The 138,946-nt window shown below is 43.7% G+C and overlaps 13 protein-coding genes across 21 annotated transcripts; 5 read left to right on the plus strand and 8 right to left on the minus strand.

Annotated features, from left to right (window-relative positions):
• Positions 1-6,199: 6,199 nt before the first annotated feature.
• Positions 6,200-17,188, minus strand: ddhd2 (DDHD domain containing 2). Of its 3 annotated transcripts, none has more exons than XM_079162151.1 (18): positions 17,028-17,188; positions 16,590-16,750; positions 14,939-15,131; positions 14,373-14,566; positions 14,134-14,223; positions 13,863-13,983; positions 13,669-13,758; positions 13,355-13,496; positions 13,018-13,226; positions 12,858-12,919; positions 12,628-12,747; positions 12,220-12,315; positions 11,572-11,748; positions 10,820-10,975; positions 10,403-10,505; positions 10,137-10,298; positions 8,382-8,553; positions 6,200-8,242 (listed from the first exon to the last, which is right to left on the minus strand). In XM_079162151.1, exons 2-18 carry the CDS (start codon positions 16,713-16,715, stop codon positions 8,161-8,163), a joined length of 2,295 nt encoding a protein of 764 aa, XP_079018277.1. In that variant the 5' UTR covers positions 16,716-16,750; positions 17,028-17,188; the 3' UTR covers positions 6,200-8,160. The 3 variants fall into 3 exon arrangements, with proteins under 3 accessions (XP_079018277.1, XP_079018276.1, XP_079018278.1); XM_079162150.1 differs by having other exon boundaries at positions 16,590-16,806; XM_079162152.1 differs by having other exon boundaries at positions 8,382-8,550; positions 16,590-17,187.
• Positions 17,189-18,454: 1,266 nt separating this feature from the next.
• LOC306697951 (clustered mitochondria protein homolog) lies at positions 18,455-29,084 on the plus strand. Of its 2 annotated transcripts, none has more exons than XM_079162060.1 (28): positions 18,455-18,700; positions 20,232-20,344; positions 20,533-20,704; positions 21,478-21,609; positions 21,706-21,860; positions 21,954-22,108; positions 22,298-22,420; positions 22,554-22,686; positions 22,779-22,871; positions 22,976-23,142; positions 23,315-23,494; positions 23,602-24,039; positions 24,127-24,200; positions 24,323-24,427; positions 24,516-24,616; positions 24,723-24,875; positions 24,959-25,021; positions 25,180-25,424; positions 25,523-25,607; positions 25,745-25,898; positions 26,020-26,159; positions 26,345-26,425; positions 26,594-26,719; positions 26,819-26,928; positions 27,035-27,128; positions 27,212-27,337; positions 27,434-27,507; positions 28,234-29,084. In XM_079162060.1, exons 1-28 carry the CDS (start codon positions 18,655-18,657, stop codon positions 28,874-28,876), a joined length of 4,281 nt encoding a protein of 1,426 aa, XP_079018186.1. In that variant the 5' UTR covers positions 18,455-18,654; the 3' UTR covers positions 28,877-29,084. The 2 variants fall into 2 exon arrangements, with proteins under 2 accessions (XP_079018186.1, XP_079018187.1); XM_079162061.1 differs by having other exon boundaries at positions 20,235-20,344.
• Positions 29,085-29,882: 798 nt separating this feature from the next.
• On the minus strand, positions 29,883-31,492 carry srrd (SRR1 domain containing). The gene is made up of 6 exons (XM_079161782.1): positions 31,259-31,492; positions 31,122-31,162; positions 30,824-31,020; positions 30,629-30,727; positions 30,294-30,445; positions 29,883-30,207 (listed from the first exon to the last, which is right to left on the minus strand). Exons 1-6 carry the CDS (start codon positions 31,399-31,401, stop codon positions 29,967-29,969), a joined length of 873 nt encoding a protein of 290 aa, XP_079017908.1. The 5' UTR covers positions 31,402-31,492; the 3' UTR covers positions 29,883-29,966.
• Positions 31,493-31,762: 270 nt separating this feature from the next.
• Positions 31,763-36,769, plus strand: tfip11 (tuftelin interacting protein 11). The gene is made up of 15 exons (XM_079160510.1): positions 31,763-31,874; positions 32,310-32,517; positions 32,798-32,981; positions 33,080-33,236; positions 33,336-33,463; positions 33,579-33,740; positions 33,976-34,167; positions 34,311-34,490; positions 34,618-34,752; positions 34,852-34,955; positions 35,069-35,237; positions 35,351-35,594; positions 35,720-35,862; positions 35,983-36,148; positions 36,272-36,769. The coding sequence occupies exons 2-15, from the start codon at positions 32,312-32,314 to the stop codon at positions 36,616-36,618; spliced, it is 2,517 nt and encodes an 838-aa protein (XP_079016636.1). The 5' UTR covers positions 31,763-31,874; positions 32,310-32,311; the 3' UTR covers positions 36,619-36,769.
• A 315-nt stretch (positions 36,770-37,084) lies between these two features.
• On the plus strand, positions 37,085-43,825 carry thoc5 (THO complex 5). 2 transcript variants are annotated; one of them, XM_079160529.1, is made up of 20 exons: positions 37,085-37,107; positions 37,443-37,544; positions 38,156-38,299; positions 38,563-38,676; positions 39,051-39,148; positions 39,256-39,402; positions 39,491-39,605; positions 39,843-39,975; positions 40,083-40,160; positions 40,336-40,379; positions 41,125-41,224; positions 41,891-41,999; positions 42,159-42,260; positions 42,345-42,441; positions 42,532-42,643; positions 42,735-42,838; positions 42,942-43,029; positions 43,120-43,235; positions 43,322-43,512; positions 43,616-43,825. In XM_079160529.1, exons 2-20 carry the CDS (start codon positions 37,449-37,451, stop codon positions 43,677-43,679), a joined length of 2,052 nt encoding a protein of 683 aa, XP_079016655.1. In that variant the 5' UTR covers positions 37,085-37,107; positions 37,443-37,448; the 3' UTR covers positions 43,680-43,825. The 2 variants fall into 2 exon arrangements, with proteins under 2 accessions (XP_079016655.1, XP_079016654.1); XM_079160528.1 differs by having other exon boundaries at positions 37,092-37,182.
• A 1,816-nt stretch (positions 43,826-45,641) lies between these two features.
• Positions 45,642-49,470, minus strand: LOC306697748 (neurofilament medium polypeptide-like; the record flags this gene model as incomplete). The annotated part of the gene is made up of 4 exons (XM_079161780.1): positions 45,642-46,903; positions 47,009-47,133; positions 47,257-47,456; positions 48,720-49,470. The coding sequence occupies 4 exons, from the start codon at positions 49,468-49,470 to the stop codon at positions 45,697-45,699; spliced, it is 2,283 nt and encodes a 760-aa protein (XP_079017906.1). The 3' UTR covers positions 45,642-45,696.
• A 2,577-nt stretch (positions 49,471-52,047) lies between these two features.
• Positions 52,048-57,916, plus strand: fancg (FA complementation group G). 2 transcript variants are annotated; one of them, XM_079161234.1, is made up of 14 exons: positions 52,048-52,173; positions 52,399-52,507; positions 52,698-52,823; positions 52,942-53,114; positions 53,641-53,794; positions 54,005-54,135; positions 54,249-54,395; positions 54,608-54,768; positions 54,893-54,959; positions 55,126-55,442; positions 55,532-55,572; positions 55,939-56,112; positions 56,563-56,677; positions 57,494-57,916. In XM_079161234.1, exons 1-14 carry the CDS (start codon positions 52,105-52,107, stop codon positions 57,594-57,596), a joined length of 1,887 nt encoding a protein of 628 aa, XP_079017360.1. In that variant the 5' UTR covers positions 52,048-52,104; the 3' UTR covers positions 57,597-57,916. The 2 variants fall into 2 exon arrangements, with proteins under 2 accessions (XP_079017360.1, XP_079017361.1); XM_079161235.1 differs by having other exon boundaries at positions 52,054-52,173; positions 52,402-52,507.
• Positions 57,917-58,383: 467 nt separating this feature from the next.
• vcp (valosin containing protein) lies at positions 58,384-66,311 on the plus strand. Its single transcript, XM_079160927.1, has 17 exons — positions 58,384-58,501; positions 60,171-60,282; positions 60,439-60,611; positions 60,696-60,838; positions 60,964-61,094; positions 61,186-61,317; positions 61,681-61,783; positions 62,265-62,398; positions 62,685-62,820; positions 63,675-63,787; positions 63,993-64,157; positions 64,257-64,379; positions 64,476-64,688; positions 64,808-65,116; positions 65,347-65,502; positions 65,599-65,753; positions 65,990-66,311. The coding sequence occupies exons 1-17, from the start codon at positions 58,485-58,487 to the stop codon at positions 66,093-66,095; spliced, it is 2,421 nt and encodes an 806-aa protein (XP_079017053.1). The 5' UTR covers positions 58,384-58,484; the 3' UTR covers positions 66,096-66,311.
• Positions 66,312-66,643: 332 nt separating this feature from the next.
• On the minus strand, positions 66,644-70,439 carry akr1a1a (aldo-keto reductase family 1, member A1a (aldehyde reductase)). The gene is made up of 9 exons (XM_079160548.1): positions 70,371-70,439; positions 69,617-69,714; positions 69,399-69,518; positions 68,190-68,341; positions 67,881-68,076; positions 67,718-67,767; positions 67,483-67,632; positions 67,232-67,391; positions 66,644-66,924 (listed from the first exon to the last, which is right to left on the minus strand). The coding sequence occupies exons 2-9, from the start codon at positions 69,695-69,697 to the stop codon at positions 66,859-66,861; spliced, it is 975 nt and encodes a 324-aa protein (XP_079016674.1). The 5' UTR covers positions 69,698-69,714; positions 70,371-70,439; the 3' UTR covers positions 66,644-66,858.
• Positions 70,440-71,225: 786 nt separating this feature from the next.
• Positions 71,226-79,857, minus strand: dnajb5 (DnaJ heat shock protein family (Hsp40) member B5). Its single transcript, XM_079160449.1, has 4 exons — positions 79,763-79,857; positions 78,610-78,898; positions 77,111-77,766; positions 71,226-73,170 (listed from the first exon to the last, which is right to left on the minus strand). Exons 2-4 carry the CDS (start codon positions 78,818-78,820, stop codon positions 72,937-72,939), a joined length of 1,101 nt encoding a protein of 366 aa, XP_079016575.1. The 5' UTR covers positions 78,821-78,898; positions 79,763-79,857; the 3' UTR covers positions 71,226-72,936.
• A 3,867-nt stretch (positions 79,858-83,724) lies between these two features.
• On the minus strand, positions 83,725-102,889 carry epg5 (ectopic P-granules autophagy protein 5 homolog (C. elegans)). Of its 4 annotated transcripts, none has more exons than XM_079161929.1 (45): positions 102,393-102,889; positions 101,417-102,040; positions 100,662-100,922; positions 100,367-100,565; positions 100,101-100,237; positions 99,871-99,978; positions 99,714-99,787; positions 99,454-99,562; positions 98,690-98,804; positions 98,461-98,611; positions 98,211-98,372; positions 97,966-98,123; positions 97,502-97,653; positions 97,106-97,246; positions 96,810-96,971; positions 96,601-96,723; positions 96,240-96,502; positions 96,012-96,152; positions 95,753-95,897; positions 95,182-95,379; positions 94,677-94,784; positions 94,474-94,596; positions 93,284-93,450; positions 92,935-93,171; positions 92,692-92,815; positions 92,414-92,558; positions 92,093-92,264; positions 91,798-91,960; positions 91,541-91,683; positions 91,297-91,453; positions 90,901-91,095; positions 90,592-90,805; positions 90,005-90,192; positions 89,663-89,870; positions 89,459-89,534; positions 88,928-89,031; positions 88,638-88,813; positions 87,924-88,148; positions 87,624-87,833; positions 86,437-86,581; positions 86,094-86,336; positions 85,555-85,768; positions 85,247-85,465; positions 85,020-85,134; positions 83,725-84,926 (listed from the first exon to the last, which is right to left on the minus strand). In XM_079161929.1, exons 1-45 carry the CDS (start codon positions 102,444-102,446, stop codon positions 84,744-84,746), a joined length of 7,731 nt encoding a protein of 2,576 aa, XP_079018055.1. In that variant the 5' UTR covers positions 102,447-102,889; the 3' UTR covers positions 83,725-84,743. The 4 variants fall into 4 exon arrangements, with proteins under 4 accessions (XP_079018055.1, XP_079018054.1, XP_079018053.1 ...); XM_079161928.1 differs by having other exon boundaries at positions 86,085-86,336; XM_079161927.1 differs by having other exon boundaries at positions 100,101-100,565.
• A 9,641-nt stretch (positions 102,890-112,530) lies between these two features.
• On the minus strand, positions 112,531-116,152 carry LOC306697132 (protein limb expression 1-like; the record flags this gene model as incomplete). Its single annotated transcript, XM_079160884.1, has 6 exons — positions 112,531-112,890; positions 112,993-113,070; positions 114,175-114,270; positions 114,372-114,512; positions 115,366-115,571; positions 116,077-116,152. 6 exons carry the CDS (start codon positions 116,150-116,152, stop codon positions 112,531-112,533), a joined length of 957 nt encoding a protein of 318 aa, XP_079017010.1.
• Positions 116,153-117,744: 1,592 nt separating this feature from the next.
• On the minus strand, positions 117,745-122,296 carry riok2 (RIO kinase 2 (yeast)). Its single transcript, XM_079161165.1, has 10 exons — positions 122,138-122,296; positions 121,258-121,396; positions 121,040-121,156; positions 120,284-120,459; positions 120,112-120,200; positions 119,807-119,998; positions 119,611-119,703; positions 118,918-119,361; positions 118,589-118,685; positions 117,745-118,220 (listed from the first exon to the last, which is right to left on the minus strand). The coding sequence occupies exons 1-10, from the start codon at positions 122,201-122,203 to the stop codon at positions 118,059-118,061; spliced, it is 1,575 nt and encodes a 524-aa protein (XP_079017291.1). The 5' UTR covers positions 122,204-122,296; the 3' UTR covers positions 117,745-118,058.
• Positions 122,297-138,946: the final 16,650 nt, after the last annotated feature.

The raw sequence follows: 138,946 nt of genomic DNA on the forward strand, positions 1-138,946 counted from the left end.
GACTGTTTATTCGTTGAATTACCAGGAAACATGCTCTATCTCGATGTATATCGTTATTGAGAAATGATTAAAGGATCTATAGACAGCAGATTTTGGCCATGTTTTCCAGCCCTGCTCCGGACATTAACACGCAGGAAACACAGGTAGTTAACAGAGGGGCAACATGCAGAAGTGGACAGTGTTAATAGCTCGGACTCTATTCCCGGCCGAGACACGAACCACGGACAGAGAAGAAGGAACACAGAGAGAGAGAGAGAGAGAGAGAGAGAGAGAGAGAGAGAGAGAGAGAGAGAGAGAGAGAGAGCTCTTACGTAATACCTTGAAACCACAAATAGCACACAGCGAAATAGAGGCAAACCCACACGTACAGTACACCCAACTAGAGAGCTGCCATCTTAGCACACAGGAGGGGACATTTTACACCACACGGCGAACACCGGCTGTTACGTTTGTTTGCCGTCAGTTAATCCGGCAAGAACGCACGTCCTTAATCATCAATTACATTTTGACTGATAGCAGCATGTGTGGTTATGAGCTAAGAATACATCGGCAAGGATAAACATGTCTGTGAGCCACAACAGAGGTGAAGTGATATACTGGATGAGATAACTATGTGTGTGTGTGTGTGTGTGTGTGTGTGTGTGTGTGTGTGTGTGCACAGAGAGGGAATTAGAGAAGCTTCTCAACTATCACAGACTGATCATCTCTTTCCTCTCAACGCCTTCTATGACGACAGAAGGTCACCAATCGGACATTTCATACAGCATCGTATAGCATCACCGGGTCAACATTTCTCCTGACCAACTATTCATGATATCTTCAACATGAATGAGTGGATTTACATTGAATTTGCTGTGATTATTTTTAGAGATACTAATGGATATAGAAGACACGTGTCCTCCCCAGGAGGATGAGCCATTTAGATTGTTAACATCATCACGATCTCCTTCTCTCTTTCACACTTTTATACCCAGAACTGCTAAAAGTAGTTTAGCAGTTGTTGTCTGTCAAACACTAACCCTGTTTCAATTACAAGTCACATTCAAAGAAATGTAGAAAGCACTGTTTTTAAGTATTTTGGACTTTACCTTCAACATTTACATTGCACACATGTCAAAGAGCAAACCTGCAATGTAAACATGTCAGTGTAAGTGTTAAAAATATAAGTGCTGTTAAAGTTAGCATTAACTAGCCCAGTCACACCGGTTGTTAGAGATTTAGTAAAAACACACCTCTGAATACAACACACATCAGAGCCTTGATCCTCTGACTGACACTCTTCTGGGATTTTTGGTGGTGTGGAATATAATATCATTTTAATCTTCCTCTTTGATCTATGAATTAAACCTTAAAAATGTAATTATGTTTGTGACAAACTACAAGATCAGTGTTTTGGGGTCTTTATTTTATGACTCAGACATCTGCACTGAAGGAAAAGCAGTCTACCAATAAAATACTTCATAATATTTCATGAAGAAACTTCTAATTATCTCAAACAAACTTCTTCAAACAAACGTATTGGTGTGCAGCAGAGGATACAGCGGAGACACAGGCCCGAGAAGCTCAGAGGTTGAGCCACTATTGTTTGGTTTCAATAGAAAGCAGCACAAAAGATATTTATAATAACAGGAAGTTGTTGTAAAGTTCCGCCGCAGGCTCAGTTGAGACTACACAGTCTGCCATAAACATACGCCCATGTGATGTGAATGTGAGTGTGTTTGAGGATACAAGAAGAGGCGTGAGTACACAGCTACAATATGTCAACTATTGTATATGTATTGTGTTAATCAGTAATTTTCATGTAAGACATAAACACTAGTGCATATGTATATATATATATATATATATATATATATATATATATATATATATATATATATATCCTTCAGGATGGACAGACGGATGAACTGTCTCTCTCTCTGTCTGTCCATCGAATGACTCACTGCATAAACAGAATAATATCATATTTGTTGGCTGGGTCTGTGGTATGGCTCCATCTAGTGGTCAGTATTGGACTCTCACCCAAAATCCTCCCATTAACAACAACACAATGACATAACAAAATGCAGCATTAACTTCAGCCACCGCCTTTTCAGGATACAATGCCAGGATTAAGGAGCCAAGAACACAGAAGGAGCTAAAGGGAGGAATAGGTGTGGGAGATACAGAACCGGTCTGAAGTCACCTCCGGGAGCTTAAACAGAGACGATAGGATCTCTGACTGTGTGATACACTCTGAAAACATCAATACAAACACCACACACACAGACAAGGTAGCTCACTGCTGATGATATTAACTTCACATCTTTTGTTGATTTTCATATTTTAACGCAGCGTGAGGACACAGCCGTGTCAGAGAGACCCAGATGCTTAAAAAGATCTTCGATATGCTCCTCAGAAGCACGACCCTTTTTACATTCCTCACAGCTCTGCATATTTAATAGAGAACACCCAATTAGCTGCAATCGGAGCGGAGAACTAGCATGGGGTGAACAGAGTTGGACTGAATGGAGCTGAAGCCCTCACGGTGCACCAGAACATCCTAACTGATAGAGGCAGGATGAAACAAAAGAGGACAAAGAATGGAGAAGGAGGTTGAAAGAGAGGTGGGGTTCACCCGAGAGGAGTCACGGAGACACCGACTGAGCTATTGTTTCTGACTACAACAATGACTCCGGAGCACACAATTCCCAGACAACAGTGCGTGTACATTGTACACACATGCACGCACAGAGCACGGAGACAACACACCCCCTACTGCTCTACTTTATGCTTCCATTCATCTTCATTTCCCTGTTAAATTGATTTCAACTAACTTCCCTTTACAATGCCATATAGTTATATTTTAGCATAGTATCTATAACAATATTGCGTAAGTGAGGGTTTTCAGGCATTAACTTCAACATTATTTAGTAGTTTCACTTTTATTCTGGTCGTCAGCATGAGCTTCTGCATAATTCCTCTTCACATTGTGTGCCCGTCTTCATGTATTCACAATGAGTGTTTCTCTAAAAAGTGAAAGTTTTTCAGCGATCACTGGCCTGAATTCATACCCCTGCAGTGGGAAAGGAGCTCCAAATGCAGGTCAGACTGTTCCCACATGAGGGACTGTCTGGATGTTCAGGGTTTCTTTAAGAACAGGAAGTCCACTGTGGAGCCGAGACTGCTCCAGTTAGGATAAAACAAATGATTAAGCCGACTAAAATTAGACCAGAAGCTGAAAGAAACTAGAGATCCCTAGGCAGTTTTCCCACAGGGAGCAACCCAACCCCCACCTATACTCTAACAAAAACACTGAGACGACAGTATGCTCACGTGATCAGAGAGATTTAAAACAAATAAAAGAATAAAATAAGTAACAATGAGCATTGCTTTCACATGGCTTTGTCCCTCTGAGCTCTCACGTCCTTGCCTTACTATCACTCGCCATCTCCAAAACAACATCTGCCTCAGAGCATGACGTCTTCTCCGATTAACAACCGCTGTTCTGACTTTAATCACAGAGTGAACACAGAAAAGATGCCTACGCATTTAGCTCACATGTGCTGAGAGAAAGTGTTCTGCTATAAGGGCCTGAGAGAAGCGTTAAAGATCAAAAAAGCATCCCTGGGATCAGCTAAGACAAAGTGAAAGGACTCTCTCTCGGTTACAAAGGATGAGAGGAGAAACAGGAAGAGGGCAGTTAAGTGCTTTGAAGCTCTGACGAATGCCTCAGCAGCAACCTCTTGATTCCCTTTCCCTTCATTCTGACATCACACAGTACATTAAGGATGTCAGACACACAGAACATTCCTTCTCAGACAGACATAAACTGTACCGCCTGTGTGATAAAAATGCCACTTTAATGTTTGAGTCACGGCTGAATAATTAATAACCAGCAGCAGCGTTATCTCTTCTACAGTTTTAACTGCAAACGGCTGCTAAAATGTCCAAAACCAATGAGCCCTTGTGATTGGCTTGGACACTGCCTTAATTTCAGGACAGTAGGATGATCAGCTCATGCTGATTACATTAGCCTCTCTGCTAATGTCATCAGCTGAACCACTCGTCTCTTCCCTCTTCCTTTAGATTTGAAAACCAAAACAGCATTCAAAACAGCACCACGGGAGAGGCTGTGTGCAGTGCATTGCAGTCCGACGGGATGATTTGCTTTCAGTCCAGCAGGGAAAAACCCTGGAAGCATCAAGGTCTCAGCTCTGCCCTTCAACCTCAGACTCCTCTTCCCCTCCCCGACACAGAAGCACTGAGTTCACACACACAACAACAACAACACAATCTCAGGTGCCATAGGGCTGAGCTGATCCACTCTCCTCCTCTTTGATAAAGTGCACCCACTCTGCCTGTGCAGGTTCCCTTTTCTTGTCACTTACACACACACACACACACACACACACACACAAACAATGAAGCATCTCATCTTACATGCTGCTCTTCTTCCGAGGGGAGCTGACGGAGCCCTTCCTCTGCTGGCTGAGGGAGCCCCCCATGGCAACAGCCGAGTCTGTGTGTGTTTCAGGTTGAACACAGATTCTCCGTATACGTCCCGGTTGTCCTCCAAAGGTTCACCTCTGCCTCTCCTCCAGACGGTCCGTCTCAACGACAGAGCGGCACAAAGCACTGCCTCTCATGACTGTCGTGTTACTATTTAACCGGCCAACCAGCCTTTTCCTCTACGAGGTCATTCTCTTTTCTCTGTTGATGCTATACGGTCTAAATACTCAAGAGTACTCATCACACATGAATAGCTGGCAGTCCCGCCTCCTTTCTCTGCTTCTCCTCACCCTTCAAAATCTCTCTCTCTCTCTCTCCCTCTATCTCTTACAAGCATGCGCAGACACACACACACACACACGCACACACACCAGATGCAGATTACATTCACTTGTCAGGCAGGCAGTGCATAGCTTTTATAAGGAGAAAGACAGAGGTGGTGTGTGTGTGTGTGTGTGTGTGACAGGGATTGTTTAAAGCGCACTAAATCCATAGGGGGTGGATGTAGAGAGGGAGAGTGTGTGTGTGTGTGTCAGTGTGTCATGGGGGGTATCTGGCAGGGGTGAGAGTATTGTTCAAGCGTGAAAGAGTCTCTTCTTTGTTAGTCAGCTGAATACCAGATCTGAGATCCAGAGGGGAGAGATGGAAGATGATGGAGGGAGTTGGCGGCATTCAAACACAGGCCCACTTGTTGTGCCACATTCCCACTACCTGCTGTGACCTAATACCCACCCCTGCAGCCCCATTGAGGTTTAGCATGACAATACACACACACACACACACACACACACACACACACACACACACACACACACACACACACACACACACGCACACACACACTGTCAGAGCTCGGCTTGTTTAAGACAATTACTGCATTTTGACTTCTAACCCCGATACAAAACTTATACACACTTAAAATCAGGCCAAACAATGCAATCAGTGAGACGAAAAAAAGGCTTTTTGAGAGAAACTGATGTATAAACATGTGAAGAGCTATTTAACCAACAATGTAAGAGTTAACCTATTGATGACTAAAGAAGGAAATCCTACCTCCTGACTCAGGCCGGAGAGGCTTTAGTGCATAACTCCCTCACTGAGATGAATCACATGAGACTCTCTGTGGAGCTCCCTCATTACTGAAAGACCTTCATCACATGTCATTCACAAACAGCATGCAGCATACTATTTTCCATGACTGATGGTATGAATATGTAACGCTAACTTCTTTAGTCAGTTTAAAGTAACGTTACAGCCACGTGACCGTTCACGTTACTCTGGCCACTTGCTAGCTTAACGCCAGACTTGTTAGCGCCATAAATAACGAGTAAATATATTAACAATTAAAACAATGTAGCACGTAGTTCTAAACTGTGGCTTAAAAACAAAATAACAAATGCCGAAACATATATAAGAGTGTAACTTGCCTCATGTTTGTTGTCCAATGTTGCAAGTGATGCTGTGTTTTCCACACGACTGCGCATGCTCGAGTGACTTACCATAGTAACGATGTTGAGGTTGTAAGTTAAGCCCCTCCCTGTTTGCTTATGACTTACTATTACTTTGTAAATGATCCAGTTTGATTTGGATGCTCAATATGCAGTGATTATGTTCTAGTCAACATAATATAAAGGTTTATTAATTTATTGTGCTTTCAACTTCAGAAAAAGCATGTTTACATTAAATTCAAAGAACACAAGAAGACAATTGTAATGTTTTTATTATGGCACGCACAACATGTTACCATTTTCATAAGGTATGTATTTAGAAAGGAGACAATTAGTTTTTTGGTATGTATCAACTTTTTTCGTATCAAGTGCAATAACAGACGTTATGGGAAGAGGAGCCAGGGACCATCAAGATCCGTTTAAGTGACACTAGAGACACACAGACACAGGTGGAGTCCAAGGAAAGGGCAACATGATCATTTAGTATTCAGTGCATTTCTAAAGGAAGAACAATGAACAAGCCTATTAGGTTGATTCATGTATTGTGCGGATGATACAACCAGAGGGTCAGAGCTTTGGTGGTGGAGCCCTGACAGAGAGGAACATACGAGATATTTGTAAAGTTAAACAGAGTTTCTCAACTTTGTAGTCTGGACCCCATGTTGCAGATTTGTGGTGTTTAGTCCATTGATATGTTGATGTTTGTCAAATAAATTGACATGCTTTGAAACATAATTTCTATATAGTCTATGCATCATGCTCGTTATATCAAATGCAGAGCATTTCAAGCTCTCTTATTGCTGGGTTCATGAGAATTATGAACATTGTGGGACCTAAGCATTGGGTCAGGACCAGAACATGTTGAGAAACCCTGCTCTAACAACGCAAAGAAGTGCCTGCGTTACGGAAAAATACTATACGTCACCTTGCTACAGAGACAAACATGTACCGTTTGGCCCTTAGATTATACAAAAGTTATAGAACGTGAGATGCTACTCTGTATATAAATCAATATCATATAAAGAATAAAGAATATGCTGCTAGGAATTACAGAAAGATGCATTTTGAGTCAAACATGGTAAAGGAGAAAGTGAAACTGGTCTTTCTGAACAGTTTATAACATACAAACTGTAGTCATACACACACACATTTCTGCCACAAATCTTCATTTGGATCCCTTCTTTTAGAAACGTATTATAATTAAATACATATAGCAAGTGAAACAAAAATATTGTTAGAAGGCAAGATGAACTTTCAATGACAGTGTCAGTGCAGGATTACATCTGGGAAATGAAAAAGAACACTATTGTTATATTGCACACATGTAGGAGTAGAACCCTGGGTTTCAAGTGGCCTTAGTGATGACAGAAAAACAAATATGGCTGCCAGGGGACAAAATATCAACCTTGATTTTCCCTCAGAACCTAAACATTTAAGTTGACCAAACTAAACCACTGGACCTGCGTATTTATAAAGGTCTCGTGTTTGGCTAACGGAGCGCTTCGTTGGTCAAGACAGCTTTAGGTTTAAAGGGTCAGACAAAGGTTGAACACTTATAGTTTATTATAATTATAAAGCTACATGTCCGATCATATAGGGCTGGGAATTAAATAAAATCTTATAGATTACAAACAATTTGAATTATATTCTGGGATTTTTAAATATATTCTTATTGTACATAGAAATACCAGCTTCGACGGCCAGTTTGTAAACCAATGTGGTAGATATTATACTTGTTCATATTTGAACAAGTACTGTGTGTGTCTACTGTTTAATGTGATCATTGTTTTTTTCCATATTATTCAGCTTCAGCTTGAGGTATAATATGTCAACACCTGTTGGTTAAGTGAAAGTGCAAAGCAAAAGTCAAATAAAGAATGACTCACAAAAGACAGAGAAATGCGTCCAGGAGCATGACAGGGATGTTTGGGTGGATTTGAAACAACGATCAGACACCAAACCCAGTCCTGCACTGGGAGTTTAGGCACCACTAAGAAGCCACCGCTCACTCAAATGAAGCCTGACTGTCACATCTGAGCCGGGATCACCTGACTGCAACCAAACGGTCTTCAGCGTCGATGGAGGGGAGGCCGGGGAACCCAGACGGTAAGGCCTCTTGGAAGACAATTGTGCGGCCTCTGGCTCTGACAGCTGTCCTTCCTTTTGTCACTTTCAGGTTACTGTCATTGCTACAAAGCAAGTCAACTTTCATAAAACTGTATTACTGGTGTGACTGTTCAATGGCCACACCTAGCTTGTCGTAGATCTCCTTCAGCAGCAGGAGAGCAGTATCCTCAGATTCCCTAGTAGACAGAGAGAGAAGAACATCATGTATTTTAAGGATAGATTTAAGTCAGGCACGTAAAATGGGATGCAACAAAGAGAAAAACATCAATAACAAAAGGTCACAATAACTGTGGTCCACGTGTATTCATGACTCACCAGTAGCACAGATGAGACTGGATGGCAAACAGGTACTCGTTGAAGCTCTCGATAGGTTTTTCCTGAAGTACGTAGTCGATCCTTCGTCCTCCATTCAACATCCCCACTTTAATCTCAGGCTGCTCCGTCTGCTCTGCTGACACTGAGGCCTCTGCCTCGTCACACACTCCTGCTGCGACAGAATAAAAAAAAAAAAGATGAAGCTCCCCAGACAGGCTACAGACAACAAAAAGACATTAGCCAGCAGCTATTTGTTTTGACTCAGACTTCTTGGTGAAACAGGAACAGATCAGATAATGGACCGGAAGGAAGAGAGTGTCTGCTGTAGATGTTGTAAGAAGATACTTTGATGGAATAACAACCACAAAAACTGTCTTTGTGATTGTTTAGAAAACCACTGCAGAATGCTCTTAAAGGTTAGACCGTTTTTTTGATTAGCACTGAATGGATGTCTACTATATCAATTCACATCAGACTTTTGACCTGATGTTGTGTTTATGCACTCTCCCACGGGTGCAAGTATGAGGTTGCGTAGATGTCAGTAAGATGAGTTAGTTTTGTGATGAGTTGGTATGTTAAAAATGTTGTTTTAAGAGTGATCTCCCCAGGGCTCTTAACAAAAACCTTCTGATGAACTCTAAACTGGTGGCTGCTTGATTACATATTACTGTGTCCACTATTACATTATACTAGAGTCTCGTGTTTGGGATCTTATACCACTATACCTGATACAACAGGTGAAGGTTGTAAGGGTTGTAAACAAAACGTTAAGAGTGAAGAGTAGCACACAAAGGTTATTTTGTGATTTCTGTTCTAACAGCAGCTGTATTCCCCGTGACTCATTTAATAAACTGACAGACTAATAAGTACCTGAGGTGCAGTAGAAAAGGGCAGGACGTGTACCTGCATGTAGCTACAGACCTGCTACTGATGATTTACATCAACTGCTGTCAACTACTGTGATCAATACCATTCCACTGGTCCTGTTTGTTCAGAAAATACAAGAATGCACTATATGCAAATTCCTCAAGTGGTCTCTGTTGTTCGCGAGGCGGTTAATACATTCAACCAATCGGAACTGTCAGCAGGAGAAGGACATTGAGTTGAAGATAAGCTGTGTAGCAGTAGTAGTGCAGTCGGGCATGAAGGAAGGAGGAGCAGAGGAACAGAGAGAGCCTGCGGTAATAATGACATGCATTACATTTGCTCTTTGTGAGGGAGCTGACAAGACAAAGTAAACCGCAATAATTGAGTACTATTATTATTTATTTTTTTACTATAGATTCTGCAGGTGTTGCAGCATAGTTTTAACCATGAAACAGTTAATGAAAGTAATTAGTTTTGCCTCTTTTTCCAGATTCAAACCAGGGAAGGTCAATGTAACACGCACAATGAGAGACAAGCTTATACAGGCTTGTGTTTACAGTTTACAGAGAAAACTGAACTTGATTACTTTTTTTTGTTCCTGGCTTACCTTGAAAGTAATGCTTATGAAGGGCCCTGGGCCACTCCAGTATTTTAGTCCAAAAGTCAGCACTTTTCTCTTCCCTCTTAGAAGAAGAAGTGATTGTCGCTGAGGCTGAAGTTCAAAAGGTAAAGTAGGTAAATGGTGAGGAAAGCAGGAGCTACCGCCAGATAGAGTGTAAGAGGGGAGGGTGGCAACATGCAGACAGGGGTGAGAGGAGACTGGGTTAGACACACCTTCGTACACATACACAAACAAATGCACAAATGCAAATAAAAGTGTTTTTCTACCCTGTGTCTCTTGAAGGTCTCTTTCTATTGTAGTGTCTTCTTGATCCACCGGGGGCAGTGCAGCAACTGTTGGTCGGGAAAAGGACTGCCATGCCGTCCGTAACGATCCCAAAACATTGTTCTTCAAATCCATGCTCATACGGGTCAAGCTGTCCTTCAGTTCTATTAGACAAAGAGACACAGAGATCATCATTAAGCCTACGACACAACGCCCACACCACAATGTCTTTACACAAAGACAAAGAGAAAGAAACAGACAGACATACCCAGGTGCATTCTCTTGCGGCCTTTATGATGAGGGATCAGCATGGGCTCCAGATCCACCTCTGTTACAATCATGGGCTCTAGCCGATAGGCCACAGGGTCGTACTACACAGCAGTAAAGGGGAAGAGTTGACCGTGAAAGATGACTTCAACGTGGGTTGTACTTTTTTATTTTCTTGAGTTCTCTGAAGCACATGTGCATGTTTATTGATGCCAAAAGTTCACTAATCGTAATAATCTTGGTATGAATACACAATGCTGAAACTTGGACTACTATTCTTGTCGTTGAGTTTATTCAATGCTTCAGTTACATCTGGGTGAGGGTGTGTGTGTGAAATCAAACTGTAGTTGTGGCAAATAAAAGCAGGTGGAGGAGATGTGCATGAATGGGCAGATACAGTAAATCTGCGATGACTCACTGGATGGTAGATGTTGTAAAAGCTCTTGCAGGTTGGGAAGGTGTAGTTGGGATCAATGTGTTTGAGCCCACGAACAGTCAGGAACATTCCAATAGGAGAGCCAAAAGCAAAAAATGTTTGAGGGTGGAAAGCCAGCTGTGGGTAATCAATGGACACCTGTGGAGAGAGGATGGAAACACGTGCTATCAAATGTGTTTAAAAAACTGTTAGATGAAGAAATCACAGCTATTCAGATGGATGGAACTCCTCTGGTGCACAACAGTGTTTACATTTAACATTTAAACTACATTTCATGACATTAGGACAACAGTCAGGGAGTGTGACAGCAGGAAAAGGGGAGACCAGGGCTCTGAACATTCATGCAGGACGGGATGAGCACAGACACACTGTGATGTTGGGTTGTATGTCTCAATGGGACAAAGACGGTGGCTTTAATCACCTTGGCAAAATGTGACTTTGCGATGGAAACCCTATTGATCATAAAACAGCCACTATAATTCAAGTCGCCTTTATTTTTTTCTGAACAGACCAGACTGAATGTGAAAAGAACCCCCAGGCACAGAGAGATCATAGAGACCTAAGGACGAAGCCTGAGGACACCATGTGAGACACACCTGTCCCTTGGCTATGCCTCCATTGGTCTGTCCAGGGCAAGCAGGGGGAGGAGAGAAGCAGGAAGGTGATGCATTAAAGCTTTTATCTACTGGTACTCCCAAGCACAATATGCATATGTCTGTGTCCGTGTGTGGTACCTGTCCGATGCCGACGTCAAAGTACTCGTAGTCTACAGCGCTGGTGACAGACTGCGCCCTGTGGAACTGGGACTGCTGCATCGGGAATCCTGAAGACTGGTTACCATCGTGGTCGCTGTTCAATGGAGGTGGAACTTGCAACCCTTCCGGCAGATGTGCTGCCCCTGTCTTAAAATCCTATTTAGATTGAGAAATATAATAAGTAATTCAAAAGATGTCTGAACAGTAGATACTTTATGTGGTTACTCATTCGGATCATTTGGAGAGCGATCCCCCAAGCAAAAGAGGAGCTGGCCATGAAGGAAATCAGCCACATCAAACCGGCAGTAAACCAGATCCCTAAGATAGTTTTATCCTACATTGAAACATAAAAAATACATACAAAAACATGACATCAGTCAAACAACAAACATCAATGATTGTTTATCCACATTCACATGGGGAAAAAGTATGGAGTGATCTGAATTGTTTGCAAATGATTGTGTTGCCTCGATCTGGACAGTGAGTGTATATTAATGCCAAGAAACTATCCAACTAAATGTTATCCAGACGAAGTCCAGACCCAAGAAAAATATTTTAAAAGGGGCATTGCAATGGTCATATGATCCAAAACAAACAAAACCTCAGTATAGTTTCAGGCTGTCTGACCTCTGAAAGCCATTTCTTTCTGACGTAGTTCAGGATCTTCTTCCGAGGTCCCAGAGGAATTCCTAAATCTTTGAGATCACCGTCTTGGCAAAGAGCCTAAAAGAGAAGATCGATACATTTTTTACAATGTAATACACTTGTAATTAAATTACCTACCACCTTGGCAGAAAAATACTATTTTTTTAAAGCAATTCCTGAGTTACAAATAGTCGGGGATTAAGGTTTCATGAAATATTCCATATTTCTTCTGTCTGGTACCACTGACTCAGTGTTTACTATTCTAAAGCATTATACATAGTTTTCACAAGTGGCAGACACAAAAATTGAGTGTCCGGGAGTAAAAACTTAATTCCAGACCCTGATTACTCTTAAATTTGCATTTCCATTATGTGTGTGTATGTGTATTACCAGTGACTCCATGTCTAGGTTTTCTGCCTGAAGGGTATCCAGGTACTGCTGTAGGCCCAGTCTGGTCAGAGTCTGCTGCAGTGTGTCACAGTTCAGATGTAAGTGCTCACCAGAGGGCACCTAAAGCACAGGGAGGGAGAAAGAGGAGAAAGGAAAGTGGATTTTATTATCTACATGAAGAAAATCTATCTGTATACTGGTGTTATCTTTTACTATGAATGTCATCGTACCCCCTCTCTGGCTTCTGATCCAGTCCTCTGATTGGTTAGAAGATCAAACAGGATCAGCGAACCTGAGGAAGGAGAGATGAGAAGGGAGCAAGTTTAAATTCAGCATATTAATGACTTGTGACTGTGTGTGTGTGTGTTTCTTTGTTTGCACATGTCTCACCCAGGCTATGGCCCACTACTGAAACAGCCCCATTGAACTCTGAGTGTCTCTGTTTAAAGAGGGTGTGGAGCGTGTTGATCTCCGAGGCCACTGTGTCCACGATGGTCTGGCAGTAGGTGGGGCTGTTGTAGAAAAACAGGTCCAGCAGGGTGTCATTGGTGAAATGTCTCAACCTGCTGATGCTGGGGAGAGTGATCCTCTGGATGTCTCTGGAGTGGGGGGAAGGGAGGGAAGACGGAGTTAGACAATGTTCTGCAAGTACTGGAGACATACTACGTAGTATTGCACAGAAAGCGGGATCTTGTTTTGTTCGCTCTCTGTCTCTCTCCATGCTTACTCGTCCACACCAGTGGCATCCCCGTGTAGAGCGCTGTGCCAGTTGACTGGGAGGAACTCCACTCTTCCTACCTCGCCATCCTGCTGAGCACGCTTATAATGAGAGGCCAGGAGGGACAGGGAAGCACTCCTGAAGTCATTTACTGGAGAGACAAGAAGAAAAAGAGTCACACACAGATATACACACACACACACACACACACACACACACACACACACACACACACACACACACACACACACACACACACACACACACACACACACACACACACACACACACACACACACACACACACAAAAACTCACACCTACCGCACTGTATGATGGATCTGAAGCGCAAGTCGCATGCAGGGCCGATGCCATGGACCATAAAGACAAGGTGGTCCACTTTTTCAGGTTCACCTGAGAAAACACACAGAAATACGTCTTAACTGTGGGTAATACTTTTTTAATGAGCGTATATTCTAGTATATTTCTCACTGGTACACACATAGACACACACGTACCATCAGGTATTTCTACAGAGATGTTGTTCACTCCCCTCTTGACTGTTCGAGGCCGTCCCTGCTCCGAGGGAGAGGACACCCACTCATCCTGCAATCCTATTGGCTGATACTGCATTATAAGCTGGGAGAGGAGCATGAAAGGGAAGGAGAAGATGATTATTAGAAGGAAGCAATGTACCTGATTTTAAACAAACTAGAAAAACCATGGTGTGACTTTGTCATCTATTTAATTATAGGGCACATAGTGATGTATATTAAAAACCGGCCTGACCTTGGGATTGTGTAAGATGACAGACTCTCCGTTGGGAAACTCCACTTTACTTTTCCATTCGTCCAAGGTCACTGCTATCATATAGGCGTCCTGAAAAATTAGATGAGAGGGGAAGGAATCCAAGACAAACAGAGGAAACGAGTTAGTAAGGAACAGGCAAAGTTAGGGAAGAGAATAAAGTCAGAAGTTGCAGCAATGAGCAGTGTAGTGGGGGGCGTTCAGGGTCTGTGTCAGACTACCTCCAGCCTCTTGCTGACGTCCTCGGGGTAAGGCATGAACCTGGTGTCTTTGTCTCCTTTATAGAACCAGGTGCAGCGGCGTACTTCAGTGGGGCCTTGCTCCCAGTACACAGCGTAGCGCTTCCTCTCCTTGACATGTACGTCATACCGCTCTCCCTCCACAGCTATCACCACATCATCCTCCCGGTCTCCCACTGCACAGTACATGGATGTGGAAGAAGGCGTGTGATTATCAATGAACAGTAGATATTCACTGCGTTAAGAAAATAGCCCCTGTACATTACCCCCTGAAAAGCGGCTGTATACAACAAAGGTACTGTCGATGAAGCATAATGAGCCTGAAACTGAACTACCTTAAAACTTGCTGTTAATCCGCTTGTAACGCTGAGCATGTCCTGCCAAGAGAGTAAAGCGTCCTACTGGGCACCCGGCAAGTGTTAGCAACAGTAATGTTTTGACATTGTATCTTCTCACGGCTGTTTATAGTTCCACATACCTAATTACACACACCTTTATAAATAGTGTGCAGTATATAATGTACATGTAAAGTATATACACATGCTTACCAGCGTGGCAGGCCCTCTCTAGCTTGTCAGAGTCTTCTCTGCTGAAAGGAAGCCAGGAGGTGTTGTCATCGGCCCGTCGACAGAATAACCAGTGAGGCTGCACTTCTTGATAAGGAGCAGGGACCGACTCCGTGTCCACCATCTCAAAGGAGGACGTGGAAGAAGGGGAGGCCTCATCCACTGCAGGCGACACCTGGAGAAAAATGATGTTCAATCAATATTTCTTCTTCTTGTCAGCAGCATTGCTCAGTTAAAAAGCAAATACCTGCTATATACAGTACACCTGGGTATACACCTGTTCCCCGCTGTCCCAGAATAAGAAAATATAGAAGTCTGAGCTTAGTCTGTGCCCTTCCATTAAGCTCCTATCGAGGAACTTGAGACCATGAGACAAAGCAAAGGACAATTGGACAGTAAAGGATCAGGCCTCCCCATGGCCAGCAGCACAAAGCCCTGTTTTATTCTATGCCTTCTCTACAAGATGTCTCTTGTCTCTTCTTCTTTCCGCAACTGATCCAACTTCAGCTTGTAAACATCCCTTTTCCACCGAATATCTTACATTCACAAACAATGCCGCCAGTAACACATCTGGTACTCCACCGCTCCTGTTTTAGTGTGTTGAAAGAGAGCGCCTGCCACTGCTCGACACAACAACAAACACCCACATTACGCAACTGCCAAATCAGCAATCCGAGGTGTCAAGATTTGAAATAAGATTTAGAGTAAACTGTGAATGGAGCACCCTTCCTAAAAATAAAATCTCCTTGCAAGTAATACATTCCTATGTTTGCACTGCTCACCAGGTTAAAGATTACAGACTATATGCTGGATATTTGTTGAATGTCATAACACAAAAGAAAAGGCTAAATTCCTTTAGCAGCCTTCAGGAAAGAGATTCATGATACTCCATCCAGGCACATGCATGTTTCCATCTCATTGACTGGCAGACACATTGATATTAGCTCTGAACACTTGTTTCCATCTGAAAAGAGTGAATTATATCTCTAACACAACTGGTGTGTACAAGGTGTCATTGTATGTTGCTTCTATCAAATAGCATAGCTTAAAGCTCTTAGGCTTTCCCTGATCACAGCTCGACCTAGTCCAAGGACTGAAACTAGATTATTGGAGATAACACATTGAGAGTGTACTTTAATCAACAACTAGGACCCAAGTAGCCTTCTATGCACCTCCAGCTGATCAATGAGAAATGATGATGTGACGTTAAATCATCTTTAATGTAGTAGATAACCTATTGACTGTCTACTGCAAAATGATGATAACTCAGGCTGGATCTATTTTCTGTACAGCACCATAGATTTCTAAATTCTTCTTGAGACAATGAACGTCAATGATTCATTGTCAATTTCTCCAATAGAAATTTCATAATAACAATTCCTTGTAACCACTTATCTTTTTGTTATGAAAAAAGTCCATAACACTAAAAATAATGCACAAGATCTGTGTGTCTGTGTTAGCGTCAGTTTCCCACCCATGTGTGTTATCTCTTACCTACATTTAAACCCAAAACTAATCCCAATAACTTCAGTGCTTAACCATAACTTTACCTAAACCCTAATCATGGAGCTACAGGAAACAGACTTTGACAAACAACACAGTTATACCGCATATGCAAAAGTCCCAAACGCACCCTCAACTGATCCTCAGGCGTGTTCTCTGTTGCCACAGTCTGAGTGGGGTTGTCAAACAGGTCTCGGGTGTTGACGTTTGGGGCAGCCTGAGATAGACCCCCCTCTGCACCAGGTCTGTCAGACATCAGCCCAGGACCTGACCCCAGACCTCAGCTCTTACCTGAGGCGGGCAGGGGGCCACACACACACACACACAGGAGCCTGTAATGAACTCAGCTGCACACAAAAAATGAGAGCAAAACGGAGGATTAAAACACCATCACACATTACGTGTCACAATCCCATCCTAGAGGTTGGTAGAGGTTCATGCTAGATATGTTAGCTAGCTGAGTTATGATGAGTTCCCGGGCTCCGGTTTTAGGTTCTCCGTCTTCACATCCTGTTGGTGTTGTGAACGTTTTAGCACTAGTAACAGACAACGGTCGACTCAAACTCACCGACAGCTTTACCGACAGTGAACGCAGAGGGTTTGTATTCGTTGTTTAGCTCAGTCTAGCTCGGCTAGCCAAGGACAGTCTCCTGTCAAATGACTGCTGGTTACAGTGTTTTCGGAAATACGAGTATTACGAGCGTAGACTGCATTGACGCTCACAAACGACCAGACTAACGGTCAAATAACCGTTCAAAACAACGACGTCATTGAAATGACAGTGTTTTATGTGGAACCCGAGTGTTCAAAGTGTGATGATAAGATAGTGAAATACGGCTGAAACACAGCGTCCCGGGTCCAATGTCCGGTTTTTGTATACAATAATAAAATCCTACATTTCCTTCAGATTAGTATTCCGCTCTAACACAAAGTAGTTACGAATCTGCCAACCTCTGAATCAAACACAGTCTCTGAAAACATCCCGTATAGTACAAAAGAAACAAATATTCCTGCTTAAAAGTCAAATTTACAAGGAACACGTGAAGGCGACATGAAGCAACACAGCGTCACCAGGCCACCGCCCCCAAATATGAAGCTGTTGTGTAATGATTTTGAAAATTGGTTTTATTCTGCTGAGAACACGAGAGGCGTACAAAGTTCGTACGTAACTCATATAGTTGAAGGTAAAAATAACGTCAATTTATAACTTTTCTATAAATTCAGTAAATGGGATGTTTTTCTTTTGAGGTGCAGGAGTTATATTGTTATAACCCCAACTATAAACAACAACAAAAAAATATATATATATGCTTTTTTATTTTTTAACAATGATAAAGCGGATTTTATGCTGGTGATGGTCAGAATGAGGATTTTATATTTTAAAAAATCCCACCGCAGTACTATTATGTCAAACATTTATTCAGCTGAGAGGGGGAATAAAACTAGGGAATGCCGCCTAACATACTGTAGGCCTAGATGTTATTTTGGAGTGTCAATCAATACATGGCATTCTTGCGATACTAAACAGATCACCTGCTCTGCCTAACGTAGAAATGTTACTGATTGGTTTGGAGTGAGATATGACCAGGTATGTGTGATATGTGACAGTGTAGACCTCTTACAACCACATCTTGAGAGATTGACACACCCATTTTTGGCAGGTTTACTGTGGTTGTATTTTCGGTTTGCTGTCTCATGTGAGTCTAACAAAGAGGATTCACTAATAAGGAATCCCTTACCTTGGATTGCAGTAATATGTGCAGTTTGTATCCCTCTGTTTTCATGAAACCATGGATACATAAATTCCCTAAATTAACCGTGTAACATGAGGTAGCCTACTTTTTTGTCAAAAGTTGTGTGGTTGCATAGACACACCCAGTCCAACAAAATGTGAGAGACGTGAAGAGTAATGAGCCTGTGTGGAGCAATAGGAGGGTGTGGCTTTTTCACTCAGAGAGAACAGATAAGCTTCAACGAGTTTTCCTTGCAGAGAGGGGCAGGAGTCACAATCCTGAACAGACAGCCATTTACTTTCACTCTGCTGGGCTCTCTTAACTATTCAGCTGCACGATTCTTCTCCCTCTCTTGTGCATTCCTTCGGCAGTTTGAAGCAAGACTTTGAGGGGAAGCGGCTTCCCAGCACAGAGAAGGAAAAACACAAGAGGAAAGCTCAGGAAAGACTATAACTCACAGCCATGAAGGACAAAGTGAAGAAAGGAGGAAGAAATCAGGCCAAGGCTGGTGAGGAAACCCTGCAATGTGTTTTTATTTTCTGTTCCTATGTCTATGTGTCTCTCTTGTTGTTACACTTTCCTCTTCCTCCTTTTTTCATGTGGTGCCTCCCCCACTGGAGAATGTGAGGAGGGTGGGAGATTTAGCACTGCACTGCTGCTCTGAACATGGCTGGTGCTATTCTTTCACCAACTTTTCAATCTGCTCCGCACTGTAAAGTTTTATGGTTAAATGTATGCACACAGACGCATGCTGAGATCAACCTTAAATCCCTAGACAAACTGTAAAATCTCAGTTATGATCCTTTAAGGACAAAGAAGACAAAGATTAGCTTGTATTAAAACCTTTGTACACAATCTCCTGTAAAAAAAACCTCCTATATATTTTCCAACCTCCCTATTTACCTCATAATTGCTTCTCCCTTTGCCACATTCCTAACCGGGCCTTTCTTTGAACTTCTGCCTCTCCGCCTTCACAAGACAAAATGATTGATAGGAAGAGTCAGTGTTCGCCCGTCTTCAGGTGGGATTGCCTTGACTCTTTGAATCTGTGGGCACAGCTGGATTGACAGCTTAATTTAATTTAACATAACTAAATTACATATAGAGTAGGAATTCTTGTTTAGTTTATGGCAGACGTTCTAAATTTCTTTTTTCAGCCAAAGACCCCTTCCCAGATAGAGAATAACTTTTTAAGGACACCCTGGCAAAGTGCCATGGATCCCTAGTTTGAGAATCACTGGTTCATGGTACAAGCTAACCTCAGAAATAAGTGCCAAAGTAAACTCGGCAGGGCTGAAAAAAATGCTGTTTTCAGTTGTAGAAAGAGCCTCATCCAATCCTCCAGAGAGGAGGGACCTTCTTCCAGCCAATCGTGAACAGAGAAGCTATTTTTTGGGTGCTCTCCAGTGGTAAAGTAGTCCCAGATTGACAGCAAGAGCTGGGGATTTACTGTAGAATGAATAACAACCTTCAGAGATGAGTGCAAAAAAAACATGCCAAAGGTGTTGTATGTATAATATGTGCACGCATCCATGAACGCAAGCTGGCTCTACTTAGGTTTATTAGTATATAAGACTTAGCATTCTGTTGCCTCCTCATGTCAGCACTGGGTGTGGTGGTTGTCCCATAACCCTGAGGTGACTTGAAGGCTAGGAGGCAAAAGCAACAGGTTTAGTCACATTGTAGGTTAGGACACACGCTGGGACCTGCCCTCCCTCTGGTTCTCTGTGTGTAAAAAAGCAGACACACCCCACTTTCCCTTCCTCTAACTCTACTTTCATACATTTACTGTCACCCTCGGGCACTCTCACACACACAGAGACTCTTCACTCCCATTCCTAATAATTTTAGAGATTAACGATCTTGTTTGATTCTCAAGAAGAAACGATTATCATTCATTCATGCGTTTTCTACAGCAGCTACAGTGAGCTGGGAACTATCCCAGCATGTACTGAGCAGAAGGCAGGACAACTAGAACAACTATTTTCTTGTCCAGTGCAGTGCTCTTTATCCTTAGTTAGTTGTGTGTCTTCTTCAAGCAGATGTAATGAGCCTGATTGGTGGAAAGGATGCCGTTGACTTTAAGCAACACGAGGACACGTCGTTCCCTGTGAAGATCCAGGGAGCCGGAGTAGAGCCATTTGAGCTGCAGGTACAAAGCCAGACCGTTGTTTCCTCTCTGTTCCCTAGTGTTCACTAATTTGTAAATAACAAGATGGAAACCAACAGTTTTGCAGGAACTATTCTCAGATAACAGACTTTAAAAAAAACAATATTATTGGCAGGTTTATAATCTATATTTGGGCATTGCTTGCTGTGTTAAACCACATGTCTTTGTAGGTCCATGGATTTTGGCTTGTTCAAGACACAGTAATGACTCTGCTTTCGAGGGATGAGGTGTGTCCACGTTCCAACTTTTCGCTGACACTCGCTGGTACGACTCTGGACCCCCTCGCAGAACTGCAAAGCCTTAAGGGGCTTAAACCAGGAGGCATCCTTCGCCTGGTGGAAGGTGGGTTTTTTTTGAGAGCCCTCTCTTTTAGTTCAGCTTCATGGCCAATCTACATGTTTAGCATGCTTTGCTTTAATAACTCAGATGACAGTACAGTTTTGTCTTGCATGTATTTTAATAGGATAATTATGTTTAGAATGTATTCAATATCTTCATAATGAGTTTTGACACAGTTGTTAGAATCTTTAGGCAGTTTTAGCTTTTTAATAATAATCTAATAATACTCTATAAATTGTTTGTCTGGCGTTTTAACAATATAGTTTTATACTCTCACATGTGCACGTATGTTTCTACAGATCTCGGGTCATTTATGGATTCATAATTAATTATAGAATTGAATGGAATAGCATTCCTCATTCGTCACACCCATCACCCTTTCCATTTCACACACACTGAAGTCTCTCTCACCTCAATGTAAAGCTGACTCACCTTTTCTGAGTCATCATAACAAGGTTGATAGTTGCAGAGATAACAAGTGTGTGCCAACCAATTATTCAGTTTCTCCCCAGCTAGCTGTTAAAATAGTGCAACATACTATTCTGCAGCCAATCTGTTATGTTCAGTATATATCCTGTCAGACTCATGTATGAGGAGGCGCCATTGATTAATTGGTACCTAACATAACATACATGTAAAAATCCTTTAATTAATTTTATGTCATGACAACCATAGAGCAGAGTATTTGTCCTGTGCATTATGGCTGTTTAAGAAGAGCGTCCACAGTTTCATGAAGGCCAGTGCAATCTCTATAATACAGCCGTGTCTCTTTCCAGAACCCTACACCGCCCACTCAGCCAGACTCCATCTGGCTCGTGTGCTTGAGCTGCTGAGAGCATCTGGACCTCAGGATGCACTGAGAGAAGGACGCTCACCAAGCATACTGGAGACACTCCTACAAACACCAGGTACACACACTGTACACTTAGACAAAAGGGTAATTCAAAGATACAACAATTGACAAACAAGCTCATACTGAAGATCTCCTTTCGTTACCTGTGCAGACTCCAGCTTACCGAATGGAAAGAGCTTAAAGCGCTCTTTAAGCAACACAAAAACAGAAACAACCAACCAGGATGGAGCGCCCCCTGAGTACCTCCTCCCTGGTTCCTCAGAGAGACCACTCATGGCCCTGCTACCACACAGCTCCCAACCAGAGGTACGTAATCACGTGGAATCTTGTTTCACACTAGGCCAGGCCTCATTCATACAGGCACACTGACTCTCTGTGACTTTATATCCGTCTCATCAGTCCCCCAGCTACCTGAGAGACTTGTCTCTCAGCTGTTGGAACCCGGCTCCAGGACACAGGAAGCTGCAGGGAGACTTCCTGTACATCACTGTGGTGACAATGGAGGGACGACGGTGTGAGGTCACATCCTGTCCTAAAGGGTTCTTCCTCAATAGGTAAAGATATTTTTATTTTTGTTTCATGGTTGCAATAACTTATAGTAGAAAATGTATAAAAAGGCCAATGGTGGGCCTAGCGGTCTTATTTCCATTATGTTTGAATAAACTTATGTGTAAATAATTGAACTTTAACTACATGAATGTTTCAGTTTAGTTATCAATTATTTTCAATTATCTCCATCTCAGATCTACAGAAGAAGTATTTGATCCTCGTCCTGCACAGTCTTCCCCAGTTTGTCACAGTTTCACTGACCTGCTCTGTCACATCAGCCCTGCCTTCAAAAAAACTTTGACCACGTTAAAAAACAGGTAACATTACTACCTATACATTAAGGGAGCATGAATACTACAGTATTTTGCCAGAATCCAGAAACAGTGGGGTTTCAAATTCAAATCATTAAATGGTCATAGTGAATGATAATGTAAACGTTTCTTCCTTCAGGTCTCGGTTACCTCCGGTAGAGGGGATGCCCACTCCTTACCACACACTGAGCTGGCTCGGGCCTCCCTGCGCCTCTCGCACTCATAAAAACACTTTCAGCCGACTGGGAGTGGATGAACAATCAGCAACGCAGGTTATTTACAACCCAGCACAATTGTTTGTTGCTACTTATTGGGTAGCGTGCTGGTGGCAGTGATAGTACGTGTAACTGTGTGATATGTGCAGGCTCCAGACTGGAATGAGGAGTTGCAAGCTGCCAGAGATCTTCCACATGGCAGCCTGGAGGAGAGGCTGCAGCGGGACAGAGCTCTGCTCCAGGTAACCAAGAAAAACAGTTCACTTATAACAGGACTCCTATCACCTGATTTCAGCTTCTCCCCCTCTAATCTTCATTTGTACCTTTTTGTTTTTGTTTTGTTCAGGTTAACGGTGCATTTGTTAGGGTTGTGATGCAAGGGGCAGAAACTGTTGTAGATGGCTTTGTGGAGCCAGTGAATGGAAACCCTGATGACCCAGCTTTCCTGTTGGGCGGCCTGTTCATGAACCAAGGGGCAGCAAATGCAATGTTTGGAGGGGACAGGGGTCGCAGGTGAGAGCAAAGCACATGTTCAATGATGAGATACTAGCTGTAAAGCTACTTGCTCTCAATTGTATACATTGTTATATGCCTGCAAAGGATTAAAGGAGGTTTTGTTTCACTTTCAGGACGACATTGATTTTCTCACAGATTATCCAAATGTTTCCCCATCTTCTACTTGCAGGGCTGCCCAGAGGCTGGAGCTTAAAGGAGTACAGGCCTACAGTGACATCGCGGGGATGCAGGGGCTGCACACTCTACCTACAGCCATTGTAGACTACAGAGGAGTGCGTCTGTCTGCTCAGGCTCTGGCCCCTGGGTTGGAGGGCTCAGATCAGGACCAGGCAACTACTCCTGCCTCAAGGTAGTGGACCCATTATTCACCAATCCACAGTGGTAGTGATGTCACACAGTGAGGCAGACATTTTTGTGTTTTTAATCTGCTAATTGTCTTCTTCTTTTGCTCTATAGAGGCTTGCTGTACGGGGTAGCTGCAGGACACCAAGAGTCCCCCCAACGCAGACGGCTCCTAGAGCTCTTGGCTCAGGCTGCCCAATCTCTCTCTCTCCAGAAACATGTTGTTGTGGGGCCCAACGATCACAAGGTACCGCTGTTTACCTCAGTGGACGCTCAGGGACTGTTGGGTGCTGACGGGAGGTTCTACATACTGGATGTGTTCAGGATCTTCCCAGCTGATGCCAACTTCTGCCCAGAGGTGGAGACAGAAGGCCAGACAGTCACTGAAGAAGAGGAGAGTAATAAAAGCTGTGAAGAGGACGAGGAGAAGAAGGGTTGTGTAAAAGAAGGTTGGCCAGAGAATTATCAATCAGATGCTGGGCTTCCAAGGAGCTTCCCTCACGGACTCTGTCGACTGAGGCCAGAGCTGGTGCAGGCCTTCACCCAGCACAAGTGAGTTATACATGAAATAAAAACACTGTGAACTCAGTTTTAAAAGTTTTTCCAACAAGTTGATGTTTTGCTTTTTGCTTTGTTAAGACATTGCCAGTTCACTCAGCGTGTCAGGGAGATGTTGGACGAGAATGGAGGCTTTGAAGAATGTGCAACAGCTAGTAAGATGTGTTTTAGTAGATAAATAACTCACTGAATGGAAATTAAAGTTAAAGTTAACACATAGATAACTTTGTCCATTATATATCCTGTATTTACTTGACACGTGTTCATATGCTTGCAGGTGATTCTCGAGCCACTCAGGCAGTACGAGCTGCTTGTCAAGAAGTGGGCTCAGTCAGCAACATCATCTTTGAGATGCGCTTTAACCCAAGCGTCTTCTCTCCAGGTACCATGAGAAACTACACACACTAACGCACACAGTCATATCTTTTGCTAGAACACAATATGACATGCGTCTTGTGTTTTGTGTTTAGAAGTATCCTTCCCTCCTGGTGAAAGTAAGTCAACGAAGCTGCAGGAGAGGTTACTGAGGGAAGCTGCTGCTTTCATCATCACACATCAGATTCCAGCCTTCGTAAGTGTTTACATTCAGTATTACAATATGCACATTGTATATGTATATGTACAGCAAAACATGCAACCAACTCACCATTTGTCTGTATATGTGTGTGTGTGTGCAGATGGAGGCTTGCCTACAAACCAATGAGGCACCAATGGATGGAGTCTCTCTAAAACAGGCGCTACACCAGAGAGGCATCAACCTCAGATATCTGGGCCATGTACTCACGACCCTCAGCCAATCAGAACACAAGGAGTGCCTGAGGCATATAACGGTGTGTTTGATTTGCAAAATAGTCAAACTTAGAAAGTGGAGTTTCATCATCAAGACTAACACTCCTCTTTTCTTCCAAACCAGAGATTGGTCATAGGGGAAATTTTCACCCGCTCAACAAGAAGAGTGTTCAACACTTTCCTCCAGGTACTTTACAGCATTCTGTACATTCCTTTTCATTCATATGTTTGCACACCTCAAAGTGCACGTGTGCGTCCACACAGAAAAAACACTGAAAGACTGAACTGAAGAATTTAAACTGCAGCAGAAAGACTGAACGAATAACTTTGGTTATGTCTTTGCAGGGTGTGGATGTGCCTAATGTCTCTGCAGCTGTCAGTCACTTTCTGTGCTGCCTGTTAGTTCCTCACTTCACACCCGCACCTGTGGGGGATGAGACTAAGAAGAAGTCAAGGAGGCGTGGTCGAGGGGCCGGGGTCGGGGTCGGGACCTCTGAAAGTACGCCGTGGGGCATGCTCGCAGGGGCCGAGCTGTGGAACCTGGTCTGCCAGAATGCTGCTGAAACATATAACATCTCTGACAGCCTTGGGTGAGGACACAGCGCTTGTTTGTTCTCTCCCCGTGTTTGTTAGTTACACAATGGCTCAGGTTCAGTGTTAGAATAACTGTACTTTTTATTTGTGACAGCTCTGGTCCGAACCACCTGGTGGAGCACTACGGCCTTCAGAAGATCTCTCTGCTCAGAGAGTTCTGTTTAAAGACTGGAGTACAGGTAACAGACATCGGTCACAACTGAAACACACATATATTAATAATGCTGTAATGTACAATGAGATGAAATTGCTGAATTCCAGAGCTACTGTATAATTACAGGGGAAAGTACGTTTGTTATTTCTGTGTCTTCACCAGTTGAGACTGAGAGACTACGTCCTTGACAACCAAAATAAAGCTCCCATTGGTCCAGACGACATCCTCAACATCTTCCCTGTTGTCAAACACATTCACATGCTAACTGTGGATGCTTCAAAAGCATATCAAGTTGCACAGAACTTCATTCAGAAGGGTGGGTCAATAAGGCCGGGACATTTTTATGCAGATGTATCTGTAATCTTTGTGCTCAATGTGTGTTTTAGAACAAAATCTGAATGAAAAGTGCAACGTTATTGTGTGCTTCCCAACTGCAGGTCTGCTGGATCAGGCCCACGAACACCTGAAAGAAGCATCCTACTTGTTTGGTAGGGTGTCTGATGACCTGCACCTTGAGGCCTGTTACTGCCACAGTCTGCTGGCCAAGGTGGCCTTCGTGCAGGACAAGGCAGCTGAGGTAGGCTCACTGCACCACAACTTGTTACAGCTACATATACACATGTTGCAGCGACATAATGCAACTAAGGGAAAGGCCGAACTGTCTGTGTCAATTTCCTGAGGTAATGAAGTGATTGCGATTATTGATATTCATGAAGCTGGCCATTACGTTGTGTCATTGCTGTGACTTTCTGTGCTCCCAAGGCTCGCAGTGTCCAGCTGAAAGCAGTGGTCATCAGTGAGAGAGTGCTTGGCTTTGACCATCCAAACACTATCCACCAATATGTGAGTATAGCTTGTTCATCCACACGTACTGCTACTGGAAATAGAACCATTGGTCACTGAGATAGATGTATCCTAACTGTACCCCTGGGTCCATTACTACACATTTCTGTAGGGGTTTTATGCCATATGTGTAGAGTGTGATTTTTATCATTTTGTTGTTATGTGCAGGCCCTGTTGGGTGTGTATGTGTTTGCTGGAGGGGAGACTGCCCTGGCCCAGAAGTGTCTCCTCAGAGCTCGTCTGCTAATGCTAACAGTCCATGGAGAGGACCATCCTTACATCGCAACACTGGATGTAGGTTACGACAAGCACCCAAAAAAGGCTTTCCACAACATCTTTATAAACAATTTTTACTTTTTCGACAATGGCAACTCTCTCATTGTTTTCTTGCAGAGCTGTCTTGGGTTGGTGCTGCCCGGAGATCAGAGAGGTAAGTTCTTAGAGAACGCCCTCAGACTCAACACCTCCTTCTTCGGCCCCTCACATCTGCACACCGCTCTCAAGTAAGACGCCATTTATAGCACTCATATTTTGTAAAAAAAAAAATCTATTTTGTCCCTATTTCCTAACATCCTCACAATTTTCCTCTTTGGTTGCTTGTCCGTGCAGTCGGCACCTGTTGGCCCAGTGGATGTGCAGCAAGGGAGACTACAGAAGTGCTATGAGCCATGAGAAAGAGGCCCTCACTGCTTTTATCTCCATGGTCAGTATATCAGCGTGCGAGACCTGCGCTTGAGAGAGATTGGTTGTATGTGCATGTCATCTTACGGTCATTTTCTCTCTCAGCTTGGAGAGGATCACCCTCAGTCACGCTGCAGCAAAGAGTTTCTGTGCACTATAACCAAGCAAGCGGTGAAGGTGGAACGCTCTCTCAGACAGGCAGGAGCTGACTGCACGGAGCAGACAGTGGAGGTACGTCCAGGAGCTCATGTGGTCTCTGACACCATGTTTGAACCGTGCAAAGTAAAAACAAAAGTGTGTTTATTTACTTGTCCTCTCTGTCCTCAGTGTCTAAGTCCCACATCTGACTCCAAGGTGGAGCAAATGGCTCTGGTGACCGGGATCAGGAGCGTTACACACAGGTAAATATTCACAAGCTTGAAATGTAGCTTGAACAATATTAGACTTTTTAATCTGATACTGATATCCTAATCTTTAAAAATCCTAAATGAATATATTGGTCGATAGTAAAAACACTTAGCATAAACAAATATTTCTAATTCCCTTAATTTTTTTAAATGACCACGATAAGTGCTCATCCGAACATTTTGCTGTTGAAAAATAAAATAGTTGGTTCTATCTGGTGAAGTAAGTAAGTGATACTGTTTGAGACATATTTTTGCATTTCCTTGTTACCATCAGCCAACAAATACTGCTATATCTGTGATGTGACTTTATCATTGCCGATCAATTATGATACAGTAGATATAACACTTTGAAAGGTTGCCATTCTGCACTTTTATTTTTGATACTTTTTTGGTTCTTCTGGATGTTTTGTTGCTAACCTTCTCCATGTTGAAAACTATGCCCCAAAAAAGCAAATTGTGAATAAAAATCAGACCTTTAAAATACTAAACGAGGCATAACTTTTACCTACATGTTTAAAAATGCTTTAAATAGACCATTTGAATATTTCACACCTGTTATTGCTGTTACAAAAATGTAAGAAATGTGTTTTAAACCCAACACATAGTACAAGAAACTAGAGAATTGTACACTTAAATCTCAAATCTCCTTTTCAAACACAACTGGCTGCAGCAACATGTATGTTAGGTAAGAAGCCACTCATGAATGTATTGTTTTCATAGAGACGGGCTCCAGGAGTATAGGAAGAAACACAAAGAACTAAAGGCAGCGGTGGCAAAAGAACTGGGATTCATAGTGACCGACGAGCTCGTCGCCTCAGAGACTGTGAATGGAGGAGAGAAAAGCTCAGATCAAGAAACAGGAAGCAGGAAGGAAGCAGAAGCTGGAGGAAGCCCGGCGGTGGAGAATACCAGCGAGGGCCAACAGGAGCAGCCGGTGGAAGAGACCTTGGTGAAGAGTGCTGCCACAGCTTCAGTTAATGGTCATGTGGTGGAGCCCGCTGAAGTGAACGGGCATGAGGAGAAAACAGATGTAGACGCAGCAGACAGTGACAGAGCAGCTTCAGATGCTGAGGTCAAGATAGTGAATGGGGAGTCAGAGGTCAGGGACAGCACACCAAATGACGCAAACAGCCATACAGTCAATGGGGAGATCGGATCTGATGCAACAGTTACTGCGATGAAGTCTGAGTCAGATGAGGTTAATGGTGACATAAATGGAGCTTGTGACACCCCTGTAAGCCCGTCAGTCCTTAAGAGCAAAGGAACCTGGGCAGATGTTGTTTCAAAAGCCAATGGAGGGAAAGACACAGCGGTCAACATAGCAGCAGATAAAGTCACTGCTAATGGGACAGCTCAAGAGTGAAAATATATCAAAACAGGAAAACAGTGTTGTAGTCAAGTTTTTCCAAGTAACTGCTGTAAGAGAAAACTCTTCTAGGATCCTCGAATTAATATGAAGCTAGCAACAGAGAGTGAGGTTTTGAGTATTTGTTTTGGAGATATTATTGCTGATGCTGGGAGAGGGTTGTACTGCTGAGTGCTGTTTTTTCAAAAATAAACTTTTAATCTGGTTTACCAGTGATGTGGCTTTTTGGGGTACATGCACCCATTGTGTGGTTGCATGTAAACATGATGTGTTAAGGTAAGATGCTATCAAACCACCTGCAAACAAGTGATGTGCCCAGAACAGCTCAACTGGAGATGCATCTAAATCTAAATGACTACACCTAATTTTTTCTCCATTTACAAGAAATATTGTATACATTACTAACAATCACGTTGTAAAACATACCACAGGCAGTTTTCTTTACTTCCAGACAGCCACTGATGTGTACCATGGTAAAACATCAGTGGAAATCATTCTGCACAGTCACAACCTTGCCTAAGATTAGAAAACCATCATATAAAAACAAGGTTAAAGTTAAACTTTTTGTTCAGGGTATTTCGAAATGTATGTTTCAACACTGAAAAAGTGTTGGATATCCAGAGATGTGCTTGACCAGCAAGTATGAGCAACAGGGCTGCACTGGCCAGCTGGCAGGCCGGGCACTTTCTCAGTGGGCCAACGTGCCTTTTGGGCCAAAATAAGTCTTTTTGTTTTTTTGTCTGACCGGCTCATAACAAGATCAGTCTTTTTCTTAATTGACACTAGGCTGGCCCAATCACACATCTTTACACCCCTGCCTCTCTTCATCAAACAGCATGTCTGCCAGTGATTAGGACAAAACGCATGAGAGGCGTGGCCAAACAAAGACTGGCCCTTCAGGCAGAACCAGTTCTAGAGGCTCAACAGTCCCCTTTGCTTCCAAATAAGGCCTTAAAACAAACTACCATGATAGTATTGCAAGATTTAAAATCCTCAATTTGAAGCAGGACTCATTTATTTAAAAATAAATCTTATACAAATAGCAACAATAGAAAACAAAGTGTCCATTTCCTGTTCATCTCCTCTATCAGCTCTTGGTTTCCCTCTGAATTATCTCCAGATCAGAGCAGTGTTGGTACTGTGGTTCGGGCGGCTCTGCCCAGGTGGATTGTGGGAGTCTGTTCAGGCTGCCGGTGGGAAAGGTGATGACTGCGGTGTCACTGAAGACGTCAATCAGACGGGACGGACAGGGCAGCCGTCTCTCCTCACAAACAGACACTGCCTGAGTAATGTAGCTGTAGTCCCGCTGGAACTCCCTCCCAACTGTTCTGTTGGGACGACAGACAGGAATCATCACCTCTCCTCTCCTCCAGTTTCTTAAACATCATCTCCCTCATTCATGTCTTGTACTAACCTGTCCATCATGCCATTGAAGCCGTTTCCAATGAGTATCATCAGAGGAAGACATTGCACACTCCAGTTCTTCCACAGAAGGTTGTTGTACAGGGCTTTCCCACAATGCATCAGGTAAAAGAGCGTGGGCTTAGTCGCCAGACGCTTCCCCTCCTGCACAATACAGGTAGAGAGAATGCACTGATTTCCTACCTTACGGGCAGCCAGGAAGCTAAGAAAATCAAGCGACCTGAAACTTGCTTGAGGTAAGTCATGTTAGGTTTGAATATATTGATGCATGTTTATCCACCTGGCAGTGCTGACAAGTTAAAAAAACAAGAGTGGCCAACAACTGACCTCATTCTCTGTGAGTACAGTCAGACCCAGCTCTCTCAAAACAGCCCTCTCTCCAGATGAGAATGCCGGATCATAAACAGAGCAGTCCTTCAGTGGGATCTGAAGGGAGGGGGGCAGTGAGACGCAGATCTTAAAAATGAACAGGATCTCATGTAGACGGTTTGTTATCTCATTGGATAAAAAATATCCTCTAACCTGTCCTGCATCCAGCAGCAGCAGCAACATGGCAAGCTGGAAGCGAGCCGAGACACAGGAGGAAAAGGAGCCAAGGCCATAACACACACACTCCAGCTGTTGACATAGTCTGTCATCTTTGCTGCTCCCCAGCTGGTCGGCGGGGCCCTCGGTGTCCCTGTTCTCTGGAGGTTTGGATAGGGCTGCGGATCCTGCCTCTGAACACAAGAGTGCTGAAAGGGTCAATGAGCCGCAAGCTAAATGATTCCACAGCCAAACTAAATATTTTGTAATAACTCCACTTGTCCAGCTTACTCACTTTTCCACTCGTGCCAAAAGTCCTCGCATCTCAGCTCAGACCTACAGAGTGGGAGGATAAGCAGAATTACTGAACTCCGCATGAAACATGAACAATATTGCAGGAGACTGCTGCATAGCTGGACTTAGACTTTTTACACTGTGTCTCGTATTCGTTTGACAGTTTTCCCGATATCCAGCTCCTCCTGGCTGCATGTTGACGACACCTGAAGTGATTTTGTTTTCCGCGCTGCGCCTTTTCGTCGCCGGGCCACCTGCCACTCCTCCCCGGTGTCCGACATCTATGCTATTTCACAGGTGACATGTGACAATTTTTTATTTATTTATTTTTCGACAAAAGTTATTATTTAAGTGCTGCCATGGGTTGGCGAGTGTGAGGCAAATAGGACTGTTTTGAGAGTAACACAAGCATATCCTGTTCCGGTGTCATGCCAAATGTTGTCAAATTACCAGTAAATCGTAGTTAATACACGGACTGTAGACCATAGACGAGTAGTGATGGGGGGCACGTAGCTGTCCGGAGCACTGAACCACTATGAAATGAGTTAATGTGTGTTAAAAAAGGATTCACTGTTTCATGGTATAAACAAGGTACAACGTTTGGTGCAACACCGGCAGTTACGGCGTCAACCGGAAGTACTTGTGTTTTCGTAAAACATGGTGTAAAAATAATACCTTAGTTTAACTTTCATTACTGACACAGAGGAATTCATGTTTAGCTAGTTTCCGGATAGGGTGATAAAGAACGTTTGGGGTGAGTTATAGAAAACTTTTAACATCATTACCCAACACTCACGGTAAAGCGCGCCGTTTACGTCAGCTAACGTTAGCTTTTGCAAGTAAATACTGTCTTCACGTTGTTGTTCCTTCATAGAGGAAGATCTATGTAACGTTAGTTGTTAAGGAATGTTTACAAATAGTACGTTAATGGTGTTTCATAGCTAGCCAGCTATTTGAGATTATGCTGTTTGTATCTTTCTTTGAGTTCAAATACTAGCTAAATGTTGTTTACTTCATATCTGGCCCAGAGACAATACACACATGATCATAGCTAACGAAACAATCAAGGAACCTCAACTTCTAGACGTCTTCGCGAGCTTTCATCATGGAGATGGCTTCTTGATGCAGCTTATTATGTTGAGTTTTCACAGTACTTTAACCGTCTTGGTACTTTGTTATTGATATCCAGAGATGTCCATGTCCCATCTGTATGGGAGGAGAGAGGAGGAAGAGGAAGGTGTTGAGGTGGAGAGCTTTGAGGTGACAGACTGGGACCTGGCCAATGAGTTCAATCCAGACCGCCGCAGACACAGGCAGACCAAGGACCAGGCCACCTATGGCATCTGGGCTGACAAGGACTCAGACGAGGATGAGAGGCCTAGCTTTGGAGGCAAGAAGTAAGGCATGGGTTTATTTTTGTTGCCCCAATGCTCCTGTTGTGGTACCTCAATCTGAAACCAACCCTAAACCCAACTAGTTACCTTTGCTACGTCTAACCCTAACCTAAACCCTAAACCCCAATGGTGGGAAACACAGAAGGGAAATGCTATTCAAAGGGGAACAGACTTAAGTACAAACCCCATTGTCGTCATTCCAACAGAAATAGTCCACATGAACGCCAACTGCTGTGGGTTTTTTGTAACAGAATTGTAAATTGTTTGTGTTTTTTTTTTCTAGATCTAAAGACTACACTGCTCCAGTGAACTTTGTGAGTGGTGGTCTGCGTAAGGCTGCAGCTGAGGAGAAACGCCAACAGCAAAAAGAAGAAGAAGGAGGAGGAGGAGGCTCTGATGACTCTGAAGATGAGGGTCCCTCAGCACCTCCCCCTCCTCGCGGCACTGCACCCAAAAAACTCCAGATGGTACATTTTGTTGAGTTTATATTATTTACCTATTACAGTATTTTGTCCCCAAAATATGTATTTTTTGACATATGGTATTTATTTTATTTTTTTGCTAGGGTAATTTACGGGGTCACCAGTCCCAGAGGTTTGCAGGTGGCATACAGTCTGGTAAAGGCATCGGTAACTGGGAGAAGCACACAAAGGGAATCGGACAGAAACTTCTGCAGAAAATGGGCTACCAACCCGGCAAAGGCCTGGGCAAGAATGCTCAAGGTGGGTGGGCCTGAGGAGGCTATGTTGTACACATTTTGTACAGTAGAGTATCAGACCAGAGTTAAAATACTCTAACTTTGCACCCTCTCATTACTGCAGGTATTATAAACCCCATTGAGGCAAAGCTTCGTAAAGGCAAGGGAGCAGTGGGTGCTTATGGCAATGAGCGAACACAGCAGAGTCTTCAGGATTTTCCTGTGGTTGACTCGGAGGAAGAGGAGGAAAAGGTAAAAAAGTGTTGTCGGAAAATAATGTAGTTTCTTCTTTTTCCAGCTACACCCTCTGTTGGATCAAATGGCATAAGTGATTCAACATTGTTTTGACATTACTCTCAATGTGTAGGAGTTTCAGAAGGAGCTAGGCCAGTGGCGTAAGGATCCTGCAGGGTCTGTAGGAAAGAAGAAACCCAAGTACTCCTACAGAACTGTGGACGAGCTGAAGTCTAAAGGCAAGCTGGCAATGCGCAGTACAGTGCCGTCCGCTGGAGAGTTGGCACAGGTCAAGGTAGGTTTGAAAAGACTTGCATTAACACTCCTTTGCGTCTGTCTTACAGGAATGTTAATGTGGCACTTTTGAATTAGGCATAATGTTATAATAAGCATCAGGGACTTAAGTTAATTGTGCTTTTACACTTGGTACAAGCCCCTGTGCATGACTTTATAATGTGAATGTAAGCAAAATGTTGGCTACCATTTTTGTCTCTGAATCTTATTTTCCCCATAATTGTTCCCATCTTCAGGTGATAGATATGACTGGAAGAGAACAAAAGGTTTATTACAGTTACAGCCAGATGTCCAACAAGCACAGTGTTCCAGATGAAGGCCCACCAAGCCTGTCCACTCAGGATCAGAAGGGATCTGGCTTTGCTCTCCCTGAACTCGAACATAACCTGCAGCTACTGATAGACCTCACCGAACAGGACATATTACAGGTATGAAGGAATCGAAAATATCTGCCAAATATCTACAGCAATCACTTTCTACATGTTTCTATATACCACTCTGCTACTTCTTCTTCTTCTTCGACATACTGACACGCTGTCTCTTTTGCTATCTTATTTCCCGCCTCCGGTAGTCCGCCAGACGTCTGCAGCATGAAAAGGATGTAGTTGTGTCTCTGAGCCACGAGTCACGAGCGCTGCAGAGCAGACTGGATGCAGAGCAAGATGCCATTCAGAGAATGGAGGCCGTTCTGGCATTGGTGGCACGTTTTCCTTCTGGGGAGATGGCACCTGGGGAGGCACCAACCCTGCAGGTGCATATACAGTGAACACACACAGACACACAGCTACAGTTATCAGGCTGCCTCAGTTTGTTAGTCCTTGCTCTGTTATTACATCCACATAGGTGATTGTTTTGGTGCCTTCCTTCTCTGTCTTCAGGAGTGCGCCCAGATCTTTGAGACTTTACAAACAGACTATTATGAAGAATACAAGACTATGGGATTGGCGGACTTAGCTGTAGCTGTTCTTCAGCCATTACTCAAAGAGAAACTTCGCACCTGGGACCCTCTGAAGGTATGCTTTTGCAATTAGCTCCTTCTGAGATAACTTATCACTTACTCATCTTATCATTGATAAGCTACCACTTCTCAGACTGTTCTTTCACTATTTCAGGACAGCTCTTTTTGTCTGGAAGACATCGGTCAGTGGAGAGCTATCCTCGAATCTAGAGACTTCCACAGCAGTGCCCCAGATTCAAACATGGACCCTTACCACAGGTCATTTTACACACAAACTAAGCTGTGCTCACGCATTCACATGCTTTAATTCGGCTGGCTGGGTGTTAAAGCTTGTTTTTGATGACATGTGTGTCCTGTCTTTGTCGCTCTAGACTGTTGTGGGAAGTGTGGATGCCAGTGATGCGGCCCTGTGTGTCAGGCTGGCAGCCTCGTACAGTGGGGCCAATGGTGGACTGCGTGGAAGTGTGGGCTCCTATTCTCCCCCTGTGGATCCTGGATCACCTGATGGAGCAGCTGATCTTACCCCGGCTACAGCGAGAGGCAAGACACATCTCCACTTAAAGACACGCTTACTTAGATGTAGAGAAACAACGGTTTTTGATCATTTCTACATAGCGATGTGTTTTTATTCATCTCTGTTTTCTGTTTGATAGGTGGATAACTGGAACCCTTTAACTGACACGGTCCCCATCCACTCCTGGATCCATCCTTGGCTGCCTCTGCTCCAATCACGTCTAGAGCCTCTGTACCCACCAATCAGGAGCAAACTATCCAATGCCTTGCAGCGATGGCATCCCAGCGACACTTCAGCCCGCCTCATCCTGCAGCCTTGGAAAGATGTTTTCACTCCAGGTGCATGGGAGGCCTTCATGGTGAAAAATATCATCCCTAAACTCGGTATGTCTTTTTCAGCCTGAAGTATGGCATTGCAGTGGAAGAAAATGTATTATTTTCCTTCCATGTCTCTCCTTTTTGCCACTGGTTTCTCTTCTTCATACGGTGGCTTCTGTGTCCCTCCTCAGCTCTGTGTCTGGAGGAGCTGGTTATCAACCCTCACCAGCAGCAGATGGAGCCATTTCACTGGGTGATGGACTGGGAGGGCATGTTGTCCCCCTCCAGCCTGGTGTCCCTGCTGGACAAAAACTTCTTTACCAAGTGGTTGCAGGTCAGTGAATATCCTTACACAGAACAGAAAAGTGATTAAGAAGCACTTAACCATTTGATTATTGTATAAATTGAATTTTATGAAATGTTTTTGTGACTTTATGTGTTTTGATGATTACAGGTCCTGTGTTCATGGTTGAGCAACAGTCCTAACTATGAGGAAATCACTAAATGGTACCTGGGCTGGAAAAGCATGTTTAGTGACGCCTTGTTGTTACAACCGCTCATTAAAGAGAAATTCAACGAAGCTCTGGACATCATGAACCGCGCAGTGTCTTCAGGCATGGGTTAGTATTAATACACAGTCTCAGAAAATAAACATATGAAACCTATAGAACAGCATTCCTCTATGAAATTATAATTATGCAGCCATAACGTACTACAGCACTCATTCTTTTTCATATCCACAGGTGGATATATGCAACCTGGTGCCAGGGAGAATGTTGCATACCTAACGCAGACCGAGAGACGAAAGGACTTCCAGTACGAAGCGATGCAGGAGCGCAGAGATGCCGAGAGTGTGGCTCACAGAGGCATCAGTGCTGGTGTGCCGACTAATTTTAAAGATCTTATCCAGACTAAGGCAGAGGAGAACAACATTGTCTTTATGCCCTTAGTGGCCAAACGGCACGAGGGCAAACAGCTGTACACTTTTGGGCGTATTGTCATCTACATAGACAGAGGGGTTGTTTTTGTGCAAGGAGAGAAGACTTGGGTGCCCACGTCTTTGCAGAGTCTGATCGATATGGCCAAGTGAGGGTGGACTGACTGATTCTTTGTCCTGCTTAGTGTTAAAGAGCATTGGTAGAGCAAACGTTTGCCATTATGTAACTTCAGTATGCTGATCCTTGTCATATGTGTCTTTGTACATTCTTAAAGTGTCACTATAATTGAATAAATCATTTTTGAATGTATGTGGCCTGTTATGTTTTTGTTTTAATCAGATGTGAAATGTTCCTGTACTGTACTTGAACAGTATAGTTCATATGGGATGTATATGATATGGTTGGTTTTCAGAAGGTTTTGCATTCAACACAGGCAAGGCAATGTTCTCTTCCTTCCTTAAATATTTATGTTTTGCTAATTCTACTGTACTGTGTATATTTATTAGTGTAATGCGCTTCTTTGCATGGCTTGCAATGCCGGTTATTTCCTTTTTTGTGGGTGGCAGTGTCGCTGCTGGTTTAACAGCTCCGCTTTTTTTTGGCAAAGCGGGGCTTCCGTCCATCCTCGACGGCTTAACAAGGTACTCTGTACTGTAACGTTACATGTGCATTTGAGCACGATTTTAAAAACACAGACGTATCTTTGCTACACGGAGGTATGTGTCTATTTATACACATCACATCAAACATACACTATATTGACGGCTGTGTAACTGATTGGAAAGCTGCCTTTGTGAGCCGACAAGCTAACGGTTGCTAGCCAAAAAGCTAACGTTAGTCAGCCATTGCAGAGCTACAGTGCTAACATTCGCTAGTTTGCTAATAGAAAAATAATGTTGTTACGTTACTGTAACTGGCTTACGTTTTTATCGATACTTTATTATTTTAAGCCTATATATTCACTATCGTTATCCAGCCAGACATGTCGGACGCCCTGAAGAAGCGGAAGCCGAAGGTTCTTCGCACTGAAGGAGGAACACCGGAGATGAAGCGAGGTCGTGGAGAGGGAGATCCGCAGGTAAAGTTAGGACGCCGCCGAATCGGACCGGATTAGGGCGACTGAGGGGCCGCAGAGTGCAGCAGTGTGTAGGGAGACCAACAGCAGAAGGCCTGGGGCTAAAGTCTTCTGTCAGCAGATTAAATACACCCCGACAAGGTTAATGTAGCCGAGATACAAAAATCAAAACAGTCGAGCAAGTTTGTTTTCAAATTTAAATAACGTTAGACGCAGAGGTACCAAGTACTTCATCCACTCTAGCGAGTTACATTGTTCACGTCTTGTCATAAAAGGTGTGAGTGTGTGTAATAGTCTACACGAGATTTAATCCGTTTTTGGGATTTGGATGAAGGTCCTCCTGTGATTGAAACACAAATGTTGATGAATGAAATATGGGCGCAAGGACTAGGTTTAATGTAACACTATTTCTAAGCACGAACGTTATATTGTTACCAATCAGATACCATACAAATATAAGTTCTCAATGGTGAAGTTCAGAGTCTGGGTCCTGACTTAACTCACTCACCACTTGCCGGCTAGTTGTGTTGTAGTGGATTCAGCACTTGAGTGGGGTCAAGTTAAAGCATGGTCGACAGTGGTGTGATCCATATATGTATTGATGTATTTTCCAGGATGTGCGTGTGTACAGTGAGGAGGTGGAGCTGGATGCCAGGGACCCTGAGCAGGACTTCCTGCAGTACAAAGAGTCATGTGAGAGTTTGGCCACACTCATGAGTGAGATTCAGGAGCTGAAAGCCAATGGAGCCAAAGACGGGGTAAGAATCTTATATTTAAGATAGTTCGCACACTCAAAATACTTAGTCATTATAGAGTGATTCCATAGTCGGTGTTTGTCAGACTCGTTGAATTCATCAACATGATGTGCTTGCTTGTCACTGCAGAAACTTTATACACGTGGTACTTACTTGTGGTATTGGTAAATCTAATGCATCACAACATTGTATATATGATCACCACCAAAGTTGATTGTGTGTCTCCACCACAATGATGAAGTCTAACTAGTTTTGTCTGTTCTCAGTGCGCTGAGGTGGAGCAGAGACGCATGCAGAGCTGCATCCACTTCATGAATCTGAAAAAACTCAATCGTCTGGCTCATATGCGACTGAAGAGAGGCAGAGACCAGACGCACGAGGTAACTCCCACACGACTCTCACAGGCTGTCCAGCTTCCCTGAGATATTAACAGAAATACCAGCGTAGCTTAAGTTCACTCCATTCATTTGCTGAAAAAGTGCTGCCTCGACTCTCTTTTGTGCTGATGAGGAACACCAAGAACGTTGTTTCTACTTTTGCCACCAAACCGCAGTAGCTGCCACTGTCAGCAGATAGAACGTATACGCCCTCGGGTTTGTTTCATTTAGACTTCATTGATCCAGTTTTGAATCCTGCTTATTGATCCTTGTTCTTATCGAGTCCTGGTTCTGATTCTTGCTAAATTGTTTGTCATGTATTTATTTCCAGGGTTGTTTTTGTAAACAAACTGTAACCACCTTTTTTTTCCCTTCAGGCAAAGCAGAGAGTGGATGTGCTGCACCTTCAGTTACAGAACCTGCTGTATGAAGTGATGCATCTTCAGAAGGAGATCAGCAAGTGTCTGGAGTTCAAGTTAGTACAAAATATATCCTTCGACTTACTACCCATGAAAATATGCTGAAGTTAACCATTGTTACTCACTACAAATATAGTTTCTAACACACCTTTCCCTGATCCAGGTCTAAGCATGAGGAGATAGACTTGGTGCCCGAGGAGGAGTTTTACCAGGAGGCGCCGCAGGACATTTCCAGGCCTCAGCTCACAAAGAATGATCCTCACCAGCTCACACTGGCACGGCTGGACTGGGAGCTCGAACAGCGCAAGAGGTATGCAAACTAGCCCAAAATCAAAACAAAACAGTCGTAATTATTTTTGAGTATAGAGCAGCGGTTAAAAGTGTGTGCTTGGATACAGGCTGGCAGAGAAATACAAAGAGTCACAGACCACAAAGGAGAAGATCCAGAAGAGCATCGAGGTGAAGAAGGAACATCTGACAAGCCTGCAGCCAGGACTCAATGCCATCATGCAGGTATAGCAACTGTTTAGGTGCCATATTACAGGGGTCTTGATAGGACCACGCTCTCACTCGGGCTTCGTTGCAGTCGCAGCAGCTCGGAGTATTGATTTTGAAAATGTTTTGTTCGTTTATGATATTGACTGCTTAATTTGTTTCTTCATTGACGGTCTCAACTGCTGTACCACCAATGGACACCACATATGAATCCCCTAAATGACGATACGATTTCTGCTCTCTCCTCTTCCCCAGGCCTCGATCCCAGTGCAGGAGTACCTGTCCATGCCTTTTGAACAGGCTCAGATTCAGACAGAGGTTGCCCGCCACCTGCCTCCACCTCTCTATGTCCTGTTTGTTCAAGCCAATGCCTACGGCCAGGCCTGTGGTAAGTCGTCGTTAGAGGAAGAATATCTTATGTTTCAAGACAAAGTAGAGTTTTCTTTATGGAGTGTAAGCCCTGATTGTCGTGATTTATTTTTCTTTCCATGTCAGACAAGAACCTGTGTGTCTCAATAAGTGGTGATGTGGATGAGGCCAAGGCTCTGTCCAAACCTCCAGAAGATTCCCAGGGTACGAACACTACTTTACATGCCGGCCATCGCACATATCACTCAAACACGTAGCTTTGATGTGCAGTTCATCTTCGGTTTTACTCAATGCTGCTTAATATTTCAAGATGTTGTATTTGTGAGAGATGTCTCCAACAAAAAAAAATCATAATAATTTTTGTCCTGGTTTCATTTAGATGATGAGAGTGACTCCGATGCAGAGGAGGAGCAGGAGAAAACGGTGAGTCTCAGGCCTGGCTTCACTCCCAACACACACATACGCGCGCGCACACACTCCCTCCGGCCAGTGAGTTCAACGATTTCTTATTATACCCGTCTTTGCAACGGACACACACTTTGTCTCAGAAGTCCCAGCTGCCACATGCTGTGGTCTGGCGGGTTGGAGAGTGGCCACTATCGATCTCTTCCTGCTTCCGGGCGAGTGCCAGCAGGATGGCTAGGTGACTGTAACCAGAGCCCACCTCAGACATGCACACTCAGCACCGGACCAGGCCTCTCTGTTGGGATGCTTCTCTAGTGAAGTAAATGTGTAGTTTGAATAAAATGGGTTGCAACCTCTGTCTGGCATGTCTGCTTATAACCTCTCAGATTAGATATCTTTTATCGTCCACCTCAGTGGAAATTTGTCTTAAACTTTTCCCAAGTACAACAGGGTCCATTCAATTCACATATTGCATCATTTAAAACGTACAATAGTGCAAACGGGCAGGTAGCAGCAAATAAGCTAAATAAACAATACAAGAGAGCACGTTTTCATCTGACACACCTTCTTCCAGCCTTTCCTTTGAGCTGTTGCCTCCTTGTATCCATAACAATAGAAGTCAAATGCACGTTTCTCCTGCAAGCAGCTACATTTTGATGCTAATTGTTTTTCTAATTTATTTAATATATCACGACGTCAAACATGCGCTTTGCCTCGCTTTCTTTCTCCTCATCTCTTTTTTTCTCTCGCTTTTTATTGACAGAAGAGAAGAAGGCCGACTACAGGTGGCCAGCTGGATGACAGGCGACGGGAGATGCTGAAAAGGCACCCTCTGTCCCTCTGCTTAGACCTCAAGTGTAAAGGTAACTCATGTCACATTTACTCGTCCTCTGTAATGTATCCGTAGCTGTGCTGTGTATCGTGGTAACTCTATACCTACCAGATAGTGAGTGAAAGGAAGTAAGCGTGACCCAGTCTGCTATGATGTCATGACACCATTTGAACCTCGTGTTCCCTCTGCTGGCAGTAAAAGGAATAGTGACATATTATAGGGGGATCTGCATTGCAGACGTAACTCTACCTAAAGGGGGAGGAGGGAGAGAGAGAGAGAGAGAGAGACGCTTGCAGCATTGTGGGTCTGCAGCACCTACAACATGCTGTAAGCATATTCTCTAACTTCTCTTTGTGTTTCTAGTGCTTCTCTCTCCCCGCTCATCTTCACCGCTGCCAGCTGCAGCAGTCCGTTTACTGCAGTAAGAGCAAAAAGTGAGCGGCGTAGGTGTCGGGGAGTGACGCTGAGTTCACTGTGATTCCACAGAGTGGAGCGTGAAAGATGACCATCAGCACAGTGTGTGTCCCCTGGAGGGAGCCGCGGCCACGCCCTGTTATTGTTCACCAATGCGCTGCAGTGTAAAGAAACCCCTTGGGGACGCTCACTGAGAGGATTAATACAGAGAGGGGGATAGAGGGAGTATTGAGCCAGTAATGGATCAGTTAATCACCGTGTGTTATCCATCATGTCTCCACAGATGGCAGCATCCTCCATCTCCACTTCTACTACCTGATGAATCTGAACATTATGACAGTCAAGACCAAGGTCTCCACCGCCACAGACCTCAACACAGCCATCAGTGCAGGGTGTGTGTGTGTGTGTATTTTATCATCTCTCTATCATCTGTGTTGTTTGTAAAACGTGTGTAAAGATGGATGCCTTGTCTACTGAAAACTAAAACGACCTACTGGTATAAATACAGTAACCCGGACCTGTCTTGAGTCTAATGATGTCTTCTTTTGCAGGGACCTGCTGAAATCAGACACTCTACTCAGCTGCCTCTACACCAGCGACCAGGGACGAGAAACACCCAATCCAGCTAACCGCTACCAGTTTGATAAAGTCGGGTGAGGATGTCAAGTATTTAAAGGAAATGAGGAGATATTCAGCGAATCACAAGCCAGCAGAATTAACCCATACTTTCCTATTAGGATTGTTTCCTTTGCTGATTATGTGGAGGATCTGGGCCATCCCTACATGTGGGTTCAGAGTCTAGGAGGACTCCGTTTTCCCAAAGACCCTTCCGAGGTGCGTGTTGAAATCGAGTATTATCCCAGATGTGCACGCGTTCTGCGCGTTACAGCCTCATCACGTTGATACATGCTCATGTTTTTCCAGGGCGTGTGTGTCGGCAGTTCTCTGAGTGCCAGCCACATGGAGACCACCATGAAGCTGCTGAGGGGACGACTCCTGTCCCGCTTGGCTTTGCACAAACAGTTTGCCTCTCTAGGTACGTTTATATGTAAACAACCACACATCGATCACTCCTGAAGAAGAGGTGGGACATTTTGAGTGAGTGTGTTTGTGCTCCTGTCCTCCAGAGCACAGCATCATCCCCGTCTCCAGTGAGTGTCAGCAACTCTTTCCTGCCAAGATCATCTCGCGTTTAGCTCGCTGGACCCAGACCACTCACCAGGACTACATGGTGTGCACACGTATAAACACACATACGTACAGACCTGTTTAAAAAGAACACGATACTCCTCGTGCAGGACGTGTCTCACTGTGATATCTCTCTTTCTTGGTAGGAACTGCCATATACTCGTCATGTGACTGATGCTGGGCTGGCAAAGGAGACCGACCTGTACTTCATGTCTGTGGTGGAAAGGGGCACAGGTAAACTACGAGCACCGATGATAGAATTGGTAAATATTGATACATTGATTTTTACGTGTCTTATAACCCACCTGCCTTTTTCTTCCTCAGCTCACCTCCAGGCCGCTGTGGTGCTGAGTCCCCGTTACCCAGAAGTCTCTCCTCTTTTCTCCCTCTCCCTCAGCTGGAAGGGAGAGCAGAGTGGACGCACCGACGACAACCTTCGAGTACGAGCATTTTTCAATATCGATCATTAGCTCATTTTACATCTAGACATTTCAGGCTCTAACTGAGTCGTCTTTTCCTTTTTTAGGCCATGGAGAGCGAGGTCAATGTGTTCAAAAATGAACTGCAGGGGCCACGACCAGGACACCAGCTCCTGACCAATCAGTTTTCACGCCTGTGTGTCTGCCTGGATGTGTATTTGGAGACTGAAGGACAAGATGACAGCGTGGAGGGACCACGAGAGTTTCCTAGAGAAAAGATGTGTCTGCGCACCGTCAGGTACGCAGTCACCAGAAGCTATTCGTAGACAAGATGTGGTCAAAAGACAGTTTGGTATCTGAATAGATTTACTGCGTCTCTGACGTCTCATTCTCTTTCACAGGGGTCCAAATCGTCTGAAGCCGTTCAAGTACAACCACCCTCAGGGCTTCTTCAGTCACCGCTAGAATTGTCCTTGTGATTCTCACTGCTGTACTTCACAACTGTAACTCCTCCGGCTTATCTTTGTGGCTCTTTGACGTGCAAAGTATTCATTTTTAAAAGTCTTTTTACCTGTTTGACAATAAAAAAAACAACATGTTATTTTCTTGAATCGGTGTGTGTCTGGTCTATTTAAGGTTCTGTTGCACCCGTGCTTTGTTGTGCACTCCAAGCTTCTCTGTTTGATCCTTCTCCACCCTCACCTCTCTCTGCGCTGCTCTATTTATAGGCGCTGGCTGATTATTATGCCATTGTGGTTCAGTGCTACAGCGAGCTGAGTCATTTCCCCAGAGAGTTGTGTCCATGGAATATGATATTTTATAGTCAACAGTTAGCCTTTGACCTTTTCATTTTTCATCTTGGATGCTTTAATAGAAGAAAAACAGCTTGTTGTTCAGGATGCTGATGCCAATTCCATCAAGGATTCCTCTCATTTTATGATTAGATAGCAGCAGTCTACAGAAGTATACGGCGGAATATCACTAATTTTCTCGCACATTGCAGTGCTAATTCAGCACGATTTAACTGAATCCAGACATCCATGCCTCAAAGACTTATGGATGTATGTAATTGGAAGAAGCCACTGGGGCTGATTACTAGTTGAGTTACTGCAATCAGGGACTTCTACTCATACTTTTATCTTCCTAGTTTTTTTTCCAAATTCTCAAAACATTTGCAATGACATTTGTCATTTGTGACTTCCACCTGTTGTGTTTTGTGACGTGGTTGATGATCCCATTAACACAAAGCCATCTATCGGATGAAACGAGATTGGATGCAAAGAGAACCCTGAAATCCCGCCAGGAGAGAAATCCTTCCAATGTCGGCCAAAGTGTGTCCAACGTCAGAACTGTGTCCAAACAAAACAGGTGATGAAATGCTTTTGTAACCGGCTGCTGTACTCGTTAATAAACCCTATTAAAAATGTAGCGACACATTTTCTGTGGAAGAATGAGTCATGACGTGTCTCGTTGATTTAGTTCTATATTAATCTAATGCCTTCTCTTGATACTGGATGGTGTTGGTAATTACAAAATCACTGCTTCAGGGTGTGAACTTTCCTCTTTGCTGTGAGGCAGAACTGAGTCTGTTCTGTACAAGCAAGCAGCACTGCTCCTGATTTATACACGAGCGTGGTCTGTGGGACGTGAGGACCGGTGCAGTTGCTGCTGTTGGGGAGGGGGTACAGCTCTCCCTCTCCTCAGCCGCAATGCAGTGCAGTTCCAGGCCTCGCACCTTCTATGATTACTCTTGACACTTCTCCTTCGTAAATCCTCCCTCGAGGTCAATGTGCTATTGATTGTCTTAGTTGTTGTTTTTTTCAGAGGTAAACAGATTCTCCCAAAAGCCTTTTGTGTTTGATTTGTCATTCTTTATTTGTTTCATATTGCATATTCTCAGCAGTAAATACATAACACATACTCATCATTGTCCTAACATTGCAGACAAGAAGAGTGAGACGCTGCAGTTCACCTGTGAGGAGAAGCTGCATTAAGGTGCACAACAAGCAAAATTCAAGTCTTTCTTAATGATGTATCTGTAAATATAATATAGTCATTTGTATCTTCTTAAATATACGTTTCTATATTCAATGTCTGTCACAATCTTCAGCTTTACATTATCTTGACATCTCTAACCCTTAAAAGGTTTGTGTAGCGGTCCCCGTCAGCGGGATTCATTTTAAATGCACTTGTTATTAATTAAGGGCAGTTGTCACATTCAGATAAAGAGTTGAGAGCATTCTGCATTCACTACAGTCATACATCAGAAGCATCAGGGGTGTGTGGCCATACTTGGGGAGCACGGGGTTATTTGCTACATAAATCACTATTGCTTACATACCATCACCTGCTTTGCTTTGGACATTAAAGCGCCCGTCTGACCAGCTGGCTACATCCAGCCCCTTCCACATGCTCTTTGACCTCCCCTCCTCCAAAGAGTTCTTTGGCATCTCCTCCTCTCCTCCATCACAGCTTATCAGTCTCACTTCTTGGCCTTCTCCTCCTTGCTCTCCTTGCTCTCCTTTGACTCCGTGCCAGAAGATTTCTCCGCCTTCCCTCCGTCCTTCATCTCCTTACTCTCTTCTTTACTAGTCTCCTTTTTTGCCTCTGGCTTCTTCTCATCTTTCTTGCTCTCAGTTTTCTCGGGTTCGGCTTTAGGTGCAGACTTCTCCTCTGGCTTCTTCTCCTCCTTCTTGCCCTCTGTTTTCCCGGGCTCTACCTTAGGGGCAGGCTTTGGCTCCGGCTCGGCCTTCTCTGATTTAGGAGCAGAGGGTTTCTCCTCCTTGGCGGGGGGAGCACTCTCTTTAGGCTCAGACTTGGGCGCAGGTTTGTCCTCTGAGGGCTTGCTGGGAGCAGCCGGTTTCGAAGCGTCATCCACCTTTGGCGCTTCATCTTCCTTGCTCTCTTTCTTTGCATCGGCTTTGTCCGCCTTCTCTGGCTCTTTCTCCTTGGGCTCCTCCTTCTTCTTATCCTCCTTCACAGGTTGCTCTTTCTCCTTCTTCTCTTCTTTGACAGGCTGAGGCTTCTCCTCTGTTTTCTCCTCTTTAGGTGCGTCTTTGGCAGCGGCAGGCTTGGCCTTCTCTTTCTCTGGAGACTCTGGTTCAGGGCTTTTGGGACGAGGAGATTTAGATTCAGGGGATTTGCTGGGTGGGGATTTTGACACAGGTGACTTTGACTCATCTCCTGCTGGGGATTTGACTGCAGGCGACTTGGCCGGTGATTTGGGCATCGGGGATTTGGCTGCTGGTGATTTAGATTCTGGTGATTTTGGTGGAGATTTAGACACGGGTGACTTGTCAGCAGGAGATTTAGGTGGAGGGGATGCAGCCTTTTCTGGAGATTCAGACTTATCCTCTTCCTCACCCTTCTCCTCTCCATCCTCTCCCTTTTCTTCCTCCTTCTCTACTTCTCCCTCTCCTTCCTCCTTATCTTCTCCTTCCTCACCTTCTTCCTCTTCTTTGGTTTCCTCGCCTTCTTCTTCCTCTTCTTCTTTCTCTTCCTCGTCCTCCTCTTCATCTGCCTCCTCTGTCACCTCTGTCACCTGGGTCTCATCTGTCTGTTCCTCCACTATGACTGTATCTGAGATCTCCTCACTTTTCACTTTCAAGTGGGAAGGGATTCTGCTCTCCAGGTAAGAGTACGGACCTCCTCCTGACACGAAGCGATTCTCCTCTCCCTCCAGTAACTTCCTGTTTCAAAGACAAAGACAAAGACAAAGTCAGCAAAAATGTCAATAACTTGTGTCATTAAGAAGCCAAAGAATTATTTGAATTATGTGTAAAACCCTGACTAACCTATAAGCAGCAATCTCAATATCTAAAGCCATCTTCACATTCAGCAGCTCCTGATAGTCTTTCAGCTGGCTGGCCATGTCCCATTTGGTGGTTTTCACCTCATTGTCCAGCTGGTTGATGGTCTCCTGCAAAAAGAACAAAAACATAGCCATCCAGGTCAAATGTCATACAGACGGTATGAAAGGAAGTGAAATGAATGTGGTGTCTCCCTGTGTGGGATTAGTGAGATGTTTGTGTTGATTTCTTGCCTGTAGGGAGTTGAGGTCATCGTGGTGTCTGTCTTCACTTTCCATACACTGCCTCTCCAGCGACTCCTTGGTTCCCCGAAGAGTCTCCAGCTCAATCGTGCGGCTCTGGAGCTGACGGCGGTACTCTACGATCTCCTCCTGGCTTCCACGAATTGCACCTTGGTTGGACTGAGCAGCTTCAGACAGACGCTCCATGCGCACTGCAGATATTGCACACAAAAGAATGTATTTAGAAATCACATTTGCTGTCTCATACCATTGACTGGCTAATGTCCAAAGACAGTTTGACGTGACTTGCTTTACAGATAACTTCTGCATTCTTATTCATTCCATAAGCATTCATACATTTGACATTTGTCCCCAGAGAGTCTCTTCTGGGAGCCTGAGTAACCTTGGCAGAGTCCATCTGTCAGTCAGTACTCTGACTCAGCACCTTTCCTCCTCCAAGCATGAATGAGCCACACTGCTGCAGTCAGCTGGACATCAGACAGGGAAGGTCATTCACTTTGCACCTTTCGCTGGTTATCAAGTCAGCATGTAAATGTGCAGCAAGGGTCAATCTATAGTTCATTAAGTTCTGTGAAACGCAGCTCAGATAAAACCCTTGCTGGCCTTTAAAGGTGTTGACTGTGTATTTGTGCAGCACCACAAAGGTCAGTATAATCGTAAAGAGGATTCTCAGAGGGCTTCATCCATCATCTATCTATCATATCCAATTGCCACATCAGAAAAGAGGACTGTTAGAGTGATGAAGCATTCATTATCTGTCTTGTCTGCCTACCACAAACAGTGACCTTGGAACCACTTTTCTATTTGTAGAGGTTCAGTGTAAGAGACACACAACACATGGGGTGAAAGCAAGAACACACCAACTGTAACCCACAGCGGGAGTGCGAATGAATCATAGTCTCCTCTCTGTGTGCCATCTCTCTCCTGCAGTGCTCGACTTAAGTAAAATATATTATTCTGCGGCAGCGAGGCAACCGCAGAAAGGTGCACTGGTTAAATTATTGAAATAGCCTTTTGATCTCTCTGCATTTTATAATTATGATATCTGCCTTGACTTACATAATTTGCCAGTAATCGGTTATGAAATGTCCTCTCTTTAGTTAAAGTTTGCGATCTGGCAGGTTGGTGGGATAAAAGTTACCACATCTGTTAATCTGCAAAGATTTAGAAGTCAGCATACTTAATTAATAGCTTCAGTGTTGATGGTCTCATCAAAAAGTAAGAGACCCTTGTAACCCTGATATGAGCACAATACTGCAAGCTGCTGCTCATTCACCTTAAATCACATTATGCATTACAATAGGGCTACAATTATGCGACAGGCTAAATGAGAAGTGGCATGTAAATCCCAGGGACGACTATAGACTTCAGCACCACGGACAGAGAACCAACACTATAATGCACACCAAAAACATTTTTTTGTTTTTTGTTTTAACTTTTTTGACCCAACTCACCTTTGAACCATTCCTCCGCGTGCGTTGAGCTCTTGGATGCGTGACCGTCCAGCTGAGCGCGGATCTCTCGCAGTGCTCCGGTGACGTCCGCCTTGTGAGTGTCTCGCATGTCGAAGCTCACCTGCGCGCCGTGAATCTGCTCGAGGAGCTCGGCCACTTCTTCCTCGTGGTTCTTCTTCAGGAAAACGTCCTCTTCCTCCAGGGCACGAAGCTTCTTGTCCAGCTCCATCCGCGCCAGCCGGCACTCCTCAACATACTTTTTCATGGCGCGCGCGGCAGCATCCAACTCTTCCCGGTTGCGCGCCTCATCCTCCAGCCTGACCCGCAGGTGCTGGATGTCCTCCTCCAGGTGCTCGTGCTCTAGAGCTGCACGGGACTTCTCCCCGGTCAGCTGCTGCAGGAGACCCCTCAGGTCGCCCAGCTCTCGCTCGTAGTGCTCCCCGACCGAGGTGCGCCCGGTCTGGTTCTGCCGCAGAGCTGCCGCTTCCGCCTCCAAGTTGCGGTTGTGCATCTCCAGGTTGCGCACCTTGTCGATGTAGCCGGCGAACCGGTCATTCAGAGTCTGCAGAATCTCCTTCTCGTTCCTTCGTGTCATGTCGCCATTGAAGGTCTCCAAGCCGTCCACGGAGGATGGCTGGTTGTAGTTGAGGCGGCGGCGCTGGGAGTGGAAGCCGCTGGAGGACACCGAGGCAGTCCGAGCCTTGCGGTACGAGGTCGGGCCGAAGAGGTGGTGATCTACCGTGAAACTCATGTTGGCTGGGCCGGATGAGAACTGACTGCAGCAGGAACGGGAGCGCTGGGTTTATATAGGAGGGAGGGAAAACTCACTAGTCAGCACCAAGACACACTCTATTTAAAGAGACATCTGCCTGCGCAGGAATATATTCACCCTAATCAGTGTAGTTATTGATGAGTTGTATTTTTACTGAATGTGTTAACAAGGTGTGTTTCATCAAAGCAACAAAGCCAAATAATGGTTTTATACATGTTCGAGCATCAGTTTGACTTTCACTTAAGACATTTTGTGCATAAATACACGTGAAAAATATAGTTAGTGTGTTCAATGATCAAGCCGTGTGTCATTTTAGGCCTATTCGATGCTGTCAATGACTATTGCTCTTTTTATAAACAGCCTTGATGATTTATTACTTTTGCAAGATTTTACACATTTGAAGACATATATTTATATTTTGGGTATGCTGTGGCTAAAGTCTGTGTGAACTGATTGTGTGCAGTGTGTTCTGCTGATGCTCTCTGTAGCTATACTGCTGCAGTGTGAGTTTGCAGATCCACGCCAACCCCCCCGGGAGTCAACTCAACTGCTGGGCCATTGACAGACTCTCCCCCTCCCTCTCTTACTACAAAAAAAAACACAAACACACACACAAGGTTTGTTTCTCCCATTATACTTGAAACGTTACTTTTATTCTCTTTCTTCTTCTTTTTTTGTTGAAATCTCCAGATGTACACATGTAGTGGCACTGACATAAAAAGCTGAGCTATGGTGATACACCACTCACACAAAACTAAACTGAGCTGCCTCTGCTGATCTAAAGGGATGTCTGTTCTCAAACAAGAACCAGTTCTGAGGAGCACATACAGCAACTATTGATCACTCACATTCAGGGTGAGTGAGTTTACTCTGCATGCCTTAAAAGAGCATGAACGGTGAATATGGCCTTCCCTTGAGACAGATATTGAAGAAAAGACGGTTCAGCACACAGTCATTTCTCTGTATCAGCCATTCTTGTCCCTGCGAACACATGTGTTGTCAGCCCAATGACACCCAGGGGACTGTGTGACACTCAAGGCCCGTAGCCTGTCCTCCAGCAATGAGTCTGTTTAAGATGCTTAAATCTTATTTTCAAAGGTGAAACACATTATATGTTATTCTTTTTTCTGAAATGTTTTAAAATGCATGCAACATGCTAATTTGCTATTAGTTAAACATATAGAGTTCCAGTGTGTTTTGCACCACATCTCCCATGTTCAGAGAGGCCGAAAGCCATGCAGGACAGAAATAACATGCATCACATCCCCTCCCTCCACTAGCTTCATGTTTAATAAATGAGGATAATGGAGCAGAGTAGGCAGAATTCAGTTGTGATGTTATCAGGATCTTGTTTTCAGTGTAGCTCATGTTCCTCAAAACCTTGTTATTTGAACCAACAGTAAGCGGCTGAAGTCTACAGAAAAAAAAGACAAATTTATCATTCTGTGTTAGAATATATACCTGCTGGAGAAATACCACAAACATGGACACATTTGGGTTTTTATCACCAGTGAGAGTGTATGCAAGAGTATATATTCGTATTTAAAACAGTAAGACTCACTGTTGGGGAGCTGTAACATTCAACAGAACAGGCCGATTTTTGCTGTTGTCTGCACTTTAATGCTACTATGGGTGGATTCATCACAGTAACAACCGTTTTTTTTTACCAACCTTTTTATTAAAATCTGGAAGTCCTACCATGTGGATGACATTGGCAGAGGGACAGCAGAAAGGGAGGTGGGAGGCTCCTGCTATGTAACGACCTTGTCCTTGAAGGGATGGATGGAGAGAGGGGAGACAGAGAGAGATGGAAAATAACAGGATCGATGCAGAGGAAAAAGTCACAAAACGTGAAACCCATCCTAGAAAAAGGACGTGCAGAGCCTGAACGAAAGACATGTTTTGTGTATATTCTTGTGTGTGCATACCTATGTAGCTGCAAGTGTGTGAGAGTATATCGTGGAGTAGTGGTCAGGACTTTTCCCTTGTTTTTCCACCGTGGTGTATTTAGAGCTTTCTCTGATTTGAGACAATGAAAGAAAAGAGGAGCCGGCTGGTTGTGAGGAAGACAGACGATGGAGGTTAGAGTCAACAGGGATGATAGAGGGATAAAAGGAGAGGACTGGAATTGGGTGAGAAAATAGAGAGTCACCTTGGGAGGGACAACTAGAAAAATGGCTGTCCTGGCAGTCTTAGGGATGACTCAGCTGCAATACAATTACGGTCTTGGCATGTGTTCACTTGCTTTGTGCTGAACACATTAAGGTGGTGCAATTTTGAGTGTGTCTGTATGTTTATTTTAAGGGATACAAAGCTAATCACCAAACACATACCGCAGAAGCACTTCACAGTTTGATGACTGTAAAAACTAAATCCTAAAATGTAGCACAAGTGAACTTGGCTCTGTCACAGCACCACCTGCTGGACCGTTAGCAGACTGCTGGTGTAATTCCCTAGTTTGTCCACAGGGGGCAGCACCGCCCCAGTGCACTGCACTAAACGCCCACATGTTTACTTCCTGTGTGAGCCAGCTGCCCTTTGACCCAACGAGGGAAAGTTCAAACCAAACAGCACCAACTTTTCCCTCAAAACAGCGATATAAGGTCGAATAAAATGCATCAACCACTGTGTTTATTGGACAGCTGGAGCCAGGAAAACAACGAGGTGGTGAACAAGTGGAAGGTAGGAAGTGTTTTAACGTTAGCCTCTACAACATTAATACATAGCCTACTGTAACGTTAATACATCTGTTTATGCTTGATAACAGAGTAATATAGAGTAAAAAGTACTCTTAGTATTTCCCTCTAAATTATAGTGTAGTAGCGATATAAACTACATACTCAAGTAAAGTATGAGTACCTCTTATTTGTGCTTACAGTAAAGTTTGCTTTCACTTCATTGTTTCAGCAGCTAGAAGGAGGAGGAGGAGATGCATTGACCCGAGACCAGAACCAGAACCACAGCCGTCTGATATGGTGTTCCTCTGAGTTTCATAAACTTTTAAGGAAAATCCAAGGTGCTCCATCTCCTTCATAATGCTCACGTGCATGTGTGAATGTGCCCGAAACCCACGTTGGGGTCGTGGGATTTGATTGTAGCTACACTCAGAGGTCTTCAGGAACTCATGTGATAAGGCTTACCTTAGGTGGAGAGCTCAGCAGCATTTACCTCACTCCTTTTCTTTTCCCCATGTCCTTCTCCTGCAGGTATCCCTCCTATTGCAGATCACACACAGTTGGAGCTGACCGTGGCGTACAATGCCTGTGTGTGCTCCATTGCTCAGTCTCAGTTCTCAGAAGCGGAGCTGCTCCTCATGCGAGCCACAGAGAGAGGTAGGATGAGGACCATACATGTAGATGACACAGGAACTTACGCCATGCATCCAGTTTTATATTAGTTTGAAGGATTGCTCATCTCTGACTTTACCAGCCTTGCTCTTGTCCCCTACAGTTGTACCGATGACGGAAGATGGCCCTGCTGCTTCAGACCCTCCTGTTTTTTGGAGAACAGCTCTCAAATCAGTGGGAAACACAGCTTTGACTCCCCGCGTACTGTACCTCCTCTGTCTGCAGTGGGCCATATGGCTGGCCACCTGCCAGCTGAAAACTATACAAGGATTTCAAGTAAGATCTTGTTTGTTTGTTTCTTAATTATTTGGTGTGGTTTAAAGGAACTTCTTCTGTTTAGGCTGATGAGGAGGCTGTGATCTGTCCAGTGTGGACCTCCTAAAACAAAGGATCTCAGTTAGCAGTCAGCTTCCAAGTGAACTCCACCATGTTCTATATATGTATAAATATTAAAGCTAGTCTACTCATCATGTTGGTGTTTAGGTCATGATGTCAGCTTCCTCTACATCTCATGGACCTTTGTTATTTATGAGACAAATGCCTCATACCAACCACCATCAAGTGTAGTTGGTACTATTTACCAGTTACCATTTATATTACAATCCCACAAATACATTCAATATGTTATGCTTTGGTTTGTTTGAAGAAATACATTATAAAATGCAAACTTTCTTCAGGGCAATGCAATTTCTCCCAATATCTCTTTTCCTGTCTCTGCCAGCAAAATGTATATTTGCCGGCATGCAACAGTGTCCCGAAATGTGTGGGATACTGTAAAACTCTATTATTTCCTGTGATGCAGGATGAGCTGCTCTCTGTGTTTGAGACACTATCTACTGGAGTTTGGGAGGAGGAGAGGAGCGCATCAAGGAGAAAGTCCTCTGACATTCCTCTACTGGTGATGGACCAAAGAAGGCTTTTCGAATTGTTGCAGATCTGTACTTTCATTGCCCAAGGTCAGCAACATTCATGTTTTACATGAATGCTCTGTGCATTCTAAATACATATTTCACCTTGTTTTCTATTCACTCTTTTGCACTTGTGCCACCAAGAGAGAAATGAGGCACACAAACACAACGCAGTTACAATTTGATCTGACTCCTTTCGTTTGTATTGTTTAGTAATTGATCTTGTTTTTTTTGCTGTCCTCTGTATGTTTCATTAAGGTGCAGAAAGATTGAGTGAGGGCCAGAGTTCAGAAGCGCTGTCTGGTCTGCAGACCGCTTCCTCCCTGCCTGCTCCCAGAACTCTAATAGCATACACACACCTCCTCTCAGGCTCTTGCCTTGCCCATATGGTACACATGCAGACAGAGTCTAGACATACAGAACATGAACTTCTATTATTCATTGGCATAACAGGTTTGAGCATTCGCATGCAGTGAGAATGTGTGTTTGTATTTGTCCCCAGAGCCGCCCTCAGATGGCCTTGCAGTGTTACAGGACGGCGCTGGAGACAGACTCCCGGTGTGTGTGTGCTCTGTACCAGAGCATGCTTATTTACCGACAGCTTGGCAACACACAGGCTGAGATACAAGCTCTTCGCTTGCTGCACTCTGTGAGTACCACAAGTAATCAGTAGCTACAGGGAAAGCAAAAAAAGATGCAGAATGCCTGTATGTGTCTAAATGTTGGTCTTGTAGAATTAGATACATTATAGTTAAAAGTATTCTCTGCCTGTTGTGGTGGAATAGCTCTTAGGAGGTGAGCCAAAACGTTTATTTGGGACACTGACACACATATTCATGTGAGTGCTCTGTTGTCCCACAGACTTTAATGTTGCCCTCTGCCACAGAGCCTGCTCTGGCTGGTGCTCATCTCCTCCCTCCATCCTTACTGCTGCGCAGCCAATCACTGAGCAGCCTGCTCTCAGTTCCCTCAGCCCTCTCCGTCCTTCACAGTCTGGCCCTGAAGTGTGTGCTCCATGAGAGGTGAGAAGAAAGGTCTGTTACTGGCACCTCAACCACTGCGTAAACCCAGAAGACGGAGATGGAGATGAGAGTAATAGACACAAAGTGCACATTGTAGTTGTTAAATGGGTGATCTTTCTTTCAGGGTGTCAGAGGGTGTGGAATGTTATTTGGACCTGCTGGCTGCTCTTCACTCAGAAGATCAACATGGAGTGAGACTGAAAACAGACACTCAAACATAATTTAACAATGAGCTTTGGATAATTTAATATATCTTTATATATGCGTGCCAAGTGCTCATTTTTGAGAAGTCATAATGTGTTTGTCCCACGGAAGAATACCTTATTGACATCCGTGTGCTCCACGCCTCTGTCTCAGGTGCTTGCTGAGGGCCCTCCCCTCCCCAAGTTGCCTGAGCTTTACCTGCAGGCCGGCGCTGCCTTGCTCATGGCCCGGCGGCCCGCTGATTGCATGGCGCTGTGCGATGAAGTCATCACTACGTCACTGGAGCTGCTGCCAGGGAAGGTGGTGCTGGAAGAGCCGGGGGAGAAGTGTGAGGCTGAGACCGGGGCTCTGTGTGCAGAGGGTGACGATAGGGTGGGGATGCTGCTCTGGGTGGGTGCTGCCTACCTCCTCCAGGGTCACTGCCACTCTCACCTGAGGGACTGGAAACAAGCTGTGACTCACTACACAAGGTCTGTCAAATGAAGTAGCTTATAATTCCTGAATAATTCCTGATGACAGAAATAAAGCTAGAAACATAGGATTGCGCTCTGCATTACAGGTGTTTCAACCTGCTGGTGAAGGTGCATTATAAAAAGAGAGGTGAGTACTTTACTGACTTTTTTTTGGTACTTTGGAGAGAAGTTTTTTACACACCCTGCTGCAGTGATACTCTACTTGCGGTCTGCGGGCCAGATAGGGTGCTGGATGGCCCGCTGACCATTTTCTAAGTCACAATGAATACAAACTAATAAGCAATGGGGATTTGTTTTAATGTAAATAAGGTGCCAGAGTGCATAAAAAATGATCAAAATAGACTAATCGAGCTTGTTTATGATCCGGGCTGAGCAATGAATGTCTGTTATGTGTTTATTAACTGGCCTCTGGCCTCCTGTCATTTTGCAAAAGTTCAGTATCCCTGCCCTGCAGCTACTCTCGCATTTTAGTCTGTTGTTTGTTTAATTACAGGTTGCCAACCACAGATCCCCAGTGCAGACATGGTGGGCATGCAGGGAACAGATCTGTGTACCCTCCAGAGGTTAAAGGGTCTTTCACTAGCTGGTAGAGGCATCAGCTTCACCCAGACGGACCAACTGAGAGAGGCACTGAGAGACCTGCAGCTCAGCATGCAGGCATTGCCAGGTAAACGCCACAGCTGTAACCTAACCTATAATGTAACAGTGGTAATGTCAATGCACTAGGGCAGAAGCAAGTTAAGGTCAGTCACATGCACTTTAGGCCTATACTTGAGAATTATGAACTACCATTTGAACAGTGTCTATCTGTACAATGTCTGTTCTAAATGTGTTGGTAATGACAGTACAGCAGAAGGGTCTGAAGGAAAGTGAAACTCATTTTCCACAAATCTTCTCTGTTCTTTTATGAGGAACAGATGGTTGATAGATGTTAACTTAAACTACAATCTTCACATCTTATCGTTGAGGTTTTTACACACAACACCTACAGTCCTGCACATGTATGAGCCAAGAACTGTGTCAATTTGACATGAATGTACTGTAGGACTGTAGTTAATCTGTATTTGGTTTGCGTGGTTTGTGAGAACATGTATTAACGCTGTATGTTCTGTCTCAGAGTGTACAGGTGCAGGGCTGTGGTGTGGTGAGGTGCTGTGGAGGCTTGGCAGGAGACAGGAGGCAGTAGCTTGTTGGGAAAAGACCTGGAGCTTCACCCCACAATCCTCAGTACAGTAAGACATTGTCATTGTTATATTCACTGTCTTTGCTAAGATTGTGGTTTATAGTGTGCAGTATGTCATATAGTATGTGCACACTTCACCCCAAAATGCATCTCTGGGGACCTGGTTACAGTTGTACAGCTCTAAATATAGGTGTGACTCACTGTGGGGTTGTGGGATTTTATTGTAACCACACTCGGAGGCAGTCCCATGTGACCATGCACTGTGTAGAGTGATGGTGAACACAGATGCATCTCCAACCACGCTTAAGATGTTTTTGCTCAAATGAATGTGCATCAACAGAACTAAAACAGTTCTTTTGTTTTAATCAATTAATTAGTAGTTAATATTACAACCAAAATGCATGATTTGCGGTGGTTGTTTACCATATTCCACCCTACAGATTGATAAATTACCTGCAGTATATATTAATAAGAAAACATTAGATTTTGTAACTGTAGGTTGATGCATCACAGAGCGGTTACTTTAATTTTCACTAGCTGTTTGGTCAAGGTTGCCGGGTGCCAATGCGCCTTTTCTCTCTTCAGCTAAGGACGCACTTTCTACAGATAAAGCCAAATATGAACAGGGAGGCTGAGAGCTGATTACAAGTTGTTATACCAAATGCATTTGAATTGCATTCTGATGCCACATATGAACTGGAGTCTGTCACATTTGGATCTAGATACAATCTGATAAGGTGCTGATTTAAGATACTAGAACAGGATATATTTCAAAGAATGTCAAAAATCAAGCCGCCATCAGTCTCTTTTAACATTGACTATGCTGTGATGTTGATGCTCCTTCTAACTGGTATGTGTTTTGCAGGAGTCTGTCGGTGTACCTACAGGAACCTCAGTCGGGCCCTCTGGTGGACTCCACGGAGCTGCGCCGCAGAATACAGGAACTACGTCCTACCTTGTCAGCCTAGAAAGACAAAAGAAGAATAGGGCCTACCCTATCACTTACTGAAGAGGATCCACTTTCTCTGTCCTGTCAACTGAAACCCATACACACAACAAACGTGTATCTACTGGGACAGTAAAATAAAGCATCTTGAAAGAGCTTACAGTGTTTGAGACTGAGCACACAGTGTGGGTGGTATACCTAGCTGGTGGTTTATGCATGAAATGAAGACTACTTGACAAACTGTATTTTGGTCACTGAGGGTCTGGCTTGAAGGAGATGAAATGTGTATTTTGGCCAGGCAAGAGTAATCAAGACGTTAACGTTAATAAATGATTATGTTTTTCAAGATAATGCACAATACTTTGTACCTCAGAAGATACATATCATAAACTGTGATGCTGCTCTAAAATGCCGATTTATATCGATGTGTCGATTGTATGGAATGCTCCGACTGATATAACGCACTAATTAATGTGTACTGTTTTTACACACATATACTGTTACGATCCAGAGTAAAAGACTAATTTCATGTTTATACGACGCTTTAACAACAACGCGGTGCAAATGTATTGGATGACATAAGTTTGGTGACAGGCTTAAATGACCAATAAGAGAGACGTTGTTGAAAATAGGATCCGCCCACTACTTTATAACTGGCCAAATTGTCAAAATATTCTCGATGACGTGAGACTCCAGATTCTCTCATTGGTTCCCAAAACTGATGGCCAGCCTTCAGCCAATCAGAAGGCCGGATGCGTCCAGCTCATGGTATAATTGTAAAGAAGGGCACGGAAACGGCTGCTCTTTCGTGTGAAATCACAGGGAACGTTCAGTAACGAGAACCGGCTAAGCCTCTTAAACGTTTAGCTAGCATTTCTTTATTTATTACTAGTAATCCAGGTGGACGACCATGGCTTCGGGAGGGGAGTAAGTAAAAACATATTTCCTTCCTATTAAAATGCGGATTTCTGAACAATGGCCACCAGCAAATGCCTTTTAAATGGCTAACGGCAGCTCAGAATACGGCAGTTTATAAAAGTTAGCTCGATTGCTAATACATTATGTTAACTGGTTTGCTAGCAGGAGAGCTAATGGGGTCAGTTACTTCAGCCTCCGCACTTCTGTCCGTGGGTTGTATAACCTAACAATGCAAATCCACTGACAGTCGTTCGTTATCCCGACGAACTGTTGACAGTTACCATCCACACGGTTGTTGTTGGTCAGCTAACCGTATTAAATTAGCCAGCTGTGGGACAGCGACTTGACAAAGCGCAGTCATCGCTGTCGTGTTTGAATGCTAACGTTAGCTTAGCAACACTGTCAAGGCCAAAGCCATCACACCGACAAGTTGGCCTATCCTCCGGCTAATAGCCCGTCTTCAGAGCTGGTTTCAAATTGTAAATGGAACAAATAACAATAGAAATATAATTAGTAAATATAATAAATGTTGGTAATAGGCCAACGGTCACACGAAAGAACGTTAACGCCAGTCATCCAGATCATGGTGCGCTGTCTGTAGCCACTCTACCCCAGAGCTAGCAGGCTAACAGGGTTCGGCTATTCATTCTAAATGATATTTACTTGGGCTCTATTTTGACGTTAGCTTAACGGTCGTGAAATAAAACATTGCATCATCCATGTAGCTCATGTGACTCTGGAGCTATTGTATCTCAAGTCACGATTGATTTGTGACGCTAGTCTGTCTGTAAAGGGACCGAGCTAACGTTAGCGAATAAAGTTTTTTTCCAATTCTTTTGCTGTGTCATCTGGGCTCGCTTGCTCGCCAGTCAGTTAGCTTTCCGGCTAGCATTAGCACGCTAACAACATGAAAGAGAAACCACAAAACCGGTCCCAGAATCTTCTGGAAACATTTGGCCGTTTCAAACTTAACGTTGACTACCCGTTATGTTTTGACTTTATTTTGAATGTGCACACGACTGTACGTATTATTCGTAGATAACGATTATTCATGGTTATTGGCGAGTTGTGTGAACGATCTGGTGACACGTACGATAACTGCAATACATAATTACTTATTCTAAGTTACTGTTATTAATAATAATGTTGGGACATATACACACACTAGACTATTGGGTTTCTAGAATTGACTAATACCTCATGTCATTTATAATTTAATGCAGTTCTTACTCCTAGGTGTGCTCTTATAGCTAAAAAAAGACCAATTGAATGCACAAACTACTCTTGCCAAGTGTACATGATCTCTCCTCAGACACTGTTTGATATTCGGTTCAACATGATACCAGTAATGATACATTTAGAGCTCATATGGGTTAGGAGTTCAGACATTGATCTCTCAACACAAAAAGCTGTCATGCAAGGGAAGTTAAACCAGAATGCGTTTCCAATTCCTCACAGATGTACCAGAAACCTAACCCAGAGCACCATAGGGGCCTGGTTTACTGTAGGCATTTTTAATGAAGTTATGAAACCTATCATTCATTTGCTGTGGTATTGTGATGTTAATAGTTCTCTGTCCACATTTTCTATTACACAATTGCATAATAACTTGAAGTTGCACAATAAGAGTTATTTTGTTTGACCTAAAACTTTTTTTTAAATCTGTTTTTCTATATAGATCCAAAAATGATGATCTAGCCACTGCAATTCTGAAACAAAAGACCAGACCCAACAGACTGATTGTTGATGAATCCATCAATGAAGACAACAGTGTGGTCTCTCTCTCTCAGGTAGACATTCAGAAGGCTTCATGACTGGCTAATATATCTACAAATTCTAAACCCTATGATTTGTAGTGATAAATCGAGTTCCTATCTGTCATCTTGATATTTTAAATGTAATGACATTGAGACGCACGAAAAAACATTGTTTAATGCCTCTTTAAGACCAAGATGGATGAGCTGCAGCTCTTCCGTGGCGACACGGTGCTGATGAAGGGAAAGAAGAGGCGGGAGACTGTGTGCATCGTGCTGTCCGATGACACCTGTTCCGATGAGAAGGTTCGCATGAACAGGGTGGTCCGCAACAATCTGAGGGTCCGACTGGGTGACGTCATCAGGTGGGGCAAATCATACACTTAATAAATTCTTTCCACAACCCTTTTAGAAAAGCAAAGTGGTCTAAAGCCTTGTATCTCATCCAGCATTCAGCCATGTCCTGATGTGAAGTATGGAAAGAGGATCCATGTCCTCCCAATAGATGACACAGTGGAAGGAATTACTGGCAACTTGTTTGAGGTCTACCTTAAGCCATACTTCCTGGAGGCTTACAGGCCAATCCGCAAAGGTGAGTAAAAAATGTCACTGTTGGAACAAATATTTAATTTTCCCTGGCTGATAAAATGTTTCAATGCATGACATGTACCTCTCTCAAGAGTGGAAAAACTAACAGTTTTCTTTTCCCTTGTGAAGGTGATATTTTCTTGGTCAGAGGAGGCATGCGTGCTGTGGAGTTCAAGGTGGTAGAGACCGACCCCTCTCCCTACTGCATCGTTGCTCCTGATACAGTCATCCACTGTGAGGGAGAGCCAATCAGGAGAGAGGTGGGGATCATGTACACACACAGGGCATGGGTTGAAGTTTACCAATAATAAATGGCATTGAAATTTGAACATCTTTTGTTTGAACACACAGGATGAGGAAGAGTCCCTGAACGAGGTGGGCTATGATGACATCGGAGGGGTGAGGAAGCAGTTGGCTCAGATCAAAGAGATGGTGGAGCTGCCTCTTAGACACCCTGCGCTTTTTAAGGCCATAGGAGTCAAGGTAAGGCAACAAGCAAATTGTAACATTTAAAGTGAGTCTGTGTAACCTAAAACAGAAAAAAATGTTGTATACACACAATGTACTACAATCATACTTAAGCAGGCATAACTGGCAATATTGACTAGCTTTAGCCATATAATGCTGTGTAACTGACATTATTGAGTCACTTTAGGAGTCTTCTACACTAATGCTGCTGTTGCACCATGTTTAGTACAGTATGTCTGACAATTTCAAGTGTTAAATCACAAGAAGTCAACACACTACCACACATGTATGTTGTTTGCTGCTTTTGGTTTTGTATGGCTTACTCTGTTTGTGTAGTGGTGTTGTCATTAAGGTATTCATTTTTCTCCCTCTTTTCAGCCCCCACGTGGAATCCTTCTCTATGGACCCCCTGGAACCGGAAAGACTTTGATTGCCAGAGCCGTAGCCAATGAAACCGGAGCTTTCTTCTTCCTGATTAATGGTCAGAACACCCACCTATTTATCGCCATAGAGACTTATTCCTACTCCGGGCCATTTCATCATAATACTGGGTTTGTCCCTGACAGACTCCTTTGTAGTTGCTGTTGGTTTAGATTCTGATAAATACTTAACCCAACAAAGTAAAAAAGTGTTTATCAGTGGGTGCTTGGCTATACTATAAGCAACAAAACTCAAATTTTGCATTATTTTATATCCTTACACTCTTCTCTTCAGAACAATCTGCAAGGAGTGCAACGCACCTTTTGTCATCTCCTAAAATACAAGTTTGGTTAGGAAAATTATACTGTATAGTCAATACACTGTATGCATGCATCTTGGACGAGCCAAAGTGTTACTTTAGTACTAGAGTGTTAGTTTTGGAGCGTTTTTATCTTGTGATTCATACTGTACATATTATTTTAAGATGGTATGTGAGGTCACGGTTTCCTCTGAAATGAAAATGTTTTGTCTTTCTGCTTTAGGTCCTGAGATCATGAGTAAGCTGGCCGGAGAGAGTGAGAGTAACCTGAGAAAGGCCTTCGAGGAAGCGGAGAAGAACGCTCCGGCCATCATCTTTATCGATGAACTTGATGCAATCGCTCCGAAGAGAGAGAAGGTGAGCGGGAACAAAGAACACTAAATAGATATCTGAATAACAGTACAGTGTCTCATCATGATTCATCAAGAGTTTTTTTTTTTTAAATCAATAAAAATATCTATCATTCTCCAGACCATGGAACCAAAAAGCTTTTTATGTTTTATTTTTTTTGATATTTCAAGTTGAGCAGTAATCCTAGAAATCTAGTTGTTTGGGTCTTTGTGATGTCACTCTCATCCTGATCACTTGTTAAGACACTAAAGTCTAGATATGGTTTTAAAATGTGTATGTTGTTTTCTTTTAGACTCATGGAGAAGTGGAGAGGCGCATTGTTTCCCAGCTGCTGACTCTGATGGACGGACTGAAACAAAGAGCTCATGTGATCGTCATGGCTGCCACCAACAGACCCAACAGCATTGACCCAGCTCTCAGGAGATTTGGTAAATCATTTGTTTTAAGCATGTGTTCAGTTACTGCATACGTTGAGTAATAGAAGAAGCATCCGATGCAGGTCTATGCATAGTGAGGGAGAATACGTAGTTCTGTCATTCCTAAGACCCTCATCTGTGGTGTTATGTTTACCTCATTATCAGGGATGCATCATCACGTGTTTTCAACAGATGGCAGTCCTTTTAGATATTAGATTGAACACAATCAGTAGGTAGTCGGTTTGTTTCTTTATTGCCACTATTTCAAAGCGTGCGCGTGCGTGTGTGCGTGTGTGTGTGTGCGTGTGTGTGTGTGTGTGTGTGTGTGTGTGTGTGTGTGTGTGTGTGTGTGTGTGTGTGTGTCACAGTAACTGTGATCAATGTAGCAGAATCCTCTTTTCATCTCCAGCAAATTTCAAATGTAATTTTTAACAAACGGCATCGCTTAAGTGGAGTTGTGCACCTGATAAATGTCACTACAATGGTCCCAAAGTTCTTCATTAGTATTTTATAGCCCCAGAGCCGCTCTGTGTGCCCGGTTCACTCCAGCATGTCTCCATATCACTGATTAAAACTGCCGTTTTATTTTGTGGGCTCTGCAGTTCAATAGTGGGTCAGTTTCTCACAGCTTTTAAAGGCGTGTAATAGGACGTCTCTGACAGCCTCGACAAACGGTTAGGATTGAATGTTGCCCATTCAAATACTGACACTTTGAAAATATTTACTTTTAATTTGGTTGCTTTTACAACTTGAGATGTTACTTCTGCTGCTACGTCATTAGAGAGGAGACGATGAGTAATAATAATTCCAGCCGACTGCCTTATTGCTCTCAGTCTGAACTAATAAGCGTGTGTTTGAACCTCCAGGGCGTTTTGATAGGGAAGTGGACATCGGCATCCCCGACGCCACCGGCAGATTGGAAATACTCCAGATTCACACCAAGAACATGAAGCTGGCTGACGATGTTGACTTGGAACAGGTCTGGTCACGTAATTGTTTTCCTCTAGTGAGGTGACACAACACATGTGTCGCACATGTCTCGTCATGTGCGTTACTTCTAATTCTCACAGAATGTATTTAATTTTGAATGTCAGTAGCAGTGTTCATGGTTGTACTTTAATGAAGGTGTGTCTTATAGGATACTGGACAGGAATGTAACGCTGCGCTCTGCGTCTTGTATGTAGGTGGCCAATGAGACCCACGGACACGTGGGAGCAGATCTGGCTGCTCTCTGCTCTGAGGCGGCCCTGCAGGCCATCAGGAAGAAGATGGACCTGATTGACCTTGAGGATGAGACCATTGATGCTGAAGTCATGAACTCTCTTGCTGTCACTATGGATGACTTCAAGGTAAGCGCTGTGATACGGCCGTTGGTGTATGTGGTGCAAGTAATGTGTTTTCAATTGGCCTTCTGAGCCCTTACTATGATGCTTAACGCTGTCTTCCAGTGGGCCCTGAGCCAGAGCAATCCATCTGCTCTGAGGGAGACGGTTGTTGAGGTTCCCAACATCAGCTGGGAGGACATCGGAGGTCTGGATGATGTCAAGAGGGAGCTGCAGGAGTTGGTGCAGGTATGAACCTCTTCCAGAAGTAAGATGGATGCATCACAAACTGTAAAATTAGAATGTTTTCTCTTACTGTGTTTTTCTTCCCCTCCTTAAATTCAGTACCCAGTGGAGCACCCAGACAAGTTCCTCAAGTTTGGCATGACCCCATCCAAGGGTGTGCTGTTCTACGGTCCCCCTGGTTGTGGTAAGACTCTGCTGGCCAAAGCCATCGCCAACGAGTGCCAGGCCAATTTCATCTCCATCAAAGGACCGGAGCTGCTCACCATGTGGTTTGGAGAGTCTGAGGCCAACGTCAGAGAGATCTTTGACAAGGTGAGAATGTTGCTGGGGTGTCTGTCATAGAACAACCGCATCCTTTTTAATGTTTGCAACTTATTTCAATCCACACAATTCATGTCTAAAATGAAAACCATCTTGTGTGATGTTTCCAGGCTCGTCAAGCAGCCCCATGCGTGCTCTTCTTTGATGAGCTGGACTCCATAGCCAAGGCCCGCGGTGGCAACGTGGGCGACGGCGGCGGAGCAGCCGACCGCGTCATCAACCAGATCCTGACCGAGATGGACGGAATGTCCAGCAAGAAGAATGTCTTCATCATCGGAGCCACGAACAGACCAGACATCATCGACCCGGCCATCCTGAGACCCGGCCGTCTGGATCAGCTGATCTACATTCCCCTGCCCGACGAGAAGAGCAGGATGAGCATCCTGAAGGCCAACCTCCGCAAGAGCCCCATCAGCAAGGTGACAGCGCTGCCGTTTATAGTTGCAGTTTCTTGTGTGCTTCTTTCTGTCATTAGAATTTATCATCATGTTGCTATCAGTGTTTTTATAATACTCCCTGTTTATGTTAAAAGAAATATCAGGTTTGCTCATGAAGAAAAAATATTCTGATTTACTTCATCGGAATAGAGTTGGAAGATAATCTAAATATGTATGGTATATTTCTAAACTTCTGCTCTGTTTTTTGGTAGGATGTGGACTTGGACTTCCTGGCCAAGATGACCAATGGCTTCTCTGGAGCAGATCTTACAGAGATCTGCCAGCGGGCGTGTAAGCTGGCCATCAGAGAGTGCATCGAGAACGAAATCCGCAGAGAGAGGGAGAGGCAGACCAACCCGTCCGCTATGGTCAGTGTGCTGGTTCTGTCGCCTGGATGAGCATCTGCTGCCTCAGATATTTAGCAATCTAATAACACTATCATATATATATTTTTATGTTTAAAGGAAGTGGAAGAGGAGGATCCTGTGCCAGAGATCAGGAAAGACCACTTTGAGGAGGCAATGCGATTTGCTCGTCGCTCCGTCAGCGACAATGACATCCGCAAATATGAGATGTTTGCTCAGACACTGCAGCAGAGCCGAGGCTTTGGCAGCTTCAGGTACATTTCCCCACATCTTGTATTGACTGTTGTTGTTGGCAGCTGTGTATTTAAGTCTTCTGTCTCTTGTTGCATTAGAAATTATCTGAACGTTTGTAAATAGCTTCATCCTACTAGTCATGGCATTTTCTTAGACTAACTGACTTCAAAAGGTAGTTATTGCATAACATTTAAATTGCCAGACACACTAGTTTCCATATCATGGAGTAATGGACTCTTCTCTCTCTCTCCTCCAGGTTTCCCTCCACTGCTCCAGGCGGCAGCGGTCCGACCCATGGCTCAGGAGGCACCGGCAGTGGTCCGGTGTTCAATGAAGACAACGACGATGACCTTTACGGATAAATGTACACTGCCCCACTGTGGTCAGTACCGGGATCACACCTGTACAAATTCTCACCAGATTCCACATTTTTAGGACTTTGTGCTTCTTTCATGTGTTCCTTTTTTTTGTATGACTTCCCTTGGAGAAAGCATGTAGCCGCTTGGTTTGCCCTGGCTTTGATGTGGGTGGGGATAAGGGGAGGATGTTGGAAATGGAAGGTGAGTGACTGATGCAGATTAGGGAGGGGGGGAGGGGAGGGGAGGGGGGGATGTTTTGAGTGGCCTCATTCTCAGTATATCACAACCAACATGAATGGCTTTAGTGATGGGATTCTATGCTAGACTATAAGAAAGAAAAGAAAAAAACATATTGCTTATGACTTCCTCTTTTTTTTTTTTTAAATAAACGGTAGCATATAATGTATTACAAATTTGTCAAGGTTATGTTGTTGAAAATAAAATCTCACAAAATGGAAGTGTTATCCGTGTCAGTTTGAACTTCTTTTTGATACAGAGTTCATGTGCAGTCTGTCTGATTCAAAGATTTATTTAATAGTTTTACAGTCGAGACAGATTAGGATGTTTTCACTGCAATATCTGTAGATAAGTGACTGAAAAAACATGTTTTAAGCTTTTCTACAAATTTAGTCTCCAACATTATTAAATCAATTCAACACAAAGGAAAATGCATTTTGAGCATATTTCAATTCAGTTTAGATATTTGTTTTCTTCAGTGTGACAATTATCTTCAGAAAAAACAACACTGCATTCCTTGATTGTAGACTCAGTAAGGATCATTGAAGGGAAAATGTGGGTGCTCTGCATCTCTCCACACTCTCTTGCCGTCCCTCTGTGAAAAGACAAGACAATGAGTTAGTTGTTCTCACATTGTAGCTAAACATGAGGATTTGTTTACATCATAAACAGTCGGGACTAGACCTAGAGCCCTATGGTGCAGCTTTCTAAGGGAGTATCCACTGTGCTTATCAGACTCATGGAGATCTAAAACAGGCTGATGTGTCGGCTATATGGGGTCATTGGTGAGTTGAGTTAATTTTGGACTGAGACGGCTGTGGTACGTACATAAGTCGTCAGTCCATAAGGGCTCTGCCTGGGACGTCCTGGTAAAATGAGGTGTGGTAAGATCAGGGACTCACCTCGACAGTTGGAATGATTAAGCGCTCGTTGCGGTTGATGGTTTCAATGAGCTTCATGTCGTCTTCTGACAGAGAAAAGTCAAACACCTGCAAGTTCTGCTGGATCCTGGAGGGCGTCACACTTTTAGGGATACACACAACCCCCCTCTGAACATTCCACCTAACAGGACGGTCATTAAGAGGTCAGGGTGTGATCTGATTGTACATCTCAGTTTACAAGTTGCTTTTGAAGTTGAGGCTTTGAGTCTTACCTGAGAATGAGCTGGGCAGGTGTTTTCTGATATCTCTTTGCGACAGCAGCCAGTCCAGGATCCTGCAGCACACTTGGTTCATCAGCAGAGGCCCAGGGTCTGTCCCCGCTGCCCAGAGGACTGTAGGCTGTCACACAAACTGCGACTGACCTGTGGCAGAGGTGTATGCACTCTTACTAACACAACAGGAAGATATTTGTATTGTATTTATGTGTTTAACTGCAGTTACACTGACCGACAGTGAGACAGGAGATCTGCTTGAGACAAATAAGGATGGCATTCCACCTGTGGCACAATGAGACATTTTGTCAGCCTTTGTCATAATTATACATTCTCTATTGTCAATAAAACCTTATCAAATGTATTCATGGTGGCCGATGAAGAAAGCCACATCGTACCTGGTTCACCACAGGTTTGTGCCTGGCCATGTTGATGATGTCATCAGTCTGCCTGGCGTTGAAGTTGGACAGCCCTATAGCTTTGACCAGACCTTTGTCCACCAGGATCTCCATGGCTGCCCAAGTATCTCTGTAGTGTGTGTCAGAGTAACAAATACTACCATCTTCTCGTCGAGGCATCAGCTCCTTCCCACGCCTAAGATATCCGACATACACAAAGAGTATAAGTCGTAAATGTCATTTCACTTTGATCCACACAATGTTTATCCATGTGGAGACAAAATCAGTGAATTGTGTGCAGCTGCTCACTGAAATGCCATGGGCCAGTGCATGAGGTACAGGTCCAAGTAGGACAGACCCAGGTGGGACAGAGTGGTCCTGCATGCTTCCTCAACATCCTCCGGGTCATGTTTGGTGTTCCACAGTTTGGATGTTATGAACACCTCCTCTCGACTCAGAGCCTGGAGGGAAGAGGATGATGGGTATACAAAACATTCACGTTTCAATACAGGGAAATACCTGATAGTTAAAGGTAGTTTCAGATATACGCTTGAATCGGAGACTGAGCATTGCAGGTGTATCGTGTAAAATGTAAATCCCAACTCACAAATCCGTTTCTCCTCCTTCAGCCATTGAGTGTTAAAAAAAACAAAGCTAGGTTAAAAAAATAAAATAATCTACATCATGCAAAATGCAAAAAATTTCATAATTTCTTCCATATCTTTCAATTTGAACTCTTACTACTCCGACTAAGCCTCTGCTTAGGGTTCGTTTTCCAATAGTCATGTGCTCGCCCACTGACCAATCACAGCACACGCTGCACCTCACTGCAGCGCTGCACCTGAAAACTGAGCTGTGCGTTAATGCTGACATAGTTGTAGGCCAGCTAGAAGGCTCTGGCACGTCAAAGAATACGCCCAACATGTCAAACTAAAGATCTGATTGGTTCAACACTATGACAATCAACAATATTGTCCCCATTCACTTAAACTGAACATGGATTCACTTGTGAGTCTGCAGGCCTCGGGCCTCTCTTCTACCTAGAGACACAGAGGTGAAATCTGATTGGATAAAAGCTCTACTTAAAACAAGCTGCACTGGAAGCAGAGCAACTGAGGAGCACAGTAGCTGTGCAATGAGAAAATAAGATAATGGGAAAAATATTTTTATAAATTATAATACATGCAGTGTATTTAAGAACAATTATTAAATTATAAAATTGCTATAACTTTGTGATTCTGTTTAGGCCAGCAGAGAAGGCCTTGCTGGCCCTGACGGCCCGCCACTGGTGTAAATATTTCAGCAACACTTGCTCTGATATTAACATTCAGTCAATTATACCAGAAACAGAATATCTGCAACGATGTTGACTCTGTTTGCGCTTTCTATTAATTCAAACTGTGTGACATGGTTGATAGCACCAGAGCAAGCAAGTGGATCTTGAGATTTGTTTTGTCACCTGCTCTTAACAAAGGTCAAGAATGAATTTCTGATTCAGGCTGAACGAGAGTGTCTCACCTTCCCAGGGCCGACCCTGACAGCCAGAGCCTCTCCCACCTCCTGTTCGTTGCTGTATGCAGCAGCACAGTCAATGTGTTTGTACCCGCAGTCCAAAGCTGCCAGCACTGCCTGCTTCACCTGAGAACACACGGACACAGACACAATCCAAACACTATTTATCTTCTAAAATAACAATTTCCAGAAAAACAAAGCCTGTGTAAGGGTTTTGCTCGTACCTGTCCTGGAGCGCTCTTCCATGTGCCGAGTCCGACCATGGGCATCTTCTGCCCTGTTGAGAGAGTCACAAAGGTGCTCATGTTTCAACCCTGAGGACCTGATGGAGGAAAGACAGAGAAGTGGTGAGGGGTGTTCACATGTAGACTCCTATGAAATTGGCCCAGTCATTGTGACTAACTGTGTTAATGATTATCACTCATGTCTTCAATTCATTAACTCGGGGGCTACAGCGGGGGTTGTATGTGCACATACACTCTAGCCTTTCACCAAGCAGGAGCCATCAAATTCAGCCCACAAAGCAGCAAAGAATACTGCTCGGTGCCCTGCTTTCTGTTATTTGTTTTGTCACTTCCTGTGGTTCAGTGGAAACATAAACCCTCTGTGAACCCAGCGTTATTGCCAGAAATAGCTGATACAGGGATATGGCATTAGTCACAGCTTGGTGTCACTGCAGCACAAATCAGAACCTTTCCATGCTACACTAATTGTCTGCTACATGCTTACCATGTGATGTACACACATGCACACAGACACCGACACCGACACACACACACACACACACACACCAATCATTAACCACTGCAGTTGTTTCACATGATCAGAGTCTCTTAACACAGATCACCTGCCCTGACTGCCTCCTGACCCAGCAACAGAACAGAACGTGTCATTTATTAATGATCTAACACAGTACGGAGATAAAACACAGAGTGAATTAAAGTCTCTTTATTTTTCAGTCCAGACTTGAGTTCTTACCTGGGATCGCTCTGGTAGATGGAGCAGTGATCCGCTGAAGGTAGCTGTCCGTCTGAACAACAGGCTGAGGTCAAAGTCTGCCTTCTTTTGTTCATCTATAACTCAAACTGTTGGAACAAACGGTATCCTCAAAATAGCACAAAGTCCAACATATATTGGCGATGTTTGATCTGGCAGGTTTCTAAAGATGAAGACCTGATATCAGATCAGTTAGTTTGTTTGCATGCACATCATTTCAGTTTTGAGTCTGACTGATGTTTTTCAGGATGCAATGTTGAGAAACCTTGTTATTCATATCCCTGTGTGCCTGATCTTAATGGTATCCAGGTTGATCATCATCTTCATTCCTCGACATCTCATCCACTCTTTTCTATTCCAACAGAGAATGAGCAGTAGTGGAGTAAGTAACAGTGCCAATACAACATGTACAAATATTCCATTACACGAAACAAATCCTGCAGCTAAATGTACTTAAAACATCAAAAGCAGTTTCTACAGAAAAATGGCCCCTGTGACTGATATAGTATTAAATGTGACATTATGAGATCTAATACGGATGCATCCATGTGTAAGCAGTATTTTACTGTTGTAGCTGGTCTAGGTTGAGCTTGCATTAAATACCATGTTAGAAGTCTAAATGGAAAAATCTCTCCTTGAGCTGCTAAATTATGCTAAGCTAGTATTTTCTAAGCACATGGCGTTTCTCATGTAAAATGTTAAATCTGAAAAGTATCTATAGCTGTATATTATTTAAACATTAAGGTGAGTTTTTGAGGTGCACAACAAACCAAAGCCGTACCCAACTGATTCTGCTTAAAAGAGAAACTCAAATAACACATCCGTTAAGTTCACACATTTGGTTTATTTGTTGCCATTTTGAAAAGATCATGAATATTGTCAAATGCACATAAGCAGTGACAGTCTCTCCGCAGCAGCACTTGTGCATTCTGCTTGCAGCCACAATCCAGCGTCCCCGCTGGCAGGAGGCTCACACACTCAGACAAGGCATTCAAGTCTCCCTGTCATCTCATAGTTCAGTCAGTATCTTTCTAGACATAAAAGTGCATTTATCAACAAGTTGCATTCAAACATTTTCCCATACACCTGATGTATATGACCTACTAGTGCTGTCTGCATAAACCATACTCACACATACACCTTATCATAGCTAGAAACTACAGTAGGAAGAGCTGAAGAGCCCCCTGCAGCTGAGACAGAGAATTGCTGCTGTAATATTACAAAACCTGTTTCCTAAACAGTGTTCTCTACTTGAAAAAACAGATGTTGAATGTACACAAGTTGAGAAGCAGTTATCAAATCACAAACTGAAACCATAAAACCAAAAAGTAGACACCAAGGGGGGTCTATCTTTAGCACTGCTCACAGTAGCACCGAGACATGGCCTTCAAATGGCACAAGAGAGAGCAGAATATACACAACAAAGATGGGTTTCCCAGAGAAATCTCCACTTTTTGTCAGTAGTTTTGTATCAAATCTCTCCCTAAAAATGTCCTTGCTCACATACAGTTCACAATGGTCATTGACATTACATTGCTTACTTACTGTTATTCCAAGATCACCAACTCCAAATGTCTAACACGGCATAGGGCATCGTCTGTTGTGCACTTAACATGGCTGGTCGTGTTATTACGGTGTGACTTGTGTGTGTGTGTTCACATAGTATGTGGTATCTCACCAGGCTAAGGCACCTAAATGTCCCTCAGATAGCGAGCCAGGCTATTCAGGTCAGAAGGGAAAGCACCCATATCATGTACAGATTGTATTGTCCAAGCTTACACTGCTGTTATTGTACGTGATTGTCATTCCTAGATTTTCAAATGCAGCTAAGATGCGCTAATATACGTGGGACTCTAAGTGCGCTGTGGCGTTGATCGCATCAGAATAGCGGAGATAGGTCTTACTAAATGGCCTACACACTTCAAGCCGGATGCGTTATCAGACAGAAAACATGAGAAAAGCAGGTGGTGGGGGGAGTTATGTTAAAACCGGGGTTTGCACTGAACACACTGAAGCTGCTGGTAGACTCAAGGTAAAAATAAATAAACCCATTTGAAACTTCCACTCTAACAGAAAATCCTGGAAAAAATGTTTATTTAAAAGAAAATATCTCACGCTTCATCCTATCATAAAAAGAGGAGGATCAAAGAGTTGGACAGCATATAAAATCACTGATAAATCCGTAAAAAACAGAGTTAAGAAAAGACTGGTAAAAGCCATTATTGTGCTGAGCCCATCCTCAGCACCGCTCCACTGCAGTGTGTGTGTGTGTCTGTGTCTGTGTGTGCTTGTGCCAAAACAAACACAAATAATCACATCTTGAAACTGCCATTCGTCTAGGCATTCTTCCTTCATCCTCCCACTGTGAAGTTCCTACAAACAACAGCGTCTGTTCAGTGCTGCGTGCATTAACTCAAGACATGGGGACTGGAAGTTGGGAAGGGAAACTACAATGAGGGTCAAAATTGGAGTAGCAAGGGTTGGTTTTCTGGGTTTGGGCCATTTAGTCTGGAGTGTTTGTTGGTGGAGGGGTTGAAGGTGAGTCTTCCTATGATTGGGGGAGGTGTTGTCGGATAATCTCTCTGGACTGAGGCGGAATCCTGTCGGGAAAACGAACAGAAAACTCCACAATGAGGTCACCGCGCTGTGATGGGTTCTTGGGGAAAGGCATGCCTTCCCCTCTGAATCTCTTCACCGTCCCTGGCTTGATGATGTCGTGACAGGGGAGCGAGATGATGCGGTTTTCCAGCGTGGGAATACTAACTGTGCAGCCACACAACGCCTGCAGGAGAGGAGATTGAGAGGGTTAACATCTTTAGTAGCAATGAAGTGCCAAAGCCATGAATATCTCGATGACGTCATGTTTCCATGAACTAAAAACTTTAGTTTATCTTTTCTCAGTAGGTCAACCTAACAAGTCAAACTTCATGCGTGTGCTCATTGTGTGTGTGTGTGTGTGTGTGAGTGAGTGAGTGAGTGAGTGAATGAATGAATGAATGAGAGAGAGAGAGAGAAAGTAGGTAGGCATATCGTTTTAGAATTAACTGCAGCACTGTAGGTCTACATAACAGCATTTGGAACAGAAAACATAACTTGGCAGTGGAACAGTTTTCTTTGTGTCTTTATGTGTGTGTGTGTGTGTGTGTGTGTGTGTGTGTGTAAGCATGTCAGTGTTGGAGGGGCTACACATTACACTGGGGACTAATTTTAGCAACAGTCTCATGACCGGGACTAATGAAGTGAGGGAGGAATCGGCTGAGCTTGTAAATAGTTGGAGGGCTTGTCAAATGGGCTGGCAGGACGAGGGGAGAGAACACACACACACACACACACACACACACACACACACACACACACACACACACACACACACACACACACACACACACACACACACACACACACACACACACACACACACACACACACACACACACACACACACACACTAAGCCTCACCTTCTTATCACAAGGAGTGATGATATCCAGTCAGAGCATAGAGCACTAAAATAAACACGGAGACCTGAGGTTATCTCAACTTCACAGGCTTTCCAGTGACCATCACTCGCCAGATTTGCGCTGAATAGAATAAATATTTAAATCCACAACTCTGTGAATGAAACACCCTAATGAATAAAATACTTTTCTTATATAATGTATTTCCAAGCAACTGTTACAGAACAATTTACGGACAGTGAATAAATACCATGAAGGTGTGGAGAAAGGAAGACGGAGAGCCATCGTGGAGGATCTAAAAATAGAACGATAACTTGGAGACAATAATTACCCGGAAGAAAAAGAAGGCATAAAGAGGAACTTATAAGTTGTTTTTTAAAGAATGATAACCAAGGGTTTGGGACACTGACCATGTGGTTGTGACATAACTTGAGTCTGGCTGATGTTAACCAGAGTTTAGCATGTCAACATGCTAACACTTGCCAATTAGCAGTGATTGCTTTTTGATTTGATTTGAAACACTAGGTACAGCTGAGGCTGATGAAAATGTCTTTATTTTGTTCATGTATTTGGTGATAAACCAAAGTGTCGGACTAATAGATGAAAAGTCAGGGGGTCAGAAAAATGATTTGAATTCCTCCCGAGGGGAACATAAATGTGTGTTACACATTCCGTGGCAATCTATCCGAAAGTTATTGGGACATTTCATTGAAATGATGTTTGAACTCATGGTGGTGCTAGAGAAACTAAAAAGTTAAAGTTCCCCAAAACTTGATACCAGTGGACAGACGAAGTTCAGTCGAGCAGAGCAGCTGCTTCAGAGGACAGACAAGGACAGCTTTCCAGCCATGACATCAGCCTCCTTTTCCTCACGACATACATTAGGAGGCGATTTAGCCGATGACTGTGAGGGAGACTAGCGCTCATCCTCTTGTTATGAACGGCTCCATTCACCAACACGAGTCTTACACACAGAGACGGGTTGCCATGACACTTGGCACACACTGCCAGCTGATCTGAGGGCCCACTGATTGCATAAGCCTCAGCTCAGACAACATAGCTCTAGAGACACAAACGCACACAGATACACGGTGGTTTCGCTCTATTTGTGAGAACGATCTGTAGATTAATTCCCGAGGGCCATATCCTGACGTTAACCATCACTGTTGCATGCTTAACTCCACAGCTATGATCAGCCTTTTTTTTTTTGTTGCTGAAAGGACAAATTATAAGTGTCATTTATAATCCAGTGTGTCCTCACAAGGCTGTGGGCTGTCAATTCAGTCTACCTGAATACTGGTTGTTATTGCTGTATTTAAATTAACTGACAGGAGTGAACCACACGATTGTTAAAAAAATGCACATGTTGCTTTACTCCCACTGATTCAACATCTTCTAAAACCTTGGATAAATAGTATACCTGCGTTTCTGAATTGATATCAGAGGTAGAGCTGTAAAGAAACCAATTTGCCTTTAGAGCCCAACAGCTACAGTTAGCACCTATGTGTGTTTTGGATGTGTGTTTTTTGCTGCTGAGCCAACACCACCACACTGCAGAGGCATCATTATATTAATGCCAAAAAGAGCCGGACTAAAGATCCGGATATAGGTCGGATTTAGGGAAATCAATGTGTCAAATTCCCGCTTTGCTCTCTAACTGCTTCTGACTGCTGTCACATTAAAGACATTGCAGGGCTGGAAGTTGCCTCTAGCAGAGTCTCCCAGGAGTTTAAAGCTTGGTCAACGAGTTTGGCAGCACAAAATGAAGCTGCTCATCCAGGCATGCTCCAGACATTATACAAGACTGAGCAACCGAATAGCATGGGGAATCCTACAGCAGTCGAAATAAGGCAAAATGACTGTATCTGCTTCCTCTTTTTTGTCCTTTAGAATGAGCTTGTTGGCTAGGTGTATTATCTGCCGGTGCATTGCATACCGTTTGCAACAGTACATGTGGCAGGTTGTCTGGTGTGCAGCATGTGCTGTGTTTCACTGCAGCATTTAGCATCACATCTTCAGGGAAGCACAGCAGAGGAATATGAGCTCTTATTTGCGTTGGATACTGAATCATCTGACCCACTTCCCTAATATTCCCCAGATACCCCCCCACCCCATCTCTCCTTTTCTCGACTCCCCCCCGCCCCCATCTTTAGCTGCACCAGACTTAAGTCTCTTATCTGGCTGCCATAGGAGCAGAGGACTTAGCTGAGGGAGTTCTGCAGTGTAAACTTAACCATTGTGCATGTTTGATCAAGTGACATCTCCTGCTTAATGCAACTTAATAAACTCCAATGTGCTCTCATTAACTAGGCTGTCTTCATAGATGTGTTCAGGCACCCTTGTTTACCGGTGAATTACTTCTGTAGAGTCGGTGCTGCTTTTAGAGGAAAGCTGTTTAAAATTGGCTTGAGTGGAGAACAAACAACTCCCCTGGCATCTCCAGCTCTTTGAGAACACCTGCCATTAGGCCGACCACGAGGAGCGCAGAACAGTGAGTGGCAACGCTATTAGAAACATTAAAGCTTGTGTAATTCACAAACAGTTCAGAGCTGTGCTGGACCCGATGCCCTCGTAGGAGCGGCTAATTAAAAGTCCTGCCAGTCACAGTAATAGCAGCCTGGATTGTCACACTACAATCCATCTTTAAATGAGTGTGTTTGCAAATAAGCTAGAAGATGCAAGAGTGTGTATGTGCGCGTGTGTGCGTGATTCTTCCTGCGTGCAGCTTTATGTGGGCCTGCGTGCATGTGTGTTTGTGGATATATATTCATGGAGCAGTGCAGAACAAGTGAGGACGATGGCTCTATGCCGGTCACACAAGGACACCACATTCTCGCTGCTTCTCTCACACTGCAGAGACAGAGACTCTGCAGTTCACTGATCCTGCACTCCAGCAACACACATACATACATACTCACTCTTCAATATGTTTTATGTATGACCACCCACCCAGGACATTTTACTATCATATGAATTACAGTTTCACCTCTCCACCTCATCCACCGATTGCCCAGGTTGAGTGACAAGAATGTTACAAAGAAAAGGAGTGGAAAAAGGTGTGCCATTTTTGAATATTCGCCAGAGCCTTTGCAGCTCAGTGAATACATTCAATTTCTGCCTAGTTTGCTCCGCTGGGAATCAAACTCGCAACCTCAGCAGCATTATCTGCTCATCTACATCCAGAACCACGACAAAGAGAGAGGACTGAAGATAGACGGAAGAGCGGATGGCAAGAGAGTAGAGAGATACAAAAGGGACAGACGCACCTCTTTTAGGCTGATCTTGCAGTTAAAAATGATATTGGAACCGTCTCTCTTGAAGTGGACGTGCCCTTTGTCTTTCAGCACAAAGGCTATGTCGGCAGGAATGTTCTCAGGGGTCTCGTCCCCCTCCTTGGGGAAGGTGATCTTGGTCCCCTCCTTCCATCCCTTCTTGATGATAATGTTAAGGATCTTGTCTTCTGTCCTCATGCTGCGACCATCTGGGTTCAGCCTGCGGCGGGTGATCTTCATGCGCTTGGTGCAGCCATGGAAGATCTCTTCCAGAGAGACCTTCAGCTCGTGGACCACCGGAGGGTCCTGGTGCTTTCGCCCTGTCCCCAGGCGCTCTGACGGCACCCCCCTCCTCCTGCGGCCCTCCCCTGGGAAGCCGTTGGTCACCCCCCCTGGAAAGCCGAACTGTCTCCCGATATGAGCGAAGGGGTCATCCTCATCCACGTCCATGTCCTGCTCCGCATCGTGGTCGTTGTGGAAGGAGAAACCGTTAGAGCGGCCGTGGCTGCGGTTGGAGCCAAAAAACATGTCGAAAGGGTTAGAGCCTCCAAAGAAGGAGGCAAAAGTGGCGTGGGGGTCTCCATGGAAGGTGTAGTGGTATGTTGAGCCGCCAGGAGCACCTGAAGAGCTGCTGCCTCCTGTCCTCAAACCTGAGAGAAAAGAGAGAGAGAGAGAAGAACATGAGTCTTTTGATGCACATGCACACTCAAATAACTACTATGCTGAAAGACACACATTAATATGAAGTCAGATTCCAGACACGGGACAATGTTCAGAAAAGACTGCGTAACAGCAGGGAGAAGAGCGCAGCCCACGTGGGTGGGAAGAATCCCACAGCATCACTGATCCATCCAACAGCGCTGGAGGAGTGGAGGAACTCATAAAATACCAGGTCACTCCATCCAACACACTCACACAAACACACCTTTTAAACAGAGACACATGCACAAAACAGCTACAAATGCAAACTGCAGCAGCCGCAGCTATTCATATCTCAACCACGTAATGATCTTAAGCCATCCGTCTGTCAACACACACACACACACACACACACACACACACACACACACACACACACACACACACACACACACACACACACACACACACACACACACACACACACACACACACACACACACACACACACACACACACACGTACACTGTACTACACTAGCAGCTGAGGTAGACTATAATGTATTAGAGCTGGTAAGTTGGTAAACCGCACACACATTTCTGCACACAAACAAGACAACATGGAAGAGACACAGTAGTATTACTTCAGTGACTGAAGCCCTCCACTGTGATATTAGATGCTGCTGAGCTATTTTAATAACAACTTAATAACTCCTGTTATAACGCCTGTTTAATAAGGCCTGCACTCTCTGACCGCTTTCACTCAATGAACCGAGACAGACACAGACGGACAGATACATTGCAGTCATTATTTTTAGATAGGATCAAACCCAGACATGACCCCTCCCTCCTCACCTTCCTCTCCTAGCTGATCGTAGACGACCCTCTTCTTGGGGTCACTGAGCACCTCATAGGCCTCTGCAATCTCCTTGAACTTCTCCTCGGCGTTGGCCTCCTTGTTCTTGTCAGGGTGGAAGCGCAGCGCCATGCGCCGGTAGGCCTTCTTGATCTCCTCCTCGTTGGAGCCCTTGGGGATGCCCAGGGTCTTGTAGTAGTCCTTCCCCATAGCTGCACACACGCATACACTTTCAGGATTGGGACCCCCCCCCCCCCCTCTCTCTTCAGCTCAGGCCGTGGTCAGTCACTGGTGAGATACAAGGTTACTGTTAGAGTCTGTTAACACTCCTCCCAGGCATATGCTGGACAAACTATATATTTATATATATATACACACGCCCTGGCAGAGGTGCAGAGTGAACTCAAGAGCTCTCCTTCAGGGCTTTACTGTGGAATCTATTTGGTGATGGTTGGAAATGAGAACACAGAGTGTTGGTTTTACTATCTGTTGCTATGGGGATGTGGTTGCAGAGGGATCCCCTTCATCTGATTTATCAACGGGCTTCTCTCTCTATCAGCTCAGCCTGGCAGGTAGCACACAGACGATGCTGGGGATAATTTGTCTCATGTGCACTAATTTTGATAAGTGATTTTGTGCAATAAATACATTTGACTGAGCTATTGGCTGATCCTACAGAGGATCTGCCCCCAGATATGTTGTGTTAAACCAGCTGGAGACACACAGCCGGTCAGACAGCAGAAACCTTCTCACTGGGACACTGCGGTCCTCTAACAGGTCAGTGTTTGACCAAGACAGAGAAAAAGTCCACGACAAGCCCCGTTACATCTATAACACTGTGATGTGCTGCTTATAATAGCCGGATCTCTTTTAGACAAAGACCTAGCCGGTCGTCTATTTCAGTATACAAGCCAAAATGATAAAGCCCGACAATTTAGTCCCAAACCGATAATTCAGACTCTGATTTACACCAAATATTGGTTCATACCGACTGATAAACCCAAGATATTTCCCATAATATCCGATACAATGATAAAGGAAATATTAGCGAAAGAACCAGACCAAGATGTTACACGAGTTCGGGGCAAAGCGAAAAATAAGGACGCGGATTATGGAAGAAAGGAGAGGAAAATGAAATAAAGAACGCCCTACCAGACTGCTCAGCAACATCTGAAGAATATCGACACCAACATGGTCCGGCTCTCTGTCCCCGTTTCCTCCGGTCTGCTTTTCTGTCTGCCGCCCCGGCACCGCTGGGTCCTTATAAATTGACGTCAGGAGGATCACAGGCTCTGAAATAACCGGTGACCGAACACTGAGGCGCATCTGACGTCTCACTGGAAAACCTCGGACAACTGTCCGTGCAGCCTGCCACTACTAGTACATCCATCAACGGACCGAAGGACTGAACTCACTGCTACCGGATTCAGAGAGAAAACAAAGGGGGGAAGTTCACCACCTTGTGATGAATAAAATAAATCATACTCAACTTATTAAACGAGGCTGCAACGCGACTTTACAAACAACTATATTTCCTAATCGTAGTTAGTAAATTGGTCAACTCTTCCATGGTCATGTTTTTTTAACCGGTCCGATCCCTGCGGTGTAAAATCTGATCCGATTTAGCCAGATTTCGCTTTAAAATGCATAAAAACAACAGATTAGTTTTCTTACCGAGCGCGCTGCTTTTTGTCCGATTGATACTGGTCCTGTCTGTGTCTCAAATATCCGTTTGCAGTCTGGAGGGCACAGCCAGCCCTCCTCAGCCAGCAGGGCTCTTTGTTCAAGGTCTCACAAACACACTCAGCACTCACACTGAGTTATATTTAAGGTGAAGTTATATTTATGTATATTATATATTATGTGGAAACAATATGCTTTGATATTGTCCTCTGGCCAGATGTATCAGTCTGAGCAGGAATGTCCGAGGCTGAGCAGGTAACAGAGTCATATTTGGAGAGAGAGAGAGAGAGCACTACAGCTGACAGCAAATAATCACCTGGTAAAAAAAGATGTGCGTGCCTGATCGTGTAGTCGTGCCTTGGTTGAGTTGGGATAAACACTGAGTCATGTGATGAATCCATACACACACACACACACACACACACACACACACACACAAACACACACACACACACACACACAAACACACACACACACACACACACACACACACACACACACACACACACACACACTTTGATCTTCTATCTTAGATATCGATGTACTCAGTCACATCCTAATTTCTACATAACTAAACTCTAAAATGAGCCCCAACCTTAACCCTTTTCTGAACTCTAAACACAGTGCCCCCCCCTTAATAACCCACTCCTTAGCCCCTTAGTGCTGGACCACCTCACCCCAACTGAAATTATAACAGTGAGCCCAAGATCAAACCCAGGGATGCTGTGAGACATTCTAGTGGAAGGACAGTCTTACACCTTTTAACATGAAAACCCTCTTTAAAGGCAGTAAAGCAGGATCCACCTGAAGACCATTCAAACCAGTTGTGAGACAGGAGCTACTGGGCCTCTGGAGTTCTGAGACCCTGGTTGGGAATCCCACCTAAACCTAAGCATACTTTCAACAGTAACCCGCTTCCCACAATCCAGATACAAACCAACATTAACTTCTTTCCAAATATCCTCTCAGTTTTTGTTTTTTGTTGTAGGGGGATTTTGTTCTCACAACAAATCAATCAAACAGTGTATCCTAAAGGCCGAGTGTTCCTCCCTGGCTCCACCACTGTTCAGAGCACATCAACAAGCAGCCTACCAGCTTTCTAAAAAAATCACACTTATAACAGCAGCGGGAGGCAGATGTCTGAGTCATTATTGATGACTTTTACTGTTAAGTAGGTATACTGTCAGCGGGGCGAAGTGTTACTGCTCTGCTGATTCAGAGAGAGAGGGAGAGAGAAAGGAGACATAAAGACTCATTTAAGCTTGAGTCATTACTCCCCACTGTACTGGAGGGGGAGGTGCGAATAAAATGGTTTCTCAATTGGAGGAGCCTGTCTGACACACACAAATGAACACTTGCATGCATGTACTCACACACACTAAGCATTCAAAACAATGCAAGCACGTAGAGGGAGACATTCCCGTGTGTCCAGCGGAGTGTGTGTGTTTTGGCAGCAGGGAGGGACTTCAGGCCAGTGCAGCTGTCCCAGAAGAGCAACTGGTCAGCAGAGGAGTGTTCTTCATGTGTTCGGCCTGTGATGCACACAGAGACATGTACACCCGATAGACATACTCGTTTCTGTCAGACGTTCCTGCATTCCTTGTCACATTTCTGCAGTCTGCACAGTGTGCGTTTGTTTTATGTCTGCAGCCTAATTACCAATGATGACCGAGGGGAGCCGAGCCACCACGTGCTGCTCTCCTTGCTGACAGTGCACTCAGACAGTCGAGGAACAACTATTCCTGACCTGATGCAGGGTTCCCATGGTGACACAGGAATCTGCCAGACAGTGATGCGTCTGCCAGGAATACTCAGCAACGTGTCCTCTGAGCAACTGTGTATGTAGACGTGTGTGTGTGTGTGTGTGTGTGTGTGTTCTCCACCACCTGAGCTGAGAGACGGGAGAACAGAAGGTCCATCAGACGGAGTCAGATGAGGGGTTCACAGAATACACGGGAGGCCGCTTTGGAGTGTGAGGAGGAGGCAGCGATAAGCGCCTGTAAGCATCTCCCCACCTCCTCTGTCTCTCTCTCAGCCTCAGAACACCCCGTCCTTTCCACCTCCTCTCTCACTTCTACCCTTCCTGTAACCATAGAGACCACCGTTGCCTGAAGAGAGGTTTTCTCCCCGACACGTTTGGTGGTGTTAAATGAGGACGCTGGATGCATGATGTGCACACAAAAGCACACCGCTCAATTTACAGACCCCCCTCCTGAACAGTCCTCATTCAAACTGTTCTCTGTACCTTCGCACCGAAAGAACAGGGTGCGGATGACAATTAAATTACTCAGACACAGTACATGCTCGTCTTAACAGGCTTAGACAAGCAGGCTTTGATTTCGCCTTGACCATCTGCAGCGTTACGCATGCAGATTGTAAAGCCAGTTTTGTTGTAGAGGTTACACAATGTATCCTGTATTGCCATCTGGACCTTTTTGTCTCTCTCACAGTTTCTGTACAGCTCGATTCCTAATGTGTCCCTCCACGTGGCCTGTCCAGGGAGCACAGATCAGTCTTCCTGCTCTCAGAGGCTACATGTACTACAGACGGTCCCCGATCACTGAGTTGAGTTGGTAAGTACCAGCTGTGAGATATTCAGTTCCCTTTATTGAACTTAGTTTTGTCTCCGTTGTGGCAGCCAGGCCCCGTAGCTCCCTCCTCCACCCTTACAGACTCATTCCTGATCACTGACTCATAAAAAAGAAATGCTTTTGACATTAACAGTCACCACATAACACAGGCAATAAGGCGAGCTTCAGGCTGCAGAAGCGCATCGTGATTATTATTGAGATGGCACAGAGCAACAGAAGTGGTGAACTGACGAGGCAAATTCAAATTAGAAGACTGTTGGATGTGCAGCGCAGTGCAGTGCGGCGGTCTGATATATCTGAACTACAATCTGCCTTTGTCCTCACATGACCAACAGATTTGTTTATATAAGGTGTAAGAGCCAAATATGGTGTTGAAAATATCAAGAAATGCAACTGTTATTCTCTGTGTAAACATTGGGAGGCGCTGTACTAATATCCTGGGCTCAGGTATGTAGGTACTGAAATCACTGTCGTCGGGTGTTTCTGACCCTGGAAGGGTTTTGACCGCTGTGGTGGTAAACAGCTTTTGTTGTCATTCTGCAAATGGTGCGTTTGATTGTCGGTGGAAGCAAACAGACTTGGTTTTAGGATCCACGCAAAGCAAAATAAAAAGGAATCTCACTCTAAAAAAAACTTGTCTGTGAAGGTTGTACTTAACGCAACACACATCAATGGTAACGTATGTTGACTTAGGCTTACAACCAGGTCGCTCCTGGGAAAGACACCTCAGTTGCTTACAGTGCTAGCACTCCTTTAACATAAGGTCAGTTATATAAAGTCACTGAACACCGTTCCTCACCATAGTGTCATACTAGCTCCAACAACATGACACTCCAGGTCTCTTAAGCAATACCAACAGCATCAGTAATTTGTATTCCAGTGCACACACCACTTTATAAGGAAGCCAAGTAGTGTGGGCCATTGTAAGTGGTGCTTAGTGGAGCTTCTAGTGCATGTGCTTATTCAGGCTGCCGTCTTTGTGCCCAACAGAAACAGATGAAACAACTGCAGTTTATGGTCAAGACGGTTTAAGTAGCTGAGCAAATTAAAATAACATCTCTTTGGCAGAAACAAGGAAAGCACTTTAGGCGGGACATAAACACAATACTGGCGAATGTCCTCTTACTAAACATGATTACTTCAAACAGGCAGCCATTGTATTCATCTGCATGTGTACAGCATCTACGATTGAGAGATTGTAGCTAGATGCTAGCAACAACAGCTGACTTCAGACATTGAAACCCTGCCCGCCAGCTTTTCTGGTTCAACCCTCCGCCCCATTTTAAGAAGGTACTACTGAATTTATAGGCTTATTAGATATGTCCTTCGACTTTCTCCAAATAATCTATGGACCCTTCAACTTGTTCCGTTAGATTCCACATGCAGGTGTGAAACTCACACCTAGAGCCCAGCATTGAATTCTGCTTCAATAAATATGTGCAACTTCCTGTCAAATCAAGAATAGAACAGAAAGGTTGAAGACCAACAGGCAAAGTTATATAAAGAGCGACAAGGCATAAACATGAGAGAAGAAAGCAAAGTGCGAGTAAAGATTAGAAGTTAGCACATAACATTTCTTATGGCTCCGACTGGTTTCATGACCCTTCATTGAAGATTACCAGTCAGATTACCAGTATTTTTCACAAAATGCACAGCGAGCTCTGGCGAACAGTCCTCGCTGATGAGACATGTGGCTCTTGCTGATAAAAAAAAGCAATAGCCATTCAATGTCACTACTTGGAAACTTTGTGCTCCAGAAAGATTTTCTCTGTACAGAACAGAGGTCAACTGTCACTGTATTTGCCGCAGTCAAGACAAACGTCCTCTTGGATCTCCAGCAGTTTCAGGTTCAGTTATGGTTAACGGATAATGTGTAGGTATCTGAGGTCAGGGTATAGGAGGTTGGCCAACAGGGCCAGCAGTCGCGGTCCATCTCTGAGACAGTGTCCTGGGTAGCGGATGAACTGGACGGCTTTATTCACAGATTCCTCTAACTCTGCGTACTGCTTATTGCTGGGCATGGCCTCCAACACCCCCAACATCTGCATCCACAGAAAACACGAGCAACAAACGTTTTAGGAGATGACCGCAGACGGGAAAATAAAAACATTGTAATTGCAGTTTTTGGTGCATACCTGCTGTGCTTTCGCAGAGAGCTGCAAGTCACTGGTGGGTTGGAGTCGAAGCTCGGTCTCTGATGGCATCTGGATCGACAGGAATGCTCCCAGACAGCGCACCACCACCCTGAACCTAGATGTGCAGTGGACATGAATTAACAGGAGGGTTATCAACAACGACAAATACATATTTTACTGTTTTCTCTCAGTGTTTTCATTAGCTACTAAAATGCATGCGAGCTTACCTATTAGAAACAGGAGACCTCTTCCCCAGGCCGATTGCTCCTAACAATCCAGAGTTCAGTCTTTCTTCTCCCAGCTGAAGCAGCCTGGTTTGCAACCTCAGCAGACCCATGACGACTCCTGACACTTCAGTCTGTCCCGCCTGCGGCTTCAGCTGCTCCGCTGACAGACTCAGCGCTTTGTGCCACCACAGAAACAGCTTGGCTTCATCCCCTGGACCACTGGACACACAAACGCACACATACTGACATGCTAAATGGACTTTTAAAACCCTTAACAAGCAACTAAACGAGAGATCGAGGGGTCAAACCTGGGGAACACTTGATTGGTCCATGTGTTAATTAAAGCCAGAGTCCTCCTCTCATTGGCTGCTGTGTATTCAGAGTTGAGGCGCTGCAGGATGAAGGCGTAGAGCGTCAGGAAGCTGCCCCCTGATTGGCTCTCAGAGAGGAAGTCATCCACTGTGAGCTCAGGCACCTGCAGCGAAGCCAACACAGGACCCCAACCTACAGACTCCTCCTCAGCTGAAACAAATACACAGACAGTGGGAAAAAAATACTAACTAACTACTTTTGGGAAAAATTGGTCAACTTGCAACTTGTATAAAGAGAAGACCGACAAACAAAAACTCTAGATTTAAAGGTCTATCTTATGTAAGACAGTCTTATGTAAGAAAATGTACAGCATACTAACATGTACATGGGTATGCATGTGCACAGGAGAGATATCTACTAGAGGAGAATGCTTTATGACTTTTCTCTTACTGTAACAGTGAGCAGTAAACCGTACAAGCTTTCCCAAAAAAAGTAGTGTCAGATCTCAGTTAAATAAAGCTGTTACTTTGGTTACCGTGGTTGAAGTACGCTGTAATGCACGCCTCCATGATCCTCGTCATGTGCCGCACTGACGCAAGACAGCGGGAGCAAGCTGTGAGGAGAGGCAGGATAGGGAAGCCCCTCCCCTTCCTGTCCAGCCAGGTAATGACATGAGCGGCAAGCGCCTCGCCTGTTGAGACGCCGACCCCATTCAGCAAAGCCAGAGCTTCGCTGAACAGACCGCAGAACGCCATGTGCCTCTGCTCCAAACCCGTCTCTGTAGAAGGAGAAAAGGAGGAGGTGCAAACAAAGTGATGAAAGGATTCATTACTGATGATGGTTGATGATGTTGGGGGAAGACGATGAGGACGACTCGCCTGGTGGGTTGAATGTGACGACGCTCTCCAGAAGAGACTCCAGCTGAGCCTCCAGGCTGCTGAGGCTGATGCTGCCTCCCTGCTCCAGAGTCACCAAAGACTGCACACACCAGCACACATGCGCTCCAGCCTTCAGCGTCTCCTCCTGAAGGAAAGTAACACAGATTATAGTGTTTGTTTGGGGGCAATGCTGTACAGAGATAGATGCATAAATATATGCGTTACTTTCTCATTTAGAATATATTGTGCATATTCCGAGTATGTGTCCCCAAACTAAGAGCTCCTGTCCCCCAAAACTGTTTAATTGTTAAGAGTACAATTCAGGTATCAAGCATCACATCACCTATTTATTATTACTGTTAACATGCAGTTTCTCTGATTCAAAAAAGAGGTTTTGACTGATTCTTAAAGTAAAATATGTCGTAATGTTACCAACTAGTAAGCAGCATCTCGTTTCCACATCTTTTCATTCATATTTTAGCTGTTATCAGTTGTACCTACAGTATGTTTGACAGAAAGTCTATTTTTAGGGATGGAGTTGAAATACACAATGAGAAAATACATTGCTGGATCTGTGTACAGTCAAGCTTAGAAGTGCATTTTGCCACTTTGGAACATTATCAAGTGGTGTAGAAAATTGCCTTGTGCTGCTCTACGTCAACAGCAACTGTAAGGACTTGAGTGATAAATTTATGTAATTTGGCTGAGTGATATAGAGCTGACAAAGAAAACTGAATTGTTTCAGTCTAAATTTAATACGGATGTTCCAAGCCTCCCACTTTAACACAAGATGTATCTGCCTGGGGCAGAGTAGATGCAGATAAAAGAGATGCAATAATCTTTATATTTCTCAACATAAGGCCTCCTCTGTAAAATACAGCCATTCAACAGCAATCAATCTGTATCACGTATCTCCATCCACCCTGTGAATGAACTTTCATGAAATCTCTGCTGTAAGATGATATATTACATGTATACGAAATCATCAGAGTATGTTTTGTCATATATTGCTGGGCTTGAAACCTCGACTGGGCTGCCACCTACTACATACAGAGCTTAAATGTAGGAGATTATCCAACTTTAAAGTACTGTAGCTATGATAACTCAATTTAGACCTTAAGAGGTTTATGATGCCTTCATAAATCTGGGATTTGACTTGTAAAACAAACAGGTTTGTATTGTCCCACCCTGTGAGGAACGTCTTGAGGGAGGGGCCGGAGCCCAGCAGCACTACGCAGAGATTTCAACAGCAGCTGAAGCACAGAATCAGCACTGAGCAGCAAGGAGGGCGGGTAGTGGGTGCCGACATATCCCAGAATGCCCTGGTATGAGGACAGGTCCAGTTGGTGCCAGGGCAGAGACGTGGATTGGACCAACAGACTGAGTAGAGGGGAGTCCTGGAGGTTGAGGAGGAGATAAATGAAGAATGAAAGAAGGAGGGACAAGAGGACCGACCGTGATGGGAAACCAAAATAATCTGGACTTACCTGCTGACTCAGGATTTGTTCCTCCTTTGCCAAAAAAACTAGCATGTATAGTAGATAGACTAACATGGTGTGTGTCTCCTTCTGAGTACCCGTGTCCTGTAGCGTTGGGTATGTTGTCAGGGTGGGAGGCGTTTGTAAGTGGTCACTTAGGACACTGACCCAGTTGACTTCACATAACATTTCTCCCAGGAAGAGGAAGCAACTTTTGGGACTTCCTCTCTCCACCTGCAGGCACAGGAAGGAGAGAAAATGATCAAAAATCCACCCTGAATACAGAACTAGAAAACAAATCCAACTTATTGTATCTTAATAGACTGTGCTCAGAATATTTATTACTTCTGGCTATTTGTTTGAATCTGAATATCCTAAGTAGAAATACATATTTGGATGGGATACATGTGAAAATAACATATTGGTAAATGTTACAATGGTTTCTTTTTTGGTAAGTTTTCCCATTCATGGATAAGCAATAATAAGAAGTATTTTTGTTTTAGTTACTTTACATGTTTAAAACTGTGTAGCTTCTGAACAGCAGCCTCCAAAGATCCATGTGTCTCGAGAGAGACTGGAGCTTGTTTCCAGGAACAGAGAATTCAAGCTAATAATAGGAGACTGCGGTCTCAAATTAACAAGCTCCCCTGCGTCATGCATGTCTCGACCAGTGTGCAGTGTTGGGGGTCAGGGGGTTGGGAGTCGGAGAGCAGAGTGTCTCACATTGAATAGCTGCTCCATTAGCTGAGTGTCGGGGTGCAGGTGTCTCCAGGGCAGGCTGCGGAGGTGTGTGTGGTACAGGTAGAGAAGGTACTCGGGTGTATGGTGAGAGGTGCAGCTCTCACAGTAGTGCATCATACACAGCCACAGTGCACCTCTCTGGCCGGGGAGCAGACGATCTGAAACATACACACAGACAAAGTTTTAAATAACTAACAGTGCAGACGATAAAAAGAGTAGCAGCACTTACAAACACTCACTCCTGTGTGAACAAAGGACTGCTGGGTACCCACCTCTGAACTTGTGATACAGTGCGTCAGTGAGTTTAGCATACAGGCCAACCAGACATCCTGCCGCACTCGCGTCTGTCTCCAGCCAGGGGTAGCACTTGAGGTTACTGAGACAAAGAGACACCGATATTGACATCTTCTTTGTTTTTCCTTTCCCTGGAAAGCACTAAACTGCTCTCTACATGTATCAACCAGAAGAATCACAGTACAAACCTCTGGCCACATCAGAGACTTCATTGTGACTTCAAGCTCTAACTAACTAAATATCTAATGTGGTCTTTTAGTTCATTTTGTGTGTAATGTATAGTGTCCTTCAGAGATAAAAAAAAAATGAAAATCTCACTCATATTCATCTACTATCTACCCAGAAAAAAGGGAGAAAGATTACATGAAAAAACTTGTGGAATGTGAATATTTTTGATCCTCTGTCCTCTCTGGAGTCTGACATCTGTGCTCACATCTGCCTCACTGACAACAGTTCCCCATCATCTAAAACCAAAGGCTGCCCGAGAGCAGAGGGTGTGTGATGCTTACCCGCCATCATCAGTGTCCAGAGGAAAGATCCAAGGCTTAAATAACTTCACAATCTTACTGTGCAGGTCCTGCAGAGCTGTGAGAGTGCAAGATAAAAGTCACTTTCATACTGACAGGAACAACAAAGCATATTCCCAAATCAGCTGAATTATATTAATGATGAAGTATTACGGTCCTCAACATGTGCTGACAATTGGCGGTTACCTTTCATTGTTTTGCCGCTGCCCACTGACTCTCTGGCACAGCCGCTGAGCTGCACGTTGATGAGACAATCAGTCAAATGTTCCCAGAAGGAAACCACCTCACTGATGTAGGGAGTCCAGGCTGAGTAGAGGCCAAAACTACGGAGGTCGGGCTTACTGAGACGACTCCGCAGGAAGTAATCACTCAGCCAATCAACCGTCTCATCCACCTGTTGGAAACCAATCAAATCACATCACACAGCCTTGTTGGATTAATAATTCATCTTTAGGCATCATATCATTTAGTGAGACAGATGGGATGACATTTAGCAACAATCTGTACAGTAATACCAACATTAGTTACCTGCTGAGGGGAGAGGCTGATGGAGGCTCTGTAGGGAGAAGCTGGGGATGCGACAGCACGGCCAGAGACATCAGTGGTGTTGAGTGCTTGTTCCGTTTTGCTTTTGGTGTTGCGGGATGGAGGTAAGCAGCCCAGCACTCGCAGAGTCACCTTCCAGCAATCAGGACTCAGTAACTGGTTTGAGGAGCCTGGTGTGGTTAAGAAATGGCTTTAGTTTGTTGAAGAAGTTGTAAATCAAACATCTAAATCCAATATTCTTGAAATAAAAATACTATATAAAGATCTTAGATCTCTGATTTTGCATTCTTGGCTACTTGGACCTAAACAAAAATGTACATACGTGTAAACCATTATCCAACCAATATCTGATTCAGTAGCTTGATGGAATGATTCAGCTAACTTTAGTTATGTTAATTAATTAATTAAATCTTTTATTGTTCGGAAGATGAGTAGGAGTATGAATGTGTTTTGATGAATCACTTGAATGAGCAACAAGAGGACTGATTGCTTCTAATTGTATTACCAGCCAGGAACGAAAAATGAAAAGCTGTGTGTAGTCCAATGTGGACACACACACACACACTTACTGGTCATAAGCAGACGCAAGCAGTCACTGTAGTGATCGGGGAAATGGTGGCGTAAAAGCCAGGTCCAGTGTTTGGTGAAAAGGTGAAACGGTATGAGAAGTTCCGGCTCAGGGTCTCGGCCGCAGACACAGAGAGCTCCGTGGACCAACTCCAGCAGACGGGTTCTCTCCGAAAACACAGGATGGGCTTCATTCAGCCACTGAGACAAATCAAACTGGACAGGGAGAGGCAGAAGTGGTTTACTCTAACTGTACTGCTTTAGGTATTTATCATATTTCTTCACTGTGTTGCATTTGTGTCTCGGCCAACCTTTGTGAGCAGCATGAAAATGACATCAGCGCTGTCAAGGTGCAAGGATGTCACCACGTCTTGGTAGAGAGAGACGAGCTGATTGGGTGCTGAATTGGGGGTGAAGAAGGGGGAAATGAGAGGGCAAAGGCGCCTCTGCCCCAGGATTGTCTTCAGGACACGACCACATTCCTCTGCATTTCCCTGGATAAACACCTGGACACAGAACAAGAGCACAATGCAATTCAAGGAAGCGTTAAAGGAGACTAACAAGAGAGTGAACAGCTGTGTCCTATTTAATCCCTAAAGCAGCAGTTTTTCTGAATCAAGTAGGGTCAACAATCTAACCCATAAACATTTACTCAGTGCTTGATATAAATCTTGTACTGCCATGTGTGTGTGTGTGTGTATGCGCACCTGTCCCAGTATCTCCACACACGAGGAGAGGTACTGGCGTGTTGGGGGATGTCGCAGTGTGTCTTCACACACAAAGGAGACCAACCGGTAGAAGGCAGACACCCCAACATGCTGCACGGCCGGGGATTTCTGTGCCTTGTATATATTCACCAGAGCCCTGGGCACAAAAACATGCATCAGTCAAAATGTATTGTGATGTAGTTCATGTTTTTTTTTTTAAGTAGCACCCTCTGTTTGTACTGACGTAATAAAGTTCTCAGTGTGGACAGCAGCCTGGGCCAGGCTTTGAGGTGGAGGAGCCATGGCGTCGGCTTGAAGCTTCTTGACGTCCCTGCGCAGTGACGTTATCTGAGTCTGCACTGCTTCCTGCCTCTGGACACGCTCACACTACGCAGTAACAGAGACCACACACAAACACATTAATATATCACAGCAAATACACTATAAATGTATATACATTATGTTAAAAAACGTGGCTAGTGGCTGGTTTAGTGGTCTTACCGTGACAGTGATGTTTGCGGGTCCCTGGCACGGCTGCCCTCCCTTCCCTTTACACTCCAGGGCCATGGTCACTTGCTCTGGTTGGTTCTTATACAGTAGAGGAAGGCTCTCCAGCAGCTCCTGCTCCATCGCCACCTGCTGGGCTTCGCGTGCAACTGCAATACTGACACCAAGATGAACAAAATTGTTGTTTTGGTGTGTGGATTGAGTACAAACGAGTGTGTGCATTTCTGTGAATGCATGTGTGCCACTGATTATGAGGAAATGTTTTAATGTTTGTGTGAACTCCATGTACCTGGCCTGCTCCTGCAGGATGCTGAGGTCCTTCTGCAGCAGTTCAGCAGCAGCTTTAGAGTCTGAAAGGCAGGTGGTGGGGACTTCAACTACTGGCGCCTTCTGCTGCCGCAGCTCTGGAGCTGGACGGGGGACTGGATGCTTCTGCAGGTTGGATAGGATACGATCCCTTGCTGCACACGGAGAGACACAAGCACAACATTGAAACTAGTAACTACTAAAAATAGTTTAAAATGGTTCACTTTTCCATTTACCACTGCATGTCTGCAGAAGTTAACCATTTTGTAATCTTTTGGATCTAGTATCAATTTTGGTTCAGTACCATTGTTGAGGCTGGTGTAGTCCGTGAAGCCGGGGTTTTGAACTTGCAAGAAGATTGGCTCACTCTGCACCTTTTCCCACAGAGACAGAACCTCTCTCTCATCATACTGCAGACGCTCCTGGTCCACATACTCCAGCCACAGTTCCTACAGCAAAACATGACGACACAAATTCAAACGCAAGATCTACTTGATGTACCACTCCACAACGAGATTTGACTAGCCTGTTACAGTTACTGTTTTCATTCATAAATGTAAGCACACATAAAGATAAACCCACCTGCTGTCGCTGCATGACCTGTGCCAGTCGGTGTGGCTCATACTCGGGAGGAAGAGAAGGAAGGTATACTTCCTGCTTCTGCAGAGTCTCATCATCCAACCAGACAGCAAATACACCAAACAACCTGTATGCAACCAAAGAGCGGAGATCTGAGAGCCTGTTACCACACTAATGGCTGCTACTACCTGCCAAACAGCAAGGAGGAATGTATTGGAGTGCACACATAAAGCATTAGTGACCTACCTGACCAGCTCTGTGTGTAGCTGAGGAGAGGTGAGGTAAGGGGGGCGGGGATTTTCGGGGCTTTCGTCGCCCTGGCTGTCTGATGAAGGGGTGTGTAGTGGGGGCACCCTGAGGGCCTGGCTGGCAGCATGGTGGAAGTCAGACACCTCCTGTATTCTCTGTCTCAGGTTACTGAGTAAAGCAGCCTGAGAAGAGGCGTGGAAGAACCTTCTGCCGATACATCCACCTGCAACCAGCCTGGTGGACGACACAACGAGAGACAAGGAGCCTTCACATGGATTCTGCTTTATTCCTGGTTTGTCTGGCTAGGATAGTACTGTGTGTGTGTGTGTGTGTGTACGCATCGTACCCATACTCAGGTCCTGGTTGTCTGAAGTAGAGCTGTAGGAACTTCTGCCAGACCAGGGGAAGGAGGGGGTGGTCAGGAGGCGTTGCTAAGGCCTGACACGCCCAGCGGTACACCTGCAGTCGCTGCAGAGATGGTGCTACCGGCAACTTGAGCCTCAGCTGGGCCTTCTGGCTCAGACACAGACACACTGTTAACACCATCTACATACAGCAGTACATTAACCAGCAGTAGACCAGACTGCTAAACACTCACTATGGCACTGACCTTTGATTTTGTAATTACTCCGTTTATGTTTAGTTACAACTCATCTCACAAATATTGGATTACGCTGATGTTGTATACCAGGCAGCATCCAACACTAATCTTCTAAGTCTTAATATAGTTTATAATAGGCTATGCAGATTTGTTCTTGTCTGTTCTTACATAACACATTTTGTACAACGTATGACATTGTGACCGGACATTTTGACATGTCATTGCAGGGTAAACACTATAATTATGTCCCTGCTCCATTTAGGCCCTGGTATTGTGCTGGTTGGCTCTCTGAAATGGTTGTGACATAATAAATATAACAAGACCATAATTACTTTTATTGCTATGTCATGTCATAAAGGCTACTGTTCAAGTTCTCCAGTCTTAGATAAGATTCAAGTTGCAGCTTTCTGAACCATTTGAAGACTTTTATTTTTCGCTGTGAGCATAAATATGTAGAGAAAAGCCAGAGTCTGTCTGTGTGTGTGTCAAACCGCACTAAACAGTTAATTTCAATCACCTGCGTCTGTCTAGCAGCAATCAAAGGTTGCCATGGTGATGTTAACTGCTTAGTGACGCCTTGTCAGCCCTGCTTCTGAGTCAAAACCACAACTCCCATCGCTTACATTTTAGTAGGAGTTGGAGTTGGGACGCTCTGATGAACAAACACACTGTGTGAAATGTGTGTGTGTAGTGTCAAAAATGTAAACAGAAGAAAAAGAAGAAGTTTAAGAATAAAGATTTGGATCACAAAAGGCCATTAAAAACATTAATTGTGCTGCCATTCTATCCAGTGCGTCACAGTCATTCCAGTGAGCCAACGTGCACAATACCAGCATCATTAACATGCTCTCCTCCACTAACTGTGTACTGTATTGTGAAACCTTTTTCTAAAGGCTACATTTATGTTCAATATTTCCAACGTTGTGCCTGTATACCTTTAAGGCTTGTTCTGGGGAAATGTTGGGCTCTGACAAGAGCTCTTGTTCAACACAGCGTCTCAGCTGAGAATCCTCCTCAAACACGCCCTCCATGTTCAGCACCAGCCAGGCGAACCACACCTACAAAACACACAGACAACACCTTCACTGATACGATCAGGAGCACTCGCACGTGTCGCTGGTGCTGTCGAGACCCTTACCTCCGCACTCAGGGATTGGCCCTCTATGAAGGAGGGCGTGGCACTTCCAGCGATCCAGCCAACCAGAGAGGAGAGCAAACCTCGATCTCCATGGTAACCCAAGGCATTCTGCATGACGTAGGAAAATGTTTAAATTTACAGCTATTATTGGTGACACTGTGCTTATTCAGTGGTCCTAGCTCACTGGGGTTTTCCTGATGGAAACATTTTAAAAAGGTGATTCATTGTTAGTATAACTTCAGAATATAATCACTAATGATCAGTTGATCACAGTATGAAGAACACTAAACACTAAACTTCACAGCTTAATGGGTTTAAGGTGCTTGTTCAGCATCCCTCACCACCAAGCTCCTGCTCCTACTGTAATGTGCAACCCATTAATGTTAAAGTCATGTTTATCTTTACTAACTGAAGGCAGTTTGCAGTGCTAAATTCAGCATCTGCACCTGTGAGACCTAAAGAGTCCATGAATAATACAAACATGTAACATGACTGAGTTAAATACCTTGTGCTGTTGGTACAGAAGTTTCTGCACACATTCCTCCTGAATGCGTTTGAATGCTGCACAGCAGATCTGATCCATGAGGAACAGGACTGTTTTGTCCCGGTACCACAAGTTCTGCTGAGTCAAAATCCCCACCCAAAACTCCAGCACCGCCGCAGCACCGACACGACCGGGCTGTGAGCTCTCCACCACGTGGCTCTGGAAGATACAACACACATATTTGTACATGTACTCTAAAAAACAAAACAACTTCATCTCATTTCGCAAGATGGTTTTGATTAAAAATTGAAGCCAGAATTTCTTTTTTCTTGAGTAAATGTTGAGAGATTAAAACCTATATCATGCGGTTTATCAACATTGTTTCTAGGTAAAATGTCAATGCTTCTCCTTTTGAAGACACCTACATACACAAACAATGTAAAGACTTTGCTGTCTGTTTCTTAACCTGCTATTTGTTATGGTAATATTCCACCTTTTTTTTAACTATTACAAAAATCCTGAATTTTAACTATTTTCTGTGATGGCTGAACACTAGAAATACATCTTTACATAAAAGCTTGTTGTGACGGACCTGAATGACGCTGTTCAGATGTCGGACAACGTCTCCATAGGCGGTTCCTGTAAGCAGCGGTGCGACCCGGTGAGTGACCTGCTGCGTCACACCTTGAGGACACACGCTGTCGTACTGCAAGAACAACTGGATACAACTTACAAACCTGCAATAAACAGAGGGACGACAGTAGAGGTGAGGATAATTTAAGTGGCGGCAATGAGGTGGCTGCTACAATAAATATGTGTTATGGGCTGTGTGTGTGATGCGTCTTTCTTACTGAGCGTTGTTGAGCAGGTAGAAGCTGAGAGGGTAGGTTGGGGGGAGGATGTTGTCCAGAAGATGCACAGCAGCTCTCAGGTGGCGAGATTGTATCAGAGTCTTCAACAACCCGACGCCATCAGTGCAAAAGTGCTCAAGACTAGAAAAACGCAGGAGACGAACTCAATTCAAACTAGAATGTAGAAATACTAGACAAGTACGAGGCAGCGTGTGAGTGAGTACAAACCTATGCCCCACTGTCGTCATGGCCATGGACAGGTAGCATCCAATAGGGATGCCTGCTTTTACAGCCCTGATAACAGAGTGCATGCTGGGAGAGTGCGTGAGCTCTGGAGGAGGGTTGGACGCCAAAGCGGGGACCGACCAGGCCCCTTTAGGGTTCTGGGCGTTGCCGTGGAGCTTCAGCCTCAGCAACAGTTGCCAAGCCCATTGACTAAAGGACGCTTCAGGAGACACGCCCAGACGAAGGACACTGGCAAGGTAAGACACCTGAAGGGAGAAGGTAAGAGAGGGAGAGAGAAAGATGGAACAACAAGCCACGGTGGTGTGAACATCTGTAAACATCTGTGAGCAGAGAGGTTCATCACCTGTTTGATTCCCTCTGATATGAGGCCACTGTACGGTTTGTCGGTGAGGTACTTTTGATAGGCTTCAGCAACCAGCAGAGCCACCTCACTGTGGAGGGATGACGACAAGGCCAAGGAGCCATCCTGCAAGAAGAAACCGGTTTACCTACAAGCGCCTAAACAGCACTCATCGTATCTGGACACATACTTCTGAATGAATCAGTGACTACCTGAGTGTAACCCCAGTTAAGACCCTCCAGTATGACGCAGGCCAGCCGGTTCTCCACAGCAGACAGAGGATGTTGGAGCAGCCAGGCTCCGATCACACATATTTCCTCTGGCCGTGGGCGCCACAGACTCAAAGGCAGCTCTTTGCACAAGTACAGAGCCACCTAACACACACATTAACACGCATGTTCACACAACACAGACAAGACAAAGTCAGAGCTGAATGACAAATAAGATATTTTCCTCTCAACGTAGACACCCGCATGCTGTTAAGACTTTATTGAATAGCAATACTAACCATTCCCACAGCTTGTATGGTCTCTCTCAGTCTCTCCAGGAGCACAGAGATGACGTAGGGGTGGGCTGTTGCAATGGCAGCCAGCAGCTCTCTCCCCACCTTAGAGTAAGTTTCTCTGGTCGTCACACTCACATAAGACACCTGCAGCACAGATAAGAAGAGATGTAAACGAACAAGGTACTGTATGTTTTCTAACCAAAAGGACCAGGGTGATGAATCTTTTAAAAATGTAAAACTATGTTTCCTCTTTGCTTTTCTCCTATTTTTACATTGGTTACCTTTGGTCATATACATGAAAAACACAGTATATATAGTATCTGAGTAATTCAGTGGTTTTGTTTGACATCAAAATTACTCCACATCTTTACTTCTAGTGTTTCCTTCTGCAACTCATACCTGGTACATCAGCAGGGTTATGGTTGTGATGAACGCGGGGTCAGAGTTTTGAGTCGGTGTGGCCATGTGTGCTAGTGCGGTGAGGAGGGAGATGCCATCAGAGCTGTTCTCTTCACAAAGCCAGTGCTCAAACCTCTCCTGGTGCTCTGGGTCTGTAACAGACACAATAAAATGAAATATGACGATGGCAAATGTCAACATCAGACTGAGAAGAATAACGCTTTTTTTTAGCCTGGTTTTAAAATCTTAACGCAATAGATCTGCCAAATGTCTTGGAAATTGAGTTTAAGTCGTTTGAGAAAAGTTTTTTAAAACGTCCTTCAAAATTGTGCAATACATTCAGTTTCCAATATGACGATGACACCATGGGGCCACATCGAAGCGTCACTAGAATGCCCATGCCAGTGTTTTCTTTAGGATTTGAAAGACAATATTTCGTGCAGGTCAGAAGCATATACTGGTACCTCTAAGAGCCTGAATGCAGGAGCGTGTGTCGGTAGCAGTGCCGAGTGTTTCCGGTCCTGCTGTCTCTGCGCTCTGCATAACATGAAGGACCCTCCACAGCATAGAGCTGGACAGAGTCCCATATGGCATCTCTGACATAAACAACCAAATTCCCAACCTGTAAGAGACGACCACAGAAAATAAATGTAAACTCATAAAATAAATAATTTCCAGTTCAAATGGAAACTTGAGGCCAACTCCTCACCGTTTGTTTCTGAGTACATGTAACACAGCTCTGAGGAAGAGATTGTCATATTCCAGCTGCAGTATGTCCAAAGAGAAAGAGTGTGCATGAGAGCCGGATCCACCAGCACCAGCTACACTCACATACTGGGCCCAGTGATCACTGACATAACACACTGTCATTCTGAGGAAGAAGAGAGGAGACAGCAGTATGAATATTTAATGTTATGTACTGTATGTATACTTTGACTGTATATTACTGGTGCACCGACCGTATGATGTGTCCTATTCGTTTAACTAGCTGTCTGTATCGTGCTCTGTTGTAGGTTTGAAGACCAAGAGCCAGAATTTCAATGAGTGAGGAGGCAAAAGCAAAAACACGCATCATCTTCTGACTGGAACAGGCCTGAGGTTGATACACACCTGGAAGGAAAGCGGTGTGTTAATTAATTCAGTGAGTGATACCAACAGACGGACAGACAGAGAGACAGACTCTCTCACCCTGCTTGCTCATCCCCAGCATGTGTGAATAGAGCTGCTGGAATGGAAACTGGGTCAGCAGGGAGATCAGATCCTCCTCACAGAGCAACAACCAGCTGCTGTCTGGGTCCTCGTCCTAAACACAGACGAGGGAAACGCAGTTAGAGGCTAAATGAACACATGTTGCACTCTTTTAAAAAAGAAAAAGAAAAGTCATAACAGTCTCTATTGTACACCCGTTTCACCTGCTAAAAGTGTTTTCAAGGCAGGATGCAAAGTGGAGGATGCTTTTTTAAATATATAATGTTAACAAACCATTTCATTAAAAAATAAAACAATGTGAAAGATTAAAAAGTATTACATAAGAAGTGAATTACAGTATCTTGAAATGTTACTGTTTTGCTAAATAATGTGTCTCGAACGTTCCCAAAACAAAGTGGTTTCTAAGCAACACATTTGTACTGGCAGCAGACTGATATTTAAAAGTCAAAGGGTTTCATTCAGCTTTGACTCAGCACATCAGAACAAAGACCAGAACATTCTGATTTATACATTCATATTCATAGACTTTTTAACATATCGGTGAAGAAAAACAAAACAGAAAAATAAAACCAAGTTTTTTTTTTACTTTCTGTTGATTAACAGATTTTTTCCTATCCCATATATACCCACAACTGAAATTAACCAGCACTTGAACTTCGTTTTTTTTAGATAATTCTTTGTTTTCAGAAAGAGTTTTGTTTGTTTACTCAAAATGCATTCAGCCACGGCCCGTTCAAACATACCTCCTCGCCCGCTTCATCAACTAGTGTCCAGTTCCCAGACTCCGGTCCAGAAGCTGCGGAGCTCTGGCTCTCACATGGCTTCAGATGTCCCAGAAACTCTGCACGGTGTCTGAGTCAAAACACAGAAGCCACTGGTTAAATATGTCAGGTTGTTAGACCCTGAGAGGATGACCCGGACACTCATGGAAAACCAAAGACTTAAAGCCGGAGTGTAGAGTTCACAGTCAGGGATCAGTAGCTAAAAGATCGCTGATATTTACCTTGCAGGCGACATTAGGACGGCCAGAGCTTGCATAAAGTGCAGCACTCCACAAGTGTTCCCCCAAACTTGGATCTGAGGCAGAAATTGGCAAGACAACTCCAGTCACTATGTACAACCATTAGCCATGACAACACTAAATGATGTCTCTGACTTACCTGAAGGAAGGGTGCAGCCCACTTTCCGACCCCGGCAGGACAGCATAGAAGATGACACAGCAGGTACAGGTGCTCTCCTGAGCCTCCAACAGGCAGCAGGACTGCCACCTGGAGAATTAACCAGAACCATGTAAGTAAACACAACAACACAGCACCCCGACCAATGGAACAAGGAGTAAGAAAAGTGGTACAGAGTGTGTGTGTGTGTGTGTGTGTGTGTGTGTGTGTACCAATCTCTCCAGCCAGAGATGGATGTCTGTCTGGAACTGTGTGTCATCCAGGACTCTACGAGTGAAGCTAAACAGGACACTGATGGCCTCTTTCAAGGGTTGGAGAGAACAAGGCTGTGTTTGGCTGCCAGAACAATCTGAAAACAAAAATACACACAAAGCTGATGTAAGGTATGTACTTAACAGTAGTATTATGCATGAGAGGCGTGTTTGTAGCAGGCCCGTTACGGCCACTCCAGGGCATGTAGAATGTATACGTTTCTCACCTTTCAGTAGACGGTACAAGTATGATTCCACCTGGAGGCGTGACAGCAGAGCAGTGTACGCATGCAGCGCCACCTTCTGATGGAGCAGCTCACTGCGAGCTTCAAACAGTCTCCTCAGCTCAGCCAGCACACTCTGACTGAACTCCGCCTGCTGGAAGCGGTGGTACCCACACACCTTAGACTGATCTGCACACACACCCTGCAGGGAAGGGATTACATTAACAGTGTCATGACAGCAGACGGTTATTAGTTAATAGTTTTATTATATTTCTGCTTTTTGTTTTAACCTCCACACCTGAAGAGTAAGCTGTTCATCTTTGAAGCTCCAGAGACGATTCTGCGTGCTCTTGCAGTCAGAGGACTGTGTATGTAGCAGCGTGTGAGATTGGGTCAGCTGTCTACGGCAGCGCCAGTAATTCTGCAGAAGTTCGGTCAGTTCGTGGTTCTCCTGCCGGGCTAGAGCACAGAACTGGGCTGCACACACTTCAACACCCTCTAACCAAGCTTGCAAACCTCCACCGGGCTCCCAAACACTCAGCTGCTCCAGCGAGAACGGCTGCAGAAGAAAAACATGAGGCGATCTCACGTGTCATACAAACACAACAATCTCAAACATAAATTTTACTTAAATCATCCCATTACAATAACCATAAACAGTTAGCTATGTTGATATTTATTGTGTGAAACTTCAGTTGAATGTACTGACAGATTGAAAAGGCTGCTGAAATGGTGAATCAATGTGCAATTGCATGAGAAAATGAACGTATTTTATCACAAGTCAGCTTGTGAATATTATTTTGCAAACAGCAAATAAATTCTTAATCTTTTAGAAACACTGAGTCAAGCTATAATGTACTACCTTTTAGATGTTGTCGTATTGTTTCAGGGGAAAGTCATTGACAACCTTTCATTACTGAGATGTTCGACAACAACTAAAATGTATGTATAATACACAATATATTTAAACCTATTCATTCTTTTACCATTTGAAAACCCCCACAGCTGTACTCATAATCTAACGTAATGTTACCTCTTGGTCTATGAGATTACCTGCATTTCTGGAGCTGTCTTGGGTAACTCTGGGTAGAGTTTGCTTCTAGAAAGTTCTGCTACAAACTCCACAGGCTGCAAACTTGGGGGGGAAGATTCCTGCTCAGGGAGCGCCAACACTGCAGGTCCCTTTTCCCTATTTTTTACAGCTTCCTCGCAGAGCTGCATCACGGAGCCCTCCTCCAGTGTTGGGAGAGAGGGGTACAGTGCAGGGGCACTCGGGACATTTTGGATCTGAAACTGAGTTAAAACACACGGCTGATTCCACGACTGTTTATCTTTTTCCAACTCTGTGGTCTGTGCTGCAACTTTAAGCTCAGCCCCATGAGCTGCCACTTCACCGTCCTCCTCTTCCTCGTCTTTTGACTCTGTCAGATGCACTGTATCCTGTGAAGTCTGAGGGGACTGTAAAGTCTCAGTTAACACTGACGTGGATAAAGTATGTGAGGTCTGCTGCGTCTCAGAGGGAAGATCTGATGGCTGTGTTGTGGTCTCAGGGCGCTGCTCCTCCACTGGCTCCTGATGTGGCAGACTGAGGGGTATGTCGGTGAAGGCCTCATCACAGACAGCTGAGGGAGCTGTGGCTCTTTTGTCTTCCTCTGCCTGCTTCTGCTTCCTGACCAGCTGAAAACATAAAAACAACAATCAGAGAAAACAACATAACAAGATGTGACAAAGTCTATGTGACTAAAGCGCAAACACTGTGATGAATGATTATTTATGTTTGGATGTTGGGGCCTTTATGTTTGGTTTCCATGTTATGCAGCTTTTTAAGTTTCCTCCTAATTTCTAAAGACACACAAGTATGTTGGATTGTACACTCTAAATAGTCCATGGTTGTGAAAAGGAGTGCTCTTGTTGTCTTGTGATGGACTGGAGAGACATGTCCTGCCTCAAGTGCAACTTGTTGAAATAGTCTTTCCACCTGTGTGACCTCAAAAGAAGAGAATATAGTGTAAAGGACTTGTTTAATCACCTGAGATTTCCCGCTGGTCCTTGCCTTGGTCTTCTTTGGTCTTGCAGCCTCCATCTTTAATGTCTGCTCACATCAGCTTTTCCCACTGCTTAGATCCCCTTGACATACAGCTGACTGAGATGTATCCTGATCAAAACAATGCTGATGAACTGACATCAAACAGTCCTCATATGTAAACTAGATCCACAAAAACAGCAACCATTAGCTGGATTAGCACGCGAGGTCTATATTGTGATAAGCAGCTAGTGGCTGGCTGTGTTGCCAAGATAAACACACGGGTTGTAAACAAAGCGCTGCGTGGAGAAACGTAGCTGTCGGAGGATAGCAAGGCAACAGCTAGCATGTATTTTAGCGTAGACATAACATCTAGGGAACACATGTTTATAAAGAAACCAGTCCCTGCTGATTAAAGTCCATTCCGCTAACGTAAACAACTGAAGACGCTGTGCCAAGGCTAAACTAAGCTAACGCGTAGCTTTCAGCTCGTTACGCTGTCTTTCTCCTAATAAAAAATACCAGCGGCTACGTTTTCCGTATTGTTGCTCACATCGTCTGCTGGTCAGCTGTCATTTGTTGTTTTTGTTCCAGGAACTCCGCAATCGCAGTCACGTGACTACTCCACCTCTCTACGGAAAGTCAGAGAGCCCAAACTGTATGTTACGTACCTCTAATGTACAGTCTACGGCACCTATACGCACGCTGTAAACACAAACAAACACCACACTGGCTTTCTGAACGGTAACATACGTTACAGATGAGTGTCACTCTTTAATACCGAATGTAATAAGTCTCACTAATATCAAGATATCTTTTCCAAGAGAAAATATAGAATCAAGACACAAATAAACATCCTCCCCAGTGCAGAGTTGGTGTAATGATGTCATCTGGTGTCATGATTGTTTACTCTGATCTCAACAAAGGTGATTATACAAGAAAAATAACCAACAATTTCAAAAGTAATCTAACTACATTGCAAATAATAATTTCTCAACCATGTAGTCTGTAATAGATTACACTTTAAAAAGCACCTTACCATTTCCAGCAGTGTTCATATGAATGAACAGACAGGTCATGAGTCACAGAAAAAAACATTTATTTACAATTTGTATACTACAATGATAAAAAAAATCCCTTTAAATTTCTTTCCCTCTCACCGCTCAAACAAACCAAAGATAATTTAATGTTCTAAGCCTGTGTGCATTTTATCACAAGGAACATTGTAAGTTCTAATCCAGCTACTCTTTGACATTATCAAATAAACGTGTGTCAGAATTAAAACAAACTGATTCATAGCATCCAGCCAACACAGTCAGTATCCTGAATTGCCTTGGCAAGTCATTTCCATTTAGGAAATTGACACGCCAGATGACATGCTAGACAGAGCAGGAGCAAGGAAGAGTGAGGCAGTGAGAAGTATTCAATTGCTGGTAGATGAAGTAGTTCATAGGCTAAATATATAGTTGAAAAATCCTGCATTTTAAGATACAGGTGATATTGTGTATCATAATATACTCTCAAAAAGACAACATCATTGAACATACATAAAAGCTGTTAAGTAGAGCGCTCTTAAAACAAAAATTGATAAATGGCCACTGCTACAGTTCAGCTATATTTCCTGCCACTGAATTGAAATCATTTGTATGCTGTATTTCTAGTGGTTAAAGTTGAAAATACATTACACATATGTTTACATTTTATAATGACAAAATAGTGTTAATAAGGTTAAAACATTGTTTCTACAAAATGTAACTCTCGTGATTACAGAACTCTTATGTTTACAGAAAACCTGAAGTAAATATAATGCTTAATATGTTCTGTTTTACCAAACATATAAAATCTCAGAGACTTGAGCAGATGGCAGAGTTTTAGCTCATTCACACAGTCAAATGACACGTTTTACTGTCCATCCTCCACCTTCTGCTTCAATCTATTCAAAGACAAGTCTACTGTGAGTGTGGTGAAGGACTGTTAGGCGGCTATGTGTTTGCGAGAGGTTTGACCAGTGGCGGGCCGTCAGGGCCTGCAAAGCCTTCTCTGCTGGCCTAAACAGAATCACAAAGTTATAGCTATTTTATAATTTAATATTTTTTCTTAAATACATTTAATTTTTTCTTATATGTATTATAATTTATACAAATATTTTTCCCATTATCTTATTTTCTCATTGCACAGCTACTGTGCTCCTCAGTTGCTCTGCTTCAGTGAAGCTTGTTTTAAGTAGAGCTTTTATCCACTCAAATTTCACCTCTGTTACTGGGAACACTTTTCTCAAGAAGGACATTTCCGAACAAACTGGACAGTAAGAAACGACCCCACAGCTAGCAGCCCTGACCCAGCCAGGAAAAGGATTTGTATGCAGCGTCGGAGAAGCGTTGCACACATGTTATGGCTGGGAATGTGTTTCATTTTAACTGACCGTTGGTACTTTTGGAGAGACTCAAGTGGATCTACAACTCAACGACCACATTCGCAGGGAAACAGCTCCACAACCGCGGCCCGCCCTTCGCCGGTCCACGGCCGAAGACGACCACCTAACGGCGCTCGAAGACGACCACCGAACGACGGCGGAAGACGGACAACCGACCGGCAGCGGAAGACAACCGAACGGCGGTCGAAGACGATAACCGAATGGCGGCAGAAGACGGACAACCGAACGGCGGCGGAAGATGGACCACCGACCGGCGGCGGAAGACCGACGACGACCGGCGAAATACAACTGGGGAGGCTCGACTGGCGTCGATGAATCGAGAAGGACTTCTTACTGGAACTGATGTACTGGGATTAAACTCTTTGTCAACAAAGAAAGGAGAATAGACAGCATTTGGTAAGTGAAGTTCGTTTGTTTACCTCTACAGTTACTACTGTTCATTTGTCAATCGTGGCGTTTTTATGAATAATATTTGAATGGCTCATGCTCGTGTGGTGGAATGCGTGGATCCGCTGCAGGTCTGCTGGATTTATTTTTGTCATGCTTTGTTGTCATACGAATATATGCGACTGCTCTTGTGAGTTTGTCATTGTGTTAATTACATTGATTTGGACTGTATTGTCCGTTAATGACGCAGCATCCCGTCATGCTCGTATTCATGTGTCTGCACTCTGCATTTCGTGTTTTGTATGCTAGGTGTTGAACTTCATGTAACATTTTATTTCATTTGTCAAATGTTGCAGTGTTATGTGAATATGCGGCTTTTACACGAAACAAATAATAACCCGTAGCTGTGACGTCATAATGAGGTTATTAGAAGTGTAGAACAGCACTGAAGGCCCAGGTATAAAATCCACGGCCCGCCACTGGGGTGTATAAAACAGACAAAACTCCAAAACATCTCTCTTTATACAGTAAATACACACAACTCTCACTTGGATGTACTGTATCTTAAAGTTCATGTTTATTAGTTGTTGACACCGGCTTCTGTTTTTTTCACCAGTACTTTTATTTCATTTTGGAAATACTGTATATATTTTCTATTCATTTAATTAAAAACTGTTGCCTGACAGTTTAGAATCATTGTTTATAGAAGACTCCAACTCTGATAGAGTAGATGTTTACAAATGGTCACTGTTAATGTACAGTCATGAAGAAATGCATGCTGGGTAGCTCCCGACTAGCAGATTTATACCTCACTAACACAAATATGAAACGGAGGCACATATGAAATCTTATGACAGCAGCCAAAGAGCTGTAATGACATAATTCCATTATCTACTCTCTATTTTGTGTCAAGATCATCATTCAGTGTGTAACATTTGCACAAAACCAACACAAGATAAACTGTTTATAAAAACTCTTTCAGAACGTTGATGTAAATTGGCATTACCTATATCGTGGATCCAGCGATCCAAAGACAAATGATGGTGGGACCTGATTTTAAAAGGGAGCACAGCTTGAAGACCACGAGATGACCAGCTTTGTAAAGTCAGGTAGGTCCAAAGTCACCTACCTTCACTCACCCCATCTGAGGATTAGTAGTCATGCACATACAACCACCTGAACCTGTGTAAAGTTAGTACGTGTTTGTTTGTATGGAGGCGTGGGTTTAAATCTCACTTCTGACTGCCAGTGATTTTAATTCACTGCCGCTGTTATTCTATAAACTGCCTCTGAACAGCAGATCAACCACGATACTAATTGATTCACAATTGTATGTATATATATATATATATATATATATATATATATATATATATATATATATATATATATATATACAGTATATGATACCTACGTTTTTAAATGTACGTATGTAAACACATAAATGTATAAATAAACAGTAATAAATACATGAAATATACAAATAAATAAATAGAGATACAAGGATCTGACTTTTTCTGTCCCTATACCGATAATGAAACCTGGGTTTTGTGTATCGGCCGATACCAAGTACCGATCTGATACCAGTGTTAGATTAATAAGGTGTATGCCTCACTGTGTGGAAGTTCCTACGATCATTATTTTATGTCTAAGGCAAAATCAGGCTTAACTTAAACATTGCTTTCCTAACTTTGAAAAACAAAATTAGACAAATAAATACATGGATAAAAATGTACTGAATTGTTATTTATTTCAATATTGGTATCCAATACCGGATCTGCATGTCGTCACCGATAGCTGATTCAGCTATTTGAGTCAGTTTTGGACTGATATCTGAAATATGTTTTGGTATCGATGCATCTGAATAAATAAATAATATTAACGCGTTGGCGTTCTGTGCAGCAGCGTGGGCGGGGCTTCAGGTCTCTGCAGACAGTTGATGATGTCGTTAGCGAGTCTTTACAGCCCTCTGCTCACGTCTGCTGCTGGATGCTGGATATATTAACCTTTCACATGCATTTCCTTGCTATAAAACCTTGAATTGCAGCTGTGTTTGAAAGGTGCTGTGACATTAAATGAACCTTCTTGCCTTAAGTTCTCAAGCCACTTTAGACTCGTACTAAACCAGCAAAATGTTGCAGAAAGTAATGTTCAGGTGTTTTTAATTGAATTATTCTCTTTAGATGACCAACAGACTAAAGACACTATATTTGGACCAACATGTCAAATCAGTTGAGCCAACTTACTGTATATTTTCAGGCTGTTGGGTGCAAATGAGAACTCATCAGTGATTGTCCCTGAATTTATACATCAAAATGTATTTTTACACATTAAAATATTAAAGATGACGGTAGTACAACTTAGAATTTTCAACAACGATTTACAAGCATGACATAATTCAAACACACACATTCAATTACATTTTTTTTTTTTTTTTATTTAATTTTTTTTTTTTTTTTTATTTAATTTTTTTTTTTTGTACAGCCCAAAATCACAAATTACAATTTTGTTTTACAATCTGTACACATATGACATCCTCTGTCCCAGAACCCTCGCATCGAAACAGGAAAAACTCCCCCCAAAAAAGAGGAAGAAACCTGTGGGAAAGCAACAGAGGAGGGATCCCTCTCCCAGGATGGACAGAAGTGCAATAGATGTCATGTGTACAGAATGAACAGAGTTGATGGGTGTGTTGGTTGGTTGAGTGGGCATTATTTAGGGGTAGGGATAGGGGAAAAGGGTTAGGAAAGTAGGGATAGGGGTAAAGGGTTAGGGAAGTAGGGATAGGGGTAAAGGGTTAGGAAAGTAGGGATAGGGGTAAAGGGTTAGGAAAGTAGGGATAGGGGTAAAGGGTTAGGGAAGTAGGGGTAAAGGGTTAGGGAAGTAGGGATAGGGGTAAAGGGTTAGGGAAGTAGGGATAGGGGAGAAGGGTTAGGGGCTAGTTTGACAATAGGGAGCCGGGCATTAGAAGAGTTTGTACCATTTTTTCTTCTTCCTCTTCTCATTGTTGGTGATCTGGCTCTGAAGAACTTTTTCGGTGTCCTGAAGGAGGGAACACTTCTCCTGCTGCCAAAGGAGACGCTCAGTTAATAACAGATCTTCTGTCTTTTTGCAGGCTGCTTTGATCCTGTTTATCTCCACTCTCTGCTCCTCCAGCTGGGCTTGGGATGCCTTGTCTCTTTCGAACAGCTGCGTAGCTTCCTCTTCCAGTGTTTGAAGAGTAGCTATGTTCTTCAGCTGGGCATGATCGAGGTTCCTGCAGGTGTTTTCCAGCTGTGCCGTGATGTTTAACTGTTCCTGAAAGCAGAGACGCTCAGTTTTTAACAGATCTTCTGTCTTTTCCAGAGCTGCCAAGATCTTTCTGGTCTCCGTTCTCTCTTCTTCCAGCTTACAGTTGACATATGATTGATCATCAATTCTAGTCTTCGTCTCCGCTCTCTGTTTGTTCATCTGGGCTTGATGGAGAGTCTGGGCTCTCTTCAGAGCCTCCTCTGTTTTGTGCTCCTGGTTTCTGAGAGCTTCTGCCATCCTCTGCCTTTCAGCAGAGAGCTCATTTTGAAGGGCCTCTATTTGTTGTTTCATCTGCTCCAACTGTATGTGCTGTCCATTCTTCAGCTCATTTTCAGCCTTAGCAAGAGCAGCCTTGAGTTTATAGTTGACATATGATTGATCATCAATTCTAGTCTTCGTCTCCGCTCTCTGTTTGTTCATCTGGGCTTGATGGAAAGTCTTGGCTCTCTTCAGAGTCTCCTTTGTTTCGTGCTCATGATTTCTGAGAACTTCTGTCATCTTCTGCCTTTCAGCACAGAGTTCATTTTGAAGGGCCTCTATTTGTTGTTTCATCTGCTCCAACTGTATGTGCTGTCCATTATTCAGCTCAGCCTTAGCAAGAGAAGCCTTGAGCTTACTGTTGACATCTAACTGTTCATCCATTGTAGCCTGACAGAAGTTCTTAAATGACTCCATCTCCTTCAGGGTGGTCTGCTGAGAGTGGAGGCGCTCAGTCTCCAGCAGGTCCTGTGTTTCTGTCAGAGCTGCTGCGATCCTGTTCATCTCCGCTCTCTGTTCGCTCATCTGGGCTTGATGGAGAGCCTGGGCACTTTCCAGCGTCTGCTTTGCTTTGTGCTTCTGATTTTTGAGAGCTTCTGCCATCCTCTGCCCTTCAGCACATAGCTCCAACTTCTTAGCCTGTACTTCATTTTGAAGGGCCTCTTTTTGTTTCATCATCTGCTCCAACTTTACATGCTTGTCATTGATAATGGACGTCTTCTGCATAAGATCGCTTTGAGCTTTTTGTAGCTTTGTGTTGGTCTCTTCCAGCTGGGATTTTAGAAACTCTGTATCCCTGGATGGAGCTTCATGTAGCTGGGCATTCAGGCCATATATCTGCACAACCCCTCCTTTTCTGTCTTGGAGAACATCTAGGAAATTCTGCAGACAGTCTTCATGAATGTCTAGGAGGACTCTCCCCTCAGATTTTGTTTGGGTGAGTGTCGCATCGCTGTCATTCAGTTCACATCTTGCCTGCGCCTCCAGTGAACTTAGGTAAAAATTCAGTGGAGGTCCAACCTCCTTGGAATTTAATTCCATCTCTTCCAGTTGTATCTCCTGCGGCACATCACCTTTGATCTTTTCTTGGAGAACATCGGGGAATTGCTGCAGCGAGTCTTCTTGAATTTCCTGGAGGACTCTCCCCTCAGATTTAGTTTGGGTGAGACTCGCCTCGCTGTCATTCAGTTCACATCTTAGTTGTTTCTCTTGTGTACTTTTCAGTGGAGATTCAATCTCCTTGGAATTGAGTTCCATCTCCTTCTGCTTTAGCTTCTGCTTTTGAATCTGTTTTAGTTGTTTCTTGCTAAGTAGATTTTCCATTGCATTCGTCAAATCTGTCTCGTCTTTCAGTTCACACTCAACCTCCTTGGAATTGAATTCCATCTCCTTCAGTTCCATCTTTTTAATCTGTTTTAGTTGTTTCTTGCTAAGTAGATTTTCCATTGCAATCTTCAAATCTGTCTCGTCTTTCAGTTCACACTCAACCTCCATGGAATTGAATTCCATCTTCTTCTCCTGCTTCTTGAGCTGTCTTTGTTTTTTCTTGCTAAGGCCTTCCATTGCAATTGTCAAATGTGTCTCTGAACGAACTTGGTGTCTGGTGTGAAATGCAATTGTCAAATGTGTCTCTGAACGAACTTGGTGTCTGGTGTGAAAGTTGTGGTAAAGACTTCAAAGTCAGACGTCATTAAAGGCATAGAATCCGTGACGTCATCATAACATTGTAACCATGGAGTCCTCGATGGAATCGTTGCCATGGTAAAACTGAAATTGTGTGATGATCAGATATGACCACTAGTCGGCGCTGTTTAGGGCGTTGGATGTGATGGAGAGAGAGTGACGGGAGAAGAAGAGTAGAGAGAGGGTGATTTGACTTAGTGCGGTTCCGTGGAGTCTTGACTAAAGTTATGAGGAAAACACAAAACGTGTTGGACTGATTCATTCCCTACCATACACCCACGACGCTTACACTGGTGGCAGCGGTGGGATGTGTCCTCTTGTGGAATATCGTCTATTGGGATTCTGCCCAACTTTGTGAGTAGCTGAAGCTAAAGGCTAACTGCAGCCACGCTACCCGCTAGCTTAGTTTAGCTTGACATACAGTAAGCCAGCTAGTCATTACCACCTCCTTTTATTTTTTCCCCGCTTGTTAGCTTCAAGTGAGTTTAGAGACCGTGTCGCGGTCATCTAATTCCGCCCGAAAGCTAAAGAAAAGAAGAGAGGAAACTCGTCATGTCTGATGATGAATCATTCCCCCGAGCACAAATGGAGCTCCAACGCAAGTTTTGCCGCCGACCAGCCGTGAGTCTTTTCAACTGTGGGCTCGCCGCTACGAGATAACGGGACTGTTTCCTAAACTAGGACAGTTTTTAGCTATCGTTCCAATAAAAATGCACTTAAAATATCGATAAAAATGATCGTGTAATGTTTTTAGTTGATTTAATGGTGCTAAACTAAAGTTTAACTTCGTACCTTTCGAGCTAAATAGCGTTGTAATTATTAAAGTTAGCTTTGCCTTTACCAGAGTCGTTAAAACGATGCTAACGCCGGTGAATTAGCCGTGTGCCGCTGTAGGCCTAATCAGTCCAAACGTCTATCCTAATTGTAAACACTAGCTATGTCCCAATTCAGGGGCTGCATCCTTCGGAGGACCCAGCCTTCGCGGTCCACGTGGGCTGCGTCCTTTGAGGACCGCGTAGGCTAGACCGTGCGGTCTACGAAATGAGACGGCCTACGCTACAGAGGACTTCCTGTTTGCGTCAACAGCTGTTCCCGCCCCGCCCCCTCTTGCTGCTCCCGTCGCCTAAAATCCCTGCTCAACAGGATTATATATATATTTATAGTATATATATATACACATTTATAGTGTGTGTATATATTTATAGTATATATACATTTATAGTGTGTGTGTGTGTGTGTGTGTGTGTGTGTGTGTGTGTGTATATATGTATGTATATATATATATATATATATATATATATAATCCCTGCTCAGCAGGATTATAAATATATATATATATATATATAATCCCTGCTCAGCAGGATTATAAATATATATACACCTTTTCAGTATATATGCAGCCTCCAAGGTTTTAGTTTAGTGTTTAATCACTTATTCAATAATTAATTCATAGATCTTTTTCATAATATTGTTTTTCTAAATTAATCAGTTAATGAAATCAGTTACTATGTTAAATAACTCATTTTCAATCAGTTATAGTTCTTGTAATTAAATGTATTTATCTGTTACTTTATTTCATTTCATTCACACATACATACATACATATATTGCAATCCTAAGGCAGAGGAAATCAATCAAGACAGTTAACATTAACAGCAGCAAAACAAATGTCAGCAAACATGTTTATTAACTTGCAGTAACACATACTTTTTATAATTTACACAGCAGAATATACACACATTCACACAGAAATCCTTTACATGGATGTCTTATTTCAATTTCAATTAATAAAATAAAAAGGTGACATCACAACTGTCATCTCTGTGACAGCAACATGAACACATGAGGAGGATCTACTAGTTGTGTTATTAGTGAAGCTTTATAATGATGAGCTAATGTAACTGTAACCTGAAGTACAGGATGGTCAAATGCAGATATTACAAATGGACTAATGTCTTAATTCAAAGCTACGATTGCTACAAGGACTTCTTGTTCATAATGAGGTTATTAGAAGTGTAGAACAGCACTGAAGGCCCAGGTATAAAATCCACGGCCCGCCACTGGGTTTGACAGACTGTTTGCTTTGTGTTTTTATGGAGGGTTGGTGAAGTATTGCAGGGTGGGGTTTATCTGGACTTCTGTGTCCTGGCTGTACAATGTTTGTAAAGGAAGTTGTTCTTGCTTGTGTGTGTGACTCGGCACCTCGCTGAAGGCCTCAGGTGTGTGGTGTACGTATGCTTGACTCAGAGCCAAACTGAGGATCTCTGTCTTTTCCTTGTAGAAGCGCAGCTCTATGCCTCGACGGCGAGCCAACACCAGCTCCCTCTGCGCCACCTGCAGCTCCTCCCCGACTCGCCCCGGTGACCTCTGCTCCCGTCCGAGCCAATCCAGAGCCATGCTGCTGCGTATATACTCGTCAAGTCCTCGCTGAGAGTAATAGGAAATCACACTCTGAGGGGGAGGAAAGAATATACGCAATCATCAGAATGTATAGCAGGCATACTGATGCTTTGTTAAAGTTAGCTGAAACCAGGGATGAGATATGACCTGTACCTGTCGAGAGCACTGCCTTTCCCTCAGAGCCTTCAGTGTCCCGTTCCACTGCAACAACTGGAAAATTGTCATCATCTCCTACAGAGAGAGAGAGAGAGAGAGAGAGAGAGAGAGAGAGAGAGAGAGAGAGAGAGAGAGAGAGAGAGAGAGAGAGAGAGAGAGAGAGAGAGAGAGAGAGAGAGAGAGAGAGAGAGAGAGAGAGAGAGAGAGAGAGAGAGAGACTTGAATAACAAACCCAAACATCCAGCTCTGTGTACATAGGTCTGACAAAGATGACATATTATGAGGGCATTTCTTGAGCTCACACCTTAGCTGTGGATGATTGGTTTGAAAAGATATTGTAAATCTTTACGCACCATGTAGCTTTCACCCTGATTTATAAAACACTGTCTAACTGACCAGCTGCCATGCGTTAAAAGCTGGTGACATTAGTGTTAAACAGAGAAGGTCTATACATGAACTGAAATTGACCTAATGAGACCCAGATGGAAAGCACAACACACAAGTTGTCCGGGGTTGAAGTCCATGTTGTATCTGCTGGTCTGTTTACTCTGTTTCCAGCTTTGCATCCACCCTGAGCTACTTATTTATGAGTCTGTATGACTTCCAACACCTCCTGGACTGACTGCATGTATAGATTATCTGAAGCACAGACAGCAAATACCTTATCACTGGTGCTGTGTGTGCAGAGATGTTAATGTATGTGTGTGAATACATTTCATTGTGTGTATGTGTATGTACAGGTGTGCACGTACGGAGGTGTGTATATTACTTGGAAGCTCTTTAGCAGGAATGATAATGGACCCATTTCCTCCCGCTAATAACCCCCTTTCTACAGACTTCTGCTTATTTACACAAAGGTAGACATATTGGCATGGGAATAAATGAGCAAAACTATTCTGGGGGGTGGGGGGGGGGGGGGGGGTAATGATAACAATGGAGGGTGGAATAACCCCCCAGTGGTTGTGCTTCTTGTCATGTTTGTCTTAATAATTCCTAATTGTGTAAAATGATACTGCTTTAATTGGGGTCCAATTATAAATACACAATTTCAGATCCCTTAGTGGCAAAGTACCCCTTCACAAAGCCTGAATCCTTTGAAGTAAATAGATATTTCACGCAATTACCACATGATTTATGAGCACAGCTAGAAGAAAAATAGGCCATGGCTTTATGTTTTACCTGAAACTCCAGCATTGTCTTTCTTACGTAGGAGCGGAGCAGCACACTGTAGGTTCCTATGCTGGTGCTTGAGTCACAAGCATCTTCTATAGAGACCTTTACAGAGACAACAGTGCAGGTCAACATTCATGTTGCGACTACATTCTTGTAATAAAAGGGAAATAAAGCGCGTTTGCACCGTATGCACTCATACTCACAGCACTGTCTGTGGCCGCCTGCTGCAAACTGTGACTGATGAACTGAGGGTTGATGCGTCGACACGGCAGCTCGTTCACAAGTGAGTTCATCAGAGCCACACGAGCTGCATCCCTCCGAGCTTCTGCCTGAGTCTCGCACACCTGCGGATGAGGAGATCATGAACATAAAGGGTTAAAGTGCAAAAAGAAAGGGGAACAAGATGTGAAACTTTGTCACTTCAAACAGAGGTTTATGGGTCTGCTGATGCATGTGAGCCTGGGGTTGACTGATTTGAGTGAACAAGTTGGGTCTATAAATGGGCGCCCGCTCTTAGTTCAATTATGATGATTTTACACTTCATTACAGCTAATCATGGGATCAGACCTCAATTCATCAATGAGATTAGAACACAAGAGGCATTCACAGATAACCAATCACATGCCTTCTCTGAGCAGGGGGTTGCTGTCCGGGTCACAATGAGCCCATTGAGAGGCATTGTTGGATTTAAACAGCACAGCATCAATTTAAATAAACCTTCAAAGTGTGTGTGACTGTGTGTTTATCGACATTAAATGACCTTCAAGTGTTGCTTGTAAGCTCTTACCTCTGACGGGGAAGTTGACGTAAGACAACAAATACTTTTGGTCAGAAAATTAACAGTTTGTGTGAACCAGGGGCTATTTTATTATTTTATAATTTAGTTGAGATCTAGTCTGTGTTGCTGCAGCAAAAAGAAGAGAAGCAATTGCAGATTAAACAGCATTATTACTACGTATGTAAGCGTAGTAAATAACAGTTCATTTGAAACTACAGCCACACTAAACGTTTATATAGTAAAACAAACTAAGTGATGTGTTGGTTATTACATTTACAACTGATGCCTTCATGCTCTGCAATTTCACCATCAAGAGAGAAACATCACCTGCGTCATGTATTGATGCTAACTTGTAGTTGATTTTTGGTCAAATACATGGAGGACAACCTGCCAGGCAGCACAGATGATGATAGACACACCTTATAGTTACCAAAGCAGCTTCCTCCTGGCAGGGTGACATAGCAGACATATGGAGGACCAGGGGACGGTGCAGACTCGTACAGCAGCAAGCTCTCCGTGTGGGTGGCTGCGTCCCCAACAGAACCATCTGATTCACTGGAGGAACCATTCAACCGACCTGTCTGCCTCTGCTCCCAGAAGTTATGGAGCATGGCCACTACATTCACTGCACACATATAACAAGGACACATGTCAAAGGGAAGACGGATTCACTTTCATTTGTAAAATATTTTGATAACTCTTCTGTGTTATCGTCCCAAGGTTTCTTTGGTTTCGCTCTGAGTAAACCTGTAAGAATACGTGTAAATGTTAACATAAATATAGAAGCCAGACATCTGTAAATCAGCATTCCCAGACAGTGTTTATTGAAGTAGAATTAGTGGCTGTAAGTGGTACCCCATAAGTTATACAAATCAGCATTTTGTAACGCTTTGAGCTGATTTTGACCCTGAAAAAAGTTTCCTGCGTCCTTCACTTTGTGCCAAACTATTGGCTGCAGCTCAGTCTATGGCAGCAGGGATACGAAGACTGACACTTGTTGGAGGAATACTTTGCAGGAATATAACAAAGTAATGAGAAAACAATTGGTTACAACAGTTGTAACAATTTGATTATTTTATCTAAAACAAACTGATATGTCCATTTCCTGTTGAAACTCCTCAGTTACTCACAGTCTTTGGTGCTGGTGTCCGTCTCACTCTGTGAAAGGTATGACATGATGCTCTCCTCCACCTCCACTTCGCTCATCTTTACCCGGTGTTTGCTTCCACAGCTGCCTCAAATACAATCAGTCCACTTTTCTCATCAAAATTATCCATCAAAACAGCACACATGACACTAGAAATGAGCAGCCACGTCCGCCATCACAGCTCAGGATGGGAACATCATGAGGAATAAACTCAAAATCTGAAAGCCCCTCTACTCTCCTTTTCTCCCCATCTCCTCCTCCCCTGTGTGAACATCCCACCAGGGTTTCTTTTTTGAATCGGACCACCTTTGTCACCCTCGCTGCCAATTAGCTCAGGGGGCCCCTCACTCTTTCTACACACACACACACAGAGGTGCAGAGCTGGAATGCTGAGCCCCTCCCCTCGGGCCATGCAGCTGGCTAATCCCTGAACAGAGTCGGACAGTTAAAGACCTGCACAAAGTTGCCAAGTTAAACCACAGATGGCACAATGTGCCACCTTGAGGAACAGGAATAATATGAATTTGTGGAAGGTATATTGCTTGATGCTTCTTTTTATATGAAATACCCGCAGTGCCCACCGTGTTAGGGACAATTCCACCCAACATGAAGTGTATAAGATGTGTGGGGGTGGGATACTTTTGACTTCACACACTAATTTGAGACCACGGAGCCCAGGCTCTGAGCTCCATTCACCCTCTTCAATATGAATGCCCTTTGTTAAGGTCTGAATTCACCCGCTCTCTGAAAGCCTCTTACATATAAATGAACCAAATTCTGAGAAAGAAGTGGTTTCTTAGCGCCTAAGTCCTCTGCTTTCTCTTATTTGACATGTCAGTTGAGTTGTGTCAGTCTCACAGAGTATGCGTGCCCATTTCATGCTGAATGTGTTGGTGTGTTTTGGAGCATGTATGTTGCCACATGCTTCTATCAATCTCTACTTTTCTGATTGGATGCTGGGAGGGTGGAGATAGCGATCTATTCAAACTACAATAATAGTAGGGAGATCTTTGAACCCTGGGAGTTGAGAATAAACAAGCTTTTCATGAACTTGCATTCCGTTTGATTCTTAAAGCCACACTCACATTAGTCACCCAGTCAGCAGTATACCCAAAATAAACTTAATATACTTCATTCGGGAACACTCTCGTCATAGATTTTTAACCATTAACAAATGGAAATAGTTAAACTTGGCGCTGATGGCTCCGCTCTTAAAATGCTCACTGGATTTAGCCAAGCAGCTACCAAGCCAAAACAGTGAGCACCATGCATGACCCCCCCCCCCCCCCCCCCCCCCCGGGTAAACAGGAATGAGCCCGAAGTAAACTTTGAATACATTTCAACCATTTGCTATGCAAAATGAACTCTGATCTAAAAAAGGGTGGAGGCTGGAGTGGAGCAGGCAAAGCTTTGCCAGCAGTATGGTCTGTCATAGCTTAGACGTAGAAAGGATCAGTGAGGAGGGAGTTATTTAAATGAACCTCCTTGAGGTGAGAGTGGGCTGTGATTGGCGTGTGGCCGATTGGAAGCAATGATTCAATCGGCTGGCTGGCAGTTACAGCATATGATGTCCTGTCAGAAATTGTTTTAAATTTCCTCACTTGTTAAACCATTCTTTTGAATAAACACAGAAAACACATCAACGGTAATTTGAATGGTTTAATTATGAATCATATAGCTTCATTATAAGGAGTACGTTTAACATGGTAGTTAATTACAGTTCAGATAGAAAAACAGCTTTACTTCTTGATGTGTGTTGATCTGCTGAATGCACAGTTTTCGCTCTTCTCTCGTGTATTTCACACAGCAGTACGGAGCAGTTGAGGTGTTGCAGAGACACTCTTGCTGTGTTGTTGTTGTTTTTCAACTCTTCAGACAAAAGGAGCAGAGGGACCATACATCATGCATGTTAACCAGAAGAAAAAAAAACATGTTGACACAAATTCAGTCTGTCCATCTCTGCAGTTATCCCCAGAAGGAGGCGCCATCCAGACTAGATGTGATGTTCTCTTGGTTCTCTCTCCTGGATTTGGTCACCAAGTTGGCTTCTCCTTTATGCAGACGTCTCCTCTGTGCAGCCTTCTGCTGTTTGCTGAGCTGCGCCCGCACCTTCTGACGGACTACCTCCTGCGGGACACACAATGATAACGACAGCTGGTTACTACAGATGAATGTACTCACTGTCTGTCTCTGCAAGGCAGGCAAAGCAGTATGTCGACATTTTGTTTCTGCTTCGAGCCAGCCGTCAAATTCTTTGACAAACTGCAACACCGTGTGAAAGCTCTTCAGCAGCACCTACAGGACATTTCAGCTCTTGTCAAAACTGATTACTAGGATTGCTACGCCTAGTGAAGTGTCCAAACATTCATTGATCACCTTAGAGTGTTTGTATTGTGTAATGGTACTGTATTAGTGTATGGCGCTCTCATCTTGACCCTTGAATAATACACGTAACTGCAGACAGCTGTGTGTGTGTGTGTCTGTGTTTTTCTTACCGGTGGTATTGTGGAGCAGCCCCCTATGCTGCCCATTGTACCCTCACTGTCTGTCCTCAGCCTCCGGTGTTCTGGCAAGTGGAGACTGTCTGAGTCTCTGCAGGAGAAAACACACAAAAAAACCAAATGCTATTATGGTACAACAAAAACACAGTAAATCACTGTTGGGGTATAATTTGCATGTTTTTAACATCCGTGCTAAATTTGATGCAAATTGTGCTATATATGAAATGATTTGGTGGTTCTGTACCACAGTGTGGCGTATTTAAACATTATGTCATCTTACATGTTTTTCATGTTGGATTACGATAACTCCCTACTGTGCTTACCTGAAGGGTTTGAACTCTTTGTTGGAGGCAGAAAGTTCTGCCAGCTCTGGACACTCATCCTCTGCCTCATTCAACTCTTCCTCCAAGTCCTTATCTGGCTCTTCATCACTTCTTGCAGTAGATGTCGTCTCAGTCTCTTTTTGTTCTTCCCCCTTTTCACTCTTGTTCTCTTCATTTTGGACGTCTGCATGCGAGTCGCTAACTTTCAGACCTTCCAGTTCCAGCATTGCATGCTTATATTTCTCCATGTCCACACTCTCTTCTTCTTTTTCTACCTCCTCGTCTGTTTCCTCTTCGTCATCGCCCTCTTCATCATCATCATCGTCCTCTTCATCATCGTCGTCCTCTCCCTCGGGTCCAGCTGGGTGCAGCAATGCAGCATCTCTCTGCAGGTCTTTGGTGAAGCCGCTAGCTGAGACTTCCACATCCAGAGAACAAGAGCGGCTGTAGGAACAAACAGTGACAACAAAAGATCATTTAAGACTTGCTTTCCAAATAACGATAAGATAAAACAATTATCAATGCAAAATGTGATTTTTCTAAACACTTGGGAAAATGTTGAACAAGTTGTTTAAAATAACACAGAGCAGACAACATGAGGTTTTTCCATCACACATCTAAAATGAACACCAAGACTATTTTCTTTGTATATCAGGAGTTTTATTGCAACTGAACATAACCATGCGTAGTTACCTGACGTCTTTGAAGGTTGGGAAGAGCTCGCTTTCGTAATTGTATCGTCTGGCAAAGAAATCTCTGATACATTTAACATCTCTGTCAAAATACCTATAATCAAAGATAGAAAAAGTGAACAACGGATTCATCTTTATGTCTGTTTCATAAAGCTTAGGTGTTCATTCATTTTCAATTGTATAACTCAGACACCAACCATTCAGCATTAAAATGTGTGGTGGACACCATTTGAGGGAAGTCGATCATAGTTATGTGGTCCTGGTCGTCCAGCATAAGGTTGAACTCGTTAAAGTCTCCGTGAATCAGGCCGTGATTGGCCAGTTTGACTATGAGCTCCATGAACTCATTGTACAGGGAACCTGGGTCCTCCAGCTTATGCACCTGACACCTGAAAGACAACAATACACTCTAAATCACATAAGGAACAGAGAGTAGGAAGTGTACGCTATTGCTATCACTAAAGCATTATACAAAGCAAGAAAGGATGGCTTGTTTACATACAATGGATATCCGTTGATGAGCTCCATCACGACAGCATGTCTGTTATAGTCCACAGGTTTAGGAACAGGAAAGCCCCGATCATACAATACCTGAAAAATTAGAAGACATTTTAGTAATTGCTGGTGACCTTTTCTTTCTAGTCCACATAACTTTCTCTGATTTGTTCCGTTACCTTCATGTAGGCATACTCCTTCATGGCAGACAGGCGAGAGAGGTAGAGCCAGGACATGTTCTTCCTGTGTTGGTGGTAATCTCTCTTGTTCTTCAGGTTCCTGAAGGAGGTACGGCCTAATCTGTGAAGCTTCAGAGCGTACTGCTCGTCGTTTGGACTCGCCACGATATATATATCTACAGGAAGTGAGCGCAAACAAACATTTCTATGAACAACAGAGTTTCTGACGTTGTCCAAGCAGCTTGGGAAACTGACGGAGAACAGAAGTCATTTACATCAACAACAAGGGAAACGTTGTACAAACTACTGGCTTTTGAAACTCTACAGTTAGATGGACTTCTCAGTATTCCTTTATAGTTATTAAGGGAAAAAAAAAACAACTTATATCCTGATTTTTACAGAGATTTGTACAATAAATAATTAAATCACAAAAAGGCTGATTATAGTTCAATATTATGCAATATTGTCTGTTAGAGGAAACATGTTTTTATGCAATGATTTGATTTGATTTTTATACATTTGATTTCATTTTAAGTGTTAGGCCTACTATTTAGAAACTAGTGTGCATTTCTCTGGGATGAAGTCTAAATATTCAACGCTTTGCTTGTGTGAATAGTTATGATATACTACTGGCCATATCAATAGATAAAGAACTATTATCATGCCACGGATTTTGACAGAATCTCACATGCCAAGCGAGAGGTGGCTATGTGAACACATGCAGACTATGTACTACGTATGCAACTTTTTTCTTACCTGACTCTTTACCCACACCCATCTGGTTGCCAACTGAAATGATAACTTCTCTGGAGCACAAGGTCTTCAGAGCCAAGTAGTCATATCCTCCATTGTTCAGCCTGTAACCCTGCACAGCTGAAATCCACACACACATGCCACATTACAAATATGACCTAGATGTACTATGTCCACCAAGACTAGTGAGGTTCAGCGAGCATTCCTGTGTATTTTCTCACCTTTGGAGCGTTCATAGGCCACGAGTTTGTGTTTGACAAGCTCTCTGAGGACCTTGTTGCAGCCGCCATGTTTGAGGCTAGCAATGGAGGACAGGAGACTCACTGGAACAATCTCATGGTTCTTCATCCCCATCTCAACCTGTGTGCAGGAAAGTTCACAGGAAGAACCAGAATTAGATCAGAGTGATTTAAATCTAAGCCTGCTAGCAGAAATAGTGCTGCAGAGCTGAATTGACATGAAATGAGCACCGCTTGATGAGAGCATGGGCTGGGATTTTAAATATAACAATATGATGACATAACTTCGAAGAGGCATTTGACTGATTTTACTCTGAGGTTAGTTTAACGGTCATAGGGAGCGCTACTGTGAATGTGGAACAGTGGCATAAAGTCATCTGTGACTAGTGATACAAAGTCTTTATAGTTCAAATGACCTGTTACTGTGCAGCTAGCGTAAGCAAGGAAACAATGTCTACTTGGTTTGTCCAACACAAACGGCTGAAAGCTAAGCTAACCTTATCTGTAGCTTAACTTATATACAGTCTCAGTTTGGAACACATTTTGGCGCAGAATGAGGAGAGCTGAGGATGTTGTCCCCCATCACTTAACACTACAGTGAAATAGGAAGGGTTCCTCTACGGCCAGTATGGACAAGAGGAATACCGACTACCGATTCAAGGTACATGGGCAAGCAAGTATTGTTTTAAGATGGGCTTCAAAGTGTGAACCTCTGTCAGCTCTCTACAATGACAACACTGACGAAATTTCACTCACCGCAACGGTGACATGCACAGGCTAACTCAAGCTAGCAGACGCTAACTCAGCTGGGACGGAGCAGTTAACGGTTAGCTTAGCTAACGTTAGCTAGCTAGCTACTTACCGCTGTGAGGACTCGGAAGTCATCTCGAGATAAGTATCTCAACACCACGACATTCAGCTTCCCCATGTTTCAACCCGTTAACAAACGATACGTGTGTTTGAAAAAGTACTACTATTACTTTTAGGGCTTAGTCGTCCACATGTTTAGTAAACACACGTGCAAGTCGGAAGTTCAGGGAACTGGAAAACGTCACTTCCGATTTACGTTCGATGACGTCATCCTGACACACTCGTACCCGGTATTTTTAACACAATACAACACACATCATTTTACACAACCTATGATAATAAATGTTTGAGCGTAAGCATGAAGTAATAATACAACACATAGCATCAGCATCATGTGTAGTAGTGGGACATTTACCATCATCTAGCGGTAAAGTGGTGAGTTTAAGTACTTCCGCCTGTGCTTTTATTTTGGAAAGCTGTTTTAACATTTATTAGCTGGCTAGATTCATTACTGATATCTGCAACATCATTTTGCCTAGTTAAAGCTCTAATTCAAGATATCTGTAAGTATATTTTAACTAGTCAAAACTTTAGATATCCTTTATTAAATTGACTAGTAAGATTAAGATTACTTTTACCATTCATGTGTATGTAGTGTTTTATTACATCTACAGTTTAGTTGAAGATATCTGCAACTATATTATGACTATAGTTGTAATTCCAGTTTCAGATATCTGCAATGTAATTCAGATTTGTCATTATTCCAGTTCAAGATTAGATTAAGGTTTGATTAGTCAAGACGTTGTAGAAATCTTGAAGTGGATTATGGTTGGTCAAAAAAGATTATTACATTTTTTGCATTTAGTTTTGCAGCAGCTTTGAGTAGATCCTCCATTTCACTTGTGCATCGCATTTTGGGATAATAGTGTTATTGAAAAGCCCTCAATAATCAAGTGTTTTTTAGTTTTCATACTCACCTTTTCAGTGTAAAAACACTATTAAAACCTTGTTAGCAATACTGTAGTATATAACTAAATAATTACAGTCACGGTGTTTTCACTTGTTATCCGATCAGACATCTTCTCCACGCCTTATTAGCGTGAACAAATTGCTTGATTGACGTCTACCGTACACTCTTGTTGCACCTGTTAGGGCGGGGCAACATACATCTTTTGTGTTTAGTTAATAGATTTTGGGGACATTAGGAGGTTCTTTGCATAACTTCGGCCCGTTTTGCAGAGGCCTAATCAGCCAGATTAACTGAAAACACCGTTGGGTATTTATTGGCTGGTAGATCTATTGGATTTTGTGTTGTATTAATGTGTTTTGTAATCATGATGGATCAGCAGTACTGTGAGTCCAAGAGTTTCCCCTCGGGGACAATAAAGTATATCATATTTAACCTAAACCTAAATAAATATATCTATAGTGATGCTGTAGGAAACACTGCATCATCTCAATGAAACCTGAAGGTCGTGTGTGTGTGTGTGTGTGTGTGTGCATGTGTGTGTGTGTGTGCGTGTGTGTGTGTGAGAGAGAGAGAAGGCATTAAACAGATTTACCACCAGGTTTCTGTTGCCATAGCAGCTGGATTCTGTGCATTCTGTGGGCAGAATGGTTCTAAACAGAGTTTACTCAGGACTGCCCTGTGACAGACACCACTCTGTTCTGCTCGCAGCCTCATACACACACACACACACACGCACACACACACACGCACACAGACACAGAGTGAGCGCTCCACTTCCACTGGCTGTGTTGACTCAGTGGAATTCCTCCATTGGTTTATTTAACATTCTGCGGTTCAGCAAGTGCCTGTGTCCAAAGAGAGGTCAGGTCAGCATGCTAGTGTGTGGGGAAACAAAATCAAACAGAGGAGGTGTTTTACTGACCGTTGTGTTGTATAACTGTAGATATAATGAATTGGCTCTTTTGTTAGTAATCAATTTACTCCAAAACCTTCTAGGTTTATTACCCCAACGAGCTCCGTGTGAGCCACTCAGTGTCTGTAAGTGCTCTGCAGGTCTCGTGAATGTTTGTTTCAAACAGTTATTCACACTCTCCGCACTGCGTCATGGTAGTTTTCTCAGGACTCCTGTCTGTTAACTTGTGTCACTACGGTGTGCTGCGTGCTTTAACAGCTCCAGCAGACGTGTCTTGGTTGTAATATATATCTGTGCCCCACTTTACACAGGTAGTGGACAAAATAACAGGGACACATTCGATACATATGCATTCTAATAAAACAACACCACATTCTATAGATCTCCACCTCACTGTGTGATGAAACACTGGAGTTGCATTCATCCAAATGAACTTCTATGTAGCATGTCATCCCGTGGAATTGCATTAAGTTAGATTTTTCTGGATATTTCAAGTTAACATTTTAAATACAAAACATTGTTTGTTATCAATTAATCCACTGCAGAACATGTTTTTGTAATTCTTGCAATTCTTAAAGACGACACTAGATGACACTGTGACACAAGTTTACTGTAGCTGCTGAGCCGCTGTCTTTTGTCTCTGGTTTAATTCCTCCTGTGTGTGCACCTGGCCTTTTGTCTGAACTGAAGTGTCTTTGTGATATTATGCAGACACAGTGTTTTGTACAGGTGCAGGCCTTTGATTACAGGATGAGTGTCAGAGGACAGGGACATTGTTGGCCGGACAGTGTTAACTGAACCACTGGGTTTGTTACTTCACCACGTCGCTCTGTTCCACATTGTGAAAAATACAGATGTTATTCAGCTGAAAGGAAAGGTTGGAAATGATTGACTCTCATATATGCTGCTTATGTAATTAAATTAATCTTTTTAATGAATGCAATCAATTCAGCAGACCAACCTTGGACCGACTGCTTTTAAAAAAATTGAAATGTATAATCTGAATGAATGAATTTACTCTACATGCTACTTGATTGTTCTACAGCTATTATTATAATTATTTTGATTCAAATAAGCTGATTCTTTATTTTCAATTTACTCTCTCGTTCCATGCTGAAGGCAAATAAGAGTACACGATAACTCTCAACCTTGATTGGTCAATGACCAACGCTGGTTTTGATATGATTATCATATTCTGTAACTTTCCAAAAGGATTTGTTTTTTAATAATCTACAGCTAGAAAAGCATATGACATTTTAACGGTTTACAGTCTGTAGAGATTTCGATTGTTTCGGCTGATAGACTGAAGGTGTTTCTTACTGATAAAACTTGCAGTTTGCTCCTCTGGCTCTCAGCAGCAGCAGAGTCTCGAGGCAGAATTTCTTGTTAAACAGCCTACGACGGACAGGCGCAGCCATCGGTTTCACTGAGTCCGGACAGTTACTTACACACAAGCACGGACCAGAGTGACCGATGGTGTGTTCCTTCAGATGGAGACGGGAGTAGAGGGAGAGAGTGGACCCGCCTGTGTGAGGAATTATCTGGAACGTGGCGGAACCGCCATTCCAGCATGCGCATGCCCCAAAGCACACACACACACACACACACACACACACACACACACACACACACACACACACACACACACACACACTCACTAGCACACAGTGAGATAGTGTCTTCTTTCCAGATGTGTGCGAGGGAACTTTTTGCAATGCTTCAACACAAAGCAGCTCTCTTAAACTATTCCATCTTTTTCTCCCTCCTCTCACTTGTCTTTGCCACAGTTTCGGCTGTATAGAATCCAATACATCTGATCAAAAAGTGGCCATATGTTTTGAGACAGATTCACCATCACCTTGTGGGTTTACGTGAGCACTTGCGTGTGTCCACTGGTCTTCAGATGTATTGTTCAAAATGTGATGACCCCATCCATTTTCTGTGTGTGGAGGGCTGAATATCCTCAATGGACCTGCAGTAAATCGGGATCCTTTGATTAGAAATTAATGAGCCCCTCGTTAGCGTAAGATGAAAGTGAGCTGGATAGGTCAAAGTGATGAAAGGACCTGTGCAGTACTGACTGAAGTGAAGTGATCTCTACAGTTGATTTACACATAGTGTATCAAAGCTACCAGCCCTTCCCCCTATTATCTCATTCACATGAAGAAATAAATTGCTTATTATGATTTTAATAATGCATAAAAGCTTAAAAGTGGTAGCATACATACCACCACCCAATTTACTCCAATGTCTATGGAGCTATTTCACCAATATGTTGCATATGTATAAGATATGTGTTTAAAAAGTATTTTACAGGATGATCACACCACTGAGAATACTCACCTAACCTCTGAACAGCCAACGTTAAGGTATTAGGCATGCTGTTTATATTGTTTATGTAAATAGATGGAGAAAGGTTTTCCAAACTGTTTTAAAAGGCTGTTTGTTCATGTCAGTACCGTCTCTTGGTGTTTGAATTTCCTCCACTGTGTTGCTTCAGAGTGAACGTGGGATCACGGGAGACCGGCCCACAGAGGACGTCTGCTCCACAAACAGACATGAACAATTTTGAGGGTAAAACACACACAAAAGCACACACTCACAGTGTCAGCCTGTTAAATTGCTTTCTTGTTGTTTGCCAGCGTTAAGCTTCAGGGAGAGAGTGCTAAATTGAGGCAGGAATTGGAGAAGCTTAGGTAGGTCTCCAACAACAAGCGTGGGCTTTGTTCCTAGGGTATCATCGCTGTGCCTTTAGCGAGCTGCTGTGTGTTTGGAAACATCACATTTGATTAGATTAGAGCAGAGGAGAGATCTACTTACTCTGCCTGTTCTGCTGCCAGTCTCCTAAACAATAATCTGCTCTCAGGTGCTGGTACAAGCAGCGAGTAAACGAGGGGCCTGAGGAGAAATGTGAGGAGGGAAGGCATAACCTGTTCCAAGCCCAGCTGATACAGCTGATACACACACATCCAGAAACCATTATTTGCCTCAATTAGCTCTTTATGTGTTCATATTCTCTCTTTCCGGAGTTTTAGTTCTTATATGTGTTGCAGTGTGGATGTGGAGAAAGCCTTGATCAACACCACTACCACCACCAGCACACAATGAATACAGACACATAATAAACGCAATAAATATTACAGCTTACAGCATTTACAGTGGACGTTTTCTGAGAATATTTTGGCACAAACTGTATGCAGGATGTGTAACTAAAATGAGGATGTGCATGGTACGCTATTAAGCCAAGATATACACATGTTTATGTACTGATAAAATATATAGACACACACAGATCAGTGTATGCAATGTTTGCACCCTGTTTTAATTGCCATGGTTTATTGGATATTTATTGTTTGTGTATTATGTGTTTGGCCTGGCAATTTATTTGGATGCGTTCGCCTGTATGTAAGTATACAGTACATGATTTAACTGCCTCTCGGTCTGCAGCGGACTAGACCTGCTGAATTGTGCTCCACTGTTAGGCTCTGCACAGGAATAACAAGATACTTGGAGGGCAGGTTTGCAGATAAAGACTAGTGTGTACATCCAGTGTAATTCTTATAGGATCCTGTTTAAATGCCATTGTTTTAAAATTGTGTGTGCTTGTTATTTACAAATGCATTGTGCGGGCTGCTTACATCAAGCCTTCTGTTTGCAGGGATCGATGTGTGTGCATGACTAAGCTGGACTTCCCTTTTAGCTTCAGTCGTACATGCCAACCCCCCCCAAAAGGTTAGTAATCATGATTTTTTTATTTGGCTGAGCACATAATCTTATTAAAGGGGGAGTGTGAAAGTGGGTTTGGTCTTCTTGAACTTCTCTTCTTTTTTTGTGTGAGGATGTCTTTAAGTGTGTTGTCTCAGGTTAAGACTTGGCTTCAGGGTTTTAATTCGGTTGATGTTTAAGATTAGACGATTCGTGTTTTTACCTCGAACTATTTCATGGCCGCGTGCAGTGACTTGTTTGAGTCATTTCATCACTGTGAGCTTCAGGCAATCAGGGGAGACTCCAGGAAGTCATTGTGCCTGGCCAAGAAATAGTCCTCTTAAAACCATAAATTAATGTTTTTACATTTCTGTGTTTTGGGATTACACTAACAAGATAACATGCTAATTAGTGAGCTTTAGATGTGCTTTATGACAGAGCCGGAGTAGCTGCTTTCCCTTGTTTTTTATGCTAAGCTAACAGTCTCTTTGCTCCAAATAAAATAATCATATCAATCATCTCTTTAAACTCCGCTAACAGGGCCGAAATGGGGAACTATTCCTTTAAGGTTAAGTATGTAGTTGTGAGGAATAAAGAATGGATGCAGTCAATGGAAGGTCCTCACAAAAATGTTAAGACAAATCTGTGTTGTGTGGTTTTGCGTGTCCATGTGCAGTAACAAGTAAGAGTGATGTAACACAGGACCTTCCCAGATAATAACATGCCACAGTGATAGAGAATGCTGCTAACTAACAGCAGTTCACAGATGATCCTCTCCATCACACACACACACACACACACACACACACACACACACACACACACACACACACACACACACACACACACACACACACACACACACACACACACACACACACACACACGCGCGCACACACACACCCATCGCTTGTCAGACCCTTGTAATGGGATCACAGAGGGATTGGTCACAGTGCAGGTGCAAATGTGTACTCACACACTAAGGTACAACCACCCACCCACAGACTCACATATCATCGAGAGGCTGAACATGGCAGTGTATCACTAGAACAGGAAAGCTGCTCTTTATCTCCGAGGTTGTTGTTCAGGCCATCAGATAGCAGCTACATCTTGTGTGTGAGTGTGTGTGTGTGTGTGTGCACATATATGTGTGTTTGAATCTTTGCACATGTGAGTGCATCTGTGTGTCTAGTTTAATAGCATTAACTCCTGCAAGCGTGAAATGAGACAGTCTCCCACTATCTGTCTTTAAGAGCAGGGCTGAGAGAGCAGAGCGGCTGAAATGAACTGATGGATCAAGCAGACTTCCAGTCAGATGAGCCTGTTGGCTCTAATAGAAAGTGTGCCGGTGACAGTAGAGAGACGTCTCAAAGTGAACCACAAAGAATCCCAACATCGTACCTATTATATTCTGTCCTTAAAGGTAATTTGTCACATGATAGCTTGCTGTTTTTTGGTGGCACGTTCATCTCAAAGGGGATGCTGCGGATGACATATTTCTGACTACAAAGAAAGGCTTCCCTCGGCTTATTTAAACATCTTTAGGCTGCTGGTTTAGTCTTTTGGGAAAAAGAAACTAGTAGTCACCAGGCAGCCAGCTAATCAAATGCATGTCAGCACCCTTTTATTGTATTTCCCTGTTACAGCTATAGATACATTTTTAGACTTCAGACTGGTAGAAGAAAGGCATTTTTGTGTGAAATTGTTTTGCAGTGTTAGAAAATGTAAACACAAGCTTGTTAGATTCTCATGAACGCAAACAAACGTCGGGAAAATCTTTGTGGATTGTCCTGACAGCAGTCTTGGCGAGCGATCAATGAGATTACTTCATAAAACCTTGAACATGTTGTCTAAGCCTCGCCTACAGGTCACTGGGCATGCTGACTGCGATAGCTGCCAGAGATAGCAGATATCAGACTATTACAGAAACTCTTTGGGGACTTTTGAAGCTCACTTGTTGTGTCCGTCTTCCAGTTCTGCATGAGCTGTTGCTGTGGGAGAAGTGAAATAACACACACACACACACACACGGATTTTACACACAGGCATCGAGACTGTGCATCACAGTAATCACACCGCAAGGGATGCCGGGTAATTTGGTTAAAGATGTCAGGAACGTAAATCACCTCCAATCAGTCCTGCTCTCTCATTGGTCAATCCTTCCACCTCCAGAAGAACGTCATTGGCCACTCGTCCACCCGGCTGTCTCTGTCGGTCTTGTGCTGTTCAGCTGTTGCTCACCAGGACACGATGGTGACGAGACTCAATTCAAGCTCCAGTATGACAATCAAAACCAAAAGAACATAACTCGACATGACTGAGCCATTTCATGTGAGAAGAGAGAGACAGAAGTGTGTTATTTGCTTTTTTGCCGAGACTTAGATGAGAAGATTGATATCACTCTCACATGTAGTTAATCAACCAGCAGCAAACAACACTTAACGTGTTAATCAGTGAGCTTTACTGGTGCTGGTAGGCAGATTGTTTTTTCACCTTTGGACCGAGCCAGGCTAGCTGTTTCTAGTGCTGTGCTAAGCTACGTTAACTGGCTGCTGCAGCTCCATAGTTAGCGCATGTAAGTGTAGCAGAGCAGTCAGGGACCCTACATCACAATAACAACTGTGTAAATAAGTGTTTCAAATTCACTGTGCGTGTTAACTTTATTTTAATTGCTGCTGCACAATGTAGTCATTTATTAAATTAAAAATAAATTTCCACATTTTCATTTGGAATAACAGCGTTAAAATTGCAAAGCTGTTTGTCTTACTTACGATGCAAAGATTGAATCAAATATTGGAACTAATTGTACTCTCTGCCATATGTTTCACATTATATAACAGAGGTGGGGAAAAGGTTTCAACACTCTGACTGTAGGTTTTCTGGAGCGTATATTTCTGTCTCTGCAGTGTAGTGGAATGGTGGGAAAAGGCTTGTCACCTGCGTACTCGTGCATACACACACACACACACACACACACACACACACACACACACACACACACACACACACACACACATATATATACACAGACTTTAGATGCTCAGGGCTTTGATTGTGTTGAGCCTGCACTACAGGATAGACAGCTAGAGATCTTCAAACAATACCTGGATAACACTCTGACACCCTCACTGCATATCTAGTGCTAATGACTACTAAGCACAACACACACACATACACACACGCTCACACGCTCACACGCTCACACACACACACACACACACACACACACACACACACACACACACACGCACACACAGAGGCCTGAGCTCAGACTTAATGATTCTGTGAGCGCTGCACATCTCACAGCATTTTCCATTCGCTCTCTCTCCCCTCGGGCAAGGACCTTCATCACACCACCGACCATTGATTGGGACGATACAGAGCATTAATAAATTAAATGAGTGCACTCAGCCAATAGACACAAGACACACGCACAGGTAGAAATATGTATGACATTCCGAGAACGTCAAACTGAGTGTTGGGAGAATGTTTGCCTTTGTGGACGGGGGCAGCGGAGGGGATGGACAGTGAAAGGAGCATACAAATGAACAGCCACCCACGGGGAAAATCATCCCACCTTGAATGTTTACTGTACAGGGACCGCTCTGTGTGAGACTGTGGTTTTCAATAAATATTCCTGGTATGTGTGTATGTGGTAGTGTACACTCTCTAGAAGGGGTGCTATGTGGAGTGGTAGAAATGCAGTGAAAGAAGAGATGCTGTTTGTGTGTGTGTGTGTGTGTGTGTGTGTGTGTGTGCGCCCTGTCCAGGTGGATGTATTCTAGGTCAGGCTGTTTGTCAGAGCTGAGACCAGATCGATGTGGCTCTAATCTATGGCAGTATGATTTGATTGATTGCCTCATATTCTGAGGCCCTGCACATAGACCTCCGCCAAGTGTGATGGACACACACACACACACGCACACACACACACACACACGCTATGGTCAGTTCACCCAAGCAAAAGAATAGATTGGGATGAAATGAAATAAAAGCAGATTGGTTTTGCTGGGCACAGGGCTGGACAGTCTATCCAAGCGGGTCAGGAAAGATGATAGGAGCAGAAAATGTTCATTGATGTCATCTTTCATGTGTGTCGATGTGTTTGTGTGGAGGGATTACTTTTTCTGAAATTGGTTTTCCTTCGCTGCATTGGCTATGCTATTTTTTGTCTGCGTGTGTAGTAATGTAAATGTGAGCATGCACGATGTTGACAAGATGTTTGTTTTCGTAAAGCCGTGGAACACTGACAGATGAGAAAACGGTTCCGTCTGAGCGACTGGAGGAGTGTGTTAAACCAGCAGAGCTGCTTGCCCCCATAACGCGTGGTGGGGTGTTTTGCTGTAACTCCCTCGCAAACAGCAGAGACGCCAGAAAGTCAAAACTCCTGGCCCAGAGATATACAGTAAGACACAACACCTCAGAAGACCGCAACTTGGTGTTTTTGTACGGAACAAACGAGATACAGCATGTTAATCAGTGATCTATGGAGGTTCACGTTTTTATACTAAGCTAACTGTCTCCTGACTCCAGCTTTATAATAAACAAACAGAGATTAGAGTGTTTTGATCAAACTCTCAGCAAGAAAGCGAATAATCGTGTTTTTAAAGAAGGTGGAATAATACTGTACATGAAGCGGACATTTCCCGAGCTTAACTCAGTAGCAAATTGCGGTCCGACAATCAAACTACACCTTTAATGTCCATGCTACTAACCTGTAAAAAGAAGGCCAGTTTGCATTTGTCTACTTGTAACTGTGTTCAGGTGAGCACATACCAAGGCCTCACTATGCCCTGGGTAATATCTCTAACACACAGCCAATCTTATACACTTTGATGTGTGTTGAGGTCGGGTGGAGAGCTTCAGCCTCCAGTATGTAGTCTTTCAACTGGGTTTTGTTTCTCTTCCTTTTTTGCCAAAAATGTAATCAAATGCTCTTTCCTTCATCACATTCAAGGTTGCATGTTTGATGCCTTTCATCTTTCCTCATGGAACTATGTGGATTATTTTCTGTGACTGTATTTAAATACGTCCTGGACTTCAAACACAGCATCACAAGAATCCTAACACAGCTCAGGTTCAGGCCCAGCAGCTGAGGTGGACTGTGAGCGTCTCTCGGTCTAAACACACACCTCCCAGTCTGCCCAGTAGCTGTCCAGACCTGCTCCCTCTCCGCCTCACAGGAGCACACGCACCACATGCAAACACACAACTGAGCACAGATAAGGCCCCTCTGCTGGATTTATCAGAGCTAGTTTCACTTGCCAAATGTGGGAACCACTCCCTGTCTGTCCCCACCACTTCCCCTCTCTCTCTGTGACTCCCCTCTTCCCCCCTTTTTGGACCTGCCTCGATGGCTCCATATTGTCGTTTTATCTCTCTCCCACTTCTCCCCCTCCCATCCGTCACTCAGCCTCAATTGCACCATGGGAGGAGGAGGATGGTGCTTCATGTTGTGCCCGGGTTTGCCTCCCCGAAGTAACTGTGTGTGTGTGTCTGTGCGCTTGCATGAGGACATGAAAGAGAGAGAGGGGGAACATCTGAAAACACCATTACAGACCAGGTGTCCTTCCATCTGTGCTGATCACAGTTAACTTTTTCCTCTCTATCCGGGTCTGTCTCCTGCCGTCGCACCCATCCTGTCCTCCCACGACTCCCATCTTCACAAAGACATCCGTTACAGGGCAGCATGACACTACTGAAATGACATTCTGCAAATGGGAAAATGTGCAAAAGCCAAAGAAAACGGGGGGGATAGGTTGAAAGAGGAGGGGTGGTGTTGAAGAAGAGGAAGAAAAAGGGAATGCCAGAAGGAGGAACTGGCTGGGGGGCCGAGAGATAAGGAACAAAAGAAAGAAAAAGACAATAAATGATGCTATGGAGGGAAAATAACCAGTGTTTACAGGGATTTAGATAAAAAAGAACAACAAAGAGGTTTTATGTAGAAGTAGAATGAGTATTTAAATAAAGAAATGGGGTAAACATATTTAGGGAAAGGGGGAGGCTATAGGGGAATAGAAATGTGGCAACAGCATTGGTTCGGTCATCACTGCTCATATACATGCAATTTTATGCAGTGTTTGATGTGTGTGTAAGTGTGTGTATGTGTGTGCATCTCGGGAGAGCCAGGGGAGCCTATATAGTTCAGGCTCACCATTAAAACATGTCTGAGGGCTGCAGGAGGCAGCTGAGCCTCCCCCAGGGGAGGACAGCTCACTGCCTGGATGGATGGACGGATTCTATGAATGTTTACATGGATACATGGATGGATGAATGGTGCTCAGATGTTAAGATGGATTGTCAGATGGATTAATGGACTAATGTATAGATAGAGATGTCCACCTGTAGATGAATGGAGAAACACGCCGTTTGCTAAATATTAAACTTCAAAACGGATGTCAGTGTGGTCTCTGTCGGCAGAAAGTCTCATAATTGTTTTTCAACCCTGTCAGAATATCTCTCATTCACAATGCAGACATTTCAGAAACAAACAATGCTCACTGTAGCAGCGTAGCGAGAGTGGCAGGCAATGAGGTGATGAGTGGTCGTTGCTGAGTTGTTGTTTTTTGCATTGCATTTTCTAAGAGATTAATACGTGTGCCGACCATAATGTTGTAGTTGATGTCTTTTCTCTGTGTTTTCAGTTCCTTTATGTTTGATATGTTGTTTTTTTCTTTTTCATCAGTACCCGTTTATTCACAATTGCTCATTGCACCACTTTTTTCTCAAAGACCAATCTTAGAACAGCAAGTATAAACAGGAGGATGATGCACAGGTCGCCTCTAATACTTTAATTAGCAAACAGACCTAATATTAATATTTTGTATGTAGGTTTTGGGGTAAATGCTTAATATCTATCTATCTTTATGACTTATGTGTTTAGGATCAGTGCCTATCATCAATACAACTGGTCTCTGTGTGTGTGTGGGTATTGAAGTCGCTCCTCTCTGCTTTGTCCCAAAGAGCCACATTACCTGCTCAGCTATCATTCATGTACACCCACACACATCACATCACCCTTCTTCAGCCATTGTAAAATATGACCAATCACTAACAATGATGTTGGTTGTTATTCAATGCCACCTCCTCTTATCTGACATTTGTGTCTGTGTTGTCAGATATTCTGAGTGTCATTTCTGATTTACTGATGGCCTCTGGCTCAGCTTAGGCGCTTCAATTAAAGGCTTCCTGTCAATATTTGAAACAAACCAGTCAGACAGACCATTGTGGGCTTTGTCTGCCTCTCAGGAACAAAAAAAGTAAAATGTTTGACTTGATTTCGTTGAAGATGTCTATTAAATGCTTTAATCAGTGTAGGTGAAGCTGTGCTGGGCCGCTGTAAACGGGTCTTCCAGCTGATTTAGCAGTTGTAGGAAATTCACAAATCCACACTGATATACCTGGAAGCACTGAGATGAGAAGAAAAAGGTGCACATGCACACTTGTCACACTAGTAACCATGGTTACAATGACACACTTTTCCCCCACAACAATGGCAGCAGGGCACTTGACCCACTTTTTTGCCCCATATGTAAAAGGGTGCCAAAGTCTCCCCTACAACCACCAACCTCAGAGCATCACGGCACTACACGAGCTGCTCACCTCAGAATCTCAAGACTCCCTGCAGCTCCGGGTCACCCAGAGGCCAGCCAATCGGAGGGCTTGGAGTAAAGTCCTCGCCAGACCCCCCTGGCAGAAGCAAGAAGCATAACAGTGCATCATCTTAATCAGACAGACATCTGGAGAGAGTGAGTCTGGAGCTCCTACATTCGGTGGTTTTATGAATGGTGTAGATAATTATGTTGCCCCTTGTGTCACACACAACGCCTTATTTGATCCGGATTATCACACACTCAAGGGAGGAAAAGGCCGAAATAAGAGCGAAGTCTTGCTGTCTCTCCGTCGTTCTCCCTCAGAGGTGATTTAGGGAAACGAGCAGCACTTAGAAGCTATGAGCTCTGGAGTCAGACGTCTGGATGTATCAGCTCAACCATGCGTCTGTGTTGTGTGTATTGGTCGTGTGTCTGTGGGTCTGATTGAATGCATAATTCTGTGTGATGTACTGTAGCAGGCACCTGCTGGTGCACTTTTATGGGACTGACCTCACAGACACACTCTCGCTGCGCTCCAGAGGCAGGTTTAGTGCACTCAGTGTGTTGGTGGTAGTGAGATGGGAAAATGGTCCATGCAGCCTGAAGCAGAACTGTTTGTTTTATTTGCCACCTTTGTGCAAACAGCTTCACTCATTCACTGTTGTAGACACAAATTGTTCTATCTAGGTGATTAAAAAGGCCGTGAGGTGAATTTGAGATAATGTTTCTTGAAATTGGATTGTTATTTGAGGGGTATCCGTACCGATTTAGCACTGACCTCCACTATAACATCGTCAGACGCAATATGGACAGTTCAGGATCAATGCTGATGAGAAGCAGAGATACTGTCCTTTTTATTCCAAACATTCTTCTTCCTTGACCACCGACGGTTCGGTCGGAGGTGAAGGTGTGTTATGCTAGTCGCGGCTAATGTAACCTCATGGTGCTAGCCTCAAGCAGAGATGTGGAGCAGACTACAGAGGTCTGGTAAGCTCACTACTTTTTAACACCACACGCCCAGATGTATCAGATTTCGTTTCGCTCTCTCTGGAGCAAGAAAAAGCTTGACACAACTTTTTCCACATATACTCCCCAAGACCCGTAAACATACATTGAAGTGTTAAATCAAAGGAGTTCTCCTTTAATATTGGCTGCATCAGGAAAAGATTTGGCCTTATCTGTGTTTGACAGTGATTGTGAATTTGATTGCATTAATTGTTTTCATATTAATGGGAAACATTTGTCGTGAAATTATGCCCTGCAGCAACCACATGGGACCAATCACTGCAATTAAAAATTCCATTATGGGGGAAAGAAAATGAATTGCTGGAATCTAATTGGAATTTAATTAATGACACATTTTTAATACAGCAGTTCAAAAGAAGCTTTGAAAAAAGCATTATTTAAAAAAATACAATTGTTTTTTTTAATAATGAATGAACACAGGTAGAAACAGATCAATCAGTCCCCAATCAACATTGGGCGCAATTAAGACTTTCAGTGTTGGTTATTAAGTATTGGACATATTTGTTTGTGCTATTTGCATACTAAGATGCATTTTGTTTGTAAAACATTGTGTAATTGTTTGTTTATCTCAATTGGTAAGCCTTCCCAAAGGCTAATAGAGACAATTTGGTGACATTTTCCTTTTCAAATGTCAGACCGTCTCTCAGTGGATCAGAGAAACCACAGCGACATGTTTCTCCTGCTCTGTTGTCATCCTGAGATGTGGCATCTGGAATATTGCCCTGCGCTCATTTAGCCCATCTGTCTCCCTGAGCCTCCTCTTTACTCCTTCAGTCCTCTCACCTCAAGCTTTTACCCAACCTTGGTTCAGCTCCTCTTCTTTCCTTTCCTCTCCTCAAATTCTCCCCCTGTCTGCTTTCCCTTTCTTCCTCTGCCTCTCTCTTCTTCCTCTGGTTGTCTGGGACTCTTTCAGTGCCTTACATCGCTGTCTTCCGTCTGACAGCCTCAGAAAGGAAACACTAGAGAGGGTAGAAGATGGAGGCAGAGAGATAAAATAGAAAAAAAGCCAAGTGAAGTCAGACTTTCAGCCTCGCTGCTTTTTCACCCGACTCCTCCTTACTTTGCTGTCCTCTCTCTTCTTTTGCTTAATGTTTGAAGGAGCTTTTATTCCACAAATTCTCTGCGCTCTCATGAATAACACATGAGCATCAGCGGCAAACTCTCTCCCGTTTGCTTTATCCCTCCCATTTTGCTCTCTCACACACACACCCACACCCACACACACACACAAAGACAGATACGTGCTTTCACACACACTTCACTCACAGATGGCCTGGTCCAGGTCATTTCCTCTGTGGATGGAGGATAACTAGATTTACCAGTCTGTTATGTTCTGTTGTTCCGACAGATCTGTTTATGGACAGAAAAAGGCAAAAACACAACCAGCTAATAAACTCCACTGTGTTTGTGTGTGTGTGTGTGTGTGTGTGTGTGTGTGTGTGTGCGTGTGTGTGTGTGTGTGTGTGTGTGTGTGTGTATAGATCCTCAAGGGCTTTTACGTCTGCAGCAGCAGAACCCCTACTGATGATCACACTGCCCCTACAGTTCAGTAATAGTGGTAGTAGTAAATAGCATATCAACCACCCCGTGACAGTATAATGTTTAGTTAATGTGTATAGCAGATTATTCCATTATGGCCCTCTGTGTGTTGCTGAAAAGACATAATAGTGTTATTTCTCATTTCTGTCACTGTGGTTACCATTTTTCCTGCTTTATGTTGTACACAGTCAGCCATGCATTCTACGGAAAAAGCTATGGAGTTTCCAGTGTCACTGCTGGCGCGGTTTAATACTCAGATATGTCATTTTGCCGAAAACGTTTCAGCCTGTGAAAAGTAAATGTGCTACATGCCTTTGGAGATGAATGAATAAAGTTTCTCAGCAGGATGCTTGTATCCATAAAACACTTTTTGAAGCTATTCGGCAGCGGCGGCTGTTCACTCTTTTGTCATTTTCTGTCGACAGAAGTGGGATTTGGGCTAGAAAGTGGGATTTTGTGTCATTTAAGCATCTGAAGACTACATGACAGTGTTTCTCTCCAACTTTTTTACGGTACACACATACTCACCTGTCAGGGCATTAAAACTTGGGAGGAGAAAGTAACATCTGGCTAAAGCAGACTTTATGTTTAGATTAAGCCTTTTACAGGTAGGTGTGTGTTTATATATATGTGTGTGTGGTTGATCCAGGTCTGCCTGTGGAAGTAAGTGTTGCACGGAAATAACCAAGTTTGCCAATTAACTGAGCGTGAAGTCATCAGCCCACACAGCCCTGTTGCAATTTTAATACCCCCACGCTTCTAAATAAACACACACGGGTGCACGCACACACATGCGCACACATACGCGTCTCCAAACTAAACAAACCATTAAAGTTAACTATCCTTCCCCAGGGTGTTGTCTGTCGGGAGGTGCTGAAACATAACATATTTCATGTTTTTGACTTAAGCTGTCAGTCAGCTGCCAGCTTTACTGTAAGCTGCACCGCTCCAGTCTGAGATCATGGACCAACCGACAGGCAGAGAGACACAAAGACAGACAGGCCTGCTCTGCTGGATATTTGTCTCTTTTATCCATCAAACGGGGAAGGTGTCATGCTGCGAGAAGCTAATTTAGACATCATAACGTTACCGTTTAAAGTCAGTTTAGCTGTGATT

Source organism: Pholis gunnellus, assembly GCF_910591455.1.
Source record: "Pholis gunnellus genome assembly, chromosome: 6".
In the NCBI taxonomy this organism is placed as follows: domain Eukaryota; kingdom Metazoa; phylum Chordata; class Actinopteri; order Perciformes; family Pholidae; genus Pholis; species Pholis gunnellus.

Bases quoted from the DNA above. Each gene is read 5' to 3' on its own strand.
- ddhd2 (XM_079162151.1), bottom strand. From the start codon at position 16,715: ATGTCTGACAGACCTGGTGCAGAGGGGGGTCTATCTCAGGCTGCCCCA. The intron at 13,227-13,354 runs GTAAGCATGGAG...CCCCCACTCCAG, and splicing joins GATGCCACTGGTGTGGACGA to AGACATCCAGAGGATCACTC. The intron at 10,506-10,819 runs GTGAGTCATCGC...ACTGCTGTGTAG, and splicing joins TTTACAACATCTACCATCCA to TACGACCCTGTGGCCTATCG.
- LOC306697951 (XM_079162060.1), top strand. From the start codon at position 18,655: ATGAAGGACAAAGTGAAGAAAGGAGGAAGAAATCAGGCCAAGGCTG. The intron at 24,040-24,126 runs GTGAGTTATACA...TGCTTTGTTAAG, and splicing joins CAGGCCTTCACCCAGCACAA to ACATTGCCAGTTCACTCAGC. The intron at 27,508-28,233 runs GTAAATATTCAC...TTGTTTTCATAG, and splicing joins ATCAGGAGCGTTACACACAG to AGACGGGCTCCAGGAGTATA.
- srrd (XM_079161782.1), bottom strand. From the start codon at position 31,401: ATGTCGGACACCGGGGAGGAGTGGCAGGTGGCCCGGCGACGAAAAGGC. The intron at 31,163-31,258 runs GTAAAAAGTCTA...CCCACTCTGTAG, and splicing joins AAACGAATACGAGACACAGT to GTCTGAGCTGAGATGCGAGG. The intron at 30,208-30,293 runs GTTAGTACAAGA...TCGTCCCAACAG, and splicing joins TTCAATGGCATGATGGACAG to AACAGTTGGGAGGGAGTTCC.
- tfip11 (XM_079160510.1), top strand. From the start codon at position 32,312: ATGTCCATGTCCCATCTGTATGGGAGGAGAGAGGAGGAAGAGGAAGGT. The intron at 33,237-33,335 runs GTGGGTGGGCCT...TCATTACTGCAG, and splicing joins CCTGGGCAAGAATGCTCAAG to GTATTATAAACCCCATTGAG. The intron at 35,863-35,982 runs GTCAGTGAATAT...TGATGATTACAG, and splicing joins TCTTTACCAAGTGGTTGCAG to GTCCTGTGTTCATGGTTGAG.
- thoc5 (XM_079160529.1), top strand. From the start codon at position 37,449: ATGTCGGACGCCCTGAAGAAGCGGAAGCCGAAGGTTCTTCGCACTGAA. The intron at 38,300-38,562 runs GTAAGAATCTTA...GTCTGTTCTCAG, and splicing joins CCAATGGAGCCAAAGACGGG to TGCGCTGAGGTGGAGCAGAG. The intron at 43,236-43,321 runs GTACGAGCATTT...TTCCTTTTTTAG, and splicing joins GCACCGACGACAACCTTCGA to GCCATGGAGAGCGAGGTCAA.
- fancg (XM_079161234.1), top strand. From the start codon at position 52,105: ATGCATCAACCACTGTGTTTATTGGACAGCTGGAGCCAGGAAAACAAC. The intron at 52,824-52,941 runs GTAGGATGAGGA...TGTCCCCTACAG, and splicing joins CATGCGAGCCACAGAGAGAG to TTGTACCGATGACGGAAGAT. The intron at 53,795-54,004 runs GTCAGCAACATT...TGTTTCATTAAG, and splicing joins CTGTACTTTCATTGCCCAAG to GTGCAGAAAGATTGAGTGAG.
- vcp (XM_079160927.1), top strand. The intron at 64,380-64,475 runs GTATGAACCTCT...CCTTAAATTCAG, and splicing joins AGCTGCAGGAGTTGGTGCAG to TACCCAGTGGAGCACCCAGA. The intron at 65,503-65,598 runs GTCAGTGTGCTG...TTATGTTTAAAG, and splicing joins AGACCAACCCGTCCGCTATG to GAAGTGGAAGAGGAGGATCC.
- akr1a1a (XM_079160548.1), bottom strand. From the start codon at position 69,697: ATGAGCACCTTTGTGACTCTCTCAACAGGGCAGAAGATGCCCATGGTC. The intron at 68,342-69,398 runs GTGAGACACTCT...TCTTCCCTCCAG, and splicing joins TCAGGGTCGGCCCTGGGAAG to GCTCTGAGTCGAGAGGAGGT. The intron at 67,392-67,482 runs GTAAGACTCAAA...CCGTCCTGTTAG, and splicing joins CCTGCCCAGCTCATTCTCAG to GTGGAATGTTCAGAGGGGGG.
- dnajb5 (XM_079160449.1), bottom strand. From the start codon at position 78,820: ATGGGGAAGGACTACTACAAGACCCTGGGCATCCCCAAGGGCTCCAAC. The intron at 77,767-78,609 runs GTGAGGAGGGAG...CTTTTCTCTCAG, and splicing joins CGATCAGCTAGGAGAGGAAG to GTTTGAGGACAGGAGGCAGC. The intron at 73,171-77,110 runs GTGCGTCTGTCC...CCTCTCCTGCAG, and splicing joins GCAAGATCAGCCTAAAAGAG to GCGTTGTGTGGCTGCACAGT.
- epg5 (XM_079161926.1), bottom strand. From the start codon at position 102,446: ATGGAGGCTGCAAGACCAAAGAAGACCAAGGCAAGGACCAGCGGGAAA. The intron at 91,454-91,540 runs GTCAGTACAAAC...TTTTGTGCCCAG, and splicing joins CACACTGAGAACTTTATTAC to GGCTCTGGTGAATATATACA. The intron at 88,149-88,637 runs GTGAGACACTCT...CTGTGCCTGCAG, and splicing joins TAATGGAGCAGCTATTCAAT to GTGGAGAGAGGAAGTCCCAA.
- riok2 (XM_079161165.1), bottom strand. From the start codon at position 122,203: ATGGGGAAGCTGAATGTCGTGGTGTTGAGATACTTATCTCGAGATGAC. The intron at 121,157-121,257 runs GTGAGAAAATAC...TGTGGATTTCAG, and splicing joins GGCCTATGAACGCTCCAAAG to CTGTGCAGGGTTACAGGCTG. The intron at 118,221-118,588 runs GTAAGAAAAACA...TGTGTCCCGCAG, and splicing joins GCTGCTCCACAATACCACCG to GAGGTAGTCCGTCAGAAGGT.